This window comes from Lepus europaeus, chromosome 10 (genome assembly GCF_033115175.1).
Source record: "Lepus europaeus isolate LE1 chromosome 10, mLepTim1.pri, whole genome shotgun sequence".
Classification (NCBI taxonomy): Eukaryota; Metazoa; Chordata; class Mammalia; order Lagomorpha; family Leporidae; genus Lepus; species Lepus europaeus.
In genome coordinates this window covers 10,172,632-10,305,914 of record NC_084836.1, presented here as the reverse complement: position 1 = coordinate 10,305,914, position 133,283 = coordinate 10,172,632, and the positions used below count along the sequence as shown (strand labels likewise).

Sequence of the window (133,283 nt, the reverse complement as noted above, 5' to 3'; positions counted from 1 at the left end):
GTCACTCATCATTATTTACGGAACCTTTCTTCTCTCAGAGATGTGAAGTCCTGGGTCATCGTAGAAGCTTTGGAAAATGACACAAAGGCCTGATGAAAAGCAAGAACTCATCCATGATGGGATGAGTGTTGGGTGCAGCTGTTGAAGCTGCCCCTCGGGACGCCAGCATCCCATACAGGAGCGCTGGTTCGAGTCCTGGCTGCTCTGCTTCTGATCCAGCTCCCTGCTAAGGCACCTGGGAAGCAGCAAATGATGGTCCAAACGCTTGGGTTCCCGCCACCCATGTGGGAGACCCCAGTGGACTTTCTGGCTCCTGACTTCAATTGGCCCAGACCTGGCTTTTGCAGACCCAGATGGAAGATCTCTCTCTCTCTCTACTTTTCCCTCTCTCTGTAACTCTGCCTTTCAAATAAATAAATAAATCTTAAAAAAAAAGATTAAAAAAATAAAAGGTAGGCCTGGGTGTGTCCCCCTGGTGTCTTCATCAGTGTCGCCACAAGGTGGCAGCTGTGGTCAGACTGGGTGTAGCTTCCTTGGCACAGAGAAGGACTTGCGAACAGTATTGGCCAGGGTTCCTCGGGTGATGGCATAGAGACACAGAAAGAAGCCACAAGCACTATCCTAGGATTAAGCTACTGCTTCCCTCTCTGCTCTCTGAGCCTGGGTTCCATGTCTCTGCTGTCTCCCAGCAGCTAGAGGAGGACACCTGCTTCCCTAGCCCTCCTGGCCTCACTGGCTCCTGCCAGCCCCTCGGGTCTCAACTCTCGCACCTGCACCCCACCTTCCCTGCAGCTCAGGGAGCTCGCTCTGCCCCCTCGCTCCCAGGCCACACCCTCAGCAGTTCCTTCCGGTCCAGTGGGGTCTGGCCTCACCTCCTCTTGCTGACAGCCCCACCCAGGCCCTAGGTGGCCAGGGGTGTGTCATCCATGCTCCCGCCCATCACAGCCTCTGTGGACTCTGACCTCCTGTGGGCAGAGGGCGTGGCGTTGCTACTCACAGAGCAAATGTTTATCAGGCCTGTCTGCGTGCCAGGCAGTAGGTGAGAGGGCCTCGCTGGTGCTCCGGCTTTGAACAACGAACCAGAACCTGGGGGAAAGAGAGCGTCCGCGGAAGGGCTCATTGGGGAGATTTGAGCTCCTGTCAGCTCTGGGTAGGGTTGCCAGCTAAAATACAGGAGGCCCAGCTAAGTCTGGATGCCTGGTGACATCGGCAACCTTCGGTGTTGACATCCAAGATGTCATAGCTAAGGTCCTACCCGTTGCTTGTCGTCTGGCCGGCCTGGGGCCCCTGCCTCAGTGTCTGGACTCTCAGGGCGGGCAGTGGGTGTGATTTGTCACCGCAGCGGCAAGGGAGAGGGGTCTTCCCTCTGCTGCCCTCAGCCGGTGCTGCAGTTCGGATGGGGCTGGAGCACGGCCCCAAAGGCTTGTGTGCTGCTTGCCTGGCGCCGGCGTGGCGGTGCTGAGGTGCTGGGCCCTGGAAGAGGCAGGTGCAGGGGCACAGGAACCAGGACACGATGTCACGGGAGCCGGGGTCGTTCCGAGAGCGCGTTGTTGTGAGACGAGGCAGCCCGGGCCCTGGTGTCTCCGCCTCCTGTCTCGCCACATGGCCTCCTCCTTCTGCTCTATTTCTCCATCCCATCAGACCCCAGCCGAGGGGCTCCTTGCCAGGGCTGCACAGATGGGACCCCCAGGTCTTGGCCCAGCCTACTCGAGCTCTTCTTCCTAATAAAGTGTCAGGCCTTGGGTGTTTCTGCTATAGCAACACAAAAGCTACGGCTACAGACAGGTGTGTGCTCCCGTGCCGGTGGGTAGGGCAGAACGCCCATCTCTGGCCTCGCCAGCTGTGGCCTGCAGGGGCCTCCCTCTGCCAGGGTTCACGGGCAGACTGAGCCGAAAGCGGCTCCTCAGAGGACACACACAGACCACCCTAGCTGGGCAGACCCCTGGATAATGCTGGATCCTGGGGCATTGGGTCGGGAGTGCAAGACACAAGTCTGGGTTCTGGCTCTGCCACCTGCCGGCTGGGTGACACTCCTTCTAAAGTCACCCTGACCCACCAAGTGTCCCTGGGGCCCAGGCCAGGTATTCCGGATGCGTAAGCCCATGAACACTCCTGGCTGGAAGTCCCAGAGCCCAGCCACCTTGAGGAACTCACTGCACTCATGGGCCCTTCATAATCCATAAAACAAGAACAACAACATGGGCCTAAACCTTCTCATTCCCAAACCCTTGGGGCCAAACGCATGTCCTAGTCCAGAATCTTCCAGTGTTTACAAAGGTATTATATCGGATGTACCAGTGAGTAGGTAAGAAATAATTATAAAATAGGAGTAAAAACACCAGATGACTGTTCGCTGTAGGAGGACTCAGTCCTCGCTTCCCGAATGAGTTTGCTGCTTCTCCCATTCAGAAGGGGGGTCCTAGCGCTCCGCCCCTTCGGGACCTGTGTCGTGCCGCAGAGGGTTAAGCCATCAGGGCGCTGGTTGGAGTCCCGGCTGCTCTACTTCCTGGCCAGCTCCCTGCTGATGTGCCTGGAGAAGCAGCCGAAGATGACCCAAGTGCTTGGGCCCCAGGCCCATGTGGGAGTCCCAGATGGAGCTCCTCCATTGGCTCTGGCATTGCAGGCATTTGGGAAAGAAAGCAGGGATGGAAGATCTCTCTCTCTCTCTCTCTCTCTCTCTCTCTCTCTCCTCTCTCCTCTCTCCTCTCTCCTCTCTCCGCCTTTCAAACAAAAATGAAAGGTAAGCCACTGTCTTGCTAAGAGCAAACAAAACGTATATACATGCTTTATACAGATTGCGTGTTGAAACAACAGAATTTTGGGACCAGCCTTGTGGCACCATTGACTGTGACAGCATAAGAGTACTGGTTCGAGGCCCCTCCTCTCAGATGTCCTATGGGGTGAGAGCGATGGGTCACTCCACTTTTCAGAAGGGAACACCAAGGTGCAGAGGGGAAGTAACTCACTCCCCGGCCTCCTGGCTGAGGTCAAGTGCACTGTGTGGTCTTGTCGGTTTAACATCGGGTACGTCCTCCATCAACGAGAAGGCCCGGCAGTGGGAGGTGGAGCTGGCCTGGAGCTGGCCTCTAACCCCGGCCTGTCTGCGCTTGTTTGTAACTGACCCAGCCTTTCTCAGGCAGACTGCTCACCCCGGTCCCACAGTGCAGCCCAGACACCAGTCAGTGGGACAGAGCAGGACCAGCCGCTTGGAGTTGGAGCTCCCAGGGGACATGGGTATTGTCCTGGAGGGTGAGGTGCAAAACATGCAGCATACATGGGGGGCCGTCGGAAAATTGCAGAAAACAGAATTTAAAGGTAAGCCTGTTTTTAGTGCAAACAAGTTTTGAAACCCATGCCTACTTCTCTCATAATTCACATTTCCCACAAAGTTTTTGAAGATGCTTTTTTTTTTTTTAAGATTTATTTATTTATTTGAAAGTGAGAGTTACAGAAAGAGAGAGGGAGAGGCACAGAGAGAGGTCTTCCATCCACTAGTTCATTCCCCAGATGGCCACAACAGCCAGAGCTGGGCTGATCCAAGACCAGGAGCCAGGAGCTTCCTCTGCGTCCCCCACCTGCGTGTAGGGGACCAAGCACTTGGGCCGTCTTCCACTGCTTTCCCAGGTGCATTAGCAAGGAGCTGGACTGGAAGTGGAGCAGCCGGGACTCAAGCCGGCGCTCACATGGGGTGCCAGTGCCACAAGCAGCAGCTTTGCCCGCCGCACCACAGTGCTGGCCCTTGAAGCGCCACTTACATTGTGGGGTTTTATCCGGCATATCTCGTGCGCGCTCATCTGACATCTCACTGTGGTCCTGAGAGCAGTACTTTGAGAGAGAACTGAATGGAAGTGTCCCCAGCTTTACAGAGAGGTTGACCGATTTCCTCAAGGTCACACAGCCAAGAAACTGCAGAGCAGGCACTGGGACACTGGCAATTCTGACGCCAGGCGCAGGCATTGGGTGCTGAGTAGGGTGCAGTGTCAGCCAGTGTTTGTCAACTGAATGTCTGCGGTGACAAAATACGCAGTTTCCATTAATACTCCGATTGTCTGCTGGAAAGAGGCCAGTTGTATTTCCGCCCCCACTCTTCCAAGTCCAATCACAGCTGCCCGTGGCCTTGTCTGCCCCCTGAACACCACCACATCCAGGACAGAGACCCAGCAGGAGCAGGGAGCGGATAGGAGCCTGGAGGTCTCCGTCTTCCGCGCTGCAGGACTGACCGCCACCCTGCTGCATCCCAGCTCGGGAGGTGCTTTGTACATTTTTTCCAAGTACCTGGCGGGGAGGGGGACGGGAGCAGGGCGCGTGTGGGAGTCCAGGCCCACACTCTGATCTCAAGTGTTGCTGGGAAAGCCTCCAGCCCGCAGGCGCCAGGAAGCAAGCCTCTCTGCGGTGCACCCTGGCCTCTCTTGGGTTCAGAACAAGAACCCTGTGGGGGATGGGCACAGGGAGGGCCCGGCCCCCTGGGGGCCCCAGCTGCCCTGCCCCCGCCCCTTGTGCAGGCTCCCTTGTCAGTACATTCTGTGTGTCCAGTGGCCCCAGGGGAGGCGGGGAAGCCTGCGGTGTGCCTCCTGGTGCTGGCTGCGGGGGGGCCTCAGGCGCCTCTCACGGTCCCTCCTGGGCGACGGGAGAGGAAACAGGGGCGCCCAGGGCGGGGCAGGACAGGGGCGGGGCTGACAGCTTTCCCAGCTGGGTGGCGCGGGGCGAATGATTTCACTTTTTTGGGTCTTGTTCGCCCTGTTGTGAAGTGGGGGCATCTGGCAGCCTCGCTGGGCAGCGTTGGCACCGTGGCTTCTCTACCCAGTGGTGGCCACCACTCAGGGCAAAAGCACACAGCTTGGAGGGGCAGAGGACTGTGGGCAGGGAACCCGGAGGAGGAGGGCTGGACTCCGGCAGGTGGCAGGTGCAGACTGCTGGCCGGAGAGGTTAGGTGACCCTAAAGCTCCTTCTTCTGGGGCGCTAGGGAGCAGATCTGCAAGGCTGGGGAGGTGGGGCAAGCCCAGAGGGAGGCTGGGGTTGGAGCCCATGGGTGCTCGGCAGCCCGACCTCCGTCCTGCCAGGTAGGAAATTGCTGTGTTTTTGTTGCTGTTGTTTTTAAAGATTTATTCATTTATTTGAAAGGCAGAGTTACAGAGAGGCAGAGAGAGGTCTTCCATCCACTGGTTCACTCCCCAAATGGCTGCAATGGCTGGAGCTGGGCCTGTCCGAAGCCAGGAGCTTCTTCCAGGTCTCCCATGTGGATGCAGAGGCCCAAGCACTTGGGACATCTTCTGCTACTTTCCCAGGCCATAGCAGAGAGCTGGATCGGAAGTGGAGCAGCCAGGACTAGAACCAGTGCCCGTATGGGATGCTGGCAGTGCAGGCCGGGGCTTTACCCGCTAGCGCCAGCCCCAAATTGCTGTGTTACAGAAAGCTGGATTAGAGAAATTCGCTTGATTCAAACAGGCCCCAAGGCTGAGTGGAGGATCTGGAGTTTATTAACGTCAAGGGGCCTCGTGGAATGGCTTCCCAAGACTGAGCATCCAATCCGGGTTCCTCACAGCGTTTCTAGGTCCATCAGCATCAAGCCTTCCCCAGCTCAGCATGGGTGGGTTCCACTGGAGCCTGCCTGCCTTAGGACCACCTGTGAGGGACCTGAGACCGCACTTACCAGGACCCTGAGCAGGGGTGTACAAACCTGCCCTCCTCAGGGGTCTTATTTTACTCCTTTGTCTCTGGTCTCAACCAAATTTCCTCTTCAGCTGTGGTCTGGAATTTTCCTGCTTGGGGCTGTTTTTGTATCCAGTTCACTGTTAAGGATCTCCGGTTACCAACATTCCTGAACCAGACTCAAAGGAGGCCGACCCTACTGCAGACGGCAGGGGGAGGAGGAGGGGCCGGAGGTGGCTGTGCCAGACGCCAAAGCCTGGCCCCCCGCGGCGGCGGCAAGGGGGTGGGGGCTGCCCCTGGACCCTCCACCAGAGTCACTGAGTTCTCACTAGGGCCCACGCGACAACCTGCCAGGCCCCCACGGAGACAGCCTCGCCCTTGTGTTCTGCCCCCACAAGCCAGCCGGAGGTCCCCAGGCCTTCCCAGGAGCTGCCTCTGACAAGGCCAGCCTGCAGGATAGGGAATGTCATGTTCCTCTTTTTCCGGAAGAAGGGATGGAGGGTCAGAGAGGCCGAGCGACCTCGCTGTGGTCACAGCTGTGGTTGGCAGGGACCTAGATCCTTGGGCCTCGGGGCCTGTGCCGCTCCCACTGGCTCAGCGACCCTCAGGGTGTCCTACAAGGCTCCGACCTTATAGATTTTGCTGCCTTTCGAAAAAACAGCTCAAATCCCAGCGGGCTCCTGAGTGTGGCTTCCATGCTGCAGGCGCAGAGGCCTCCAGCTGCCTCCTTTATGTCCAGGGCACTGAGCAGGGCTGAACCATGGCCGGGCAGTCACCTCGGGTGACAGGTGGTTCTGGGGCTGAGTCACGACTTCGCCTCTTGGCACCTCGGGACCGCGGTTAGGCCAACTGAAAAATTCACATTTTTGACCAAGTTATAAAAGTGCATGTTAGGCTAATCCTCCGCCTTGCGGCGCCGGCACACCGGGTTCTAGTCCCGGTCGGGGCACCGGATTCTGTCCCGGTTGCCCCTCTTCCAGGCCAGCTCTCTGCTATGACCTGGGAGTGCAGTGGAGGATGGCCCAAGTGCTTGGGCCCTGCACCCGCATGGGAGACCAGGAGAAGCACCTGGCTCCTGGCTTCGGATCAGCGCGATGCGCCGGCTGCAGCGGCCATTGGAGGGTGAACCAACGGCAAAAAGGAAGACCTTTTCTCTGTCTCTCTCACTATCCACTCTGCCTGTCAAAAAAAATAAAAATAAAAAATAAAAATAAAAGTGCATGTTATAAAATTCAAAAGCATATACAAGGAAAAACACATGGCTCTCCCAGCCTTGCCCTCTCCCACCCCACCCGCCGTGCCCTCTCCCTTCTCGGAAGCAGCGACTCATCAGGGTCTAGTGGCTTCCACAGATACGGAACGAGCCGGTATTTGGGGCTCATTTGTGGAATGCAGGCCCCAGGTTTCTCATGGAGTGGGCAGAAAGAAACGCTGCAGGGTGGGCATGGGGCTCGGTGGCTAAGACGCCACTTGGGACACCTGATCCCGGGTTGGAGGGCCTGGTTTCGAGTCCTAGCCCCGTTTCCAGCTGCCTGCTGAAGCAACCCGGGGAGGCAGCAGGTGATGGCTCAAGTACTTGGGTCCCTGCCACCGCCGTGGGTGATCTGGATTGAGTTGCTGACTCTGGGCTGTGGCCTGGATTAGCCCTGATCGGTGTGTGCACTCAGGGAAGAACCAGCAGATGCAAGCTCTCTGTCTTCACCACCCCCAACCCAGCATCTGTGTTCCCTGTGCCTCCTCCCCTCTCCTTCCCGAGATCCTGGGAGGGGAGGGTGGAGAGGAGGGGCAGGCAGCACCAGCAGCCTCTCCCCTCCCAGTGTGGAAAGAGGGTGTCTCAAGGTGGTGGTGCTGGGAAGTGATGAAACCTTTGAAGGGCGGGGCCTGGTGGGATGTGTTGAGGTCACCGCCCACACAGTCAGCAAGTCTGACCCCCAAGCCGCTGTCTGCAACCTCTTCCCTTAGCCATGCCCTTGAACCTCCAGGACTGGGAGCTTCCTTTAAACATCACCCAGCCTCAGGCATTTCGAGACCACAACGGAATCCCACCTATAACCCCGCCAGTTGCACCTGCCATCAACATGCAGCCCCCATGGCACCTCCCTCTGAACCAGGGCTGCTCACGTGACTTGAATTGACCAATCGGGTGCAGCAGAAGCATCCCTGTGCCAATTCTTAGCCTAGACCTTAAGAATCTGTTCGTTTCCCCTCCTGCCCTCTGAACCCGGCTGCCTTGTACTAAGGAGGGGCATGGAGGATGGAGAGAGAGCCCCAGAGGGTGGGAGGGCGGCCCCGTGGAGAGAGCTGGCAGCCAGCACCGATGGTTTCTTCAACCGCTAGCTGAAGCCAGCAGCGTGAGTGAGCGGAGCCGAGCTCTGCTCCAGTGCCTCCTTCTAAGTCATGAGGAAGTCTGGATTGTGGCAAAGCCACCGCACTGGGGGTTGTTACACCGCAATGGGTAATGGAGCCATTGTTCTCTGCGGGAGACGCAGGGTATGTGAGCGTTTGCATCTGCTCTGCCGCAGGTTTAGGCTGAGCCATCTTAGAGAAAACAAAATGCATGGGGGGTGGGGGTGGCGTTGTGGCTCGGCGGGTTAAGCCACAACCTGCAATACCCCCGTACTGGAGTGCCTGTTTGAGTCCCAGCTGCTCCACTTCCGGTCCATCTCCTGCTAATGCACCTGGGAAAGCAGCAGGAGATGGCCCAAGTGCTTGGGCCCCTGACACCTATGTGGGAGACCTGGGTGGAGTCCCAGGCTCCTGGCTTTGGACTGGGCCAGCTCTGGCTGTTGTGGTCATTTGAGGAGTGAACCAGGGGATGGAAGATCTCTCTGTCTCTCTCTGTCTCTCTCTGCTCTTCAAATAAAATTTCCAAAAAGAAGAAAACAAAACATCAGAGCTTCATTTTGTTTGCTTGTTTGTTTTAAGATTTATTTACTTGAGAGTCAGAGTTACACAGAGAGAGAAGGGGCGGCAGAGAGAGAGAGAGAGAGAGAGAGAGAGAGAGAGGTCTTCCAGCCACTGATTCACTCCCCAGATGGCCGCAACAGCTGGCGCTGGGTCAACCCGAAGCCAGGTGCCAGGAGCTTCTTCCAGGTCTCCCACGTGGGTGCAGGGGCCAAAGGACTTGGGCCATCTTCCACTGCTTTCCCAGGCCACAGCAGAGAGCTGGACAGGAAGTGGAGCAGCTGGTCACCCATATGGGATGCCGGCACTGCAGGCGGCGGCTTTAACAGCTAGGCCACAGCAACGGCCCCCAGAGCTTCATTCTGAATGAAGAGCTGCTCCCGTTGCCATCTCTCCCCCCCCCCCAGCGGGAGTCTCATTCAGAATCCAGGCTCTCTAGGGGCTGCAGGATTCGAAGGAGCTGGATCCCCATCCCAGCCCCAGGGTGACAGGGGGTGAATCCCACTGAATCCTGGGAAGACGCTGCAGGGGCCAAATGGCCCACACCAGACGTGAGTCTGCTCTGGGGTGCGTCTGGGAGTGGCTTCTGAGTTCTAGAAGGCAGGCGCCAAGAACAGCGGCCTCTCCTCTGCCCCGGACGCTGCCCTGGGAAGCTGAGCGCTGGTGGGCGTGTCTGCGGCCACCCTGTGACCCTGACAAGGGACGCTGACGAGGAGGATGGGCGGCGAGGGGCACCTGCCTCTCTGAGCTGCTGGACCAACCAGCGTGGCCCTGCCCCGCCTCACAGCTGATTCTGTGATGTGCGAAATCCCACTGTGGGTACACAGCACCCTGAGGCTTGATGTTTGTTATGTGGCGCTGGGGAACACACACACACACACACATGACACACACAGGTACCCACACACATATACACACACAGACATACATCCCCACATACAGACATAAATACCCAGCACATATACCCACTCACACACTCGCAGACACACCCTCCCACACACATACACACATGTACACACCCCTCCATACACCCACACACATCACACACACACTCACATAATATATACACACATGTGCTCACACACACATGCACACATACATACATACACCCTCCCACACACATCTGTTTTTTTCAGCCCAGTGTCCATTTCTTCTGCTGCTAAGTTAATTCTTATTTTCTTTCTTTTTTAAAAAAAATACTTATTTTTTTAGTCAAGAGCCAGAGAAACAGAAACAGAGAAATCTCACATCTGCTGCCTCACTCCCGATACCTGCCACAGCCGGGGCTGGTTCAGGCTGAAGCCAGGAGCCAGGCCTGGCAGGGCCCCGGCCGCCTGAGCCAACACCTGCTGCCTGGCAGGGTGTGCACCAGCGGGACGCTGGCACAGGGGCTGCGCGACTCCAGCCCAGGCACTCTGACACGGGGTGTGGCTGACAGCACCCCTTCTTTTCAGGGAGGAACCGCCCTACCTGTCTTCAAAGGCTTGCTGGGGCCATCACACGATCCCCGAGCTGGGGACATGATAAAGACAAGGCGTTCACTCAGCTCACGGTCCTGGGGGTGCAGGGCCTGGTGCCCGACTCTGGCCCCACACACACCCCTCTGCTCGGTTTCCCTCTGTCCCCGATTCCCGGCCCCCGAATGGGAATCTGTCCAGCCGGAGCCTCTCACCTTGTGGCCACCATGCATGGCTTGTGACGGACACAGACCCAGGCCTGGTGAATCTGTGTGTGTTCTCCCCTCTCACTCTCAGCTCCCCGCAGGAGCCCCTGGGCCCGTGGCCAGCAAGTGGCCCTCCCTCTGCCTTCCCAGCCTGCTAGAGGGGGCTGCGGACTTGACGGGTTCCCTGCAGGATCTGAGAGGCAGGAGGGGGGCAGGGGCCGTCCCAGGGAGCCCCCTGGGAACGTGGGGCAGCTCCCTCCCTCCTGTGGGGGTGGGGCACTCACTCGAGCTCCCTTTCCTTTTTGAAGAAGCATAGCCTGAACATAATATACAAAAATAGTTTGAGTAACACACGCCCTCCCGTAGGCACGCTGCAGCTTTAAGGATAAAGCCATCTCCGTAGCCTACACCCCCGCCGGCTCCCAGGAGCAACAGCTCCCCTGCATCTCGACCTCCTTGTTTCTTTCTTGCTTCTGCTTCCACCTGGCTTGCCTCTCCCTAAATAATACCTGTTCGCTTTTACCCGGAGGATACCTCATCCGGTTCATGGAAAAGTGGAATTAAAAAAAAGTTTATTTATTTATTTGCAAGTGTTAGAAAAACACAGAGAGAGAATCTTCTATCTTCACTCCCTAGATGGCCACAACAACAAGGGCTCTGTCAGGCCGAGGCCAGGAGCCAGGAGCTTCTCCCAGGTCTCCCACGTGGGTGGCAGGGGCCCAAGCACTTGGGCCATCCTCCGTCACTTTCCCAGGCCATTAGCAGGGAGCTGGGTTGGAAGTGGAGCAGCCGGGACTTGAACCAGCACTCATATGAGATGCCGGCACTGCGGGCAGCAGCTTTACTTGCTATGCCACAGCACCGGCCCCTGACTTTTCACTTTCTTATGCACTTTGTTAACACAGCAACAGCAAGTGCTCAGTGAGTCCTGGTTTGCAGTTCTTCAACACTCTGCCCACAGGCTGATGGGAGACACAGGTGAGGCACAGGTGGTCTGGAGAGCCGGGAGACCCCCACTCTCATCCCAACTCTGCACAAAGGCAGCACGACCTTGACCAGGTCCCCCACCCCCACCCCGGGCCTCCGCCTCCACGGGGCTGGGACGACGCCAGAGCCCGTGACCTGGACGAGCCTCCTGCACAGGGCTCCTCTGGCTCGCTCCGGTCTATTTTTGCCTTACACCTCTCCCAGGGGCCTGTGGGCCTGAGCTAATTTCCCCAGCTGGCCCCAATCCAGGCAGCTCAGGTGGAGAGCGCCAAGCTAATGAGGCCAAGGTCATGGGCCAGTTAGTGTCTCTCGGAGGAGAGTGTGGCTCTGCAGCCGGACTGTGCCTGCCCCCACCAGGCAGCAGGCTCCGGCCCCGGGGGGATGGGGAGAGCAAGGCTGGTTCCCATGAGCCATCACTGGCAGGAGGAGCCGCTGGCAGCCCGGGGCCCACGTACCCCTGGAGACCACAGGGCAGCGTGTCCTGGAGTCATGTCGGCACACTAGGGGCAGGGCCAGGGAGAGGCCCAGACAGTTCCCCAGGCGCACCCCACTGTCCGCAAGGAGGCCTGCACTGGCCAAGATGAGAACCAACTTCACCGCCTTGGAGCCAGGCGCGTGGCCACGGTCTCCCAGAGCAGCGCACTGCGGGGTCACCTGGGCCTGACATCAGTCCCCTGCCCTCTGTGCCACCTCTGCCTGGAGCCGCGGTGGAGTCGGGCAAGCGGCGTCCCTTCTCTTTGCTGCACCCCTGACGCCGAGGCTGGTGCCGGGCACGCGTGGCGGATGGAGCTCAGGAAACCCCGCCCGTTGTCTGGGGAAACCGACCGCCACTGACCCGGAGTGAGGTGCAGATGCTCTGCCCACATGCACACAGCCTCCACGGGCCCTGCTGCCCTGATCTCAAGGCGCTCTGTCTCAGGGCAGTGGTTAAGTCACCACAGGGGAGCGACGCCCACATCCTGCACCCGAGGGCCTGGGTTCAAGTCCTGGCTTCCCTTCTGACGCAGCTTCCTGCTGATACACACCCTGGGAGGCAGCAGGTGATGGCTAAGGACTTGGGTCCCTGCCACTCACGTGGGAGGCCTGGCTGAGGTTCTGGGCTCCTGGCTTCGGCCTGGATCATCCCTGGCTGTGGTGGGCATTTAGGGAGTGAACCAGCAGAGGGAAGATCTTGCTCTGTGTCTCTCCCTCTCTCTGTAACTTTTCATTTCAAATAAATAAATACATAAATCTTTTTTTTTTTTTTAAAGAGTGAAGTCACGGAAGAATAGATCAGCAGTCACCAGGGGTTGACAAGCAGGGTGGGGTGGGGGGAGCAGGAGGAAGCAGGTGCAGCTATAAGAAGGCAACACCAGGGCTTCTGGTGGAGAGGGAGAGTTTGCATCTTAACTACGTCGACGGCCCGGTTGTGAGGCCGAAGGGGAGGCAGACGAAGCCGGCTTTGGCATGCTAACCGGGCCGGCTGCGTGGGTGCACATCTATCATCTCAGTGCTTCGTATTTGCCAACAGTTACCGCTTTTACGAGCTGTTACCATGGAGGGAAACCGGGTCAGGGTGCATGGGGTCCCTCTGAGCCGCTTTGTACAGCCACAGAATTCAAAGTTGAAAGAAAACAAAAAGGAGAGGTCCCTGCCCCTAAGAGCTCGTGTCTGGGACTGAGACGGCCCCGGGGGTGGGACACGGAGGCTTCTGGGGCGGAGCTGAGACCTCGAGGTGAGCGGGCAGGTCACAGGGACAGAGAGAAGGACATCTGAGGCAGGCAGGACCGCATGGGCAAGCGGCCACCAGGTCACTTCCCCAGAGTCTCCCTACAGCCGAAGAACTCCGGCCGTTGGGTCTGTTGCACACTCGCCGACGGCGGGCCCGGTGTGTTTGCAGGAACTGTGAAGTGGCAGCCAAAACGACCTCTCAGCGGTTCTTAAACCCCAGCCCCGCTGCTGTTGATCTGGCAAACGGCCCGGTCAGAGGAGAAAATGAGTGAAGATTCTGTGGCCAAGCCCCACACGAGAGAGCAAGCATCTGGGTTCAGGCCGCCAGTGAGCTTTCAATTTAGCTGAAAGTCTCTGTCTCTGTCTCTCTGAAAGGCAGAGTTACAGAGAGAGACAGAGACAGAGACAGACAGAGAGAGGTCTTCCATCCGCTGGTTCACTCCCCAAACGGCTGCAGCGGCCAGAGCTGAGCCAATCCGAAGCCAGGAGCCAGAAGCTTTTTCCGGGTCTCCCACGTCGGTGCAGGGGCCCAAGCTCTTGGGCCATCTTCCACTGCTTTCCCAGGCCATAGCAGAGAGCTGGATCGGAAGTGGAACAGCTGGGACTAGAACCAGCGGCCCTCTGGGATGCCGGCGCTGCAGGTAGCAGCTTAACCCTGCTATGCCACAGCACGGGCCCTGTAAATAAATCTTTTTTAGGAAATGTTCAGTTTGTTGTTTTCTTGGTCTGTCCTGCCTGCACTTAACGGCTCAGCCACACAAAGCGTGTGGGTGTTGGAGTCAGGGGCCCGTACTTTTGAACGTGAGCCCCACCACGCACGGGCGATGGCCATGACCTTGAGTCTCCCTGACCCTCCGTCCCTTGATCTTCACAAGAGCTTAGTAGCACTGGCAGGACAATGACACCAAACCCAGCACTGTGTGGGGATTAACGAGAAAACATCTGTCCAAGAGCCTAGTACAGCACCTGGCATACAGCAGGCACTCCGTAAGCGACGCTCGTTACTATCTGGGTGGGTGCAGGGCCTCCAGGCCTGACCCGGCTCCTGAGCCCGGCCTCCCGCTGATACCCACCCTGGGTGGCAGCCGATGACGGCATAAGCAGCTGGGCCCCTGCTGCCCACGTGGGAGACCCAGGTTGAATTCCTGGCTCCTGGCTTTTTGGTCTGGCCCAGCTCCAGCCGTCGCAGGCTTTGGGGGAATGAACCAGCAAAATAGAGATCTCTCTCTTTCTCCACCTTGCAAATAAAAAACAATTTGTTGATAAAAGAAATGACAGGGCATTCTGCAAATGGCCCCCTGGTTTCCAGGCACCCTGCTCGTGTCAGCCGGGATGGCCCAGGCCGGGGTGCAGGGAGCAGCAGCACCGCTCAGCAGGCCCCCACGCAGCTCACTGCCCGCCCCGGGCCCCCACACAGCTCACTGCTCCCTCCCGGCCCCCACACAGCTCACTGCCCGCTCCGGGCCCCCACGCAGCTCACTGCTCCCTCCGGGCCCCCACATAGCTCACTGCCCACTCCGGGCCCCCACACAGCTCACTGCTCGCCCCAGGCCCCCACACAGCTCACTGCTCGCTCTGGGCCCCCATGTAGCTCATGGCTCTGGTCCTGTTGTCTCCCCACTGCTGGTCGCCCTGGTAGAGGACAAGGTCATAGGTCAGCGTTGAAGGCTGGGGCTCAGCATTGACCCAAGCAGGGGCCAGCCCCCACCCTCCACAAGTGGACAGGAGGAATCACGCCCCTATGTACCTGGAACGTGGAAGCGTCCCTCTTTCCCGTGGGGCTCCTGCCGTCCTCTCTGCCTCACTGAGCGAGCCTCCAGCCCTCTGATCTGTGGGGCGGTGGGTTCCACACGCAGGAGATAGGACCGGGGGCCATGGTGGAGCGCGACCCCAAGCCAGCCACAGGGCCAGGGCCAGAAGCACCCGGAGCGCCCTTCTCCTCCGGCCCAGGCCCCACACAGCCCCCAGGCCACCGTGCTCCGAGGGAAAAGAGCCAGGGCGGCTGGCAGGCGGCCCCTGCGTTTGTCCAGTTTGGGGGCGGCGCAGTCCAGGGCCGTGTCTCTGGCTCTGTGGCACTCCGGGGCCCACTCAGGTCCTTGGCTCGCTCTGCGGGCTCCCAGGTGGCGGTTCTGGCATGTTCTCAGCCTGGCCCCCTTGCCTCCGCCCTGGTGCCAGCCTCCCCCCCCGCCCCCCGCTCTAGCTGTCTGTGTCTTCTACCCCCGCTCCCGTCAAAAGCACAGCTCTGCCAGCGCTGTCCTCTGAGGTCCCCCAGGCCCAGAGCTGCAGCTCCAGCCTGGTGGATGCCTGCGCCAACAGTGCCACCTCCTGTGCCTGCAGCGGCTGCTGTACCCAGCTCTCCTCCGCCTGCCCTGGCCAGAGGACTGGCAGGAGCCCAGGCACAGAGGCTGGTGTGCCCGGGGCTGCCGTCTGGTCACTCTCCATGCTGACCTGTGCTGGTGGCCGCTTTTTGCTCCAGAATCCCCACGCAGCCACAGGCCCCGCACGTGTGGCCTGCTACCTGGAACAACCTCGTCATCACCCCCACCCCCCAGGCTTCTTCATCAACCTTCAAGACTGCTTAAAGCCACTTCCTCAGGGAAGCCTTCCTTGATTTCTCTCTCTCTCTCTCCTCTCTCTCTCTCTCTGTTAAGAGATTTATTTATTTATTTGAAAGGCAGAGTTAGAGAGAGAAGGCTGGGAGACACACACAGAGAGAAATCTTCTATCCACTGGTCCACTTCCCAGATGGCCACAATGGCCAGGCCAAAGCCAGGAACCTGGAACTCCACCTGGCTCTCCCACGTGGGTGCAGGGGTCCAAGCACTTGGGCCGTCTTCCGCTGCTTTCCCAGGCGCATTAGCAGGAGCCGGCTCAGAAGAGGAGCAGCTGGGGCTCGATCTTTACTCATATGGGATGCCAGCATCACAGGTGGGGGCTTACCCCGTGGCGACGCAACACACAACGTCGGCCCCCTTCTGTGACTTCTCAAACACAACCAAGGCCCCCATATGAGACAAAGCCCCGGTACGAGACGTCTCTCCTGCGTGTTGGACTGGCTGGGGAGGGTGCAGGATGTGGAAGAAGGCACAGCCCCCAGGTAGGGGCATTTCCAAACACAGGCAGTCTTCAGTGTCCCCTGGAATCGCCACGTCGCCCGGACAAGCCGCTCACAGGTGCTTTGTGAGCTCCAGGGTCAGACGCAGGCCCGGGCGACACACTGGGCTCGGGAGAACGTCCCAGGGTTCTGTGCGCCCCGGTAAGCTGCTGCAGGCGCGGGAAGGGAATCCTCTCCTTTGACCTCTGACTGCCTTGGGGGTCTCACACCTTCCTGGTGCCCGGCAAAGCAGACCCAGAGACCACTGGAGGCGGGGAGACCCCCCCCATGAATGTTCCAGGCATGGCAGCCGCCCAAGAGGCCCCTTGTTCCCCAAGAGCTGGTTGGCAGCCCGGCGTTATTCCTAATAGTTGGGGGGAAAGGTTGTCGTGCAAAGTCAGCCCAAGTGCGCCCTGCAGGCCCGGTGCAGGTGAGCTGAGGGGTCACTCTTGTTAGGGGACACTCGGCAGGTGTCGAAGGGAGGCGGAGTGACAGCGGCTCTGCTTGCTACAGTGCAACACAGTTAGCGGCCGTGAGGCCCCGAGGAGAAACCTGGTTGACTGGTTATGCTTACATCATTGTGTGTAGAGCATGTTCATGTGTGTAGAGCATGTTCATGTGTGTAGAGCATGTACATGTGTGTAGAACATATACATGTGTGTAGAGCATGTTCATGTGTGTAGAGCATGTTCATGCATGTAGAGCATGTTCATGTGTGTAGAGCATGTACATGTGTGTAGAGCATGTTCATGTGTGTAGAGCATGTTCACGTGTGTAGAACACATACATGTGTGTAGAGCATGTACATGCATGTGCACATATATGCATGCACGCATGTATTTGCATGCACATCATTTCGATATTTAGATTATTTGCCAACACTTAACTTCCACACTACTTCCCATCAATAATCTGTAATTCTGGGATCCCCTTGTACACGAGGCCCTCACTCCTACCCACTGGCCATCTCGGCTGGGTTGGAGCGGGCAGCTGGAGTTCCCAGGTCTCCCCAGCTCCTCTCTGGCCTCTGAGGGCAGGGCTTTGGGGTCCCTGTTCACCCCTATGGGTCCTGCTCCCTACCCTCGACCCTGCAGTCTCCTGAGGGGCTCCTTCCCCCCCCATCAGGACCCTGGGGAGGCAGCAGAGCCGAACACCTTAACCCCATCTATTAGGGGACAAAATAGGCCCCAAGAGCGGAAGTGACCCATGGCAAAACGAAGGCCAATTCCAACTCGGCTCACCCTCTGCCCCCACGCTCAGGAGCTCGGCGGCTGCTCCGACAGTGCCCAGAGCTTGCAGTGTCAGAACCCTGGAGAGAGGGGGCACAGGAGCCTGCCGGGTGTCCGGGCAGGAGACCAGAGCCCAGCTGGGCAGAATGGGGACCGAAGGTCTGCCGGCAGAGAGCCTGGGGCGGGGACACCAGTGCAGGGACACCCGGCCGGGTCCAAGCCCCACGGTGTGACCCCAGGGGAGACAACCTTGGGGAACTTGCCACGGATGCAACCAGAACACTGCAATGGGGACAGCTAAGATTTGAGGGATCGCAATTCCGAGCCAGCTCTAAGGGTGCTCCAAGGGGCAGCTCTTGCTAGAGGAAGCTGTGCCGCTCTGGGTGTCACTCTCCCTCTTGCTGCAACAACTTAGAGTCGCTGGGTCCCCCAGAGAGGTGCCGACTGGAACGGGGTTAGGCACCAAAGCAGCAGAATGGAGTCACTGTTAGAGACACTGCCCAGGCGGCTGGCGCTGCGGCCTAGCGGGTAAAGCCACCACCTGCAGTGCCGGCATCCCATATGGGTGTCTGTTCCCAGTCCCAGCTGCTCCACTTCCAATCCAGCTCTCTGCTGTGGCCTGGAAAAGCAGTGGGAAATGGCCCAAGGCCTTGGGCCCCTGCATCCACTGGGAGACCCGGAAGAAGCTCCTGCCCTCAGATTGGCTCAGCTCTGGTCGTTGCCACCGTCTGGAGAGTGGGCCAGCAGATGGAAGACCCTCCCCCCTCTGCCTCTGCTTCTCTGTAACTCTGCCTTTCAAATAAATAAATAAATAAATCTTAAAAAAAAAAAGACTGTCCAGAATGGCGGTGCTGTGGTGCGGCAGGTGCAATGCCTGCATCTCCCATGAATGCCAGTTCGAGTCCTGGCTACGCTGCTTGCAGGCCAGCTCCCTGTCAAGGCACCTGAGAAGGCAGCAGAGGATGGCCAAGGGCGTGGACCCCTGCCACCCATGGGGGAGACCAGGATCGAGTTCCAGGCTTCTGAATTTTTTTTTTTTTTGACAGGCAGAGGGGATAGTGAGAGAGAGAGACAGAGAGAAAGGTCTTCCCTTTTGCCGTTGGTTCACCCTCCAATGGCTGCTGCAGCCAGCGCACCGCGCTGATCTGAAGCCAGGAGCCAGGTGCTTCTCCTGGTCTCCTATGCGGGTGCAGGGCCCAAGCACTTGGGCCATCCTCCACTGCCTTCCCGGGCCATAGCAGAGAGCTGGCCTGGAAGAGGGGCAACTGGGATAGAATCCGGTGCCCCAACCGGGACTAGAACCCGATGTGCTGGCGCTGCTAGGCGGAGGATTAGCCTGTTAAACCACGGCGCCGGCGGGGCTTCTGAATTTGACCTGGCCTAGCCCCAGCCATTGTAGCCATTGGGAGAAACCAGCGGCTGGACGATAACCTCTCTCTCCCTCTCGCTGTAACTCTGCTTTTCAAATAAATGAAATAAATCTTTAAAAACAGACTGCCCAGAGACACCTGGGGGCGTGGCTTTTGAGTGGGAGGAGCAAGGAGAAGGGAAGACTCGGTGCTCACTGTTGTGATTGTCCTCAGTGGTCGCTGATGGCCGGAGCAGCGGCTGGGCCTCCAGCTGTGCCCACAGTGGCCTGGTAACACTTGACCAAAGGCTCGCCACCTCCCTGTGACCCCAAAGAGCCCCAAACTACGTGGTATGAAGTGGGGTGGGGAGAGGAAGACGCGCAATCAGCGTGCGCAGGACTGTGGAAGGCGAGATTTGCTCTCCCGGAGCTCCTGCCCAGACCAGTGCCTGGGGGGAGGGGCTGGGGCCCTGATCTCGTTAAGGGTGGGGGAAATCCCACCTGGCCATGAGCTCCTGGGCAGAGGCAAAGAGGGTGCGGGCACGGTGTGCGAGAGGCAGAGCGCATGACCAGGGCTTGGGGAGATGCCAGCCACAGGACAGGGCGCGCGCAGCGGCTGGGCAGTCCACATCCTTTGTAAACCCCCCAGCCTGGCACGCAAAGACCAGACACAGACTTCCTGCTGGACGGCCCCTGCTGTCACCAGTTCTCAGATCTGAGTCCCGGGACAGACCCAGAGCGCTTGACGTAAGAGGAGGCGGGATCCGTCAGGCTTGGGAGCAGCCTCCTGCCCGCCCGCCCGCCCACCCTGGCCTGGAGCTCGCCGTGACCAGGTGACAGGAGCCACGACATGCCAAGGGCCGCAGGGCACCGTCACACTTACCCTAACTCCGAGGGCCGGTCAGAGGAGGACGCGCAATACCGAACGCCTGACCTTGGGTTTGCCTCACCATAGGCCCAGCGGGACCTTCTCCACACCTGCTCAGCATTTTCTTACTTGGGAGGAGGGGGAGCGGGAGAACTCCCGTCTGCTGGTTTACTCTCCCAACCCTGAGCGGCCTGCAGCTGGGGCTTGCCGGGGCCGCAGGAGCCCAGGGAGGCCATGGATACCTTGCCTGCTGAGCCCCTGGAAGGAGGTTCCTGAGGAAGGGAAACTGGGCGCTCAGAGCCTCGACGAGAGAAATCCATGAGCACAAAAATTCTCTGCAACTCAGCCAACTTTTATTAAACCAAAGCCAATGCATTGCTTGGATGCAAGGGGAGCAGAGGCCGCGGGATCTGAGCTATGGTCGTGTCCAGCACCTGTCCCCAAGCTGATGAAGGAACAGGCTCGGGGGGGGCGGCGTCTCTGCACCCCAAGCTGCTTGGGCTCCCCAGCACGGCCTGTTTCTGCACCTGGCTTCGCACTTTTTCCCCTGGAAAGCAACCGCTATTACGTCACAGCGTTAGGAGCTTTACTGGCACTGTGAAGAGTCCATAGTGCACTCTGCTCCCAGAGAGGGCTGCTCACGTGCCCCATGCCTCACCCCTGCTGCCACCATGCCCACCGTCCCACTCCCGAGACAAGCCCACTGGTGGATGAGGCCGCCCTGGACAGCACCCCCGGGGAGAGGCTTCCCCCTGGCGGAGACATCGACCAGGGACAGCACCAGCAGGGCGGCCACCATTGCTTCTTCCACCTCCCAACCAGTCCAGGCCTCTGGTTTTCTCCCATTTTTGACTCTTGGGGCTTGCAGGTCTCGCGGCTCATTCCCGTGTGCCTCCCCGTCTCCACGGCCCCACTGTGTTCTTTAGTCCTCAATGAATGGTGCCCCCTGCCCCTCCACAGTCCTGGCTCCCGGCTTCCGCTTTCTCTTTGACCCCGTTTGCCATCTGCCTTCTCCCTGCCCTGTGTTCAAGTTCCACAGATGTTATCTCGCTCCCCTTGTCCCTCTAAGATGTTTCTGTTTGCCCAGGCTGCGGTCAGCACGCCCCACCCCACCCCCATCCCCACCCCCGGCGCCGCCCGGGAGTCACGGAATCGGGCCCGGCTGCAGGCTCCTGTGGATCTCCATGAGCTCCTGCAGCTTCTCGGCCAGCTCCTGGGCCCGCTGCCTCAGCTCCTCAGCCGACTTGGACTTGGCCCCCTCGTGCAGGTGCTGCGACTCTTTCACAAGGATGACCACGTCCACCAGAAGGCCGATGCCTGCAGTGGCGAAACCCATCACGCGGGCTCCCCTGCTCATTGCCAGTGCGGTGCCGCCAAAGGCTCTCTGGACCTGCCTGCTGCTCCGCGCTGAGATTTTCCCAGTGGTCATGAGGCTCTTGGCGCTGGTCACTAAGCGGGAGTTGGTCTGGGCTATCTTGATGGCATGGACATTCTTCCCGATGTCTTGCAGGACTTGGACGCAAGACTTGGTTAAGGCAATGACTTTGGGCACGTTCTGACCCACGGCCTCGGCCACCTTCTCCATATTCTTGATGTTGGTTGACGTCAGGCAGCCGGCTTCGGCTTCGGCTGAGACGGTGGTAGCGTGCTCCACAATGCTGGTGGAAACACCGGTCACCGCAGCTGCTGTCCCCAGCCCCAAGCCCGTTGCTGTGAGCGCCAGACTGGCCCCTACTGTCACAGGGGCCAGAGCCAGGCCAACGATGGTCAGGATGCCAGAGACAGCGCCGGCACTGGTGGCCACCACGTTGGAGATGGTGCAGTCCCGGTGCACCTGGTCAACCTTATCCGCAAGAGCGTGCAGCTTTGCTATGCACTCCTCCAGCTCGGCTTTCGCCTGAGGAAACTCCTTCAGAAACCTCTCCCGATCCCGCAGGTGCTTCTGGAGCGCAGCTTTGTCCTCCTCGTCCATGTCCACGTCCTCCTCGTCCATGTCCACGTCCATCATAAACTCCGTCAGAGCATCACGTAGCGACTGTGCCTCATCCCTGCAACAGTAAGCGTCAGTGAGCTTATCCGCGACACGGGCTTGGGCGGCTCAGCCTGCACACACCAGGGCTTTCGCTACAAACCAAGAGGGAAAGGATTTTACAAATGCCAAACATTTCTATTTCAACGCTGGGCAGGTTTTGCACATCACAGGCTCTCTAGTACTTATTCAATAAGGAAGGGGGGGCGGCACTGTGGTGTAGCGGGTAAAGTCGCTGCCTGCAGCGCTGGCATCCCATATCAGCGGTTCGAGTCCTGGCTGCTCCACTTCTGATCCAGCTCTGTCCTACGGCCTGGGAAAGCAGTAAGAGGATGGCCCAAGACCTTGGGCCCCTGCCCCTGCGTGGGAGACCCGGAAGAAGCTCCTGGCCCCCAGCTTCGGATCAGCACAGCTCCGGCCGTTGCGGCCATCTGGGGAGTGAACCAGTGGGTGGAAAACCATTCTCTGCCTCTGGCTTTAGAATTCTTTTCTGAATTCATGGCAAGAACCCACAAGGCTTATTAATTTCGGGAAATATTAACAAGCAAATCGGTAGCCATTGTGACCTGTGGCAGTCAAAACACAGGTGCACTAAAAACGCATGAAATGACCTTCAAGCTCGCTAAGGTGTGTACCATTTGTGTACAAACAGGTTTCATGTTGAGGCCTGGGTCCCAGCCTCAGTGTTCTGGGGGCTCATTAGGAATAAGCAGATATTCCCAAATCTGAAATTCTTCAGGTTGGGCCTCACGCATTTTTAGTAAGGGACATTTGACTGATACAAAATGTGACGTGTGATGGGGGCTTTGGGCCCATGGGGTCCTGTCGGACTGCACTGGAGACGGCAGGGCACCTGCGAGGCCGCGTGTGGTCAAGGCCCGACCAGAGCTCTGCACACTGGGGCTTGATGCTGGTTAGCAATCACCCTGACTTTGCTCCTCTTTCTGCACTACCTGGCTGGGACTCGGGGCGCCCACTCTTACAGCCTAGCAGCCCAGCCTCGCCCACCCTGGAGTGCCCTTAGGACGAACGTCCACCCACTCGCTCTGTTTGCCGGCCTAGATGTGTCCGCCCGTTCCGTAGCCATGACCTCTCTCCCAAGACCCAAGAGACTTGAACGTGACCTCTCTCCCTGCCGGAACTCACGAACACACCCGTGCTGACTGCCTCAGCCTGTCTCACGGCGGCGGCTGAGTGCCCGGCTGGTTCTGGCACGCGTACCCCCAAGGACAATGGCAGCCTGCAGCGGGAGGCCCTTCCAGGCGCCCCAGCGCCTCTGCCTGTGGCTGACAGCAGCCTGTGTCCTGTCCCAGGGCTTCGTGGGTACTGCGAGTGCTGGTGAGTGGTCAAACCCCACCCTGCTCACTCCAGGCACCCTCAGAGTCGGCCGTTCGACTAACTCTGGGTCCTTAGAATTCAGAAACCGGGCCGGCGCCGCGGCTCGCTAGGCTAATCCTCCGCCTTGCGGCGCCGGCACACGGGGTTCTAGTCCCGGTCGGGGCACCAATCCTGTCCCGGGTGCCCCTCTTCCAGGCCAGCTCTCTGCTGTGGCCAGGGAGTGCAGTGGAGGATGGCCCAAGTCCTTGGGCCCTGCACCCCATGGGAGACCAGGAGAAGCACCTGGCTCCTGGCTTCGGATCAGCGCGGTGCGCCGGCCACAGCGCGCCTACCGTGGCGGCCATTGGAGGGTGAACCAACGGCAAAAGGAAGACCTTTCTCTCTGTCTCTCTCTCACTGTCCACTCTGCCTGTCAAAAATAAAATAAATAAATAAAAAAAAAAAAGAATTCAGAAACCAAACCACACCACATCAGAGCTAGGAGCCACCTTAAGGACCGCTCTCCCTAGCGTCTGCTCTCTCAGTGCCCAGCTGGAGACACGGACTCAGCCACAGGCTGGGAGGTGGGAGGCACAGCTGGTAGCCCTGGTGCCGCACTGACCCTCGACCCCACTGTACTGACCCCTGACCCCTATGGGGCACCCCGGCCCCCCTGGCCAGCCACGGCTTCCCATGTGTGCTCCCCAAGGCCGTGTGCAATCTCACGGAACCTCTGCAAGATCCGAGAGACTTGGAGAGAACCATCTCTGTGAGCAGCCAAAGTGGACGTGACACCGGACGAGCACCTCCCACCGCCGTGGGGACTTGTGCGTCGTCGCACTCAATGGGGAGCGCCCCCTTCCGGCCTTGGGAGTCATCACTAAGCAGCACGGCCTTCCACCTGCAGAGAGCGCAGGAGGGTCCCACACAGGGCTCCCAGGCAGGATGTGGAGGACACCCCCCTGCCCCCGAGGCTCATCAGGGAAGGGACCCCTCGCCCCTTCGGGCTCCCTCGCCTCACCTCGGTGCAGACCCTGCAGCCCCACCCTCGGCCCCCTGGGCCCCATCCTGGTCCAGAATGCAGGTCCTTGGTTCCCAGGACCCCTTCACCAGCTCGTGCAAATTGACCTGCTCTTCCCACTGAACAGAGACGAGCCCGGAGTGGGGGTGGGAGCGGATGGAACTCAGTGCAACCCCACGCCCTGCCTCCCAGCAGCACGGGCACGCAGCAGTTCCTGCAGAGGGGGAGGGGGGCCCTGCCAGAGCCCCCCCGGAACACTCACCCCACGGCAAGTGCCCCTGGGCTCCCACCTCCAAGAAGGAGACCCTGGATCCTGGTCTCTTCCCACCAAGCTGTTGACGTGTGTCAGCATGTCGCAGACATTAACTCCCGGTCACAGCCCACGGGTGGAGAGACCAAGGTCAAAGAAGGGGAAACTTGCAAAGGTCACGCAGCTGGCAGAGGTCAGACCCCTGTCCACGCACTGTGGGCGCCACGTCCCGGTGACCAGCAAATGACGTGCAGGAAGTGCAGAAATGGGCTGCACAGCCACGCCTCAGTGCAACAGGGGCGCCCTGAGATGCTCATGGGGCTGAAATCACCTGTCGCCCCGGGACTCCCGGCCACCATAACGTCACGGCGGAGCGTGTTCTGCCCGGGGAACGCTGGTGCACACACGTCTGCTGCACCTGCGTGCAGCAGCCCACGCACCTGTGCACAGTACATGGTGCTTGATAATGAGAAAAAACACTGATCTCACCTGGTCATAGACTTCCTACACTATACTTTTATCATTGCTCTTTATTTTTTATAATGCTGTCTGTTTATTTGTGAGGCAGAGAGACAGACTGAGAAAGAGAGCCCCCATGCACTGGTTCACTCCCTAAATGCCAGGAGCCAGGAGCACAATCCAGGTCTCCCATGTAGGGAGCAGGAGCCGTTACTTGAGCCATCATCACTGCTTCCCAGGGTCTGCATTGGCAGCAAGCTGGAGCCTGGAGTGGGATCCAGCAATCAAACCTAGAAATTCCCATGTGGGACACAGAGGCCAGAAGCCAGTGTTGTGGCACAGCAGGTTAAGCTGCTGGCATCCCATGTGAGCACTGGATCGAGTCCTGGCTGCCCCACTTCTGACCCAGCTCCCTGCTAATGCATCCAAGAAAGCGGGAGATGATGGCCCAGGTGCTTGGGCCCCTGCAACCACGTGGGAGACCTGGATGGAGTTCCAGGTTCCTGGCCAACTGGGGAGTGAACCAGTGGATAGAAGATTCTCTCTCTCTCTCTCCCTCAACTCTGCCTTTCGAATAAATAAATATATCTTTGGACATAAATCATGAGGTTCGATGCCTGCGCCCTCCCTCTGTGAGAGTGCCCTCCTTCCGCTTATGGAACAAACCTCCCCTGCAGCGGGTTAACCCGCAGGCGCCCCCGCACCTCTGCAGGCTGCATGGAGGCCCAGCCGAGCGAGGAGCCCGTACCTCCCGCGTTGCGTGAGGACACGCCGCGGGTTTGCCCAGTGACAAAACTGCCTACCGATGCATCCTCAGAAGGGCCCCAGCCGGGAAGCAAAGCGTGACCCCCTGGTGGGCTGTGGCGAAGCCATAGGAAACCACAGGAGGCGGGGTGCCCGCCGTGGGAACGCCAGGCGTGCCGAGAGACGCGAGTGGCACGGCTGGGGCAGCCAGCAGGTTACCCGGACAACTCAGCCGCCTTCATGAATATCTGCCAGGCTTTGTCTTCGGTCAGCAGGAGCTGCAGGTCCTCTCTGCTCACGCCGTCCTGGAAATACCTGACGATGTCGGTGATGGAGATTTTGTCCTCTGTTGGCAAAGAACACAGAGCAGGGTAGGGCAGAGCTGGGGGCACGCGTGCCTCTGAGCATCAGATGGATGGTGCCGCGCGCCCGAATCCTCTGGGAGCAGGCGTCCGCGGGGTATCCTGATGGAGTCCCCGGGGTTGGGGACCCGACCCAAGCCCTAACGCCCCGTGGCTGTATTCCGAGACAGGGTTTCAAAAAGGTGAAGTCGCACAGACGAAACGAGGGGCGGAAGGTGCACCTGCCGCCAGGGACGGCCTCCTCCCCTGCCTCTCTCTCCCTCCCTCCACACACACAGGGGAGAAAGGACCTCTGCTGGCCCCAGGCCCCAGCCCTGCCCTCACCTTGAACCTGGACTTCCGGCCTGCAGGACCGAGGGGCCATGGGCACTGCCTGCTGGGCGCCCCCAGCCCAGCCTGGGTAGCAGAGCAGTTCTTGGGGGGAGGCGTCTGGGTTTTGCGAGGAGCCAGCGTTCTCAGCCCAGAGCAACCGGAAGGCAGTGCTTTGGCCCCAGGAAGGGGAAAATTCCCACGATGTCCAGCCCCTGCCTGGGGCCTTCTGGGCCTCACACCCTTCATTCTGGGGTCTTCAAGCCTGCGGTTCGGCCACGAGCGGGCTTTGGAACAACTTTCAAAACATTCTATTTGTCTCTGCTTCTCAAATAAATACATTCTTAAAAATTCCAACAATTTCAAAAACGCCTGTGATTTCTGCGCTCTGTGCTGTCATAGCTCTGTGGGTTTTTTTTTTTTTTTTTTTAATAAAAAAAATTTCAAGGGGCTGGTGCTGCGGCACAGTAGGGTTGATCCTCCACCTGCAGCACCAGCATCCCATATGGGCGCCGGTTCTAGTCCTGGTTGCCCCTCTTCCAGGCCAGCTCTCTGCTGTGGCCCGGGAAGGCAGTGGAGGATGGCCCAGGTCCTTGGGCCCTGCACCTGCATGGGAGACCAGGAGGAAGCACCTGGCTCCTGGTTTTGGATCGGTGTAGCTCCGGCCATAGTGGCCATTTTTGGGGGTGAACCAATGGAAGGAAGACCTTTCTCTCTGTCTCTCACTGTCTAACTCTGTCAAATAAAAAATAAATAAAATAAATCTTTTTTTAAAAAGTTTCAAATGGTAGCGTGTTGAGTAAATCACTCCATAAAGATTTCCTGGGAATCACGAGGGTGGGTGGGTGGGCTGTGGCGGGGTCCCTGCATGGGGGGAGGGGTGCCGGGGGCTCAGCTCTGACCCTGTGACCTCGGCACTTTAACCCTCTCCCCTCCAGGCTGGTCGCAGGGGCCCTGGCTTCCCATTGCCACCTCATTACTAAGCCCGAGATCATCCTGTTACCCTCAGGAATCCACCAGCCCCCCGCCCAGGGCCCAGGGCTGCTGGGGCGCTCCTGGCTTCCTCCCTCCCCATTCTGGTGCCTCTGGGGCTGCTCTGGGAGCCTGGGGCCCGGGTGCTCCTGCATTTCACGGAGGGAGAAGAAGACAGGGGAAGGTGGTTTCGTTCGCGTCTTCATTCGTCTTGCACAAGGGGTATTTGAGATCCACTGACCCAGCCCCGACCCGAGGCAGACACACCTGAGCAGGTGCTTCTCCCTGGCCGGGCAGGTGCCCTCGTGGGTGGGGGAGAGTGGGGGCCACCTGCAAGTCACAGCTTCTGGACAGAGGGCATGAGAAGCAGCACTCAGGGAGGACCTGGGATAGGGGGGGTGCCTGGCCGGGGCCGCGTGCACCTGTTACGCGGGATCCTCACAACCTCACGGGGAAAGCCCGTTCTCAAGTTCCAGGGGTGGGGAGGGAGGGAGCTCCCAGCCACACAAGTGGGAGCAGACAAAAGTCAGAGTAGGGTCCCCAATTCAGGGGGCCTCTGAGTCACTCTGTCTGCTGAGCCGCCATGAGCAGAGAGGCTGGTGCCAGGGCCCCAGCTGCCCGGAGTGGCCTGAGGAAGTGAGGGGCAGGAGGGGCTCCCAGCTTGCTGGTCTGCCTCCTCTCCTCCCTGGCTCCCCTCACCTGCTGTCCTGCACTTCCCTGAGCCCCACTGAGCCATCCACTGGGTAGCAGGGGGAGGGAGGAGGACGAGGGGCCCCGGAAAACCCCGGGAGGCTCCTCTTGGTCTCTCTGGAGGCTGGAGGTGCCCTCACCAGGCCAGTTCTCTCCCCGATTGCTGCTCAGGTCCACCCAGCCCTGGGGGAGCCACCCTGGGCCCCAGGCACGAGCAGGGAGGAGGAAGAGATGTTACCTGGGCCCATGGCGCCTCTGCCTCTCTGTGGGTCTTCCTCGCAGCTCCACAGTCTGCACCTTCAGGATTGGGCGAGAAGGTTCGGCTTCACCTCTGGTGGGGAGAACACAGTGGTGGGCAGCAGGGGCCAGGGCTCTGGCGGGGCCTCCCCGGATGGCCAGGAGGGCCAAGGCTGCAGGGCACTTGGTCCAAAGCACTTCCCCATTCCCCTGGGCTCTGCCAGCTGCTATTTAAAGAAACATGCTCACCTGGCTCCCAGGCCAAGACAGAGTCCTCCTGCCCAGTGAGGGTACGGGACGAGACAGGAACGGGAGGGAGTCACCTGGTAATTGTGACAACGAGAAAATGCTACATGGAGGCAAAGATGGGAAGGAAAGTCCGGAAGTTGTGTGGGGCTGGGTGCATCTGTGTGTCCTCACGACAGCTAACGTCAGGTGTGCGACGGGCAGGGCCTCTTCTGTGTTGAAGCATGCCTGGTCCTCTGAGTAGCCTTTGATGAGCCCTCAAGGTCAAGTTCATGCAGCCCACGGTGCTCCGGCTTCCCCGCTCCCCGCCCCGTGGTCACCTTGGTCTGCGGCTCCGTGTCTCTCGGGAGAAGTCCTGTGTTGTCCCTGCCAGGCCCTCCAGGGCAGGCAGTCTATGGATCACCTGCCATCCCCCCCTCATGGCTGCCTCAAACTTCCCAACAGGACAGGCACCCGCCAATGTCCACCTTCCTCTGGGGTCACCCGGCCATGTCTCAAGCGGTCTGGAGCCCGAGTTCAGCCAGGGGAGTCCTGGAACTTTCCCCTCCGCCCCCAGCAGTTTCTCTCCTTTCTCCCTCTCTCTACACCGTTTAGGGGCTCGGGGGAAGCGGGGAGCAGTCCGACAGGAACCTGGGTGCGAATCCAGACGGTGCCGCAGCTGAGCTGTGTGACCTGGGGCCTGTCACCTAACCTCTCTGAGCTCACCCATCACTCCACGGCAAGAATCCGCTTTCAGAGCCGTGTGGGGATGGAGAGGAGGGGGAGCCGCAGTGTCCCCGGCTTACCAGGCTGTCGGCCCTGGTCCACTTGTCCCCGCAGTGTGGTTCTGGGACCAGCCGCGTCTGTGTAACGACAGATATGCCTGCTGGCCCGGTGTACCTGTTTCCCGGAAAGGGAAACCGAAAGGGAAACCGAAGCTTCCAAGCAGCTCATGTTCCACCCAACACAGCAAACACACAGTGTGCCAAGCCCGCTCAGCCCAGCCCCGCCGCTCCCTGAGAGACGCCACCCTGGCCTGCCCACCTAGGCCTTGCCTCCTGGGGCTGGGGACCACTGGGAGCCAACAGGGCTACCCAGGGCAAACTGGTGCTGTCACCGGCGCCACCTAGTGGAAGCTGGGAGGGCCAGCAGCCGGGGCCGCCGGGCTCAGACAGGCTGGGGACCAGGAATGCGCCCAGTGCTCACAGCCCCTAGTGGCCTTGGAGTTGAAGGGGCAGCCGCCGGCCGCCAGCTGCAGCCCGCGCACAATCTGTCTGTCTGTCCTGAGCTGGGAAAGCAGGCTCTGAGCAGCCAGTGCCGACTTGGGGCGGCCGAGAGCCCAGTCCGAAGATGCCAGCGTCAGTCCCACAACCTTCATCTTCGTGTTGGAGATAAGACCGACATGTGCGCATCTGTTTTGAGTGTTATTTTGGTTATTTGAAAAGCACAATGACAGAGAGAGAGAGAGAGAGAGAGAGGATGCGAGCACGGCTTACGTGACATGTGGTTGCCCACCCTGGACACGGCACCCCACACCAGTGGTACTCCGACACTCCGTCATTCTGGGATCTGGGCAGGGGGGGCCCACCCTGTCCCCCAGGGCACCCCGTGGATCTGAGAGGCCAGGGCGCCGCCAGCTTCGCTCCACCCCTCTTTCCCACGGGCCCCGCGGGCACCGTGGTTCTAACAGCTGTATCCCCCTCGCTCCCGCTGCCTGGGCCACCACCGGCGAGAGGCCAAGACTCAGAGAGGCCAGGTGCGCGCCTAGGACCGCCCCACGCGTGGCAGGCAGAGGGGGGCTCAGCCCTGGCCTCTAACTCTGCCTGGTGCTTGAGAGCGCGGCTTTTATCAGCTCCACCTTCTGGGTTGTCTCTGCTCCTGCACACCCAGAGGGCCATGCGCAGGCCCCCGGGGGCATCATGGCCGCGGGGTGGCCTCTGCGCTTCCCATGACAAAGCCGTGACCACGTGACGGACACCAGGCCGCATCCCGCCCCCTCGCTGCCCACCCCCCCGGCGTCTCCTCCTCTGGGGACACACAGGACACCCCGGTTTTCCTCCACCAGCCCGCAGGCCTGCAGGGAACCCCAGCCGAGCGCCAGGAAACACAGTCCCGCTATGCACCTGCTCAGCCTCCCGTCGCGGGACCCCGGGCCAGTCACGCCCCTCCCAGGGCCTCGGCTTCCCTGCGGGACCTGGCCCAGTGTGGGTGCTCAGAGCCAAAGTGGATAAAACAACTCCAGGCTCCGTGTCTCTCGGGAGAAGTCCTGTGTTGTCCCTGCCAGGCCCTCCAGGGCAGGCAGTCTATGGATCACCTGCCGTCCCCCCCTCATGGCTGCCTCAAACTTCCCAACAGGACAGGCACCCGCCAATGTCCACCTTCCTCTGGGGTCACCTGGCCATGTCTCAAGCGGTCTGGAGCCCGAGTTCAGCCAGGGGAGTCCTGGAACTTTCCCCTCCGCCCCCAGCAGTTTCTCTCCTTTCTCCCTCTCTCTACACCGTTTAGGGGCTCGGGGGAAGCGGGGAGCAGTCCGACAGGAACCTGGGTGCGAATCCAGACGGTGCCGCAGCTGAGCTGTGTGACCTGGGGCCTGTCACCTAACCTCTCTGAGCTCACCCATCACTCCACGGCAAGAATCCGCTTTCAGAGCCGTGTGGGGATGGAGAGGAGGGGGAGCCGCAGTGTCCCCGGCTTACCAGGCTGTCGGCCCTGGTCCACTTGTCCCCGCAGTGTGGTTCTGGGACCAGCCGCGTCTGTGTAACGACAGATATGCCTGCTGGCCCGGTGTACCTGTTTCCCGGAAAGGGAAACCGAAAGGGAAACCGAAGCTTCCAAGCAGCTCATGTTCCACCCAACACAGCAAACACACAGTGTGCCAAGCCCGCTCAGCCCAGCCCCGCCGCTCCCTGAGAGACGCCACCCTGGCCTGCCCACCTAGGCCTTGCCTCCTGGGGCTGGGGACCACTGGGAGCCAACAGGGCTACCCAGGGCAAACTGGTGCTGTCACCGGCGCCACCTAGTGGAAGCTGGGAGGGCCAGCAGCCGGGGCCGCCGGGCTCAGACAGGCGGGGGACCAGGAATGCGCCCAGTGCTCACAGCCCCTAGTGGCCTTGGAGTTGAAGGGGCAGCCGCCGGCCGCCAGCTGCAGCCCGCGCACAATCTGTCTGTCTGTCCTGAGCTGGGAAAGCAGGCTCTGAGCAGCCAGTGCCGACTTGGGGCGGCCGAGAGCCCAGTCCGAAGATGCCAGCGTCAGTCCCACAACCTTCATCTTCGTGTTGGAGATAAGACCGACATGTGCGCATCTGTTTTGAGTGTTATTTTGGTTATTTGAAAAGCACAATGACAGAGAGAGAGAGAGAGAGAGAGAGAGAATCTCTATCCGCTGGTTCATTCCCCCAAATGGCAGCTACAGCCAAGGCTGGGCCTGTCCAAAGCCAGGAGCCAGGAGCTTCCTCCAGGTCTCCCACATGGGTGCAGGGGCCCAAGCACTTGGGCCATCTTCTGCTGCTTTCCCAGGTGCATTAGCAGGGAGTTGGATTGGAAGTGGAGCAGCTGGGACTCGAACTGGTGGTCTGATAGTGGATGCTGGTGTTACAGTGTTGTCTTAACCGCTTTGTCACAGCACCAGCCCCGTGTGCGTTCTGTGCTATTGCAATGTCCAAGAGAGTTTGCCACGTCTGCAGAGCTCACGGCAGCCTCTGGATTTAAATTTCGATTTATAGTAGGTAATCGAGGGGCCGGTGCTGCGGTGTAGCCGGTTAAGCTGCTACCTGCGCTGCGGGTATCCCATGTGGGGCCTATTCAAGTCCCAGCTGCTCCTCTTCCAATCCGGCTCCCTGCTAATGGCCTGGGAAAGCAGTGGAAGATGTCGCAAGTCCTTGGGCCCATGCACCCATGTGGGAGACCTGGGAGAGAGAGGATCCTGGCTCCTGGCTTCAGCCTGGCCCAGCCTCACAATAAATAAAGTATCTTTAAAGAAAAACGTAGGCAATCAGGTCTCCGACGGCGGTACCTGTGTTCCGGTGGAGAGGCTGTGAGACTCTGAGCATGTTGCAAAGAAGACTTAGCCCGGAATCCGGACGCGGCCTCACGTGGAGCAGAAGGAACGCGGAGAGGCAGCAGGGTGACAGCGACACCAGCAGGCAGCCCAGGACCCCATGCCAAGAGGCACCACCAAGCTGCAACCCCCACCGGGCATCCCCAGGAGCTGAAGACAGAGCAGGTGTTTGTATACCACGTCCACAGCGGTGAGTGACAGCCTAAGCACAGCACCACCCTGATGCCCGCCCACTCATGGCGGAAATGAAACCTGTGCGACCCTCGCGATGGGAACGTCTCAGCCTTGTAGAGGAAGGGGCGCTGCACCTGCTACACGTGGAAGACCCCGGCAGGCATCCTGCCACGGGAAACATTGCACTTCCACGAGGTGCCAGGGAGCGGGTGGGTGCTGGGGCTGCGGGGAGTGGGGGAGGGGGAGCACTGGATGGGTGGAGTGCAAGATGAAGGCGTTCTGTGATGAACTTTTATCCGAAATGAAAATAATTTTTAAAGATTTTATTTATTTACTTGAAAGTCAGAATTAGACACAGAGAGAGGAGAGGCGGAGAGAGAGAGGTCTTCCCTTTGCTGGTTCACTCCCCATTGGCCGCAACGGCCAGAGCTGCGCTGATCCGAAGCCAGGAGCCAGGATCATCTTCCAGGTCTCCCACGCAGGTGCAGGGGCCCAAGCTCTTGGGCCATCTCCGGCTGCCTTCCCAGTCCCATTAGCAGAGAGCTGGATTGGAAGTGGAGCAGCCGGGACTTGAACCAGTGCCCACATGGGACGCCAGTGCTGCAAGTGGCGGCTCTACCGCTATGCCACAGCACCGGCCCCTACCTTGCATAACCACAGGAGGTGGGCGCGGTGTGATGCAGGGGCCTCCGCGGTGGGCACTGCTGGGGTTTGGCCAGTTCTTGCCCACGCTCATTTTGCTGTTCTGGTCGGGTCTCGGGCCCCTGGTCCCACACGCAGACCCCCAGAGCCACCTCCACAGGAGCCAGACTCTCCCATCACCACAAGGCAACCCCCTGCCACCCTGTACAGCTGCTCCGTCCGGGCCCCAGCGCCCGCCAATGTCCGTGCCGTCCCTACAGTTGGGTTGCTCGAGAACATTTGCTCAGCGGAATCACGTGGTGCGAAGCTCTCCAAGCTTCCTTAATTCCAGAACATTCCTAGCAGGCAACACCATGGCCACCAGCAGTTAGAGCGTTGGTCCCAGTTCCTCCCACCTACTCACCTGGGATGTGTGGGCGTGAGGACAGGTGGTCCCTGAGGGCGTCTGATGGAGGGGCTTGACTGGGCTGCCCTGGGATACCAAAGTGGTCACTCACTCACAGGCCACGGTGCCTGGACAGGAGGGGCCCGGGAGAGTCGACACCAAGGCCACAGGCCACCCAGGGGTGGAATTCTGCAGAGTGGCCAGGACTCAAGGGCCAGGGTTGCCGCCAGGGGGCAGACCTCCCACCAGACAGGACGCTGCTGCTGAGCTGGGGGACCACGGAGCTCCCTGAGGAGCCATGAGCAGATTCAACAGCGCGGGAGGCTTGTGGGTGTTAGCCCACGCAGCCAGGCCGCCTGGGAGGTGGGTGGCTTTGCTCCCACGGGTTGACCAGGAGTCCGGTCTGCAGTGCGGCTGCCACCCCAGGGCATTGGTTTCTGCTGTGCTCTTTCTTGCACTGGACTTCCGCCACCGGGGTGCTGAGCCTGAGTCCAGGGTGCTGTGTGCACAGTCAGCCATCCCTGAGTTCCTCCCACTCGCTGCTCTGCCCTGCCCTCGTTGCCCCCGCCCCGTCACCTCCTTCCTCCCTGGAAGGAGACCTCTGAATGAACCAGGCAGCTGGACAGCCCCCAGCCCCTGCCAGCCCCTGCATGGGGAGGTCCGGGGTGCCGGAAGCGCCCACAGCTCGGCTGGCCGAGAGGAGTCGGGCTGACACTGGGGTCTAAGGCCGCCTCGGCTGTGCAGGCTCCGCCCTGCAGTCAGCTGCAGCGGGCTGGGGGCAGGGCTGCCGTTTGGGTGGGGGAGAGAACACTCCTCCACCTAGGGCTGCAGGACACCCCCACGCGTCTCCCCACATCCTGCGGGAGCCTGCTGTGCACAGAATTGGCCTTGCAGGACTCAGATCTGGAGGTGGACTTTGAACGCTGTGCCATCGACACAGAGTGGGGCCGCACACAGGGAGGGGCGTGGCGGTGTTTGGGAGGGGCCATCACAAGCTTGTCCCCCCCCCCCCGAGGCCTCTCTGTGTCCCCACCCTGACCCCCCGCATCTCAGGTCTGAGAGTCCCTCACAGCTACAACCACAACCCGCAGGGGCCACCAAGGGCAGTGCCCGGAAGACAGGGTAGCTGGCGGCCGCTGACGGCTCTGGGGGCCGACAGAGTCCAAGGGTCCACGTGCTCCGGCAGGTCCCTGGAGTGCAGGAACAGCCAAGACTGACAAAGACCGTCCAGGGACCTTGTTCCTATGGGGTCTGATTTCCAGGGCGTGGAGTGGGGTCTGGGACGGTTTCTCCCCAGAGCCCGCGGGGAGCAGACCATGCTGGTGCCAGGCCAACAGCTTGGCTCTCGTGTCCTCCACCTGAGGCCGGCCCGGTCCAGGTGACAGCACGTAGTACACACTGAGCTCACAGCACACAAGCCACTGCTTCCCCAACAACGCGGCACCCGCTTGGGCTGAGCCCAGACGGGGCGCAACCCACCTGCTGGGACCTCTGTGGGACAATGGAGTATGTCACTCTGGTGGACACCAAGCAGACAGCACCGCGAGGCTGCAGACCCACCGTCTGACAAGTGAGGGGCCGACAGACATTGCAGAGGGTCCTCACAGGCGGGGCGCTTCCTCCTCCACCTCTGCCTTCATCGCCCCTGCTCCTGACCTCTGGGAGAGGTGGGACAGGGACGCCCTCACAGGCACCAGGGCACTGCGCCCTGCAATGCCCACGTACATCGAGTGCTCCCCACAAGCCCCGGGGTCAGCGACAGCGACAGGCTCTCCCCTTTCCCATGGTTTCTGCTGGAATCTGAAACATCACATGGAAAATTCTAGACAGAAGCCAACGGGCAGGGTTTTCCTTGCACACGGTCCTGAGTGGCACGCTGAAGTCTCGCTCCTCTCCCGGTAGTCACTCAGGGGCTGGGAGCCAGGCACCGCTGCTAAGTTAGCGGTTGGCTAACGACGGCTGGGCACCGCGGTGTTGTTACCGTAACCTACGTAGAGGCCAAGCCCACGTCCCCGGCCCGTGGCATCACCAGAAGGGTGGGCGTGGAGCCTGCGCAGAGACCACAGCCTCCGGCTTCCACTACAGCGTTGCTGAAGGGTCGCTGACTGCACCACTCCCGGGACCGAGCTCTGCCACAGGGAGTCTGGGCACTCACACGACCTGGTTTTGGGCATGCGCTGGTCCTCCCAGTGTACACGGAGGCTTTTATGGGATGGGGGGGGGGGGGCAACAACCCAGGCAGAGGCATGGGGGAGCCTGAGCGTGAGCCACAGGGAGAACAAGCCCACAGAGGCAAAGCCCCTCGCCCAGTGGCACCTGCCCGAGGGGTGTTGGATGTGACCATGCACTTGGACTGATTTTGTAGCCTGCAACCCTCAGTGCTGCCCAAGGGGAAGCCCACAAAGCCCTCCAGCGCCCGGCCCCACCTGCCCCGTGTCAGCCGAGAAGGCCGGGGGGCCGTGCTCAGGCCTCTGCCGGTCCCACTCCCGCCTCCCCACGGGGGCTGTGGCCTCTCTCTAAGCAAGGCCTTCTCTCCCTGTCCTGCCCCAGGGACACCTATTCCCACTGTGTTTGCCCCCAGCACCCAGCAAAGGGCTGCTCGCTCCTCGCACCCTGTCCCCACCCCCCCCACCCCTGGCCCCCACAGGGCAGGTGTTGTCAGGTGACTGCAAAAGCCTGGGGGGGGTGGGTTCAGGCCTGGGCCCCTCGTCTCTATCCCTGGGCCCTCCCGGTGTCGTGTGTCCAGCAGGTGCTCACCAACAGAAACGAGCCAAGTGCCGCCGCTGGTGTGGCCAGCACCTTCAGTCTGCTCCAGCCTGCTCACCAGTCTCTACAGCGGCCCACCGCCCCCGCCCCCACGCCCAGCCTTGCTGGGTACCGGAAGCCCCCCGAGATGCACGGCCCAGGTGCCCCCCCCCCCCCACGACGACACAGACACGCTCACAGCACATGGCACTGTTTATTGTGGTGCTCAGTGGAGTCTCCGTAACCGGCTGACTGTAGTGGTGACGCCGCACACATGCTAAGGCACTTCCATTGTATAAAAAAGGGGAGGGGCGGAGCTCTGGTCACTGCCTGTGCCGGCGCTGGGACCTGAATTCAGAGCTTTGCAGGCTATGTGGCTTGGATACAGGCTTCATGATTGGTTGTGTCCTTTTCAAAAAAAAAAAAAATGCCTTCTTGCCCTAAGTAAGTCTTAACGCAGCATATACAAAACAGTTAGGAATACAAGTAGATTCAGCAACCAGTGTAGACCAGTGTAGGACGAGCTACTCTCCTCTAAACACGGTTCCGAAGGCAAGGCAGTGATAGACTCGGAATTTGATCATTTATTACAAGAAGGGGCAGAAAAAAAGAAAACTTTTTCTTTCAGAAAAAATCCGTGCAGGTGGCAGAGTTGACTGGACTGAGTGAGCGGTGCCCGAGCGGGGCGAGGTCGTGGGCGGGGCCGCGGGCCCACGCTGACGCTCTGGCTGCCAGCCTCGGGACGAGTCCCTTAACCATTAAATACATTTGGTCCCCAAGAGTGCCGGCCTTTCCCATCGGGCCCGCAGCCTCGCTGCCCTTGGCGGAGGAGGGGAGGGGCATTGCACTTGAGACATCTTCGAAAGGGCGAGGGGACGGCGGGACAGTGGCGCTGCCTGCCCCTAGCACTCCGTGCCCTGCACAGAGGTGGGGCCGCTGGGCCTGCTCCTCCGGACCACCCCGGCTCACGGGAGTGGGGAGCCGCCGGGGCAGGGCTGAGGTCACCACGTGTGATTGCCAACAGCGGAGAAGGGAGGAGGGGGAGAGCTGGCAGAGGTGGGGAAGGCGACCACGCGTCTCGGGGGCTGGGCTATCAAAACTCCTTTAGTCTGAGAAAAATAGATTCATAGAAAACTCACTTGCCCGCCCCCGCGGCCTGCCCCCCCCACCTCACCACCTTGTGCTTCTGGGTGAGGGTGCCGGAGACCCCGTGGGTCACTCTGGCCCAGGCCGGGCCCAGGCCCCTGACTCTTTGGTATCAGATTTGGGAGCTGGAGGAGGGGGGAGCTGGAGGGCTGCAGCAGAAGAAGCCAATGCCCTGGACAAGGCCTGGGGGAGTCGGGGTCGCGGCCACAGCAGGCCCCGGGGGGTGCTGCGGGAGGCTGGGGAGGGGTGCCTATTCAGCAGGCTTGGCCTCAGCGCCATCGGCTTTGCCGTCCAACTCCTCGTCCGAGCAGTCGCCAGCGCCTTTCCGGGCGATTCGGCGGGGCACGACGAACGGGAGGTCTCCACGCCTGGGGGGTCAAGGGCAGAGGGTCAAGGTCAGTGGGGGACGCGGCCACGCACTGGACACGATGCCGAGTGGGGAAGGGAGCAGCTGATGGCTCCCAGCAGGGAGAAGCCTCAGGAGCAGCCGTCCAGGCGGACAGAAGTCTCTCAAGCAAGCAGGAAGTGCACACTTGTCGCAAAATACGTGGTGCCGGTGCCGCAGCCGTCTGGCCTTGAGACGCCGGCATCAACACCGCTGGCAAAGCAGGTCTGCCGGTGCAGCACGGCGCGAGGCACGCAGGCTGAGCTCTGCCCCCGAGCTAAAGTCCCCGCGGCAGCCTCCCGGTTCCACCACGCACCTGGTGCTCCGCCCGCAGCCGCACTCACCGGAGCTTGTTCTTGAGGGAGCTGACCTCGCGGTTCATGGCGTCGGCTGTCTCGGTGGCATCCTCCAGCTCACGCTGCAGCTTCCGGCGCGAGGCGTTGGCTCTCTGGGCCTCCTCCTCGGCCTCCTCCAGCTGGCGCTTGAGTTGCTTCAGGCGGGTGGACGCCTTGTCGGCCTGCGGAGGGGCGGCCAGGGGCCCGGTGAGGGCTCTGGGCGGGCGGCCCCGGCCCCCGCGGCAGCGCCCGTGCCCGCGCCCGCAGCCCCGCGCGCACCTGGTCCTTGTACTGCTCGGCGTTGCGCCGCTCGTCCTCCACCTGCAGCAGCACGTCCTTCAGCTTCTTCTCGGCGCGGCGCACCTGCTTGGAGGCGGCTTGGCGCTCCCTGCGCGGCAGACACGGCTCAGGGGACTCCGGCCCGCCAGCCCCTCCGGCCCGCTGGCGCCCACCCCCGGGGGGCCGGATGCTGAGGGCTCGCCGTCACCGCACACCCACTACGCGCTTTGTCTTGTAGCAGGGGTGGGCGACGATGTCCCTTTGACAGATGAACGACCTTGGGGACGGGAAGGGACACACCACGCAAAGCACGGACCACGTCAGGAATGGGAACACTGGGGTCTGAGGCCGCCTGACTCCCACTCATTCCAAAGACGCCTTGGCCTTGCTAAGCCCACAGATGGATGTCCAGGGGGCCAGACACGGACAGCCACCAAAGGCCCCCATCGCAGAGGTGCAGCCCGAGCCCCCATTCGCCAGCGTGGAGGAGACAGCTGGCCCGTGGTCGGCGTGGGGAGGACCCGCGCGGGGACACACTGGCCGGGCTGGGCAGAGGCAGCACGTACTTGGTCTCGTTGTCCAGCTGCTCCTCCAGCTGCGCGATCTTGGCCTCCAGGGCGGTGATGGAGGCCTTGTACTTGGACTTGACCGTGCCCTCCATCTCCTGCAGCTTCACCTTCAGCTCCTTGTTCTGGCGCTCCAGCTGCTGCCGCGCGTTCTCGTTCTTCTGGGCGTGGCTGCGTTCCAGGTTCAGGTCGGTGTTGATCTGGTCGATCTGCGGGCAGGAGGGGCCGTGACCTCGAGGAACGCCGGGGCGCGAAGCGGGCAGGAGGACCCTGCTGGGCCCCGCGAGGCCGGGAGCTCAGGCTTCCGAGGCCAGGAAGCGACGCACCAGGAAGGGTCCAGTTGCTCCCTAACCCCCAGGGAACCCACGGGGAGACCTGTACGGGTGCCGGGCGCCCGTCCTGAAGCGTCCGCCCACCGCTGTGCAGGAGGCCCCGCCGCCCACCTGCAGGTTGGCCTTCTTCAGCCGGTCGTTGACCAGCTCGGTGTTGCCCTGTTCTTCCTCCAGCTCCTCCTCCAGCTGGGCGATGCGGGCCTCCAGCCGCCGCTTCTCCTCCAGCGCCAGGGCTCTGGGGAGGGCGGGAGAGCTGAGAGGGCCCGCTGGGGCTGGGGGACACGTCCCGGCCCCCTGCTGCCTCCTCATCGGGCTTACCCTTTGCCGCTGCTGTTGGCGATCTCGTCAGCCAGCTCGTCACGCTCCTGCTGGGCCTGGCGCTTGGCGCGCTCGGCGGCAGCCAGCTCCTGCAATGAGGACCCGGATGTGCCCGGCTGGGACGGCGCTGCCCGCCACGCCACGCCCCCTCTTCTCCGCAGGGCAGTGCCCCTGAGCCCGGCTTCTCCCACGGAGTCCTTTCTCATGAACTCCCCTCGCCGCGGGCTGATTCCTCCCTCTCGGGGCACAGCTGAGCACCACGTGTTTACAAAAGCCCTAGCCCAGGAGCTCGGAACCCCTCCAGGCCCCGCAGGGAGCCCACACAGCCAGAGGTGCTCAGTGCTGGTGCCTCTGCAGCACTTGGGAGCCATGAACCGCACACTGTGGAAGAGCTCAGGCCCCCCTGCACAGTGCCTCCATGATGGCTAGGCATCTCCCCCCTGGTCAGGCAGGGCCGGCTCTTTCCACAACGCCTCGATTCATGGGGAACAAGTTCACTCCCACCCACGTTTTCATCACCCCAGGGAGCCCTGCTCTGAAGCGAAACCCTGGAGGGAACTCTGGAGGCGTGGAATCGCCCCCGTGCACCCATGGACCAGGGCCCGCGTTGCCGGCACTGCCCTGGAGGCTCCGGCTGCCACCTGCTGGCCACACTGAGCACTGCGGGCCGGCCCACCTCCTGCAGCTGGATCATCTCGGCCTCCATGCTCTTGAGCTTCTTCTCGTTCTCCTTGGCCTGCGCCAGGGTCTCCTCGCGGGAGGCTCGCGTGTCCTCCAGTTCGCGCATGTAGTCCTTCATCTGGGCCTGCGTGGGGAGCACAGGGTCGCACGGCCGCCCACATCCCACCGGCCCCGTGCCCGCCACCCTCCCTCCCCGAGTGGGACACCTCGCCAGCAGGGAGGTGCTGGCTGTCAGCCTGGCGGCGTATTTAGGCAACGTAACGGTCAAAGGGCAAAGCTGTGCGTGAAGACAACGTCTCAGCCTACACTGCCTGCACTTCTCCGACCGAGGGTTTGGAAAGCGCACGGTTGCCGGTGTGGAGCACCGTGTCCGCGCCAGCCCAGGCTTTCAGACTTTCTGGAACTTCCTGGAACGCAGGGCTCAGGGCAGCTCTCCTAACGCACACGCCCTACGGGGGCCCGGCCTGCAGGTGACCAACAGAGGGCGGGAAATGGGTTTGCTTTTGTTGTTCCCTGTTATGTGCCTTCGCTACCAACATCCCTGGTAGCTTTTTTTCTCTATTGCAGACGACTGCGCAGCTGGGACTTCCCGAGACGAAGGGCACGACCCTGGCTGTGCCTGGCCGGACGCCGGCAGCTGCAAAAACCACCAGGAATCAGAGCGCCCGTGCCCGAGAGCCTTGCCGATACCACGCGTGGCTCACGTGGCACAATGGGCCATCTCGGAGCTGGTTTTCATGCGTCTTTTCCGTCCGTCACTGGGAGAGAATTCCCCACGAACATGCACGGCGCCGGGGCCGCCTCTCGGAGCCTCCGCCTGCTGTCCGTCAGGGCCAGCCCGTGTCAGGGGCTGCTGCTCCCTGGAATCCTCCCGCACCGGCACGGCAGGGCCAGGTCTGTCCTGTCTGCTTCGTCCTGCACGCAAGGTCGCCACGCCCACGGCAGATCTACTTCCAGCCTAGCACCCTGGCCTCCACGTGCCCACTGTGAGACGGGGCTAGGAGCACCCCCGACCTGGACCCAGCAGGGCAATGGATTCGCAGCTCCCCTGGCCTGGCCCCTGCGCACAGCCGAGCCCCGGCCCCAGCACCACCAGCCCCGCTGGCCCCGCCACCTCACCTGCAGCTTCCGCAGCTGTTTGATGGCCTCGTCGCGGTTCTTGTTGGCCGAGTCGATGTGCGCCTCCAGGTCCTTCAAGTCCATCTCCAGCTTCTTCCGGGCGGCCACCGCCATGGAGCGCTGCTTCTTCTCGTCTTCCAGCTCGGCCTCCATCTCCCGCACCTGCGGAAGCGCCCACGTGTGCTCGGTCCTGCCCCGTGGATGCCAGAACCAGCGAGCCCGTCACTGACCCCTGAGCAGCGCCCGAGAGCGCCAGCACGGGCCAGGCGGAGGAAGGAGAGGCCTGCCGGGAGCCGGGGCGGCCCCGCACACCCACCTGCCTGACCAGCTGCTTCTTCTTCTCCTCACTCTGCTCGTCGCGGCCCTGCAGGTCCCGCTCGAACTGGGCCTTCATGGCCTGCAGGTTGACCTCCAGGCGCAGCTTGGCGTCCTCGGTGGCCTGCAGCTCGTCCTCCAGCTCCTCCAGCTGCGTCTTCATCTCCTCCACCTGCTGCTCCAGGGCCCGCTTGGACTTCTCCAGCTCGTGGACCTGAGGCGGCGGGCACGGGTCAGGGCGGAGGCCGCCGCTCCCCAGACCCGGAGCCTGCCCGCGCCAGCCCGCGGGACCCCGCACTCACGCTCTTGCCCACGTCGTCCTTGGAGCTCATGAGGTCCTCCATCTCGGCGCGGAACTGCTTGTTGAGCCGCTCCAGCTCCGCCTTCTGCTCCATGGCCTCCTCCAGGGCCCGGGCCAGCGACAGCGCCTTGGTCTCCTTCTCGCGGGCCTCGGCCTCGGCCCGGTCACGCTCCTCTGCGTACTTGGCCGAGATGGTCTTCTCCTCCGCCAGGAGCTGGGAAGCAGGTGGGCACCGTGAGGCCCAGAGCTGTGGACCACCGTGGGCATCCCAGCCCGGCCCCAGCTCCTAACTCGGGCACACAGGCGCAGGGCTGCTGCCTCAGAACCCGGCTGGTTCCAAGGATGACGCGACGCCGTCCAGTGTGGACAAGGGCAGGGCTCGCCTCGACCACCACCTCGTAGCATCGACTGAACTTTTCAGTGCTAATGGCCTTCACGCCTCATGGGGCTGCTTCCATCAGAGCCCTCAGGGGAGAGTGGGCCCCGAGGACTTGGCAGCTGGCTCTTCTTGACATCCGGTTGGCGCTCGTCTTAAGACCAGGCAGACATGTGGCCCCCTCTTCCGGCGCCTCCAGCCCCGGCCCTGTGGCATCTTCCCCCGCCTTCCCGTCGCCTCGCCCTACTCCTCACTGCCTCCGTGGGCTGCGCTGCCTCGTCAGGACCAGAGGGTGCAGCCTGCGCAGAGGCCACCTGCACACACTAACGTCCCGTGTGCAGAGCCGCAGGCGCCGGCCGCGGCTTCCTGAGCTCTGTCTACTCTATCGTCTATCGTTCCGTCCGGCCCCACTGTCCTCACCTCCCTGAGCTGACTCGGGTCTTGTGGGAAGAAGAAGACAAGCACACGTCAAGAAAGATGTTAGAGAACAGTCGAATTGGCTCAGTACAGAAAACACACAGAACCCAACAGCAGGCAGACGCGTCCCGAGCCTTCCCATCACTCTCTTCCCAGCTCGCCAGCCAGCTGGGATCCGGGGGCTCCGGGCACCCGCCCTGACGTCGCAGGGGCCCAAGGCCAGGCCGTCGGAAGGAGGGAGGGGACGAGGGAGGCCCACGCGGCCGCCACGCACCTGGTCGAACTTCTTCTGCTTCTTCTCCAGGTTGGAGACGCTCTGGCGCTGGTGGTCCAGGTCCACGAGCAGGTCGTCCAGCTCCTGCTGCAGCCGCGTCTTGGTCTTCTCCAGCTTGTCGTAGGCGGCCACCTTCTCCTCGTGCCGCTGGCTCAGCCCCTCCAGGTCCTTCAGGACCTTCCGCCTCGCCTCCTCTGCCGTCTCCAGGCACCCAGCGCCCTCCTCCATCTTCTTCCTCATGTCGGTCACCTGGGCAGGGGCGCAGAGTGAGGAGGCACCCAAGAGGGCCCCTGGGCAGGTAACTCCTGAAGGCTCGCCTCACCACCAAGGGGACCCAGGGGCCCACGCCATTAAGTCGAGTGGGTCCCCTCATCACCCGCATCTGCCGCAGGCTCAGGACGAGCAGGGCTTCTGCCGAAGGCCTCTGTTCGTGCAAGGAGCAGGGGAGGACTCTGGGTCCCCATCGGCACCCAGCTCTCGCTCTGCGAAGGCTGAGCCCACAGGAAGGCGCCCCCGATTCCCGTCTGCCAGGGTCAGGCCCCGCGCCCTTCAGGGCGCTGCCTGCCGGAAGCAGGAGACGTATGCACCTGGAGACGTAACCACGACCACACACGCACACCGGCCACCCCCACCCAGACTTTGGAATGGACTCAGCCCATCCTGACTGCGACAAGGCGGTCCAAGACAGACCCTGGGACAGCAGCCCCATCTGTAACTGTATCCGTATCATCACAGCTCAGAGGACCCCGTGCCTCTGTCTCCCAAGGCTTTAATGCAGCTAAAACACACAGCATGACCACGTCAGCCAGCTGCAGAGAAACACGGCTGTCACCTAGCACCGGGCACTAGCAGGGACGGCACCGCGATGTTAACCCAACTGCTACGGGACACGGCTACCACCGTGGCCGCGGGTCTCCATTCTCATGGGCGCAACGCTAACTGGTAGCCAGGGACCGGCAAACATGAGCACGCTACAGCCCCCAGCGAGGTCCTCAGACTCCTCGTTCTCCCCAGGGACTCCGGGCGGAGCGTGGAGGGCGGGCCGTGCCCCGAGCCCGGCCGGCACCCAGATGGCCCGCAGAGCCTCCGCACCTGGGCCTGCAGGGTGGCGATCTGCTTCTCCAGGTTGTGCTTGGCCTCCTCCTCCTCCTCCAGCTGCTCCCTGAAGGAGTTCTTCTCGTCCTCCATCTGCTTCAGCTTGGTGCTCAGGCTCAGCTTCTGCCGGTTCTCCTCCTGCAGCAGCTCCTGCTCGTGGGGACAGAGGCCCGGCGTCAGGACACGCACCACACCATGACCGACACGGGGGGACCACGGCCCTCGGCCTGATGGGCCAGTCACGGAGAGGCCTGCTGGGAGGCGGGACACCAGAGAGGACGGGCGAGCAGACGTGCTCTGCCGAGGCCCAAAGCTCTGGCAGCTGCCGCCGCCACGCGGGCACAGGGTCCTCCCAGGGGGACTGCAGCCTCACCTGGGTGTCCTGCAGCTGGGACTCCAGCGCAGAGAAGTCCTTGGTGAGCTTGCTGGACTTGCTGTCAGACTGGTTGAGCAGACCCGTCACGTTGTCCAGCTCCACCTGCATGGGGCAGGGGGAGAGGCGACTGAGCCCGGCCACGAGCACTCTGGCAAAGTTGGGCCTGGGTCACGTGCCGGGCCACGGAGGTCTTGCTGGGCGGGCAGTGTGAGAAGGGAGAGGGGACGAGGCAGAGGGAGCGTGGGGGCGGCGGCAAAGCCTCACCTGCAGCTTGGTGACCCTGTCCGCCAGCTCCGTGCGCACGCGCTCGCCCTCGCTGAACTTGACCTGCAGCTCCTGCAGCTGGGCCTCCACCTTCTTGCGCTTGTGCTCGGAGTCTCCCTTGCCCTGCTGCAGGGCCTTGACCTCGTTGGCCAGCTCCCCTCGCTCGTGCTCCAGGGTCTGCTTGGCCTTCTCCAGGTTGGCTTTCACCTGGGCGAGAAGGGGCGGGGAGCAAGGATGTTAACGGGGATGCTCCGTGGCTGGTTTGTCTGACGCCACTGGAAGAGCCACCCACCTGGGTCCAGCCCTGGACTCCGTGGGCTCTAGCCGGCCTCACCTGTCCTCTGCTCTCCGCTGGCAGTGACAAGGGCCATATATCCTCACTCTGCTCAGCATCCCTACCTTCACAATACCCCCCCCCCCCCAAGCCCCGCTGGCTGGGGAGAGGGAAGGTGCTAGACTGGGTGTTACTGTATCTGTCACAACCCCAGCAGTATTTGCAACACAGCGAGGGCACCTGACTTCCAACAGAGCCCCTCAGAGACCTGGTGTTCAAACAGTAACATGGCATTCTCTAAGTCACAGAAGTGGGGCAGACATTTGGCCTACAGGGTAAGGCACCCACATCCTACCCAGCAGTCCCTGGGTTCAGCTCCCAGCTCTGGCTTCCTGCAAGCCCTGAACGGCAGCAGTGACGGCTCCAGGGTTGGTCCCTGCCACCCACGCGGGGACCTGGATGGTGCTCCCGCTACCCAGCTGCATCCCCAGCCGGGGGCCAGTGTACATGTTTGGGGACTGAACCAACAGCTGGAGCGCTCTCCCTCCCAAGTGAAGAAATAAAAATGTCAATATCTAGAAACAAAGGAGAGCTCACAAAGCAAATACAATAATCGCACTCTACTCTGCACCAAGTAGACCACGGGGCTGTGGGCAAGATCAGCCAAGGTCAAGGGTAAACTGGGCCCTGGGCAGGAGTTGAAGGGAGACAGAATATATTTAGGCCCCCACGTGGAAGAGCTTTGAACTTCCCCGGCCGCCACCAACAGACATGGAGCTCTGCAAGGCACAGGAGGCAGAACTTGGAAACCAGCTGGGTACACAGCCCTGGGGTTTTTCCAGGGAGACCCCAGCTGACCGCTTGCTGGGGGTGTTCTAGAGGGGACTCTGCAGGCGGGAGCTGGACCACCAAGGCCCTCTGACACCCACCGGTTCCTCCACACTACCTGCTCTGGTGGGTTGTTAATGACAACCCCAACATATGGACACCTTATGCCCTCCCTGCCTAAGAGCTTCACACAGGTTAACGACTCTAAGTCCTGTAATCATGAGACAAACCCATCGTCCCCTGCACAGATAGGGAAATTGAGGCACGGGGTACTTTCAGCCCAAGGAACACAGCCGCTGAGTTGGGGCTGAGCAGTCTGAGGCCAGCACAGCTCTGCAGGACTGGCTGAGGCACAGCAGAGCCCAGAGTGGCAGGGGGCACCAGGAGGCCCCTCCCCTGACAGCAGCCCGGCTGCGCCCATCGTGCTGGGGAGGCCCCGTACCCGCTTGGTCTGCTCCAGCTGCTCCGCCAGCTCCTCCACGGCCTGCGAGTGCTTCTGCCGCATCTCCTGGATCTGGGCCTCGTGGGTCCGAGCCTCGTCCTCAAGGGTCTTCTTCAGAATGTTCACTTCCTGCTCACGTTTGGACCTGGACGGAGAAACCCCTCAGAGCGGAGGCCGAGACCCGGCAACCCTCCCTGGCACAGCCCCCGTCTGCAGCTTCTCTCCCCACGGGCCCCCTGCTCAGCTACCCAGCTGACGCCCAGGCTCGCTGACCCTTGTACAGGCTGAGCCCACCCTCGCCGCACCCTCCAAAGCCACGCTCCCCTGCAGATCCGCTACGCAGAGGGCAGTGCCGAGGAAGCCCCGGCTCCGTGCTCTCTGGACGAGGTAAGCCGCATGTGCAGCCCTGCTCCGGGCCCCCGCCCTCGGCGGCCAGGCAGCCCCAGGCCGCACCTGAGCTCCTGCTGCGCGGCAGTGGAGTCCAGGGTGTCCTCCAACTCTGTCTTCAGCGCCTCTAGCTCCTCCCCCAGGTCCCGTTTCTGCTTCTCGGCTTTATTCCTGGAAGCGCGCTCGGACTCCAGGTCCTCCTGGAGTTCGGAGATCTGAGATTCCAGTTCCCGGATCTTCTTGAGGGCCATGTTCTTCTGGGCAGCCTCTTCTTCCACTCTGCCAGAGAGACCCTGTCAGCCTGAGGCCGTGGCCCCTTCAGGGCTCCGCCTGCAGGAGAGGCCTCAGAGGGGCAGAGGGGCAGCCAACGCTGTCCGTGCAGTCACAGTGATGGCAGAAACATGGGGTATCCCAGACCCGGAAAACCTCAGAGACCCCTTCATCTTCCGAAGGAAGACGCATTGCTTTATATATATATATCATATATAAATGATATGTATGATAAATATAAATATAAAATATATATAAAATCTATTATATATAAATACATAAATATAAATACATACATACATATATATATATATATGTATGTATGTATATAAATGGGGCCAGTGCTGTCCTGTAGCGCAGCAGGCTAAAGCCATGGCCTGCAGCACCAGTATCCCACATGGGTGCTGGTCAGAGTCCTGGCGGCTCCAATTCTGATCCATTAGCTCCCTGCTAATGTTCCTGAGGAAGCAGAGGAAGATGGCCCAGGTGCCTGGGCCTGTGTACCCATGTGGGAGACCAGGAAGCAGCTCCTGGTGCTTGGCTCTGGCCTGGCCCACCTCGGCCATGGTGGCCATGTGGGGCGTGAACCAGCAGATGGAAGCTCTTTCTCTCTGCCTCTCCTTCTATGTCTCTCTCTGTCTCTTTCTCTGTTTAACTCTGGCTTTCAAGTAAATACATTTTCAAAAACATTAACTTTAAAAATGTCACACGAAAAAGGAAATACTCCTAAAAAGCTACAGTCCATCAGACTGCAATAAAGTGGCAGGCAACGAGCTGCAGGCTTCCCTTGGTTTTGTCTCACTGAAGGTTCCCCGAGTGTTGACAATGGCAGAGGCTGTGCGTGGGGGAGGCGGGCAGGGCTTAGATGGGAAATCTGTATCTTCTGCTCAATCTTGCAATGAATCTAAAACTAGAAAAATAAAGTCTGCTTTTTTAAACAAATGTGTGCCTATAGCCAAGAATTTTTTAAAAAGAAAGTGTGTGGGCGGGTGACAGAGCTGTGGATGACTCTGGATTACCAAGGAGAAAGCCACCCAGCACCCCAGCACCCCAGCCTGTGCTGTTGGTGCCTGGGAACTTCCGAAGCCGCAGCGGAGGGAACGCTCGCTCTCGCTGGTGCGGTGAGCCTGGGCAGGCGCGTGCTCTGGCCGGCGGCCACGCGGGCGGCCTGGGCCTCACCTGGCCAGCGCGGCCTGGAGCTCCTCCTCCTTCTTGGCCAGCTGCATCTTGAGCTCAGCGATCTGTGCCTGCAGCTCGGCGATCTGGTCGCTGAGGTCGGTGGAGTCTCCCTCCAGCTTCCGGCGCGTCTTCTCCAGCTCCTGCCGCTGCTTCTCCTCCCTGCGGAGGCGCTCTGGGGGCGGGGGGGTGGGGACCTCAGCGGCCACAGCTCTTCTGTGTTCAACGACTTACACAACCAGGGCCAGAGGCCTGCACGACACACAGCCAGTCACACCTGACCCCTGGATGTGGGACAAGAGCGCCGCCATGTGCGGTCCAGTGCCCTGCCGGGTCTCTGTCTGCTCTGTCCTGCAGGCACACCATAGCTTCCTTCTCCAGCCCACAGGGACAGGTGTGACTCTCAGCGCACAAGGCTGAGCGCCGGATGGCACTGCTGGGTCAGGGGCACGCAGCAGGGGGTGTGTGTTTCTGACTCATCTACGGCTTCCTTAACACTTGCTGGTGTGAAATGTCTCTCAACCTGGTGGTCCTGCCCTCCGGAACGCCTTGGACGGCCAAGTCCTGCAGGCTCCTCCCGGTCACACACACACGAGGGGTCGGCAGGGCTGGGACACTAGGCTGGGGAGGACGCTGCTGGCCGGCAGCCCATACCCACCCCGCGTTCACCAGCCGGGCGTGGAGCTCCTCCAGCTGTTTCAGGCTCTCTCCCTCCCTGAGCTGTCCACACCTCTCAAGGGGCTGGGGGTCTCAGCCAGCCATAGGCCTTCTACCGAGGCCTCCTCACCGCCACAGTCCCCAGAACACGGGAAACGAGGCAGGACCGGTGAGCCTGGCCCACATCCAACCACGATCTCCTGCGGTCTTCCCAGCAGCTCGAGTGTGGCACGACGGGTGACACAAGGGTCTGGTCTGAACCACAATTCATGGGAACCAGCCAGAGCAACCAGGTGCTGCCGCGGTGCCCTGGCCATGTTGGGCCTCATGGGCAGCAGCCGAGCGCTGGGTCACTGGAGCCAGGGCCCCCGGCAGGCGGCCCAGGCCATGCCCTCACCTTCCAGGTCCGTGATCATGGCCTCGTGCTTGTTCTTGAGCTTGGCCAGGCTCTTGGACTTCTCCTCCTCCTCCATGAGGTTGGTGGTGAACTCGGCTATCCTGTCTTCCAGCAGCTTCTTCTCCTGCAGGGTGGGGGTGGGCCAGGCTGAGCGGGAGCGCACAGGACGCCACAGCTCTCCTCAGAGCACAGCCGGCCCAGGAATGGAGGAGCGGACACAGGCAGAGCCTGGCTGAAGGAGCACGGGATGTCCCGCACGAAGCCACCAAGGCGCCCCAGCTCCGCAGGGGACAGATGTGCACAGTGCCACAGGGAGGGCCTGACTCGTCTCAAAAGCCAGCGAAGAGCTCAACTGCGGGGCAAAGGCAAAGCTTCCTGGGGCCGTTCATTCGGGGGGAAATCCCCGCGTGGCTCCGGGAGGAGGGGCCGCCCCGGGCAGCCATGCGGCCTGGCCCACCTTGGCCAGCTTGCAGTTCTGGTCCTCCATGATGATCTGCTCCTCCTCCAGCTTCTTCAGCTTGGCCTCCGTGGTCACCTTCTCCAGCTGCAGCTTCTGCCGGGCGCTCTCCTCCTCCTCCAGCTGCTCCTCCAGTTCCTGCCGGGAGCCGGAGAGAGGGTGGGAACGGTGGCTCTGCGAGCCCGGCAGCTCGGCCAGGATGCTGCCCAGCCCCGCAGGGAGGGGTCACGCATCGGACACTGGGGTGCCAGGCAAGATGCCCGCAGTACTGTTCTGGGGGCACCCTTCAGCCAGCTTCCCGCTGGGCAGGGTGTGGAGGGCAGAGCTGCCGGCCCTCCACTCCCAGGTCCCAGAGCAAGAACAGCTGGGAGAGCTGAGAGGCCCGGATAGAATAGCCAGCCCGTGGGGGAAGCCCGGCAGCTGTGCCCATGGGCAGCGCGGGCACGCGGACCCCGATTCCTGTCCTGAGTCAGTGGGGCCTGGTGGGGAGCCCGACTCCCATCCCGAGTTGTGCCCAAGTCAGCGGGACCGGCGGGGAGCCCAACTCCAGCCCCGAATCAGGGCCCGGCAGGGACTCCAGTCCCGAGTCGGCAGGGCCTGGTGGGGACTCCCGCCCTGAGTCAGGGCCCGGCAGGGACTCCCGTCCTGAGTCAGTGGGGCCTGGTGGGGAGCCCGACTCCCGTCCCTGTCCCCTCCCCGAGTCGGCGGGCCCGGCTACCTGGATGTTCTGCTGCATCTTCTTCTTCTCGGCCTGCAGGTGCTGGCAGCGCTCCTCCTCCTCCTCCACGCGGGCCTCCAGGTCGTGGCAGATCTCCTCCAGCTCCTGCTTCTTGGCAGTCAGGCGGGCTCGGAGCTCCTCGGCCTCGGCGCACAGCTCCGTTTCCGCCTGGAGCTGCTCCTGCAGCTGCAGCTTCTCTGCCATGAGCTGCAGAGGGCACACAGAGAGCACGCACTTGCAAGCTGCTCCCATGGCTCCAGGGCTCGAGCTCCCAGGGCTCGAGCTCCCAGGCCCCTTCCAGACACCATGTTCTCAAGACCTCTGAGAAACAGCCGGCCTCCAACTCAAACCCCCAGAGAGACTAACCACCCTGTTCCTCCAGCACCTGGGGCAGCAAACATGCCTCCCCCCTGGTGGCCAGCAGGGGGCAGCACCCACCTGAGACTGCAGCGTCTCCATCTCCGTGAGCCTGTTCTCAGCAGCCAGCTGCTTCTCTCGCACCTTCACCAGCTCCTCCTCCTTGGCCATCATCTCCTCCTCCTGCCGGCTCACCTGCAGCAGCGGCTTGACCTAGGGGAGGAGAGACACGAGCTTGCCGGAGTCCGAGGCCACGCGACACACCGGGGAGGAGACGCAGGGGGTGGACATCAGGGTGGCCTGCGGGCCACAGGCCGCTGACCTGCCCGCTGCAGCTCGGGGCAGCCATCCCCAGGCACGAGGATGTTCACAACAGCGTTGTTTGCAACAGCAAAAGGTCAGGAGTGGCATAGAGGCTCGCGTTGGAAAAGCAGCCAGGGCTACGGCACGTCCCCCGAGGACGAGAGCGGACATCGCAAAGGCCATGCTTGGGAAGGAATTGTAAACGGAAAGTGCAGAACACAAGACTGTTTACACAGGGGAGGCCCAGCTATGCGGGAATGTGTGTGGTTTATACAGCTGAGATGTATGGGGGGAAGAGTGAGAACAAATACAGAACTCACTGCTGCTGGCTCAGGTGAGGCAATCATGGGTGAACTTCCATTTTCTGCTTTATACTTTTTTTTAAAAAGTTCTTACATATTATATACGAGAAACAAAAAGCAAGCTGGACAACCTTAGAAATAAAGGGAATTTTTAAAAGGCTAGGGAGGGCCAGCCTGGTTGTGTACGAAGCCTCGGGGTGGCTTCGCGGGAAGGCAGGGCCCCCGGCAGGGCGTGGGGCTGCAGAGTCCTGAGCCTTCACTGGTGGGAGCTGCTTGCTGAGCCGAGCCAGCCCAGCCCAGCCCAGCCCAGCCCAGCGCCAGAGCAGGCCACGGCCACGGCCATGCCCAGCAGACCAACGACCACAGGGCACGACTGCTGTGGGGGCAGTGGGCCCTCGCAGAGGCCGGCGTGAGCCTGTGTGTCCCCGGCGTGCCGGCGCGCACCCACCTTGGTGAAGAGCCGCCACCACTGCCAGTTCCGCAGCTTGAGGTAGGCGGCGCAGTTCCTCTGCAGGACCTTCATGGCCGTCAGCTGCTGCTGCCGCTTGGCAAACGCCCTGTGGGGTGGGGCACACGGTCAGCGCGCAGGAGACACGCCCCGCACAGCTCTGGTCTGCCCGCTGACGCTTCTCCGGGTTCCCGCCCCTGCTGGCAGAGGCTGGCCTCAGGGGCGAGCCCCAGCTCTCCCACGTATGAGCTGTGTGACACGCGTCGTGGATCTTGCAGTGGGTCTGGGTCACCACACCGCCCCCTCCACTCAGCCCAGTCTGAACCACAGAGACCCTGCTCCGAGTGAGGCTGTGACTTCGGCTGCCCCTTCACACAGCCTTTGGCTGGCGCTCTGCAAAGGGGGTCGCAGGGTGGCGACTGGAGGCGTTCGGACCCACGCAGCGAAAGGCCCGTTCGTTTTCCCAGGGCCCGGAGCTCACACTGGGAACGTGTGACCGGAGAAAAGACACAGGGGCCCAGAGGCCGTGCGGAGCTGCTCTGGACTCAAGGACGCCTCCGCGCCTGGGTGCACCAGGCCCCTCGGGGGCAGGCAGGCCTGGGGTTGTCCCCCAGGAGTGACACATGAGGATCCAGCGAGCAGGGCTGTCAGCATGGTGAACCCACGCAGACCCCACCCCTGCAGGTCACGCTAAGCCTCTGTGGAAGTGCTCACGTCTGCTTCTTGGACGTGGAAACCCCAGCAGTAGGGACCAGGACAGCCCGGCGGCACCCGAGTGCCCCAGCGCATGGCTGGCTGGTGGGGCACCGCGGGCCTCGTGTGTGGGGGTGCCCTGGGACTCACTTCCTGGCCAGGTAGCCCCGACAGCAGGCCTGGAATCCTATGATGACGTCGGTGATCTTCAGGTCCCGCTCCTCCTCCAGGTGGGCCAACACGCCCGCCCGGAAGAAGACTTTGCTCTGGCCGATGCGGTACAGGTTGCTGTCGAGCTCCAAGGCTTTGATCTAGACGGGAAGGGAGCAGGCGATGAGGGAAGGGCGGAAGGGCTGCAAGAGGCAGTGGTCAGTCCCAGGAGCCCCCCACGCCGGAAGAGACAGAGCAGGGCTGCGGGACGAGAGCCAAGGGACGGTGGGCTCCCGACGAGCACGGCTGCAGAGACAGAAGCTCGAGGTAAGGGGGATCTGAAGCCGTCCTCCCACCTCTGCACACTGGAGCCGCGCTCCACACACACCCGGCGCAGGTCCCTCCAGCCGGAGGCGGCCAAGAGCCACGGACGCTAGGACGCAGTTCCGCATCGAATGCTAGTCAGAGGGCCCTGGCCTTAGCCCCTGCAAGGCCACACTCCCCCAGCCGCAAAACAGGAATAACGCGGCAACTTAAGAAACAGTTAAAGCAAATGACAGCGCCTCCTGCTGGCTGTGGGAATTACGAGAACGCAGGGAGCGCGCTTAGTCCTGGCTCAAGCATCCAGCGAAGGGCAGGAATGAGCAGACGCTGTCGCTCCTGCCACAGGGCAGCCCCAGGCCAGAGCCGGCTCTCAGTCATGCCCACAGGCAAGGCCTGTCTGCTGTCTGTCTCAGGAGAAGGGACTAGGGACAGCCCCAGGCAGTCCCACTGCCAGTGGGGCTTGAGGGACCGTTGGTGACCACAACTGGCCTGGGTGGTGTGAGATGGGAGGGAGTCTCAGGGGAAGGACAGCATGCAGGCACCTCCCCTCCCCACCCTGGCTTCTCCTGCAGTGCGGGCGGAGGGAGGGACGGCAGGTACCTGCAGGTGAACACGGCTCAGCTGGCCGGCAGCTGACCAGGGCACCACGGCGGCAGGGTGCCCACAGGGAGCAGGCCCGCCTGCCCTGCCCTCCCACTGAGAAGTGTCTGGAGAGCAGGACACCATCCCTTCCCCTCCTGAACCTCGGCCTCCCTGTCACTTTGCACACCGTAGGTATTTGGATGTTTTTCTTTTCTCTTTTTCTCCCTGCTAGCCCATCCTCTCTGATACTTGGGAAGATTCTAAAGTAAAAAGAGACAACAGGCAGTGGCTGCTAGCCCCGGACATGCCAGAAACAGCAGGAGGCCAGGAGTAGGAAGACCTGGGCGGGCTCCAGCCCCAGCCTGGCCTGAGTCACTGTGGGGCCGTCACACTCGCACGGGGAATCCGGCTTCGGAGAGTGCGCTACGCCATGCACGAGAGGAGTGCGAGTGCTAGCCGCACAGATTCCGGTAGCGTCAGGCGAGGCCCGCCGCCCCGTCCACCACACTGGGCGTGAGGATCAGAGGCCGCAAGAAGCAAGAGATGGTTCCCCAGCTGGGAGAGACCAACTCTATCCAGGCGCCCTGGTCCCGACCGTCACCCTGCACCCGCGGAGGGCAGACAGGGCACTGGAACACTGGAAGGCGTGACACAGCATGGGCACCGCCCAACCAGAAGAGGCGCTCCAGCAGAACCCGCACCAGCCAGGAGGGCGCCCCCGTCCAACCCCAGAACCCCGGCAGGAGGAGGTAGCTCGACTCACCATGAGCACACAGGCCTGCTTCCCGTCCATGAAGCCCTTAGGGATGGAGTTAGGCGTCAGGATCTCATACCTGAAGGAGGACAGAGAAGCCCGGTCATCCGGGTTCCATCCTGCACACCCGGCGCACACCTGGGATCAGGGCCAGCCCCAGGCTCGGCAGGCGTGGGATTCTGCTCACAAATTCTAAGGAAAGAGGGCTCGGACAGTCCCGTCTGGTCTTTTCCCAGCTGGAGGACCTGAGGCTTGGCGTTTTCTGGAAAGGGGGTGGGAACTCCCATGGTGCTGCTTTCTTCTCTCCAAGACAAGCCTTAGGTTGGGCTTCCTGGCGCTGACTGCCTAGAATCTTCATCTGTAGCCCCCGCCCCGTTATGCTCACCTTCCCGGGGGTGCAGCAGAGAGCCGCTAATAAACAGATGGCTCCCGCTAGCAGCCGGTGCCACACACGGGCTCGGGGACATGGCACGGTGCCGGTGCCAACATCCGGGCACACACGGCACAAGCTGCAGGGCTTTCCTCCACTTCCAGAAAGTTCCTGACCCCACATTTCTAGCTGATCCTTAAACATTTCTTTCCACAGCTCCTCTAAATGTAGACGCCCAGGTGATGACTTCGGTCCCAGTAATACAACAGGGAGATCTCTCCTCGCACAAGGGGTGCGGCACAGGAGGGCAGTGTGAGGGCTGGGCAGACCTCAGCTGTGTGCACAGGGGACACGGGGACACGGCTCCCATGAAGGTCCCTGCTGCGGAGCAGCCCCTGAAGACTCGGTCCACGTGCAGCCGGACCCAGGAGGGGCCCAGGCGCTGGCTCACCTCTGCCGGAACTCCTGGAAGACGACCCTGTTGGGGAAGCCCTGGCGGCAGATCCGGATGCCCTCCAGAACACCGTTGCAGCGCAGCTGGTCCAGCACCAGATGGGGGTCCAGCTTGCCGGCCTGGAGGAGAAAACAGGCTCGTGGACTCGCTTTTGGAGCTGGGCGCTGGGAAAGAGGGGACCGGCCCGGCCTCTGAAAGTCCCAGCGAGCTGCTGCAGGCCCCTGGTCCTGCCAGCCGAGTGCCATCACCAGCTTGGGGAGAGGCTACAGGGAGCCCCCAAAGCAACAGAAACACGGGCTACAGATGCCGTGCCTCTCGTAGGCCAGCCAGGAGCCAACCCATAGGGGGACTCCACGGAGGGCTCTCCCCCTGCTGGGGGACACAGCCACGGGCGGAAGGCCCTGCGTGGCCGTGCCCTGCCCTCACCCTGCACCACGCCACCGAGCAGCCGCACCTTCTTCTCGTGGTTGGGGATGATGCAGCGGACGAAGTTGGGGTTGGTGTTGCGCAGCGTGGCCATCAGCTTGGCCAGCTGCTCCTTGTAGAGCTGCCCCACGGTGCGGAACATGCCCTTCCGCGTCTTGAAGGCCCCGGGCAGCGCCGTCTCCGACATGCCGGCCACCTGGTCCAGGCCAATGATGCGGTCCACTGCAGAGATCACACAGAACACGTGAGTGGCCAGCAGTCCCGCTGCGGAGCGGAGGGGCAGGAGACAGGAAGACCGACAGCAGGACAGTAGGGAGAGACAGTGGACAGCACCACCTTACTGCTGGAGACGGCAAGGAGTGCGGAGAGCATTTCCAAGAGCTGAGCGGACCTGACCGCAGACCAGGAAGCAAAAGGAAAGCCCCAGGGTCACCAGGCCTGTGCTTGTCGGGGAGGGGCGCATCTGCCCAAGGCTAAGCTCAGGTTCCATCTCCTGTCACGCTGGCCTAGTGGTCAAATGCCTGGCTCCAGCTCCCGATCCCAGTGTGTTGCTAATGCAGACTCCGGGAGGCAGCAGGTGATGGGCAGCTGGGTTCCTATCATTCAGGGGGGAGACCCAGACTGAGTTTTCACCAGTGGCTCCCACCCTGGCCCAGCCTCGGCTGCTGTGGGCATCGGGGAGCAAACCAGAAGATGGGAGCTCTTTCTGCCTCTCAAATAAATGTTAACAATCATCTATCTTGCCTACTCTGGAAGGTCCTACCCCCAAAGAAATACGATACAGCAGGTCACATGTTTTGCAGTAGAGAATCCTGCGGTCTTATGGCCCCTTTGTGGGGAAAAAAAAAAAGCAGTCCCTTGATTTCCCTGTGATCTGCACCTGACGGCCCTGGGCTAGGGGTGAGCAGGTGCACGCCCGAAGGCTGCCCTGCCACTGTCCGCAGGACTCTGGACGCCCTCCCTCTCTGGAATCAGCCTGCAGAGACCCCTCAACCCGGGGCAGAGCGTGGCGCTGGCTGGGGTTGACAGCACCGAAGAGCCGCTGCTGCCCACGAGGGTTCCCGAGGGTGAGGTTCGCTTCTCTACCCCACTGCATCTCCTGGCTCACACGTCTGGACCCATCTCAGGGGAAGAAGCCCTTGTCCCTTAAGCTCAGGATCAGCAGCAGTGAGCGGATCCCTTCCTCTAAAGCAGAAAACATGCAGCCCAACGTGGCCAGTTACTGGAAACAGTTTTAACCACGAGCTAATGTCCCATTTGAAGTCTCCCGCTGTGAATGCAGACATTAAGAGTCCCGAGGGAGGGGCCGGTGCTGTGGCACAGCAGGTTAAAGCTGCAGCCTGCAATGCTGGCATCCCACAGGGGCACAGGTTCAAGTCCCGGCTGCTCCACTTCCGATCCTGCTAACGCATCTGGGAAAGCAGCAGCAGATGGCCAAGTGCTTGGGCCCCTGCACCCACGTTGGGGGCCGGAAGAAGCTCCTGGCATTGGACTGGCTCAGCTCCAGCTGTTGTGGGCATTTGAGAAGTGAATCAACGATGGAAGACCTCTCTCTCGTTTTCGATTAAATAAAATAAATCTTAAAAAAAAAAAAAGGACTCCTGTGGGAAAGCCCATTTCCTACTCCTCTGTGGCAGTTCCCTATGACTTACTAGAAGACAGCAAAAGGAACGTTTGCTGAAGCAAACCAGGAGCGCAGACAACACCCACGCACCAGCCTGTTCAAATGGAAGCATCTTGGACCTTACACAGCCACCACAGCGCCTCCTTCACTGGCTACCAAAGGCGTCCTGGGAGCGGGAGGCTTGCGCAGAGGCAGGTTAAGGGTGGCCCCACTAGAACGGGTACTTGGACGTGTGTGGCCTGCCCCCAGGAGGGCTGGGCCCAGGTGGAGCAGACATTTGTTTGCTAAGTGACTGTCACAAAAGCCCTCGCGGCTTTCCGGTGCACAGACGCCTGGCGGCACGCAGCACCCTGGTTCTCACGGTTTCTGGTGCACAGACCCCTGGCGGCACGCAGTGCCCTGGTTCTCACGGTTTCTGGTGCACAGACCCCTGGCGGCACGCAGCGCCCTGGTTCTCACGGTTTCTGGTGCACAGACCCCTGGCAGCACGCAGCGCCCTGGTTCTCACGGTTTCTGGTGCACAGACCCCTGGCGGCATGCAGCGCCCCTGGTTCCCATGCCGAGACATGCGCAGCCGTTCAAGCAGGAAGGCAGCCCCCTCTAAAGGCGGAGCTCAAGGGGACCTGGACACTAAGGCAATGATTTTCCACGTAAGATACATAACGTGCCGTGCCGGCAGCACCTCACTGCCACACCCTGCCAGGTTTTCTACAGGAGGCCTGCGAGGGGCACAGTGGGGGGAGACTGCCCAGGAGCCGCTCAGGGGGCAGGGGCCTGGCCAGGCAGGAAGGGCCGCAGGCTGGGGGAGACTCGGCAGAAGCAGGTCTTGCACAGTCCTGGGCCACACCACACACAAGCAACACCACTGAGAGCAGCCGGTCACCTGGTTCTAGGTGGAGAATGGGAAAGCGTTGATAGAAATAGGCTCTCTGAGCGCTCTGCATCTCTGCAACAGAGAGGTTAAAGCAAAACCCAGGCAGAGGAGAGGGGAACCCACAGGAATGATGAAGAACCCCAAAGGAGAAGGCAAGGAGAAGGCAGAAACAGTGCGGCACGGGGCAGGACACCTGCGCGAGGCTGGGGTGTCCCGGCGTGGGCTCACAGCCACGGCCGTCTGCGGCTGGCAGAGCCCGACAGGCGCCCTGCCCCAGGGGGGCACAGCTACGGGGCACGCTCAAGGGCGGAGAGGGCAGAAACCACTGGCCTGCGCCCAGCGACAAGGCAGGGAGCTGTCCCAGGAGGCAGAGGGCAAAGGGCGTACCATCCTTCCACAGCTCCGACACGAACTTGTCCGAGGACTGGTGCAGGAGGGTGGCGATGTTGTCATTCAGGGGGTCCATGTTCTTCATCAGCCACTCGTCGGCTTTGTAGTCCACCTGCAAGAGCCCCAGAGCCCAAGTCACAAGCTGCTCTGTGGCCACGAGTGCCTGTCTCCCACGAGGCCCAGCCGGCAGGAACGGAGCACCCCCTGCCCTCATAGCTCCAGCCCCAGGGGGCAGCGACACAGGACACGGACAATGAGCTATCAGGAAGTCGTCCGCTGTGGCACATGCGCCCTGAAACAAGGCAAATCCCACACAGCGGGCTAAGACCACGTTGTGGCCGCTCCGTGGACACTGGTTCTGCTTTTTTCTTTTTTTAAAGGCAATATGAACATAAAGAAAAAAATCCTGGGAGGACACGCATCAACACGCTGACGTTGCAGTCAGTCTTTGCTTTCTGTCTTTTTGGCACGTATGTTTCTCTAATGAACATGCATGCTAGCCTTCCTGTCTTTGAATACAGTCGTAATAACACAAGCAAAACAAGATGGTGCTTCCATCAGAAAAGGTCCCTGAACATGACAAACACAACAGCAGGCATGCCAGCCCCTCTCCTCTAAACCCAGGGTCCACGCCTGGCTGCCCAAAGCGAGGTGTCTGAGGTTGGTTTCTTTGTCCTGGGGGCCCACGCATGCCTGCGGTGAGACACCCAGAGCCCGGGCCTGAGGGATTCTGCCTTGGCTCGGCTGGTGCAGCATAGCCAATCTCCTCATGCAGGGGCCCCTGGGAAGGCTTTCTGGTGGTCCCAACTTGGCGGCAGTGTGTGTAATTGCATAAAAGCCCTCCCACAGCCTCCACGTGGATCAGCCCGTGTCCTTCTCCAAGGCGAGGGTGCAGATGAGGCTCAGGAAGCGCTCCTCCGCCGGCTGGGAGACAGCGCTTGAGCCGCCTTGTTCTGGGGAGTTCTCAAGGGGGCAGCTGCACAGCCCAGGCCGGGCGGCGCGGGGCACGCGTGGAGCCCAAGGACTGCACAAGGACCGTGCGTGGCACGGGATGGCCGCTAACCAGGACACGGCCAGCCCGTGGGACCGCAGGTTCGGGCTGCGGCTAACTGCTAGGGACCTGGTGTGAGGAGCAGAGATCTCGCTGAGAAAAGCCCGAGTCTAGTCTGAGCACGGACCTCGCAGGCGAGTTAGGAAAATGACAGCAGCCGAGCGTGGAGAGCAGGTCTGCCACGTCCAGTCTGCGCAGCCGCCCACGGTGGGGGCTGCTCCCCAGCCCCGCCCAACAGGACAAGTTCGGCCATGGCGAGAGATGATTCCACTGACTCCGGTGGCCAGAGGCCATGGGTACTGTCCCCAGCCCCCCCCTGGCACGGGACACACACAGGACAGTCCCCGGGGGGACAGAGAATCAGGGGTGCTGAGACCAAGCGGCTCTGCTCCAGAGCACGGACTTGTGCCACACCCTGGGCCTCGCAAGCTCCTTGAATCCGTGCTGGAAACCACGGCTCAGAGACGAAGTGACCGGCCCAAAGTGACACAGCCTGTGAGTGGCAGAGCCCTAGCTCCGCCCCCAAGCTCCACATGCTGACAGGTCTACATACTGCACCACGCTGCAACCGGCCTGACACCGCCCGTGTGAAAGCAGACGACTGTCACCGGTCCACACTGCCCCCAAGTCCCCCGCCTCTGCCTGGCCCCCGGTCCCGGGGACTCCCCCGCCTCTGCCTGGCTCCCAGTCCCGGGCACTCCCCGTCTCTGCCTGGACCCCGGTCCCGGGCACTCCCGTCCACTGCCTGGCTCCCAGTCCCGGGCACTCCCGTCCACTGCCTGGACCCCAGTCCCGGGGCCCCCCCGCCTCTCCCTCCCCCATCTCTTCCCCCCACCTCTCCTCACCTTGCCAGCGTAGTGGATGATACAGAAATCTGCTTTGTCCTTCAGCTGCCTGGGCTTCTGGAACTTGGGGTGGGCGCCCTGCTCCTGCATCACCTTCTCCACAAAGCTCTTGTCCGTGGCTTTGGGGAACCAGCACTCCTCATCCAGCAGGGCCAGGATGCCGGGGGGGCCTGCCTGCAGGAAGCACGGTGCCAGCACAAGTGAGCAGGATGTGGGGGCTCGGCCCTGCCAGCCGCCCCAGAGGAAAAGCAGCAGCACCGCAGATGGCACTCTGTGCCCGCGTTCTAGAACCTTCTAGAACCCTCTAGAGCCTCAACTGGAGCTGAGACTGGCCCAGCGTCTCACTGCTCTGCAGCGCCATTGAACGGGGAGGTTTGATGAGAAGTGCAGCTCCACCAGCCCACGCACCAGGGAACCTGGGTGCAGGGTGTGCTGGGGCCTGCCCCTCACACGATCCTGACGCTGAGGAGCCAGCAGCTGCCCAGAGACACCGCCTCCCACCTCTGGGTCTGCACCACCGTGTGAGGCAAGAGCCCCTGGGAGCCCACTGCCTACTGCACAGTGAACCCAAGGACGAGCCAACAGACATTGCTGTGAGACAGCGGGCAAAACTTGGGGCCAGCTGGCTTCTTGTTAATCGGAAAATCCAACTGATTGAGAACAAAACAAAAACCATCGTCACCGAAGTAACTGGTTTCACGTGGGGACCGTGGCTGTCTTCAGTTCCCCTCCCCATCGGCAGTGCTTTCAAAGGGACTTTGTCCTCGACTTCTCTTAGTGAATGACTCCAGGTAACTCTGCTATAACCACACTCCAGCAACTCACGATTCCAGAAGAGTATACTCAACTGTCATCAAGAGGGAGCCCAGAGACGGATCTGCTTCACCCTCAGACCTACAAAACCAACAGGTGACCCCAACTCCCCCTGGCAGGTGCTTTACCTCGGAACTGGCTGGAAAAGGCACAGCTGATGCTGTGGGCTAAGAACTCCAGGGCCACGTTAGTGCCAGGGTAGGGGGGGTGGGTGCAAGCTTCTGCAGGTGCACCTGGAGACAACACCCAGCACCCAGGGGCTGCACAACCTTTCCACACAAAAGCACGGCTGTTCCTTTAAGGCAAAGCACCCGTCAGGTGGATGCTGCTGGGTGGCCAGGCCCAGCCACACCTGCTCTGGCCAGCAGCTGGGTGAGGCCTGTCCACAGCTGCTGCCCGGGCCTCTCCGGCACCAGATCTAAGCCCCTGGGCTTAGTCTTCCAGGAGGGGAGCTGGACACTTCCACGAGCAACGAGAGCTGGAGGCGCGGAGCGAGAAGCCAGGGCGGCGGCCAAGGCAAGCTGGGCTCTTACCGGCTTCTCAATGAGGTCGATGCAGGGCTGCAGGTCGAGCCCGAAGTCGATGAAGTTCCACTCGATGCCCTCGCGCTGGTACTCCTCCTGCTCCAGGATGAACATGGTGTGGTTGAAGAGCTGCTGCAGCTTCTCGTTGGTGTAGTTGATGCACAGTTGCTCGAAGGAGTTCAGCTGCGGGAGGGAAACAGCATCAGCCAGATGCGCCCAGGGACCCCTCGGGGCCACCTCCCACTGCCGCCATCCGTGGCCAACTGCTTGGAGGCCTTCCCTCTCTCCGCCCTCTCTCGGGAGGGCCCATGGGCCTCTCAGCAATCTGGGAAAGCCCTTCTCAGAATGATGTTTTAAAATGCAAAAGAGGGCAGTCACCCACATCCTGCCACACGGTGCCGAGCACCAGCCAGCCATGGGCTTAAGAACTTCAAGCTTCGAAGAACGGCTGCGTGCAGACGACACAGCCAGATCTCTGCAACAGCTGGGCAGTGGCACGGTCACAAGCACCAACCAGCGCCACACAGCCGTGCTCTGGACGTTCTGTCCCACTCATGGGGGCGGGGGGCATGACTTCACTAAGAGATTAAAAAATGTTCCCCCTTCCAAATTCACAGTTGCCTGAACCCCACTGTGGACCTGGTAAACAACTCTGGTCTACTGTAGTTCCCCGCTTCCTCCTAGTAGACCTCAAAGTCTTCATGACAGCGACACTATCTTGTTCCAATGCTCAGTGAACATCTGCAGGAGGAAGCACTCGCCCAGGGAGCCTCCAAGGCCATGACCACAGAGGTGCAGCCTTTCTGGCTGGCAAAGGGCGCTCCGGTTTGAGTGCGCCCAACTGACATCTCAAGGCACAGCACACGGCAGCCCGGACTGCGGGGACCAGGGACAGAGGACTCGCAACCCAAGGAGGCGGTGCCGGTGGGCAGGACGGGCGAGGCTCACATCAAAGATCTCGAAGCCGGCGATGTCCAGGATGCCGATGAAGGAGGCGCCCTGCCGCTTGGTCTTGTCCAGAGCCTTGTTGATGCGCAGCACCAGCCAGCGGAACATGCGCTCATAGGTGGCCTTGGCCAGGGCCTCGATGGCAAAGTCAGCCTGGGAAGGGGAGAGACAGTGAGGGAAGCAAGGGGTCACACACGAGGACTCTTAGAAGCCCCTCGGCTCCACCCCAGCCACTTCACTTCTGGGCCCCCTCCAGAGACACAGCCCTAGAGGGGGGAGAAACAAGAACTAAAAGGCTCGCGTACAACCACGGTCACTGTCGCGTGACTTAAAATGACGAAAAGCTGAACACCCTAACTATCCACCAACGTGGGCGCGGTAAGCGCGCAGCTTTGCAAAGACCCTCTGAAGAGAGCGTGAGCGCACACCAGCATTTACAGAAAAAGGGTCACTCCAAAAGGACGCGGCTGGGCTGAGGTTGCTAAGATTAAGGAAGACTCCAGATCAGAAGTGAAAACGTGAGGGGCGGGCGCAGGGGCCGGTGTTTGAACAGTTCCGTAATGAAGCCAGAGCCCCACCGAATTAGAAAAACAAGTAGAGAAGCGCGCCGGAAGCCAGCTGCCCACAGTCCTCCTCCCTGCCTGGAGCACGGGTGATCTTTCTCCTCCGCTCAGCTTTTCTGTACTCCCTTAAGCGTGCGCAGTACTTTTGTGATGGAAAAAACAAAGGCTCTGCCTCGACTGGGAGGGAGATGAGCAGTGGGCAGCGACCACGCTCGCTGCCTTTGGCCGACTGTCCTCGGGGGTAACGGCCCCACAGAAGCACAGCAGCTGTCAGCACCCAGGGTGACGGAGGCAGCAGGGACCGATCGCTAGGCTCCTCAAAGTACTCGAGAGATGGCACTGGAACCTTAAAAACCCCGCGGGCAGCACCACGACAGAAACCAGAAGCCCCGCACAGGAAAGGGGAAGTGGCCAGGCCTGGGAGGACCCCGGCTCCACTGGTCTGGCACAAGTGAGGAAACCCTTGCTCATCTCTCACACACGCAGCCAGGCAGCAGGTGGTGGGCACACAGCCGCCTGGCACGGGCCTGGAGGATGACAGATGCCACCGCCACCCTGGCACCAGCAGGCGTCGTGCTATGGAAACATCAAGTTCTCGCTGATACCAGAGGATGTGCCGACGTCCTCTGCAACCCCTCAGTCTAAAGGCACGCTGGCGGGACGGGCAGAGGCACAGGGCCCGAACGGATGGCAGCCCCGAGGCCTGAGGCCTGGAGCACATCACTCGGCTTCTCTGGGGCCCGCTTCCTCCAGCCGGAAAGGGACTAGTGCCACCTGGCTCTCTGGGGCGCGACAAGGACTGAGTAAGGAACACACGTGGAAGTGCCTGCCAGGAGAGGCCTTGGCGCGATAAGAAAGCCAGAAACGAAGGAACAGCAGGACGGGAGGAACGGAGCAGAGCGGGTCTCCCACTGCTGACGGTCCAGGGCGGACCTCAAGCCGCGGCCCTGCAGCCCAGCCGCCCCGGCCGCAGGGCACTCACCTGCTCTTTCGTCTGCGCCTTCTGGACGTAATCCCGGCCCACCTTGATGCGCGGCGTGAGGATTCCTCTGGTGAAGTCGGTCACGTTGATCCCCAAGAGGTGGGACACCTTTTGGGCGGCTAATTTTTCAGAGTAAGAAGGGGAGGGGTACAGAGTTTTAATTAGACCCGAGGGACAATCCGCTCCCTCCTGGGAGCCGGGACAGAAGGGTGCGGTGGTAACTGAGCAATCATTACCCGGACGACTGAACCCGGAGCAGGCCACGGAGCCCTAGGGGGCAGGGAGGAAGGCGCTCTCCTGCCCCTCAGCCACAGCTTGGGTGTTACAGGGGTCTCCACCCCCAACAGGGCTGACGGGAGACAGGCCCACCCCAGGGCCAGAGAGCTATCTTTTACCACCCTTACACCCACGTGTTTAATTTTTTAGACTCTGGGAGGCCACATCTGGGCTGAGGAATTGACATGTATCTGCAGGGGACCCAGGAATGGCAGTGGCTGAGTCGGGTGCCGTCACAACACGCGGTGCTCACAGGCAAGGCCCGTGTTGCGGGGGCGCCCCAGCAGAAATCGCTGTTTGAGCAACCCAGACGAGTCTCGGGAACGGCTGGGGGCCGTCTTGGCCCACGCGATCCTAGGTTTTTCTAACTCAGTCTGATGCTGATTCTGAGACAAAAGCAGGGTCGTGTTTGTGTGCACTGTACACTGCACAGAAGCTAGAGTGACAGACGGAGACCCAGGTCTGGAACTTCCTCCCGGCAAACCCCCGCCCCGGAGCTGGGGTGCGGGGCCCACGGTGCGACCTGTGTTGTCCGGCATGGACGCCTGGTCAGTGTTCCGCTCCTTCTTGAAGACAATGTTGCCGAGCTGAAGGACCCCGGAGATGACCCGCAGCAAGCCTTGGGGTGCGAGCAGAGGCGGCTCAGAGGCAGGCAAGGGGGTAAGCCCTCCCCACCCAGAGTGGGTCACTCACCAGGGACCCTGAACAAGACCCTGGAGCCACGGGGCACCAGCTCTGACCCAATGACAAGAGGTGGACCCAGCTGCCTCAGAGGGCTCACCCCTCCCTGCCATCACCCCCACAGCCCTGTACCCAGACACGTGCTCTGGTGACCCTCCCAACACTTCTGAATCTGGACCAAGGGGCCTGCTGTCTGCTTGTACAAATAAAGTTTTATTGGAACACGGCCATGCCCATTCATTTACATCTTGTCTGTGGCTCCGCTCTTCTGTGACAAGCACTGTGCCCCAGAGTAGACACGGTATACTCCCTCACCGCCCCATCCTTCTATGACTAACGCTCCCAGGCCAGGGATACAGGGCCCTCTTCCCTTCTTCCTCCAAGGAGCCGAGACCCCAGGGGCCCGCCCCTGCTGCTCTTCATTCTGGGTTTCACCAGCACACAGAGCCTATCCCAAGCCTCCCCCACACTCTGGTGAGACTCAGCACGAATGGATAGGCCAGGGTCAGCAAACGCCAGGGCTGCAGCAGCACACCAGGCCTGGGCCGTCCAGCACTCATCCTGTGTTCCCCTCTGGGACTCCGGCGACTTACAAGTAAGCCGGGCACTCGCATCTGAGGCACCAGGTTCCCACGCACTCCAGGGCTTGCTCAGAACCCACAGGCACTCTGCCCCACTGCCTGAGGGTGCGGGGACCTGCCTTCCCTCCCACCCTCACCCGGGCCGGCCCGTACCCATCTGCTCCTCCTCCGGGATGCCCATAATCCTCATGGCCTCCATGGTCTCCTGGAACATGTCTTTGTCCTGCTGCCCGGGGATGGTGACATGCCCGTTGGACAGGAAGCGGTATTTGTTGTATGGCTCCAGCAGGAGGTCAGCTGTGAGATGGGGAGGACAAGGGCGGCTCAGCGAGGCCCCGGCTGATCTCAGAGGTTTGGAAGTCTGGGCGACAGCCCCTGAGCCCACTGAAGCCCTGGGAACCGCAGAGCAGCTGCCATGCCAACCGGCCTCGGCGGTGAGGCCGACACCCGAGGGGCACAGGAGGGCATCCGGGCCCCGTGGGGCGCATCTGCATGTGCAACAAGCCCTTGCACTTCCCGACATGGTCAGAAACAGAAGACCCAGCCGTTAGGATGGTGTGCAAAACACAAGTCACTCATTTCCCAGCCCCAACTCCAATGCCAAAGTTTTCCTGGCTTAATGGCGTGTGCGTCCCAACCCCGGCAGGAGCCCAGTGCCGTGGGCGGCCCACTCACTCTTCAGGTGCTCTCCGGCCCCAGACAGGAGGTAGTAGAAGATGTGGAAGGTCCGTTCTTCCTTGGCTTGACGGATAGCGCGGGACTTTTCCAAGAGATCTTGGCCGACGTTAAGGAACCTCCCTGGTTTCCTCTCAGTGCCCTCAAGAGGAAGGCCAAGCACGGCATGCTACCTCGGCTCCACCCTGGGGTGGGGGCGTCTGGGAGCCTTGTGTCCTTCAAGGGCCCCTGAGCAGTGCATGGTGACAGTGCTCTCACGAGCCAAGGTGGCAACGCTCCTGCAGGCAGGGACGAGCCAGGGCAGACCCAAGGCCACCGTGTGCAAGCCACAGGTCTGGCCCGTCCTAGGTCCGACTTTGTCCTGCAGGTAACGAACGTCCTGAGGCCACGCCGAGTTCTCAGGGAGTTCATCCGGGAGTCTTCCTGACCCCACAGGGCAGGTGTCACAAGAGGCCCATGAAGGGGCGAGGGCTGGCACCAGGGCGCAGCTGCTGCTCTCTGAGGTCACCTCCTCCTATCCAGACCCAGGACCCTCACACCAGCGAGCCACAAGGATACAAGTCTCAATGTTGGCACCCACGATGTAGCCATTGACATCAAAGTTGATGCGAATGAACTTGCCCTGAGGAAAGAGGGATGGAGAGGTCAGAGGCCCCCTGCCTTACCCAGTGAGGGAACAAGGAGACAGCCGGAGCCTCCTGCCCCTGTCTGGACCTCCAGCTGGTACAGCTGGGGGACAAAGCCCAGAGTCTGTGTGTGCCCGTGAGCCAGGCCAGGGCTCCCATGTGCCCCCGCTGTGTGGTGTTCAGGGCTCCAGGCCACCATGGGCCTGAACACAGGAGCCCGGCCTAGCCCAATCTACGCCCAAACTCCTTCAGGGAGGAGCTGGGAAGGCCAGCTATCTGGAGTGCTCCCCACCGCTCAGTGTAACCTCAGGTTCTAACTGGTCACGGCGGCACGCCATGATCTTTCACGGTGGCTCTCTTCTACCTTCTATGAAGGAGACTGAAGAAGCCATTCACCCTCCTGGAGGGAGCAAGACAAGGCCACACTGACCGGAGCCCAATCCAGACTACTCCATGCAACAGGCCCAGGCACCACCAGGCTGGAACCGGCCTCGGGTTGAAGGTGAGACACCTGGAGTGGAGGCCACGTGTGCCAAAGCTCTGGATGAGGCCCTGTCTGTCCCTGGAGCCAGGACACTGCCGCCCGCTACTCACAAATCGCGAGGAGTTGTCGTTCTTCACGGTCTTGGCGTTCCCGAAGGCCTCCAGGATGGGGTTGGCCTGCAGCAGCTGCCGCTCCAGCTCACCCTGCAAAGGAACCCAGAGACTCAGTGAGGGCCAGCGAGGGGCCTGGGCTGCCATGCCCACTGTGGGCACGGTGGCAGAGCCATGTCTGTGCATCCGACATGCCAGCAATGGAGGCTTCCGGGCAGGCTGCAGCCTGGGCCAGGCCCCGGCATCACTCAAGCAGGCCTCTTCTGCCAGGCCTCAGGAAACCTTGACTGCTGTGAACTGACTTCCAGGACTGACCAACCAGAGGCCCTAAAAGGGAAAACAGGAGAAGGAAGCCCCCCGGCTGCAGGAACCCCGTGCCAGAGGCCCAGGGCTGGCTCTGGAGGAGTGTGTTTGAAAGCAGCACATGGACTAAGACAAGGCTCACGGCAGGCCCTCCCCTGGGACCGGGGCTGCAGCCTGTGCACACCACCTCCCTGCCTCTGAGCCCCACATTTTCTCCTTTCTATGGGACAGGGACATGGGGACTCAGAGCCACAAAGACGCACGATCTAGCACTTCATCTTCCTAGAGGTCCTCCATGCTGCCTCCACCAAGGCAGGCACTGAGCAGGGGGTCAGCAAGGCCCACGCGGGGCTCTAAGCCATCAATAAATCCTACACGCGAACCACGGCTTCTCCAGCTGACAGGACACACCCCATGCCTGCTTCCCTGGATCCTTAAAACACACAGGTGGGTGTCACCGAGTAGCCCATTTCACAGAGCAAGCCGAGGCTGAAGCGGGGGGTGGCTAGCCCAGGGTTATCCAGTACGAGCCAGCAAAGCAGGAGTGAAATCCGGGTCTTCTACCCACCGCCCCAGCCCCACAAGCAGCCCTCCAGGTCAGGTGAAAGCAGGGCTGCGAGCGGCGGCATCCTCGGTAAGGCAGGCACTGACCACGCCCGCCCGGCTGAGGCGGACAGGAGCACATCACCTCGACTCCTCGGGAGTGCCTAGGGGACAGACGCCCACATGTGGCCAGTCGGGGTTTGCACTTGGCATGCTTGGAGTCAAGCCAGGATTTTCTGGGCACAGCAACAGCCCAGGACTGAGGGAAAGGAGAAATCCCAGGAGTGGGAACTCCCAGGAGGAGTCCCAGCGCCAGCCTCCCAGCACGGCCACCACCGCCGGGACCTGTCTGCCAGCTCGGAGGATGCTCTGAGCCTGGCCAGGCAGCCTGGAGGCCACCAGAGACCAGAGAGAGGCCGGCCAGAGCCTCCCCTCCAGGATCTCTTGGCCAGGCCTCCTCCCAGGCGGAGGACCACACAGATAAGTGAGGGGGGCGCTCTGGTACCCTGCCCGAGGGTCAGCAGGGCCATGGCAAGCGGCAGGGGTGAAAACCGTGGAGCAGACTCGCGTGTGCCTTTGGTGGTAACTGGATGCCGGGCTCTAACCCACAGGTCGTGGGCAGGCCTGGGAAGCCAGGCGAGGCAGCCCATGGCGCCAGATTTGGATGGGAGCAGCTCCCCCACCCACTGAAGCGCGCCTCTCAAAGCACAGGCCAGGCTGCCAGGCTGGGCGGCCACTCCCGTTCCCGCAGACAGAGGGGAGCAGCCCGCCCCGGTTCGGGACAAAGCCAAGGCCTCTGTGTTTGGAGCTACAGTTGTTGCTGTGGAAAGAGGGGCCTCAAGCCAACTCAGGAGCAACTGCCGCGGACTCCAGAGCCGAGCTCCGTGCTGACGGAGGCAAGGGCTGACCCGTGGGCTGCTCTTCGTTGACCTCTGAGGAGGGATGCAAGGGATGCATGTTTTCCAGTGAAACGTGCACAGTAAGAAATGATGGGCACTGTGAGCTGTGCCTGCTCCTGGGGTCTAGAGTTACCCATCGGTGTCGAGGCCTTCCCCAGGTGCCACTCCTACCAGTGGGCTCCACCTGCTGCACGAGACACAGAGCAACATCCTAAGTCACATTCAGACCACGCAAATCCACCTGGACGGTCCTACACTCAGAACACGCAAGTCCGCCTGGACGGTCCCACACTCAGACCACGCAAGTCCACCTGGACGGTCCTACACTCAGACCACGCAAGTCCGCCTGGACGGTCCCACACTCAGACCACGCAAATCCACCTGGACGGGCCTACACTCAGAACACGCAAGTCCACCTGGACGGTCCTACACTCAGACCACGCAAATCCGCCTGGACGGTCCTACACTCAGACCACGCCAAGTCCGCCTGGACGGTCCCACACTCAGACCACGCAAGTCCGCCTGGACGGTCCCACACTCAGACCACGCAAGTCCACCTGGACGGTCCCACACTCAGACCACGCAAATCCACCTGGACGGGCCTACACTCAGACCACGCAAGTCCGCCTGGACGGTCCCACACTCAGACCACGCAAGTCCGCCTGGACGGTCCCACACTCAGACCACGCAAGTCCACCTGGACGGTCCCACACTCAGACCACGCAAATCCACCTGGACGGGCCTACACTCAGACCACGCAAGTCCGCCTGGACGGTCCCACACTCAGACCACGCAAGTCCGCCTGGACGGTCCCACACTCAGACCACGCAAATCCACCTGGACGGGCCTACACTCAGACCACGCAAGTCCGCCTGGACGGTCCTACACTCAGACCACGCAAGTCCGCCTGGACGGTCCTACACTCAGACCACACAAGTCCACCTGGACGGTCCTACACTCAGACCACGCAAGTCCGCCTGGACGGTCCTACACTCAGACCACACAAGTCCGCCTGGACGATCCCACACTCAGACCACACAAGTCCGCCTGGACGATCCCACACTCAGACCACACAAGTCCGCCTGGACGATCCCACACTCAGACCACGCAAGTCCGCCTGGACGGTCCTACACTCAGACCATGCAAGTCCACTTGGACGGTCCTACACTCAGACCACGCAAGTCCGCCTGGACGGTCCTACACTCAGACCATGCAAGTCCACTTGGACGGTCCTACACTCAGACCACGCAAGTCCGCCTGGACGATCCCACACTCAGACCACGCAAGTCCGCCTGGACGGTCTACACTCAGACCACACAAGTCCGCCTGGACGGTCCCACACTCAGACCACGCAAGTTCGCCTGGACAGTCCTACAGACTACGCAAGGCCACCTGGACGGTCCTACACTCAGACCACACAAGTCCGCCTGGACGGTCCCACACTCAGACCACGCAAGTCCGCCTGGACGGTCCTACAATCAGACCACACAAGTCCACCTGGACGGTCCTACACTCAGACCACGCAAGTCCACCTGGACGGTCCTACAGACCACGCAAGTCCGCCTGGACGGTCCTACACTCAGACCACACAAGTCCACCTGGACGGTCCTACAGACCACGCAAGTCCGCCTGGACGGTCCCCTCACCACGGGCTGCTTTGCAAGCTGCAGCCCTGACAGAAGTGCGGCCTCTGCACAGCACGTGAGGCTCAGGGTATCCTGGCTGGTGGTCTTGGGGTGGACACACAACCACCGGAAGTGAGAGAGCGGGCTCCCTCCCGGGGTGTGTACACCAGGGTTCGGAAGACAAGACCGGCCAACCAAGCTCAGGAAGCCTTTCCTGTGCCAGCTGCATGTGGAAAATCACAGCACCGCCTCAGGCAAGGACGCCAACCAAACTGGTCCACGGCCTCTCACGCCGAGGCCTAGCACCGATCGAAAGCCAGAGGCAGAGTCCATCCCTCAAGCTGGATGCAGGGCCAGGGACTCGGAGCCCAACACGCCATGCCGCGCGCTGGGAACAGTGCTGCTCCCGCTCACCTCCTCCACACTCCGCCAACACGCCTGCCTTCCTCCCTGTGGCTACAGCCCCAGACGCGAGGCACCGGGTCTGTCTCGCTTCCCTCTCTCCTGTCCTCCGGGGCAGGGATTCCAATGTCACCCTCCCGGGAACCAGTCACATACGAGGCATGCAATAAACAGTTGGATTTTCCTGAGATTTCAGAAATAGAAAACCACAGCCAGAGGAACTCCTACCCTCACGGCTCTGTTTTTAAAACAGGCCTCCTGGAAGAATGGAAAATGGGGAGTGGGGAGAGAGAGAGATGGAGAAAGAAACGTTATTAGTTTCTAAATATAACTCCGACGCCCGTGGAAAGTCTGGAGGAGCCTGGTGCAGGAAGTCGCTGCTGGATCGGTTCCAGGAGCCTGTATCAGGAGGACACTGTGCAGGACGCACCCCAGGTCTGCATGCAGAGACACACGGCCAGACTTACTTACGGACACCAGTAAGGCCGGGCTCCCCGGGGCCTCAGGGGACGCCACAGGGGAGTTTCAAAGTGTGTGCTTAAGGGAGAGGGAGAGAGACAGAGAGAGACAGAGAGAGAGAGAGGGAAAGCAAACTCCACAGTCATGCTTGGGGCTGACTGCCCCCAACCTCTGGGAAACTCCAACGTGACACCTCCCCAGCACTGCCTCCTACTGGCACGGTAGCTGCAGGTGACAGGGCTGGCCATCTCCATCTGCAGCTCTGGGAAACAGGGTGCCGAGGACAGGGTTCTGCCCGGGGTAAGAGCGCTCCGGTGTGCCGGGTGTGACTGCAGTTCTGAGAGCAGCCAGTGCACGGGGCCGTACTCATTCTGCAGGAGCCGTCTTTCAGAGTGCACGAGAGGTCACAGTGCGTCACCCCCAGCCCCTCTGCCCCACACAGTCAGTGAGCTGAGCCTACGAGAAGAGTTCTAGCTGCGGAAAGTGACAACGGTGTAGAGTGAGAAGCCGCTTAGGGAGAAACACAGAGTTCCAGGGCACACGATGGCAGAACATACATTCCCGGTGCAGACGTGCAGCGAACGTGCAGCTCACCTAGCCAGGACGCTGCTGAGTTCCACCATAATCCACCAAGAGGGAGAGGGAGAAAAACGCACATGAGATGTCTTTCCAATCGCCCCTTCTCTCTGCTGGGGGCTAGCCACCGGAGGTGCTTCAACCGCAGGGGTTCAAACACAGGCCTGCCCGACACCCCTCGAGTCTTTGTCCATCTGAGAACCACGTCATGGAATCTCTCTCCCAGCCTCACAGGTGCAGGACACGCAGCGGTTAGCTGCAAATGCCCGGAGTGCTGCTCTGCAAACCCTGGGGTGGCTCCAGTTTCCATAGCAGCTTGGAGAGTTAGGAGGCCAAGGGCGGGAGGGGCTTGCTACCGAGGGACCACTCCCAAGGCGGCGAGGCTGCCGCCTCAATGCAAGCACTCACACTCTGCTTCGTTCCCCAAAGCTTCCTTTTTTAAACCCAAAACCATGATCACTAAGCGCTCTTCCGCAAGCATCCCGCTGAAGTCCCAGCAAGCAGCGGGCGGGAGGGGGGGCCGGCGCTCACCTGGTCCTTCTTGCTCTTGTGTGAGGAGGCCACGTGAGCCAGATACTGGATGACTTTCTTGGTGTTTTCTGTCTTGCCAGCTCCAGACTCACCCCTGCCAAGAGCCAAGGAAATCCCCGGTGAGCTGCAGCCAAGTCCTTGGACCCTGTCCCCGCTCTCCGCGTGCTCCTCTGTCTACCGTTTCTGCCGTTCTGCTGGGTGCCCGGCAGGGACCCCAGGCCTACTGGCAGAAAAGTCGGGAAGGCCAGGTAAATGCTGAGTTCTGGACTCCTCACTGTCCACTCCCCTGGCCCTGCAGAGGCTGGACAGAAATAAACTTGTATCCCCTGCCTGCCCTGCTCGCTCGGCAGCCTGCACACCCCAGTGTTTCAGGGATCAGTCCCGGGCCGCTGTTGACTTAGAGGTCAGAAGCAGCTCCGCACGGCCCTGGGAAGCTTCACTTCCGGACAGGTTCTGTCCTGCTCACCGCTCCAGCAATGGCATCCTCTGCCTCCCAGCGCTTAGACCTGAGGCGAGAGGCCCCAGCGTCAGCCCCAGCCCAGGCAGTGCAGGCACCTTCAGAGCCCCGAGGGATGCACTCTGCTGGCAGCTGCCCGGAGGCCGACCATGCCCGCTGTCCCTGCGGGAGAGGGCGCGTGGCTTCCTCTCTGCTATAAACCCCGCCCCCGCCCCCTCTTTGGACGAAGGCTGGCTGCATCTTTGGCCGTGACATCAAGCTCATCTGTGCTGTGGGGCCAGAGTAGGAACACCTAGCACTGCGTCCAATCCCCGGGGAATCGGAGGAGGAGGGCCTTGAACGGGGACTGGAACTCATGGGCCTAGGAGTCCACGGGATAAGAACATTCTCTCCTCAGGAACAGGTACACAGCAGCCCCCCAGCACCCAAACACTTACGTGCACAGGATGGACTGGTCTTCTCGGTCTGAAACACAGGAGACGCCGTGTTAACATCAGCCAGACACAGAGCCACCCACTCCCAGACACAGAGCACAACCCTTTGTGGCTGGCCCTGCGGGGCCTCTGCAACCCAGAACCCCACCTGCCTGTGCCTCGTGCAGAGGGGCAGCCAGCGCCCCCAGACAGCTGCTCCTGCCTCCCTACGCCACCCACCCCCACCCCTAAAACCAGGAAGAATGCTGTCTCCCCCGCCTTAGACGAAGCCAAGCTCCAGAAAGCTCCCCGGGAGCTACTGTACTACAAAGCACAGTGGGGCCGGGGTGCCCTGGTGAGTCTCTACCTGGGGGGTCATGGTATGTGAAGTAAAGCCTGGGGCAGGTGCTCTAAATACGGCCTCCAGTAGGTAAGGAGCACAGTCAAGGAGCAGCTGACAGGCCTGCGTCGCAGTGGGACAGCCTGAGGCAAGAGCATGAACTCTGGGTTGCAGCCCAGCCTTCTCTGAGCCCCAGCCCCCGCCCTCACGTGAACACACCAGCGTGGCCACCCGCACGTGGAAGGTGCCCAGGGATGTCAGTCTAGCGGGAGCTTCCACAGGACAGCTCCTGGAGTTCCCATGGCAACCTGTTCTCTGGGCCCACGCGTCGGGAGCATCGGGAGCTCCCAGCACTGCTCAGCAGGGAAGGACAGAAATCCTCATGGCCCTTGGGGCACAGGGGAGCCATGACGCCCCCGCTGAGGAAGCTAAGGTGGACAGCAACACAGCAAGACTATCTGGGGGACCCTGGCTAGCGCCGGGGTCTTAACCAAGAGCTGCAAACACAACTCATTTGCCCTGTTCCTCCCACCCCCATGAACTCCTATGCAACCTGAAGCCAGGGTAGCCTGGACCTAACGTGGCGTTTGGGCTGAGGAATGGACTGTGGAAGTCTCGGCTTCAGTATGCAGCACTGAGTGACACAAGGCGGGCCTGGCGTGGGACCCTGGGAACAGAGGGGGCTCTTCTAGTTGCTGCTGTCTCCACTTGACCATCGGGGCAGTGGTGGTGGCGCTGTCAGTGGCATTGGTACTGCACACAGATGTGGCTGGTGGCCATCTGTAGAAGACATTCCCCTGCCCGCACGGCGAGGCACCGGCATGACTCACAGCTTTCTGTATAGCCCCAGGACATGGATTTAGCATTCAGTCTGGCAGGTGCTGCCCCAGGGAGGTCGCCTGCCTCTCCCCAGGGTGAGCTCTCTAGCATGTGGGACTGGACACTGGCCCCCATCTCCCCGATCATTTGGGAGGGAAAGAGGGAGACCGGGCAGAAAGAAAAAGAACAACCCTCACAGCCCACACAAGCAGCTGCTGCCCGCGCCCTCAGCTGCAGCCTTCCTCCCAGCCCCCCAGGAAATAGCAGTGGGGTGGGGGCGCAGGCAGAGCTTGGGTGCGCGCGCGCACACACACACACACACGCCCCACACCCCTCAGGCGACAGCCCTAAGGAAGCAGCTCTGCTCCCCACCCCGCCTTGTCTCACTGCCCAACAAGGAGGAGGTGAGAGCTGGGCAGAGCCTCAATCAGACAGACAGGAGGAGCGATGGGAAAAGAGCCCGCAGGGGCCAAAGCCTGGGGATGACCACACAGCTTTCATCCCTGGCTCCCGTACAGCACAGCAGTGCAGTAACTGATAAGGGCTGGAAGGAACACTTGGCCCTCCCCCGGTGCGCGGTCTGCAGGGCTGCGGGCAAGTTTAGTCACTGCTCCACAAGCAGGCAGGAATGTACCTGTGCTTGCTGGCAAGGCGTGAGCGGCGACAGCCCGGCACTACCATAAAAGGCAACATTCCCCATCCCTTCCAGAAGGAACCGTTTTCCCAGGGCTGCCCAAGCCCGGGCCTGGGATGGCTGGAATTCCTCTAATGCATGAGGAGGAGTCGCAGGCTCTGCCGCTCCGCAACAGGAAGCAGAGCCCCCACACATGTGCCTGGGCACAGCTGCACACGGACACATACATGTGCAGAGAAACACGCAGACCCACGCAGGCACAGACAGATACAGGTGTGTGTACACAGAAATGCAAACACAGGGAGCTGTGCACTGTGCACCAAGGCATGTACACGCAGACATGCACAGATGCACAAGCCACACCGCTGCACACACATGCACAGGTGTAGACACGTGTGCAACAAGACGGCGCGCGCATGTGTGCACACACACACGGGCACACACACATCCAGAGCCAGACTCGTGACCTAACCCCTGGCTAGCCCACCAGCCCCAACTCTTCCACCTCTCTGGCCTCTCACTCCAAATGCCAGAGTGGAGGGGGTCCCCCCTCAGCACGCACGCTTCAGTCTGCTGGGCCACAGACAGTCCTTTGGACAAGGGCTTTTAGAAAGGAGACTGATGGGGGCCATCCTCATTTCTTCACCTCTGGCCCCCACCACTTAACCCCCTAATCCACCTGCCCAGAGCGATTCACACCCGGCCCTCTTTGTGTGGCTGCCCAGTAACCTTACGAGGCAGGCGTCACCATCCCGCTGTGCCTGTCTTCTCACGACAGTCCTTCTGTCTGCTGAGAACTCTCTCGGCCAGCGTGCCCTTGGCCTTGACCCTGTGCATTCTGTGGGGACCTTCCTTGGCACCCAGCATCAGCCCTGCCTCGGGATCCGTCCGATCCGTTTGTTTCGGGCCTGGGAGTGCGCCGGAACGCTCTGGTCCTGCTGCCTCATTAGTGGGGCAGGGGTGGACACAGGCTATGGGCGCTCTGCAACAGATTTCAGGTTTTCAAAAAGGAGAAGTAAGCCAATCAGCCTTCCCTCAGATAAAATCTTCCCAGATCCCCGAGCAGGGACAGTGTGTGGCCCCTCGGAGCACAGTTTGACAACCAGTGGACGTCAGTAGGAGAGGAAGCCACCGGCTGGCTCCCGAGCTCCGAGACCCGCCCTGCACTTCCCCAAACGGTGCCCACACCCCCCCACCCCGCCCTCCAGGGATCTGAGGGGTGCTCTGAGGACAGAAGGCAATGGCCCGCCTGAGGCCCGCAGTGTGGGGCGGCTGCCCCGCACCCGCTGCATCTCTAAGCTGTCCTGGGAGCGCGCCCAGAACCACAAGAATGACTTTGGTTACGCATTCAGTGACCGGGCCATTCCCTCCGGATTTTATTTTAAACTCGCTATGCCCCGAGGCTGAGCCCACGTGATGAGGTCACTCCCCCCACCCCCACCCCCGCCCAGGTGTTTCCAGCCCACTCGGGAGGAGAAGCCGAGCCCGGGGATTTCACCCCAGGTATCTCATCCCAAGTTCAAACTTGGGTGGGGGCCTGCTGCTCACTTCCTCTGTGAGAGGCGCCGCAGCCGATTGTCCATAAAAGGCCTCGAGGCCCACACAGTGGTGACATCAGCCCGACAGGAAGCACTGAGGGAAGGCAGCGGGGCCCCGCTCACCAGCAGCCGCTGCTGGGCCTGACTCATCGCCAGGATCCCCGCCACGAGGCCTTCCTGAAGTTCCCTTGAGGAGCGGCCCTCCTGGGGCTACGCCGGGGGAGTGCCCTGCCCATGGGACCCCGTAGTCAGAGAATGGATGTGGGACAAGGAAGCAAGAAAGGAAAGGGCAGCTTGGAGGTGGGCCACAAGCCTGCATGAGGTGGGTCTGTCGGGATGAGCCACGTGAACGTTCCACAGCAGACCCTGGGTGGCTCACTGCACAGGCTATAACGGCCTGGCGACCCCAGCCCTGGGTCACCTGGGACAGGGAGGTGTCAGGCGGCTCTGCCCGGGCATTGAGCCCCCAGAGCCACTTCCCCCGAGACCCCCTTGATGGGAGGTCTAGAGACCAAGGTGCACAGCACTTCACAAGGTATACAACCTGAGGGCTTTGGAGTGGGAAGTCTCTGGCTCATCATCTGGGCTTGGAGATCAGGGTACAGAGCCAGACCAAAGTCACACGAGCTGGGCTGAGGACCCAGGCCCCTGGGTACCCTGTCCTTCCCAGACTGCCATCCACTGGGAGTACCTACAGGCTGGGCACTCGATAGCACATGGCCCTACTCCATTGCTGTGAAGAAAGGGCCAGTGAGTCTCAGGATAGGAGGTGGGCCCTCCCAGCTGCCTGCTCCCCGCCCCACTGCCAGCCCAATTCACAGCTTGGGTAACAGCTGTGGGGAAGAAAGAAGAGGTGAGAAAAGGCAGGTGCAAAATAATATTTCTCAGTGGGAGAGGCTGCAGCCGAGGCTGTCCTGGTGCCTCCCAGCAGCCTGCCCATCCAGCTGTCAGCCAGTGAAGAAGGAAGCCCCTGTGTGCTCCTAAGTGCACAGGGTGGTCATCCCGGTTGCACAGGTGGGTAGGTATCCAGGCCGAGGGAGCCACTCGCTCAACAGCATTCCGAACCAGAGACCTGGCCTCCAGCTGCACCCCCCACCCCCACCCCCGTGCTCCTCAGGGAGGAACTTGGCTCGAACCTGCCAGCAGGGCCCAAGTCCCTGGCTGCAGGAGGCAGAGCACAAGCAGCTCTCCCCAGCAGGCACCCTCAGTAGAACCAAGCTCAGGAGACTGCTCCTAGCACAATGCCAGAGAGCAAGTGAGGCCCCAGACAAGCCTGCTCTTGGCCAAAATGCACCCACGGAACCCAGGCAAGTTCCCAGGGCACAGGTAAAGCTGGCAGAGTGGCCACCACTGGCTGCTTAGCCACCTCTCCCACCAGCAAGCCTGGGGGCTGCTGCAAAGGTGGCGCCAACGGGTTTGTCAGACTGGAGGGAAATTCCAAAGGTAGCCACAGTGCCAACCACGCACAGCAAGTTCCACAGGCACCATCCCGAGGTCAGCCCCACCCTGCTGCTTTCCAACACAGGGAGAGACGGTCCTGGAGGAGAGGTACCAGCCACTGTTCCCAGATCTGCAGGAGGCTGGATTCTCAGGGAGGGGGTGAGGCAAGGATATGGGATACACACAGGGAACAAGACGGCCACAGCCAAGCAGTTCCCAGGACACAACAGGCCGCCCCCGGAGCACGACCAGTCACAGCTGCCCCAGTGAGCCGGCCGGGCCTGATGGAGGCCCCGGAGTACCAATGCAGAGAGCAGCAGCAGTGCACACAGCACAGCCTGAAGAACCTGCGGCTCCAGGGGCCTCGGAGCCGGCGACTTTCCGGCCGGAACCTGCCGCTGGAGCACAGCTCACACTTCCCTTCGGCTCAGACCTGCGCCCCGTGCCTCTGCAGAGCAACACAGGCTGGACACGGTGTCGGTGGAGAGTCCCAGAGCCCGGGCAGCAGGACGTAACTCCAGCAAAGAGGCAGGGAGAGGAAACCGATTCTTTTCTCCCAACACATCCCTGTGCCACCCTGCTGCAGTCTCAGAGCCAGAACCTGGGAGAACAGGAAAAACAGGCTGGGACACAGCAAAATGGGCAGGAAACCGCTGAACCTGTTGCAGGGGGTGGGGGAGGCACAGCAGCACAAAAACCCAGCGCCAAGCTTTCAAGAACCTGTGAGTAATCGCTCAGGAAATGCGAAGCTGCTGACCAAAAGTCCTCCCCATTCCTGATTACGGTATCAGCTCTTTTAATCAATAAACTTCTCAAATGCACCAGCCTTCTGGCATCCTTACCACCTAAACCAGTGGTAAGCAATTCTCTCACGGCCCCAAACCCTTCTTTTCCCAGTAGCTGAGCAGTGTCCTTACCAAGAACACTTATGTTGATTCCCCAATCTGCTTATAAAAGTTATAAGCTGGGGCCGGCGCTGTGGCGCAGCCAGTTAACGCCCTGGCCTGAAGCACCGGCACCCCATATGGGCGTCAGTTCGAGACATGGCTGTTCCATCTCCTATCCAGCTCTCTGCTATGGCCTGGGAAAGAAGCAGAAGATGGCCCAAGTCCTTGGGTTCCCCACGTGGGAGACTTGGAAGAAGGTCCTGGCTCTTGCCTTCAGATCGGCACAGCTCCAGCCGTTGCGGCCCAATTGGGGAGTGAACCATCGAGTGGAAGACCTCTCTCTGCCTCTCCTCTCTCTGTGTAACTCTTTCAAATAAATAAATAAATCTTTAAAATAAAATAAAACAAAAGTTATAAGCTGGGCTGGCACTGTGGCATAGGGGTAAAGCCGCTGCCTGCAGTGTCGGCATCCCATATGGGCACTTGTTTAAGTCCTGCTCCACTTTTGATCCACATCTCTGCTATGGCCTGGGAAAGCAGTGGAGGATGGCCCAAGTGCTTGGGCTCCTGCGCCCACTTGGGAGACCCGGAAGAAGGTCCTGGCTCCTGGCTTTGGATCAGCGCAGCTCCGGCCTTTGCAGCCATCTGGAGAGTGAACCAGCGGATGGAAGACCTCGCTCTCTCTTTCTGCCTTTCAAATAAAATACATAAATCTTAAAAAAAAAAAAAAAAAAAAAAAAAAAACCCTGCAAGGTTGCAGGTTCCCAGCGGGCACTTCTCTCTCTTCTCCCTCTCAGCCTGCCCAGAGCAAGGCACAGAGTGCTTGCTGCGTCGGATTAAAACATAAATAAAAAAACCAACCTGAAGTTGAATTCTGGCAAAGGATACATTAACCACAGAAACTTTTCTTCCAGAAAGAACGTCTCAAAATAAGACTGAGAAGCATGGCACATTCCAAGTGAGCAGCCTCGCTCTGGGGCCAGACTTCCTTTCTGGGGGGCAGTGGGCCATGCCCCCCCCCCCACTGTTCACCAGCAGCAAGGAGGACAGGTGGGCGCCTCAGGGCTGCAGAATGGCCCCCATCAGGGCGGAGCCCAAGGCCTCAGTGCTGCAGGACTAGACGGGACATGTTCCCACAAGCTGCGCCGCGCCTGTGTGTCCCGCGCACTGCCGGGAAGACGGCTTTGACAGGTTACTTCCTGGCCCTCCACTAGAGGAGGGAGTGTCTTTGAGCAGGTTTTTTAGAAAGCCCGCCTGGAGGACGCCTTTGGTTATCATCTTTGTTAAGCAAGCAGGAGTGCGGATGTGAGTAGTGACGGATGTGAGTAGTGACGGACTGAGGGTGCCGTGGACGGCCGAGCAGCTCAGTCCACAATGTTTGCCGAGCTGTGGCACACTGCTTCAGTATCAGAGGGCTGGTTCAAGTCCCGGCTACTCCAGTTCTAATCTAACTTCCTGCTCATGTGCCTGGGAAGGAAGCAAATGATGGCCCAAGTGCTTGAGCCCCTGCCATCCACATGGGAGACCAGGATTGAATGCCTAGTTCCTGGCTTTAGCCTGACTCAGGTCTGGCTGTTGCGGGCATTCGGGGAACGAAACAGTGGATGGAAGATCTCTCTCTCTCTCTCTCTCTCTCCCTCTCCCTCTCCCTCTCCCTCTCTCTCCCTTTCTGTGACTCTGCCTTTCAAACAAATAAATCAGTCTTTTTAAAAAATAACTTAAAAAAAATTGGTTTTCAGGGTGGGCATTTGGCACAAGATTCCGTACCACAGTACCTGAGTTCAAATCCTGCCTTCACCTCAGTTCCCAACTCCGTGCCAGTGTGCACCCGGGGCAGCAGCAGGTGATGGCTCAAGTACTTGGGTCCCTGCTACGAACATGGGAAACCCAGACTAAGTTCTGAGCTCCTAGCTTCAGCCTGGCCCAGTTAAGTGGAATGCGGGAATTTGGGGAGTGAACCAGCAGATGAAAGATATCTCTTGGGGCCGGTGCTGTGGCACAGCGGGTTAAAGCCCCGGCATCCCACATGGGCCCGGTTCTGGTCCCGGCTGCTCCACTTCTGATCCAGCTCTCTGCTACGGCCTGGGAAAGCAGTGGAAGATGGCCCAAGTCCTTGGGCCTCTGCACCCATGTGGGAGACCTGGAAGAAGTACTTGGCTCCTGACTTCGGATCGGCTCAGCTCCAGCCATTGCGGCCATCTGGGGAGTGAACCAGCGGATGGAAGACCTCTCTGTCTCTACCTCTCTCTGTAACTCTGTCTTTCAAATAAATAAAATAAATCTTTAAAAAAAAAAAATATCTCTTTCTCTCTCTCTAAAGATTTAAAATCTGCTTTCTGATTCTCAGAGCCAGCCTTTAACAGGTACTTACTTAAGCACTGGCCTGGCCTCACACACCTGACCCCAAGTTTAACTCTTACCACAACCCTGCCATGTAAATTTTAGTAGCCCCCAAGAAAGGTGGCAGAGGCGGCTCTGTCAGAGAAAAGTTACTGGCCGTGCCGGCCCAGAGTCACTGCTCCCCTCGGCCCAAGCCCAGGCCTCTCCTGCACACCACACGTCGTCCTGCTCACGAGGCCACAGTCCCTGGCGGCCTGCAGAAGCGCTCCTCAGTGCCGTGTCAGAGCCATTCCCTCCCCAGCTTGCCCTCCAGGCTCAGCGTTGTGCTCAGATCCGCATCTGAACCTGGCTCAGCTGCCTCTGGGGTCTAGATGTTGGCCTCTTCCAGGAAGGGCCTCTGGCCTGCTGCTCAGTGCCTGCACCCAGTAGGTGCTCGGCTGGCACAGGGACCCCACTGTGGGCAGGCACAGGACGGGCCCTCCTCGGTGAGCCTATGCTGCCTCCCCAGGCACATGCGACACACGGGGCAGCCCCAGTCCTCCCGGCAGACAGCGGGGCCTTTATGTGCCGAGGGCCGGCAGGCTCCCGGCCGGCACACTCCTACCTAAGCGCGGTCATCGCATCAGAGGCCCCCCTCCTATTCCGCAGCGGTCTGTCCTGCTCTGTGTTCAGAATCAGGCTGTACCCTCGAACCAGTTCCCCAGCCTCTGACACACCCGGTGCTTTCCCTTAGACCCGGTTCTACGGGAGCAGCAACCAGCAGGGCAGGGAGAACGTGAAGAGGGGCGCAGGGAAGGCTTCGCCCCCAGTCTCCACCAAGCCTCCGGCCAGGGTGAAGGAGCGACAGCAGTGCCCACAGTCCTGCGGCCAGGGTGGGGGTGGGGGTCCTCAGATGCGTGATGAGAAGACCCTGGTCTCTGGGCTGCCTCTGCACAGGCCATTCACATACAAGGCCGGCCCCCTACCTGCGGATTCAAAGACCACACCCATAGCGTGGTCCCCCCACAGCTGTAGCCACCGAGGGGACACAGCCTGTCTCCAACACTGAGCAAACACTCCTGGCACAGCCCCCCGCTGGGAAGCAGAGGCGGGGCAGGGAGGGGCCGGCACAGAAGAAAGGGTTAAATAGCTTTCAGATCTATTTAGGGCTGGAATGAAAGCGGACCCTGCTGCCGCTCCCCAGAAACGCTAGCAGCTCATTAAAATACCATAAAGTCACTGAAAGTGAACCAAACCTGGCACCAGAGCTAATTAACGGAGAAGCAGCGTTTTTTCTACTCTTGCTGGCGAGATGACCGGGCTCAAGCTGAATTCTTCAACTGGCCAGCTCTGCAAGAACACGCCTGTCTCACCCACAGGGGCGACCCCGGAGGGCCTGGCCCCAGCGCAAGCCCAGTTCCTAGCAGTCGGGCCTCTGAGGCTGCATGCCTTGGACCTGCCCGAGGTCACTCTCTACGCCCCTTTTAAATCCCGTTCCTCCTGGCGGGGTCAGCAGCAAAACCTCATGCTCTCACGCCCTCCTGGCCCTGAGGAACTGTGCGGTCCTCAAGCGGGAAGACCCGTTAATGGCCACGACAACAAATTAACCAAGTGGGAAAGCCAAGGTGGGGAGGGTGAGCCGACCAAATCACCACAACTTTAATTAAACCCAAGGCTGGGATTAAAACAACAAACTGAAGTATGCCGGGCACGCCTGGGCTGTGCTGTAACCACTTACTGACAGATACCTGCAGCTTTGCACCGGCTGGCAGCCCCCAAGAGCCCTCCCCGACCACCCCTGGCCTCAATGGCCACACCTCCTCCAGCTCCAAGACACGGGACACCTGTTGGTGTTGCTGCTGTGCCAGCACCGGGTGTAGGCAGTAACTTGCCTTGTTACATAGCTGTGGCCACAGACCTCTGTCTATAAACACAGCTGCCTCTCTACCTGGACCGCAGGGCCTCTGCTGACAGGATGAGGTCCTAAACTCCTGCTGTTCTGGCACTTTCTATCTCTGCTCTCCTGGCCTCATCCAAGGTACCACATGTAGTCATGCCCTATCCTGGGCCCACAGCAGACAGCATTAATCTATCCTGCATTCCTTGCCACCACTACTGATCAATCAGAATTAACACTCAGGGCCAGCACTGTGGCACAGCCAGTTAAAGCACCGGCCTACAGAGCTGGCATCCCATATGGGTGCCAGTTCAAGTCCTGGCTGCTCCACTTCCGATCCAGCTCTCTGCTATGGCCTGGGAAAGCAGCAGAAGACGGCCCAAGTGCTTGGGCCCCTGCATCCACGTGGGAGACCGGAAAGAAGCTCCGGCCATTGCAGCCATTTAGGGAGTGAACCAGAGGATAGAAGACCTCTCTCTCTCTTTCAAATTTAAACAAACAAACAAAAGAATTAACACTTAGAGTAAGACCAATGGGCAATGTTTAGTCCAGTGGTTCTACCCCCGGGAAGCAGTGTCTGGGGACACTTTTGGTGTCACAACTGGAAAGGGAAGGTGCTGCTGGCATCTAAGGAGGAGAGGCCAGGACGCTGCGTGCAGTGCTCGGAACAACCCTCAACTATTCCAGCCCCAAGTGTCACTAAGAAACCCCGGCCTGGCCTGACAAATAGGCAGAGTGACACATAATTGATCATCCGAACCGGGTGCATTTGAAAATAACAGAGAGCGCTACCTAGGCCTAGGCCAGGGTGTGCAGACAAAGCGGAGCCCTGCAGAGATGAAAGACCGAGGGAGGGCACGAGGAAGGGGCCGAAGAGCTCACCTCATAAAAATCCCCAGACAAAGCCACCAACCACCCTAATTTGGCAGAATGAATGCTAGTGCGTCACAAGCCACAGCCGGCTCAGGAAGGAACTCTGTCTAGTTCTTGTTTAAAGAAAAAGCAGAAAAGGAACCATCTGGCCGTGCTTTTGATAAGACGTGAGCGACAAAGAAATGCAGTTCCCCTCCAAGCCAGGTAGGCAGCACGTGCCAAGACTTCACTCCGAAGAGAAGCGAGTGCGACAGCCCGCACAGCCCGGGCGGGCGGGGGCCCCACACACAGGCCAAGAGCCGAGGACTCTCCTCTCGGGAACCTCCTTTCCGAGTGAACCACCCTGTCACGGCCAAGAGCAGCTTCTGTTGCACGCTCCCTGCCCATTCCAAGAACGAGACGCCTGATGCTAATGGCTTTGCAGGTCAATCATGAACGAGAAGGTGCAACTTTGCAACGGCTCAGGAATGTCCTCAGTGGTCCTCAACGTGGGAGCTGCAGCCCAGGGCTAAGCGGAAGGCAGAGAGGGATCTGCTCGGGCTGTGGGTCAGAAAACACGTGGAACCCGGCACTTGTACAGATATTAAAAAGCAAGCCCCGAGACTTACATGTCTCGTGCCTGCGAATGTATTCCCTATCCTGGTTCCAAAAGGGGAAAACACCTCCCTACTTGCCCTCGCTGTTCGGGGCAGCTCTGCAATTCCGCCAAGGCTGTCTGTCACAGCCATGATGACCAAGGAAACCTCCTTGGGCCCCTGCAGCCACATGAGAGACCTGGATGAAGCTCCAGACTTTGGCCTGGCCCAGCCCAAGCTGTTGCAGTCACTTGGGGAGTGAACAAGCAGATGGAAGATCTAACTCTGCCTTTCAAATAAATAAAATAAATCTTAAAAACAAAAAAAAGGGGGGGGCCGGCACTGTGGTGCAGCGGGTAAAGCCGCCACCTGCAGTGCTGGCATCCCATATAGGGCCTGTTTGAGTCCTGGCTGCTCCTCTTCCGATCCAGCTCTCTGCTATGGCCTGGGAAAGCAGTAGAGGATGGCCCAATTCTTTGGGCCGTGCACCTGCATGGGAGACCCGGAAGAAGCTCCTGGCTCCAGGCTTTGGATCGACACAGCTCCAGCCATTGCGGCTATCTGGGGAGTGAACCAGTGAATGGAAGACCTCTCTCTCTCTCTCTCTCTTTCTCTCTCAATCTCTGCCTCTGCCTCTCTGTAATTCTGACTTTCAAATAAATAAAATAAATCTTAAAAAAAAAAAAAAGGATGCATATGCAATAGGACAAAAAAGCTCACTGTCAATACAAGACAGGAGACCATAGCCGTGCCTGGAAGTGGGGTTTGATCAGCACAACCTACGCCAATACCTGGCTAAGCTCCAAGACCACAAAGCCAGCGTGAACTCTGTCCACACCTGCGAGAAGAAAGCAAACGTGTGAACCTCTAAGTCGAATACAGCACACCCAGGCTGAGGCATAAACCTAGCCCAGATCGTCTCCCTGCAGGGCTTCTGATCTGTTTCTGAAAACGGAGTGGGGACTTGCCAGGCACTGCGGGCAGGCAGAGCAGGTGTGGTGGTTTGGGGCAGAGAGACCTGTTAGAGAAAGGTAAGGAGTTCCAGGTAGCCGGGAAGCTGGGTGTTACCTCTGGGGCAGTGAGCAGCCTGTCAAGACTCACCAGTCTCCAGTATGTGTGGTGTGTGTGTGTGTGTGTGATCAGACTTACATTCTAGACATTCTAGAAAGATGATTGCCTGGTAGAAGCCCAGAGGAAGGGCTCTATCACATGAACTATATGGGAATCCTATCTTAATAGAGTTGTTTTTAAAATATATAGAGAAAGAAGGTTAAGGGGCTATACTAAAGGTTCAGGAAAACCCACATGGAAGACTGGACTAAGGCCAGAGGGAAGATTGGACAGAGGCCAGAGCCACAGGGGTGGGAAGGCGGAGAAAGGGGATCTGAAATAGAAAAGCAACTACACAGTGCTGACTGACCTGGGGGTAGGGAGAGAAAAGAGTGGACAATGAGCCCAGGGCCCAGAACTTCTGTGTCTGGGTGGGAGGAGACTGGCTCAGCGGGAGGCAGCTGGGAGTGCGTGGCTGGTGGCATTCAGGTGGCAGTGCTGGCCCTCAGCAAAAGCACAGTGGTCCCTGGAATACAGGGACCGTGGGCTGACCAGAGCTCAAGGGGCACACACACGCAAGGGCAGAGGAGGAAACGGGGAGCAGAGCAGGCGGGGAGAGCAGGTATCAGGGCAAACCGAGAGGGGGCTGCAGGAAGGCGAGATTTTCCAAAGGAGTGGTCAAGACTGCCAAGAGCCAGGAGGAGGGGCAGGTAAGACAAGAACTCACACGCACGTGGATTTAGTAACACGCACACACCCCTTTGCCGGACAGTCTGGACCGGTAGTGGGCCAGGCCTCGGGTGAAGGGGTGGCTGGCAGGGGAGAAGAGAGGCAGTGTGCATGGACACTTCCTCCCAGAAGCCTCCCTGGGACAGGAGAGTCCAGGGGCAAGCCAGAGTGGGTGCAGAAGCCAGAACGGACTTCCTGGCCGGTTTTTGAAGACGGGAAAACTGGAGCGTGTTCCCAGACCACAGGAAAGGAGTAAAGAGGAACAGCGGAAAACAGAGGCAGGAGAAGGGACTTGGAAGACTGCAGAGGGAACTGGAGCAAGGCCTCTTTCTAGAACATTCTACCAACGTACAAACACGTCCTCTGAACAGTCACTGGCAATCATATAAAGACTCACAGGTCTCCATGGTGCACTGCCCCATCGCCAGCCACTAGATCAACCTCATGCAACTGTGCAACTTAGTACCTGAGACGGTGTTGGCGAGCCTACAGGTGGAGACGCGCCGGGCAGGCCGTCAGAGCCTTCCTGCCCCAGCGGCACTCACCTTGCATCATGCTCCTGTAGGCAGTGTCTGTGATGGCGTAGATGTGGGGGGGCATCTCGTGCCTCTTCTTGCCCTTGTACATCTCCACGATCTCTTCGGAGTAGATGGGCAGGTTCTTGTAAGGATTGATGACCACACAGAACAGGCCTGAATAGGTCTAAAGAGAAGAGCCACAGAGGGACCGGTTAGGAGGGCTCACTCTCTCCAGCGTGACGACGGCTTTGGTGCCAACTCCCTGCTGCCTCACAGGCCCCTGGGCGGGCCTGTAGGAAAGCCCTCTCTGGACGCCCCTTCCTCGTCGCGCCTGCTGCAGCTGTGGGGTGCACAGCACTCTCTGCTATCAGCTAAGCTCCTCCCCCTCAACTGCCTGACCGCAGCCAGCTGAGTGTGTGGACGAGCGTGTGCCTCAGGGAGAGCCACGGGGAACGGGACAGAGTCCACTCACAAGCCTCGGGGCCCGGGACCGCAGATGTGTTTGTCAGGATGAGAGATGTACAGAGAGGAGTCGGCCGCGGCACAGCACACTGAACCCTTCCACACGGTGGGACGCGTGGGCGCATCCAAGTTTCGGCCCTTCTAGCTGGGCAAACCTCACCACGCTCCTGAACCAATGAAATCTTCAGTGGGCTGGCGGATCACAGACCGCTACCCTCCCTGGAATCTTCTAGACATTCACATGAAGATCTGTCAGTGACCTAAAGACCACTTTCATGCCCCTGTGAGCCTTCTCCAAGACTCAGGTCTTCTCTTGGGAGAAACCTAATTCGTCAACACCCTGAAGGAGAGGCAACTAAAACACATCCCGTACTCCAAAGTGTGACTTGACCAGATTAAAATCAGACCCCTGGGCAGGCATTCAGCCCAGCAGCTAAGACACCCCGTCTCCCATCCGAGTACTGGGGTCTTACATCCAGCACCGGCTCCTGACGCCAGCTTTGTGCTAATGCAACTCTGGGTAGCAACAGTAGTGGCTCAATTTGCTGGGCTCCTGCCTCCCACGTGGGAGACCTGGACCAAGTTCTCAGCTCTCACTCTAGCCCCGGCCATCGCAAGCCCCTGAGGAATGCGCCAGAGGATGGGAGCTCGCTCTGTCTCTTGAAAATTTTTTTTTTTAAATCAGACCCCCATGGGGCCAGCGCTGTGAAGCAAGTGAAGCCTCCACCTGGGGCACCTGCATCCCACATGGGCACTGGTTCAAATCCTGGCGGCTCCACTTCCAATCCAGATCCTTGCTAATGTGCCTGGGGAAACAGTAAAGATGGCCCAAGTGCTTGGGCCCCTGCACCAACATGGGAGACCTGGAAGAAGCTACAGGCTCCTGACTTCAACCTGGCCCAGCCCTGGCCACTGCAGCCATTTGGGGAGTGAACCAGCGGATGGAAGATTTCTCTCTCTCTCTCTCTCTCTCTCTCTCTCTCTCTCCTCTAACTCTGCTTTTCAAATAAATACAAAATAAACCTTTAAAAAATATATCAGACCCTTAAGAGTCAGACGTCCCAAGTTCAAATGCCAGCAAAGGCACTTTCTTTTTTTTTTTTTTTTTTTTTAAGATTTATTTATTTTACTTGAAAGTCAGAGTTACACATAGAGAGGAGAGGCAGAGGGAGAGAGGTCTTCCGTCCGATGGTTCACTCCACAATTGGCTGCAATGGCTGAAGCTGCACCGATCTGAAGCCAGGAGCCAGGAGCCTCCTCCAGGTCTCCCACACGGGTACAGGGGCTCAAAGACTTGGGCCATCTTCTACTGCTTTCCCAGGCCACAGCAGAGAGCTGGACAGGAAGTAGAGCAGCTGGGTCTCAAACCGGTGCCCATATGGGATGCCGGCGCTTCAGGCCAGGGTGTTAACCTACTGCACCACAGCACCAGCACCAAAGGCAACTTTCTTATCCTCGCTCCCATCCATTTCTCAATCTGTGAAATAGGGACAGACAGAAGTCTACACCTCAGCGCGTGGTTACGAGAATGAAGTAAGGTACAGTCCTCGGCGCAGCCCCAGCACTGCCTCGGACTGAGGTCCTGGGTGGGGGAGGAGGGCATGTCCAGTGGCCATGGCATATACACGTCCATCTTCCCTTAGCGTCTCAGGGCGAATCTGTATAACCTGTGACTTCAGGTTCTTTTTCTAATAAATGTCCTGCTATTTCTTTCTCCCAAGACTCCTCATGGCTGCACAAGACCCCTGAAACCACCCAGTAGCAGGTGCTCCGATGAGGGACACGGCTCTTTTTTAAGCATCTGGAGCAAGCCACGTATCCTGACACTGAGCCGGAGCCAGAAGGCGGCTAGTGAAGGGGGCTCCAGGCAGGCTCAGGTCTCCCCTGCTCCCTGGATCTTTCTGTTACCCCCGTGACAAGTGGCCTCTACTTCTACTGCTCCAAAGAGCAGCCAGTCCCTTCTACCTGTGCCTTCTCGGGTCTGTGGACCCCCCATGGGGCCACACAGGAACCGGTCGTGAGGACAAACACTCAGCCCAAGGCTTCGGCACTTGGATTTTCTAAGCAGGAGTTAGACTGAAGGCAGGACTGGGATGCAGCCACCAACCACACACTGCTCTGCATTCAAAAGAGCAGCTGAGCTTGGAGACCAGCAAGTGTGTTTGGCTGACTCTTCTGTGTGGAGGGGAGAGCGCAGGGCCCTCGACTTCCTTTTCTTCCTGGGATAATCAGGCATTTGTTTTCCCTTCAACCACTCTTGTCACAGGGACCAGCAAAGCTCTGAAGCAGGGAAGACCAAAGGCAGTAATTGGCCACCTGCAGGCTTTGGGATTACGGGAAGCAGGGGGCGAGAGAAGCCTCCTCTGTCTCCCCCTGCGTGGGGACAAGACAGAAAAGCCAGGGAGCAGCGAGGTCATCCCAGGAGCTCAGAAACAATCAAGCTTTGTTCCCAGGCTTTGAGAAACCCACACTCTAGGAAATCCAGTCCTAGGAATAAAAGCCGAGGACACGTGGTCACATGTAGGGAGTGCCACAGAGCCAGATGTTGGAGAACAGCTGGGAGCCAGGGCAGTGGGGGACGGGGGGCATCAGACAAGCCATTCGGACAGCTGGCTGGGCAGATGGTCCCGTGAAGGGGTCTACAGGGGCTCCAGGTTCCCCGGGCTAATCCCGTAAAGTCGGTGGAGATGATCAGACTGAGCCCGCGGAATGAGCGCTGCAGCTCAGGTGGGAGGGACGCGAGGCGCTGTGAGCTGACGGGGGCGCAGACACTGAGCAAGCGGCTTCGCTCCCACTCGGCCACGCCAGGGAGCCGCTCCATTCACAGGCCACAGAGGCTCTTTGTGCCCAACCACTCCCCCACCCAGGGGACCTCACCCCCTGAAGAAAAAGACAGAGCAGCTGTGGCGCGGAATTAGCCACGCCGCCCACGAGGCTGGCAAACACGCGGCACAAAGGCTCCCGCGGTCGTGCCTTGCAGGCTTGCAGTAGAGAGCTGGCCCGGGAAGGAGGCGGCATCCCCTGCCCAGGCGGCCCCGTCAAGTGGCTTTGATCCCCACCCCCAGCTCTACACCTGCCGGGGTCTCCACGCAACAGTGGCAGAGACCATCAACTCCTCCCCTAGCACTGACGCTTAGGGAAGACCAGCGTGAGACCGGAGGAACTGCACCCAGGAGGTGACGGCAAAACCGACTTCTCACCTCCAGCCTAAGAGCCCCGGGGAAAAGCTCTGCTCCTGTCCACGGAAAACCCACGCGTGTTGCTCACAGAGCGAAGCAGCAACAGCGAACACTGACTGCTGCACGTTGGTAACTAGGATTGCTCAGCGGGCCGGGGAAAGGCGGAGTGCGATCAGCTGCTGTAGGCCCCAGGCTCCCAGCTTGTGTCATCCCCCAGGGAATCCCAAATGGGATCCTAGCTAAACAGGAGGCGTCACCTTCACTTAGAACGCACGGTGGTAGCCCCGACGGCGCAGGCCCTGCACTGGGCCAGCTGCTGTGGAATTCTTTGTGGAGTTCTCGTAGACAAGGAAGCGAGGGCCCACGCAGCCGTGTCACATGGGCAGTATGGGACAGGGCCGGGTCCTGATCCAGGTCCCAGAGGCTCTAGCTGCCCTGGCCTGGGCACTCTGTTACCGAGCAGGTGAGAGATCAGCGGGCTGAGAGTCTGCAAGCTCCAGTTCCGGTCTCTGCCCTGCCAACCCCCGGCTGTGACCCCACGTGAGTCTCCTGCTGTCTCTGGGCCTCAATGCTTCCCACCTGGCACAGCAGCTTCTCACCGGGCTCAGCTGGGCCATTAAGCAGGGTTTTTCCAAGGAGACTAATCCGTGCATCCACTTCACGTGCGTCCTCAGAGGGTGGTCGCCGCCCCCACCCCCAGTATTTCTGGATTGCCTTAGCGGTCAGCAAGGGAATGCAGTCCTTGCGGACGGTCTGGCCAGGGCTCCGGGCAGTCAAGATGGCCATGGCTCGGCCAGGGGTTCCGCACACCAAAGGGCACTGAGAAAGACCAGACGTGTGGGCAGGGACAGCACCTTGTACAAACGTGCTCAAGGCTCTGAAATCATACGGGAGACGACACGGCTGACCCTCTGGGAGCTGCTCGCTGCCCCGGCAGCAGGCTGAGGGGTGGCTCCTTCAGTCACGCATGTGGTCACGGGCAAAGCCCCTGGCTGGCACCTGGTCTCCCCATCCATAAGATGAGAGGGCTGTGACCATCACATGTGCCTTCCCTTCCGGTTGAAAAGCACTCTGATAACTGCTCTGTTCAGCCCAGACAAGACCAGGACAGCTCCGGGCACAGGTAAGAAAGAGCAGACGTCTGCTCCCCACTGGGACAAAGCCAGGAGGAAACACCTTTGTACTGAAGAGAGGAACTCAGGATTGGTGTTAGAAAGGACTGGGTGGTGCCAGGGCCAGAGAGCTGGGAGCCTGTCCCCAGGGGGTGGGCAGATGGTCATCTCCATTTTCTACCTTGGTGAGGCGCTGTCTCCCTGCAAAAGCAGCCCTGCGGGAGGACGCAGCAAAGACCACTCCTGATCCGTGGCGCGTCTGGGCCTTTGCACGTGCCGACCCTGGGCCTTCACCAAACACACATCACCTGTGCCCAGCCCAGTGGGTGCCAGGCTACGTGTCAGATGGGCTCCCTATCCAACCTTCTTCTTGAGCACCAGGGACCCAACCAGACAAACGTTCTTTATGCTTCTAGAAAGAACGAGGAGGCAGAGACACCAAGGAGACCGGGCTGAACGGTGAGTAGGCAGGGAACCAGATGGTGCAGCAGGAATGCGGGGGAAACCAGGAGACGGCGCCCCCAGATCTGGAAGGAATTTACTGCACAGGCCTGAACCTCGTTATCTTATCTCCACCAAGACTTGGGGACCAAGGCCAGGGCACCCCTAAACACAGAGTGTTCTCCTCCCTCCATCTGGTCTACCACAGGCTGCCTCCCTGTGCCCTAGACTGCACAGGATAAAGTAACGCTATGAGAACACTGCCGTAGGCCGCTCACATGCCAAAGCTAGGCGTCTCGAGCCCACCATTCCTCAGGGCCCCTTCTTGGCCACAGCCCAGGACACAGGTATCTCAGTGGCGGGAGGCCGGCCCCCCAGGCCCCCAGGCCCCCCAGGCCCCCGGGCCACTTACGTAGATGAGCCCTGAGTAGTAGCGCTCCTTGAGGTTGTGCAGCACCGACGCTTCGTTGAGGCACGTGAGCTCGGCCATGTCCTCCACCTTGGAGAACTTGGGCGGGTTCATCTTCTGGATGTCGTCCTTATTCACCTTCACCTTCTTCCCGTTCTCCACCAGCTCTACGATGGCCTCCTCGCCCACCTCTTCCTTCAGGCTGGCCGGCTCGAAGCCGCTCTTGTCGGAAGGCACCCATACCAACTTCTTGGCAGCCCAGTCGGCCTGGGCCAGTGGGTTATTGATGAAGTTTTTGTCCACGTAGAGATACTTATCAGCAGCTTGCTGTGCCATGGTGACTTACAGCCAGGACCTAAAAGGGAGGAAAAAGAACAGAACGTTAGCCACAGCTACAGCCATATGCCACAGAACAAGGCTGCAGCCAATCAGGGACGTAGGACGGAGCTCCGGTACCTTGAGGCCACCTAGTGAGGCCCTGGCTCCCCTGGGTCCGTGGACGCACACACTACGATGCTCACTCAGTGGCGACATTGCCTAATGATGCATTTCTCAGAATGTAACTCGTCACCAAGCGACACACAGGCGTGGATCAGCCACACTGGACGGCGCACCCCCACTCTTCTCTTTGTGAACTGTACAGAATCACAATGCCAGCAAGCCCCACATAACCAGGTGCCATTTGCCAAAATTTCCTGCTCCACATCTTTGTGAGAAAGATGTAGATCACTAAGAGAACAAATTAATAGCAGGGATTTTTTTTTTTTTTTTTTGACAGGCAGAGTGGACAGTGAGAGAGAGAGACAGAGAGAAATGTCTTCCTATTTGCCGTTGGTTCACCCTCCAATGGCCGCCGCGGCTGGCACGCTGCGGCCGGTGCACTGCGCCGATCCGACGGCAGGAGCCAGGTGCTATCCTGGTCTCCCATGGGGTGCAGGACCCAAGCACTTGGGCCATCCTCCACTGCACTCCCTGGCCACAGCAGAGAGCTGGCCTGGAAGAGGGGCAACCGGGACAGAATCCGGTGCCCCGACCGGGACTAGAACCCGGTGTGCCGGCGCCGCTAGGCGGAGGATTAGCCTATTGAGCCACAGCACCAGCAATAGCAGGGATTTTGTGAGAAATGAACACTGAGCGCTGTCATCCTAGGGTCAACAGGCAACCAAACGAATCCACAGACAAGACTATCGTGCCTGATGATGCGCCCAGTCAGTCTCAAAGACAGACAGCCATGCTCCGGAGAAGGCAGACCACACAAGCTAGGAGGGCTTCCAACAGAATGGATTTCTAATTAGCCACCAAAGTACTACTTACCACACACGGCGCAAGTTTCCAGTTTAAAAACCTTTTTCTTTCTTTAGAGTCAACAAAGGCAAGAACTGAAAACACCACCACTCTCTGTTGCTCCTGATTTTAGTTCCATCTCAAGAACGCAGCCCAAAGAAATAAGGCGAGAGGAAAAGAAGCCAGGCTCCAGGAAGCGTCACGGAGAACAACCGCGCCTCCTCAGGAGCACTCAGGTAGAAGGGCCACCCTCACAACCCATGGGCCTGTTTGTTTGTTTTCAAATTTCATCTGTAAGATGATGACATAACAGTCCCTTACATCCGTGTGGTTTTATAGCTCACGACACAGTCACACGCATCTCACCATCTCAAAAGATCTCCGTCATATAACTGAGCTCGGGAGGCCTTATCATCATCCCCGTTTCACAGACAGAAGCTTCCAGGATCTCCCAGAAGACTCGAGTCCTCCTAGTCCTGTGGCCCTCCCACAACTAACTGGGGAGTTAGCCCTGCTTAAAGGCGTAGGCCGGGTCAGCAGGGAGGACTGTTCCTTGGGTGAACCCAAAGCAGGAAACACTGGTCAAAGACACACAGCCCGCGGCCACCAGAAGTCCCCAGTGCCCAGCTCCAGGCACAGAAGGCTTTTCCCTCTGGGAGACCAAGTTCACCACCCCCTCCCAAAAATCCAAGAGGGCCAAGATCTAAACCCAGAGGCACTTGGATCTTATGCTTCCAGATTCCAAGAGGGACCAGGACCGACTGCTCGGAGCTGGGGGCCTGGGAGGGGAGGAACAAAGGAAAACCTGGGCCGTCCAGGCCTTCTTATCTGGGCTCCTTAAATGGTTTCCAGATCAAGACTGGGGGCTGCCCTGGACCCACTCCAGGAGGGGCTGTTTTCCAGGAAACCTGCGGCTCAAGGCAAGTCCAAGGGCAGGCTCAGCAGCTCCCCCAGCTGGTGGCTTTGTTTACAGTCCCGGCACAAGCAAACCCTGCTGCCTCCCGCAGGGGACCAGAGGCCACCGCGTCCCTCCAAGGCCGCTCCTGGTTCGTCCTCATCTTTCCTGTGGTTCTAGGGTCTAAACAAGAGCAGGGCTGCGGCACAGCCAGCTTCTTCAGCTGCCACTACACCCACACCAGCCAGCCCAGCCAGGCAAACCCAACCAGGCCTTCTCTGTGCCAGAGTAAATGCCAGCCATCTCTGCCTCCCTGCTGCGCATCTGACTAGTCGGTCTCCCCAGCGTCCCCCTTCATCACGTCCCTGCCCTGCCCTGCCCGTGAACTTGAAATGATCGCAGAGCACAGGGTCTCACATGCTGCTTGGTTCTCAAACCCACAAAGGGAAGACCACTCCCCATCAACACAGAGGGAGCTTCACTTGAACCCCACCCTGCAAAATCCAGAGTCTGCCGCTGGGGCAGTCCCTGACCCTGCCAGCGAAGACACCCGAGCACACGCTGCCCTTCGCAAGACCCCGGCCAGGAGAAGGTGGAGAGAGACGGCTACTCAGCCCCTACAGGCCAACGGCGAGCTCAGTTCATTCCCCACCTCACCTAGCCACTCACCTGCGAAAGGGCTCTTCCATCCCCAACTGGAAGGGAAGAGACAGGCTCAGAGAAGGTGAGTTGCTTGCCCAGAGTGGCCCAGCCCCATGATGGAGGGAGATTCTAACCCAGAGCTGCCTGGCCACTTGTGCCCATGCTCCTGCAGAAGTCTGGCTGGGCTGAACTGCTGGTCAGCTAAGTGTGACACAGAGGGTGGACAAGGCAGCATTCCACAGCGTTTGACAAATATTTACTGATGTGATCAGACAGGCAGGGGGGCCGACGGCGAGCCTCCCCCGTGTGGACCATGCGGCTTGTCAAGAAACAGAGTGCATTATGACTTGGGTGTTCTCACTCCCCTGGCCGGCCACCGTCAGCAGCCGGTGAGCAGCCCAGCAGCCGTGGCCCCCGTCAAGCTCCACTTCATCCCAGCAACACCAAAGCAAAGAACCCGTGTGGAAGCCTGGCTTCTCACAGCCCACAGGCTCCCGCACACGGCAGGTGCTGGGCCCCAGGCCTATCCTGGGATCTGGGTAAACTGCTCATATTTGGTCACAAATATTACAGCAGTCGGCAGGGGGAGAATCAACAAAGCCCATGGCCCTCGGCTCCTTGCCATGCCTTCCAGCCTTGGTGACAGAGCAGAGGACAGCCACAGGCCAGCACTGTCCACTCCTGAAGGCTAACAGAAGCCCAGAGACTGAGCCACACCTCCTGTAGGAGCATGGGCTACAATGCATTCCCTCGGGCTGACCCAACACAGAAGGCTGCTCCCTCCCAGCAGAATTTTTCATTAAACAAAGCCAGGCCTTGCTTGGCAGGCCCAAGGACAGAGCTTTGGTTTCTGCTGCAATGACGTGGGTGAGTAACAGTGCCAAGATCAATACATGGGTTAGACCGGTTGGGAGGGTTGCAGAGGTCGTGATAAACAATAGAGCGCCTATGAAAGGTCCCCTTCATCGCCTGCCTGGAAGGAACACCCACATTCACGAAGTCGGGGGCCACGCGGCTTTCTGTTCCCACAGGTGTCAGGGAAAGAGGCGACTGACCTGTGTGTGCCCAGGCAGGTTCGTGCTACCTCTCCGGGATGCAGGCAGATGAAAAGCCTTCTCCATAATCCGTACCCTACATACGCCATTTATGCACTGGGGATGGTCGAGAGCTGCTACCAGCCAAGTGAGGGGAACTGGAGATGGGGCCAGGGAGACATCGGCCAGCGTCTGGCCACTCCCCCCACCCTGACCTGCGACTGTGCTCAACAGCCTCCCCGAAGCTTTTCTCGAGTGCACCCCATCAAAAGCTTTTCAGAACTGAAAGAATAGCATCCCCCAAATTCCTGAACCGACCCCTGCCACCACCCTACCCCTAATCAGTTTTCTTTGTAGTGGTCCCTTCTTAGCATCCTGGTTCATGCAAACACTTGAATTTATTATCACAGGCACAGGACAAGGTTTCCCATCTTGCATGTTCCCTACCAACTCTGACCGTTCCCCCAGGGGCTGGAACCTGCTCATGGACCACTTCCACCCAAACGCTTCACTGGCAGGTGGAGTTGCAGCGGCCCTGGGTCACACAACCAGAGGAGGGAGGCCTCAACGTTGACCACTTCAATGGCTGCATAATATTCCAAAGTGGGATTTTTTTTTTTTTTTTGATTACCACTTTTAAGGCCCCCCTCCTATATCTAGCATACTACCTTAAGATAAATTTGCAGACATGGGGTTACTGGAGCAAAGAAACATTTTTTGAAAATTTACTTACTCAAGAGGCAAAGCAAACTCCTATGGGCTGTTCACTCCCCAGATTGCTGCAATGGCCAAGACAGAAGCTGGGAGCCAGAAACTCAATCCAGGTCTCCCACGTAGGTGGCAGGAGTCCAGTTACTCGAGCCCGCCTCCCAGGGTCTGCATTAGCAGGAGGCTGGAGTCGGCAGCCAAAGCCGGGTATCAACCCAGCACCCCGTGTGGAACACTGGCAACTTAGCTGCGAGGCGAACTGCCGTCCCATCTGAGCATTTTCATGTCCCCAACATGCATTGTTAAGTTCTTTTCCAAAAGGGCTGATTCAGCGTGCCATGGGTAGCAGAGTGTTTATGTGAGAACAACCCCGCCAGCATCGTCCGTGGCCAGCAGAACTGCTCGCGGGAGCAAATCTCTGCGGCTACGACTGGGAGTGTCGGCAGGAACCAGCAGGCACACAAGGAGTTAAGGAGGCGGCGAGAGGCCACTGGAGACCAGATGAGGCTGAGGCGTCCCCAGCGCCTTCCACGTGCTTCCTGCGGGTGCCGGTCCAACTCCAGAAACCCCAGCAGTTGCCTTTTTAGGCCATATTCGAGCAGGACACAACCAGAAGCTAAATTAGGACTCTCAGGAAATGATGAAACTGAAAATAAATAGGTTGACCAAAAACCTCTCCTTTCAACCCAAAATGAAATTCCTTGAGTATTTGCCTTCTCCCCTTCCCCCCAAACATCCATTTGGACCTTTTATTCCACCTCATTTTCCTAAAGAACCCTCTCCATCCCTTCCCCTGTGTCTTTTCACTTGTGTTTATTCGGAAGCCAAGCTGCGAGCACCTTGCTCTACCAAGCCAAGCCGCGGCCACGATGTCAGGAGCAGCTCTTCCTGGACAGCAGCGCTGACCTGTGCCTTCCCGGGGCCCAGATCTAGGCTGGGAGCTCTCAAGTCATCACACGACTGCTGCACACCGAGGGCCAGCGAATTAGGGCTACGCTTTGCCCCCGCAGTGCTCCCAGTAATTTCCTAAGGAGTGGGTCATCACATCCACTTACACGTGAGGGACAGGGAGCTCGGACAGGCCACAAAACCCAGGTTCAGACTCGGACCAGGAACCCTGAACACCCTGCTCAGTTCCTACTTCCATGCCTCCCTGGCGAGGTCCCCAGGGCTCTGGGAAGGAAACAAACCAATACCCCCTGGTTAAACAGACATTAACCAATGTCTGAAAGCAAATGCCACCTCCTCAGGCTGGCCACACAAGGGACTCCAACTTTCAACTTCTATCACTGGAGCCCAGAGGAAGAAGGGGGTGGGTAACCTTGGGCCAGCCATTTGAGTCCTCTACCTGGTCTACCAGGAGTCAGACAAACCAATACCCCATGGCCTGGGCACACCGAGGATCCAGCTCAGAAACTCTTCAGGAAACTGGAAACCTACTTCCAGCAGAATCACGGAGCAGCCCCTCTGCCTTTGGTTCTGCGTCCCCAACCCTAGCCCAGGGAACACAGATGAACTCTTTCTCCCTGTGGCTGCTGGTTTCGAGTTTAACAAAATTACCAACGTGCCTGAAGCCCATGGCTACAAAGGCTCCTGGAAAGCAGCTGATCACCATTTAGAAACTTTCAAACCCATTACATTCACTTTTTCACTCAACTAACACACTGAGGGCTGTGAGTGCACGCACACACACCCAGTTACGTGTCAATCTGGACAGCATAGTAAAGAGAAGGCAGGCAGGCAAAAAACAAGTTTTGGTTTTCTTTTCTTCTTCTTTAAGATTTATTTATTTATTTGAAAGTCAGAGTTACAGAGAAAGAAAGAGAGGGAGAGACACAGAGAGGTCTTCCATCTGTTGGTTCATTCCCCAAATGACCACAATGGCCAGAGCTGGGCAGATCTGAAGCCAGGAGCTTCTTCCAGGTCTCCCACGTGAGTGCAGAGGCCCAAGCACTTGGTCCATCTTTTGTTGCTTTCCCAGGTGCATCAGCAGAGAGCAGGAAGTGGAGCGGCCAGCACTCGAACCCGTGCTCATACAGGACCTGGTGCTGCAGGCAGTGGCTTTACCCACTACGCCACAGCGCCGGCCCCTCTGGTTTTCTTCTGACAGTCAACACCCGGCAGACACCCATCAGACAGATCTGCCCCATGACGACTGACCGTAATCACATGCTGTGTGACCTTGGGCCCCTGCAGCTCTCTGGCTTCAACTGTAAATGCAGATACTTCCTGCTGCCTACCTATCCCCCAGGGCTATCTACCTGTAACATCTGTATACCCTTACACCCACCCCTAAGACAGGACACCTGTCACTATGGAGCACCAGCCCTGATGGAAGCCTCAGGGAGGAGTGAGAGGGGAGGAAGAGCAACCTGCTGTAGGAACAAAGAGGAAGGGCAGGAAGCTCAAGGGAGCGTCAAGGCAGGGCCCTGGAGGATGGGCCCCGCCTCCCCATGGCCTCCCTGCCTCCTCTACAGAAGACTGATGGGTGAGGGGAAGACATGACAGGAAAGTATTCCAGGCTAGGGGAGAAGAGCCAGCGCCAACCAACAGAAAGGGGGTGCAGTGGCTCACTGACGACGGAGTGATGTGATCCGTGCAGGCAGTTTCCCCACTCAGCACCCGCCGCACAACTCTGTGTCGCAGGCTGTCCCGTGCACGACAGGATGCAGCATCCGGGCCTCCCCACCAGACGCCAGGGTCCCCGTCTCCAGCTGTGACCAGCAACTGCGCAGGCTGAGACCCCTGGTTTAAGGGGCCCAGATGACCAAGTCCTTCCAGGTGAAGCCCAATCTCTTCTCAGTCAAGCTTCCCCCAGCTGTGAAGGGCACGGAGTCCCCAGCGCGCCGACAGTGACCGCTACGGAAGGCACTGCCACCAAGGAGGACTGTCCCTTCTAACATACTGTCTTTTAAGGGGTCCAACCTGTATGGACTTTAAGCTACACAATTTAAAAACCGATCAGACAAGAGAGACGGCTGTGACTGCACAGGTATGATGCCCACCAGAACCTCCAACACAGCCCCTGACTCACAAGCAAAACTCACCCGTGTCAAATGGTCCAGGTGATTATCGGGAGACAGGTGGCAGCCACCTTTTGGGGCAAGGCTTGCTCCTATGGCTATGCCAGCTCACCCCATCCTGGAGACGCCATCCAAAGCTATTACTGAACAGTTTAGGGCAGACCCAGGAGTCGAAGGCTCCTACCACTGAGCCATCCCGGGGAATACTTCTGCCCACAGCCCCCTCCCATGCCATCACCAATACGCCTAAGCACCCTCTCTGGGTCTCCATGCCAGGGGAAACAGTCCCTCTGGCCACCCCGACAGCGGCTGTCAACGCCTGCCTGGTGCATCAGCACTGCTACCTCCAGACCCCTGCCCAGTCCAGGCTGTGCCTCCCCACCCCCAGCTTCCCGGACTGGGACAACCACCTCCCCACGGCCTCCCTGCCTCTTCTACAGAACTCCTTTAGATCTGCCCTCCTGCAGCCTTTAGGGTGACTCACCGGCCCTATCATGCCTTATCTGCCTTTTTTTGGGTATTTCTGGGCCAATCCCATAGGCCCGGCGGCTCCACGCCATCAGGATAAAATCTAATCTCCTCTGTGCGGCAGCAAGTCTGTGACCCAGTCACTCATCTCCCCCTCCCTCACCAACCCCTCCTCACAGGGGTCTCCTCTCACTTCCCACTCTGCTCGCACCTGCAGGTCTGTGAAGACACGGCGCCCTCACACCAGGAACCCGCTCAGAGGTCCGCTCCAATGCTCCACTCGGTGAGGCCTCCCCAGTGCGCCCCCGCCCCCTTGCTTTGGAATCCCTCTCTGCGATGGGCAAGGAGCCGGATCCCACCAGCCACCTCAGCTGAGGACGGGGACAGTGACTTCCATCTCCACGTCAAATGTCTGACCCAGAGCAGGTGCTCCGGTTTCCTGGATGCATGAAGTTAGGGCAACGAGGAAGACAGCGAGGATGATCTCTCAGAGGCTGGAAACCCGCTCGGGCCGTGCCAAGAGGGCCGGGGTCAGAGCCGAAGGAAAAGGGGGCTCAGACTGAAAGCACGCACGAGGGTCCCCAAAGCCAAGCCACCGATGCACTAACTTTTGTGTCCTCAAAACAGAAAGGGAAAGAAAACATGATTGGGGCTTTCGATCTAGTATGGAGATGATTTATTGGCCCCCAAGATTTGCACAAGGTTGGGCCATCTTAGTTTTCTGGAACCTTCTAGCATTTCCTGATTAAGCAAGGTGGAGACACATCTGCTATCAGGTCAGCATTCCTGACAGGGCTCTGAGGGTGTGACCTCTGCTCGCCTTGGGGACAAGGATAAAGACGAGCAAGTGTGGGTTCACCTGGAGCATCTGCCACTGTCCACCCACCAAGTACAGGAGCCCCCAACCTTTGGCACCAACGCAAAACCCAGACAGAAGCCTTCCATGTGGGGCACCGGTGCTGCAGTCCCAAGACAAGAACTTGTAACACACCATGACTGGATGGAATGGCACACGGTTGGGGCCTGACAGACCCAGGCTTGAATCCCAAGTGCCCGGCTCCTGACTGCGGTTCGTCAGCACCTCAATTTCCCAGCCTTAGAATGAGACAAAAACACCTACCATGAGGAGAGTTCGAATTCAAGTTCCTAGCAAGGAATCCGCCACTTCCGGGGAATTCCCTCCCAACTCCCCTCTGGTCCCCATCCTTTGTAGCAGTGACACTGGGGTCTCTGGAAGTTCCCAGAAGTTGGGTGACTCCTTGTCCAGGTTCCACCTGGCCACAGACAACATGGGACAGTCCAATGACTCCTGGGGACTTTGCAAGAGCTTCCCACGACCACGGGAGGCTGCGAGGCTCTCCCGTAGTCAGGACGCACACAAAAGATTCTGGGAAGCCTGCAGGAAGAGCAACGCACTCACTGCACCTGATGGCTTCTCAGTGCTGGCGTGGGCAATGCCGGTCTGGTGGGATGTGGAAGAGGCCTGCAGCAGGGGAGCTTGGTTCGAGTCTGGTGTGGCGCTGAGCAGCCGGGCACCTCTGCCTGTTTCCACCTGCAAGGGGCCCCTGCACCCTGTGGCTGCCATGTGGCCTCACACACCACAGCATCGTATCTGTATCAACATGAGGGCCATGAGAACAGCTCATGGCAGGGTCAGCAAAGTGGCCCCTCTGCCTCCCAGGACCAAGCCTACAGCAGCGCCTCCCACGTGCCACTCTCCCCGGGTTAGGAAAAGATGGCTGGGGGCAGCTCCTTCCGGCTGCCCAGGACCCAGAGCACAGAAGTTGTAGGAACTGGAGGGCTGTGGAAGAGCCCCTCCCCCCCTCAGGAATGTTGTTTGCTTACAGAAGAAGCTGGGGCTTGTTTCCATTAGCAGGATTCCAACCCAGGCCTGTGCGATGCTGAGCAGATAAGAGAGCCAGAGCAGAGACGAACCAGAGAGGAATTTAGCCCCAGAGTCCCACAGCTGCCCCCGGCCCTGCCCTTCTCCAAGGCTGCACCCAGAGGGGCTTGGGGAGAGAGCCCGGAGAATGCCGCGGTGTTGGCACCTGGCTGACTACACAGGCCTGTGGCCACTTGCACTTTGCCAACGCAGCCCAGGCCGTCAAAAATCACACCAGCACTTACTTCAAAACAGCATTCTGGACCCAACTAACACATACAAGTTTTATTTGTCAATCAAAGAAATCTTTTCAGGTTGGCGCCAAGGCTCACTAAGCTAATCCTCCACCTGTGGCGCCGGCACCCCAGGTTCTAGTCCCAGTCGGGGCGCCGGATTCTGTCCTGGTTGCTCCTCTTCCAGGCCAGCTCTCTGCTATGGCCCAGGAAGGCAGTGGAGGATGGCCCAAGTGCTTGGGCCCTGCACCCACATAGGAGACCAGGAGGAAGCACCTGGCTCCTGGCTTCGGATCGGCGCAGCGCCAGCCGTAGCGGCCATTTGGGTGAACCAACGGAGGGAGGACCTTTCTCTCTGTCTCTCCCTCTCGCTGTCTAACTCTGCCTGTCAAAAAAAATAAAATAAATCTTTTCAAAGACACTGGAGGTTTTGCATACATTCCCTACTGTTAAATGGGGGGAGGGAGGAGCTTTGAGATGAGGCTGGGGGCTTCACAGGGGCAGTTTACCCAGGATCTTATCAGCAATTAGGAATGTGGACTTTATTCTGGAGACAGGAGCAGGCAAGGGTGACATCACCAGATTTGTATTTTAAAGAGATCACTGTCCTTGACCTCCACTGGGGAGCTTGGGGGCAGGGAAGCGGGGCACGCTGTAGAACTAAGCAGCTGGAAAGTACCAGGGACCAGCAGCAGGGAGCCAGCAAATTCCCAGGAGAGGGAAACGCTGCAGCCACAGATGTCACCTCTGATCTACCCCAGAGAGCCGGCTTGGGACGGTACTGGAAGTCCACGTCCTGCTGCGGCCTTCTCCTCCCAAGGGAGCGCGACACATCCCTGGAGCTCCAGGGCCACTGTGCGGAGCATCCTGGGCACAGATCTCACATGGCGTGTGCCACACAGGCTGGGCCTCCTTCACAAACATCCCAACCTCAGGGCCACGGATCCACGGCTTTGGGTCCTCAGCACGGAAACTGCTTCTCAATGAAAACCGTGAGCAATCGGGGAGGGCAGAAGGCAATCAGAGCTCCCACTCGGCCGTGGCAATCACACCAGGATGGCGGCCCACTGGGCCTGGAGAGAAGCTGCTGTCATGGCCTTCACCACTGCCTTCTCAACCTGCTCCACTGTCCTCTGCCTCCAGGGTCGACCCGCCCCCACACACACAGGGTCTGTTCCCACTGGCTCCCCGATTCTCCAGGGAGAGCCTGCAAACACAGATGTACCCCAGCTCATGGGCAGCCTGTCCTACCACCCTACGGTGGATGACCCATCCTCCTCCCTCCGCCAAGACCCTGCACACTCTGCCTTCCTCCAAACCACTCTGGGTGCCCTTAGGAGCACCCTCACCAAGCCCCCTCATTCAAGTGCTGCCTGGGCCCAGGGTGCCGTGTGGGCAGGGTCCTTGGTCAGCGCTATCTGAAAAGAACAGAAGTGCTCAAAACTCAGAGGAGAGGCGGAAGCGGGAAGGACCCACAGGCAACAGGTCAGGCCACTTTTGGACAACGTTGGAGGCTGAGCTGGCAGGCAGGCCTGGGACTGGATCTGCAGATAAGCCTCCACACTGGACCCTGGCTCTGCTTTTAATTGGTTCAATATTTGCGTAGTGAGATCACACATATGCCTGTGCCTCACCTACTGGGTAATAAGCTTTCACTCACTGCAAGAGGAAGCCAGCCATTCAGGTGTGGGGGAGGCGGCCCCTCCTACACTGCAGGGGAGGGAGGGGGGCAGAGAGGATCCCTCCACTTGCTTCCCCACCCTGCTTTGGAAAAGACTGACAGGAGAGCTGCTTGGCAGGTTTCAGGCCACCCCACACCAAGCGTGCCCTGCGGACAGCACCTCCCTCCCAGCTGAGCAGGGGCTTCCCAGGCCCACAGGGGCAGCTTCAGATGGATGCAGCCGCTTTCTGCTGATGGGACGGTTCTTCCTCCCTGGAGCCTGTGATGCAGCCTGCTGAAACCCCCGTGCAGAAAAATAACCATATTCACGCAACTTAATTACACAGCCGCCTCCTGAGCGGAAGAGCAGTGCTGGTCCTGAGACGCGCAACCAGAGAGCAGGGAGACAGCTTTTGAGGACCTCTCAGCCCAGAATCCACCAGCCCTTCACGGCTCGTTATTCTCCGGGTGATACTTAAATAACCCCCCCCAAACACCTGAACCATACAACCACTCCCACCCACAGCCTTCCTGCCTCCATTGTCTAGGGCGGGGCTAGAAGCAGGTCCCTACTGGGTCCTCAATACCTGATCTACAGCAGGTGCTGAACAACACCTGGTGGATTAAAGTAATGGGAGAGGCCCCAGTCTTCCCAAGGATCAAGGCTAATAGAATCTCTGCCACCCACCCTGAAGCGCCCGACGTTAAGGCCAGCAGTCCTGTATCTCGCTGTCCAGACACCAGTATGGCTGCCGTGTGGCTCCACTCTCCCTTGTGAGGCCAGGCAGCAAAGGCCCAGAGTGGCTGCCCAGGGTCACTGTCACTGCCCTGCCCCCACCTGATCGACACTGATCTTTATTTCTGAAAGACACGTACGGGCCAGGGGCCAGCAACAATCTTCCGGAAATGGTCGCAAGGTCACTCAAGTGGACTCTGAGAACGGCTTCATCCGTGAATGCATTCCCTCTTCCCGGATATCGCAGAAAGAACCAGACCCAGGAGGCAGGCCTGCAGGCTGGACGTCGGCTGCCAGACCCACAGGGAGACACTGCCTGCCAGGCTGACCCACGGCCTTGGTTTTCCCGACTTGTAAAGTGGAGACGACCCCAGGTACCGTGTGACAGCTGCAGGCAGCAGGCCGGGTGTGCCGGGCGTGTGGGTGCGGTGCAGCCCCCTGCAGCTCTGGCGGCCGGCCCCCTCTCTATAACTCACAGGGCCATTGTAAGGATGAGGCGAGCTGCCGCAGCAGTGCTTGGTGGCGCCCCGGGCACGCGGCCCCTCCCCCCGCCCCACGACTCTGGCCTCCTCTCTCAAGACCGTCTGTGTCGCCGCTGAGCTCACAATGAGTCAGTCACGGCTGCCGCCCCACACAGCCCACTTCGGGGGTTTGAAGTCACATCCTGCCTAGCCCTGCGCGCCATGATTTATTCCACCCCAGGAATGCAGCTCATTTCCCAGAATTTTGTGAAGAACTTTAGTTACAGAGTCTCAGCTTGCAAGAGCTCCACTCCCAGGCCGGGCTGCGGGAGCCTGGGCTCCAGCTCGGATCTGCAGATGGGAGCCATGCCAAGTCAGGGCTGTGGGAGCAGCCCAGACCACCGCCCTGCGGGCTCTAACATTTTCTCTCTCAATTTAAAACCATTTTATTACAAATACAGACAAATTAGTCTGAGAAAAGCATCATGAAATAATATATACTATTTTCCATTCCAGTCTATTTTGTCTCATTTCTAAAAAAAAAAAAAGGAAAAACTGGTTGCCACCCACTAAGAAGCTGTGTTTGACAGTCTGAAAAACACCCACCGGACTCAGTCTTCACCAGACAGCTCAGACTAGCCTCGTGACTGCCCAAGGTCGCAGTTAGGCCAAGTCCAAACCCAAAGGGAAACTCTGGAGACCCAACCTCAGGCAGGAAACAGCAGGTGCAGCAAACCCAACACCAGGTGTTCGTCAGACACACTCCCTTCCCTGTGCTCCCAGCATCTGAGCCTGCCCAGCGGACAAAGCCAAGGCCAGTTTTATGCTGTCCCCACCCCCTCTTACAAAAAAGTGGGAGGCTTAGTGACTTGCCCAACATGGGGCAGGGGCGGGGCTTAATACACCACATGGAACAGAAGCCCACTGGCCGGCAGTGATGAGACAGAGAAGGTGCTCTCCACATATTCACACCCTGGGGGCCCTAATCCTGTAGGGAATCTACTCTCATGCCTGGTAGTAATGGCCCATGGACTCCACCCCTCTCTCAGACTCAGAGACCTGGGCGCACACAGAGGTGCACCTGCAAGGCCTGAGGATGCTGGGAGGAGGGCAGGCTGGGATCTGCCGAGCTGAGAGTGAGCACTGGCAGAGGACATCTAGGTAAGTTATTTCAGCATTCAGAACCTCCCCATTCCTCACCTGCAAAATGAGAATTTTGAAGCCCACCTCCCAGGATTCGGTTAACAAGTAATGAACTAACTGCTGCCAACACTGACTGCTTCTCACAGGTGATCTCGCTTGAACACAGACACCCACCCACCCCTGCCAGCCCTGGGAAGGTTCTGCGTGTGTCCCATTTCTGCAAATGAGAAAACGGAGGCCCACAATGTCTGTGTGACTCACTTGAGGGCTTGCAGGCAGTAGTGGCCAGTGTCTGTATCCTGCACATCTTATGCAGGGCCCCAGGAGGCTGGGGGCTTTGTGTCTAACCACACTGCTTCACTGCCTTGAAGGATGCAATGGAGCAGCAGATGCCCACAGCGTGCAACAGGGCTCCCAGTGGGACTGGGAGACAGCAGCAGCGGCCTGATCAGAGGGGTAAGAGCACAGGTGACCCAGAGCTGCTGTGGCCTGGCAGGGCTCAGCCCAGGGCAGGAGGCTGTGGCCAGCAATCGGCTGCAGTCCAGGCCAGGAGCATCTGTGCAGTGACAGCCCCTGACCCCCGGGAGCCAGGCCAGGACCAAGCTGTAGAATACTCCTACCCCACCCCCACCCGTCGTGGATCCAACCCCTCCTGCACCCTCAGACTTCCCTCCTAAACTTCCAACCTGATTCTCTAAGACAGGAGTGAGGGGAGGGGAGCTGCCCCTCCCAGCTGTCTGGGGTTCACACTCAACAGCCAGGAACTTAATGGGCCTGGAGTCCTCCGTCCATCCTGATCCCTGACCACAACCAATTTGGAATGTCCCAGGTCCCCAGCACAACAAAGGCCTCCTGGTGAAGCCGGCCCCAGCCTCTGGTCTCTGCTCAGGTCCAAGAGAGGATCACATTCTTCAGATTCTTGTCCCGGAGCCAAAAGTAAGGAGGTGGGAGGGACCCTAAGGATAATTGAAGCCTGCGGCTTGTTTTAAAGGAGAATAGACAGGCACCCCCCCTCACCTCCCAACATTGCCCATCAAGACACTGCAAGGTCTGCACACCCAAGGCCCCACCTCCTGGAGCACTTCAGCCCAGTGTCCTGCTTTGGACACCAAGGCCCCAGGCCACTATCTATTTCTCCCTCTGATGGACAGTCCAGACAGAGCTGGGCAAGGAGCAGAGGGCCGGAGGGAGGTCGTGCCTGTGCTCGTGGGCCCTGTGAATTCCATGCCACTCGGTGGCAAGAAATTAATCGTGTAATGAGGCATTTTTCATGAGCACTTGGCGCGTACACCCACCTCCTCCTCACCCTGGCAAAGGCAGGAAACAGGTGGTGGGCGGCAGGCCTGGCTCTGGGCAGAAAGCAAGCTGAGAACAGCGTGCTGGTGGGCGAGGCGGGGTGGCATGGGAAGGCTGAGGGAGAAAAATAGAAGCCCAGGCTGCCCCCCAGCCACCAGGCTGACCAGACCCCACACCTGCTGGCAACTCGGTGGCACAAGGAGGGCTGGATTTTACACCGGGCACAGTTAAGACAGGTGGGCACTGGGGTTCCACAGCACTGCTGGAAGGCTACAAAAGTCTACAAAAGCCACTTTCACAATTAGCACCCATCAAATAAGTGGGTGACGTGGAATGAGAGACAGGAGAGGCAAGGAAGGAGATATGGAAAATAACTGCCCTGAAAACTCGGAGCTGGGATAGGCTCTTCAGTGGCACTTGCTACCTGGAGCCGGCCATTTAGGTGCCTGCTGGAGTCAACATTCCCAGCTACAGCACAGGAACACGCATACAGCTACCCTCGTGGAATTGTGAGACCTTCACTGCGTGACTTCAAAATTCATAAAGTGATAGGGAAAACAGGTCTGAACAGATTTTTTATAGCAGATAAAAACCGATGACCTGATCCGCGGACAAGTTGAGTCTAAGGAAAACCTAGGAACTAAAGCTGAACAACAGTGCCCCACGCCCGGGTCCTCGGTGGTTCCCCTTCTCCTCCTTCCACAGATAAGGGAGACTGAGGCACAGCCAGTTGCATAACTTGTCCAAGGTCAAAGAGCCAGCAAGGGGGGGAATCTGGATTAGGGCAGATGGGCTGACTCCAGAGCCCCTGCCTATTTACATAAGGACTAGACATACACATCATGGTGGTTAAGCCTCGAAAGCCAAAGAAATAAAGCCGTGCACCCCGGGGCACACAGAGCAAGTGCGGGCGCTACATGCTGAGCCAGGCAGGGTCACTCCACCCACACTCGGGTCTGAATGTGTTCACGTCTTCTCAAGCAGGCACGAAGGGCTCAGCAGCTGCAAGGTACCGTGCAGGATCCTGGGGGCCTCGTGTCAGAAAGGGAAAGTGAGGCCAGCAGGCAGGTAGCATAGAGAAGCACAGAACTACCCAGGGCACCGGGAGTGCCGGCAGAAGTGAGGCGTTCAGCAAGGCAAGCTCGCTGGAACGCAGCCGGGCCCCCAGCCACTGGGCAGGAGGCACAAGAGCCTGGGGGCTGGGATCAGCCGGGGCAGCCCCCTGTCCAGCTCAAGTGCTCTGATCGGAAGTGGGACCCGGGAGCCGAGGCGGTGAAAGTGGGGCAGGAGGAAAAGGCACTGGTGAGCCAGAGGCAGGGCGTGGACGTTAACTGGGTCCATCAGGAACTAGACACTGTGTCTTCACCATGGCTTGTAGATGAGAACGCTGGGGCTCAATGCAGTTTAAACAACTGAAACTTGCAGGAATCAACAGTGACCCTAGTTTAGGAAGGCCTACACACACACACACACACACACACTAGCTCCCTTCTCCCCTCTTAAGGGCTGCTGCATTGTCTCCCCTCCCCCCCAAACTCCTGTGTTGAAGCCCTAACCCTCCCACCAGTATAATTAAGAATATGACCATATTTGGAGACAGAGCCTTGGAAAGAGTAATTAAGTTGAAGTGAGGTCCTTAGGGTGAGCCCTAACCCAATATGGCCGGTGTCCTGGTAACAGGAGGAGGCGACCCGACCACAGACACACACCAGGTTGACCAGGAGGTCAGGCAAGAAGACGGCCGTCTGCAAGCCGCAGGAGAGGCCTCAAAGGAGACCGAGCCGCCTGCACCTTGATCTCGGACTTCAAGCCTCCAGAACTGAGATGGGAAGCCTCTGTTGCCCAACCAGGCAGTCTGAGCCCTTTGTAATGGGAGCCCTGGTGGAGGAAGCCATCACCACCACTCAGCCCACTACAGGGAGCCCCCCACAACAAGGAACACTGCAGGGGCCTGTGTCATACTGTTCAATGACATCCGGGTCCAGAGTCCTGAACAACCTCTAGCACACTGATGCATATTTAATGAGCAAATAAACCGGGTGAAAACGGATTTAAACCCAGCTGCTGCTCCTGCAGTCACTCAAAAGGGTGTACGATCGAAGATAACCTCTAGTCTACAGCCACCACCAGACAGCACCGGAAACGAGGTGACAGGAGATAAATTAAAAAGATACCAAGGGTCTCACCTTCGCCACCAGGGAACAGCACAGTAAACCAAGAGCCAGGATCCTCAAGCCACAGTTTATTCCTAGTATTCATTTCAATATGTGACAAATAAGGTTGAAGTTCAGTACGTATGTCACTGGGGCCGGCACTGAGGACCACATGAGAGCTCTGCCAGTCAAATCTCAACCCCACCAGGACAGAGAGGGGTGTGACCAGCTCTGGGCCCCGCCCCAACCCCCATGTTCCGAGGTGGGCGGGCCGGAGGCAGCAAGTCTGGCTCCTTTCTGAACAACAAAGAATTTCTCTCCTGCTCTCTAGGAAGACAACAGAATTCAGGTCACACTGCCCCGTGCCCCGTGTAGTGTGGTGGGGAGTGGGAAACAGGTAAACCAGGTGCTGTTGTTCCCTCCCTCCCCTCTCCCCCTTCCTCCCTGCTCAGTGCTGTGGCTCAGGTTGAGCTGCTCCAGCATCCCATATGGGTTCCAGTTTGAGTCCCAGTTGCTCCACTTAAGACCCAGCTCCCCACTAATGCGCCTGGGAAAGCAGGGGAAGAAGGCCCAAGTGCTTGAGCCCCTGCCACCCACGTGGGAGACCCGGATAAAGTTCCAGGCTTCAGCCTGGAACAGCCCCAGCAGTTACAGCCAATTCGAGGACTGAACCAGCAGATGGAAGATCTCTCTTGTCTCTCTCACTCTCTAATTCTGCTTTTCAAATAAATAAATAAATCTTAAAAAGAAAAAAGAAAGAAAAGAGCTCCCAGTTTCTAGCCTTCCAGCAGCCTCTCCTCCTGAGACGCCCTCCCACCCCATCCCAAATGCCCCCTGACTACAAACCCCTCCTCCAAAGCAGCCACTAAGGTTCTGAAACTTCCACTTTACAACAAAACTAAACTGTTTCAACTCGTTGCTACAAAGTATGGGGGGGGTGGGGGGTGGCAGAAGCTACAGCAGAATCCAAGTACCCCGCCCCGGCATCAACCTTGTCAGAGATACCCCCCAGAGAGGGTATCTCTCAGGAAAGCTGGGGGGCTCTTTGCCAAGCCACCAGTGCACAAGGCTCCTCAAAGACCGGTTCCCTCACCTCCTCCCAGCAGGTTCAGGCATCCAGGTCCTAAGCTTCCTCACCACTAATGACAAAGTGGTTTTACCTGTTTTCCAGGCACAGCACCAGAGTGAAGCAACTTTGCTCCTAGGGCCTGGTGTCTCATTCACCCTCATCCTGACCACTGGCCGTCTCTGGCCTGGACCTACAACAGATGTTTGCTGAATGAATGGAATAAACCTGTGGAACTTTGACGTTAACTAATGGCTCGTCCCAGGAGAGGGCCGTCAGCACGGCCATTAAGATATTACCTATGGAGACCACCGCACCGCACTTCACATCGCAGTCCTGAGTGAGAACACACCATCTGTTCTGCTTCTGTTTCTTTACGACACAGGTGGATCAGGACAGGGAACCCGGAAGCATGCACACCGTCAATGGGGTGTGGGGCAAATTTGCTTCCTGCCAGCTTTGTTGCTGTAATGCTGTGTTATAAACACCTCCCCCTTTGTTTGTGTGGGGTTTTTTTTAACATGTAACTTTAAAACCATTACTGGAGCCGGTGCTGTGCCACCGCCTGCGGTGCTGGCATCCCCATATAGGTGTCGGTTCGAGTCCCGGCTGCTCCATTTCTGATCCAGCTCTCTGCTGTGGCCTGGGAGAGCAGTGGAAAATGGCCCAAGTCCTTGGGCCCCTGTACCCACATGGGAGACTGAGGGAAATCTCCTGGCTCCTGGCTTCAGATTGGCTCAGCTCCAACCATTGTAGCCATTTGGGGAGTGAACAAGCAGATGGAAGACCTCTCTCTCTCTCTCCACCTCTCTGTAATTCTACCTTTCAAAATAATGGATACATCTTGGAAAAAAAAAAAAAAAGGCTAAGACATCATAAAAAAAATTGCTGATTCCAACAAGAGTGATGTCTCTGAATGCTCCGTGAAAGAGCCCATCCTCAAGCCTCCGGCTGGGAATAATGTGCTGGCCACACCACCAGAAGGCACAGGCAGCACTCCCAGCATCCATCCAGAGGTTAATGACCTGGGAGTGGAATCCTGCACTCCCACATTTCCCAGAAAATGGCGCAAGGAAGCAGGCCTTAATGGGCTACCTTGAGCTATCAAGAGGCTGGAGCAGCGAGCTCCTAAGGAGGAGAAGAAACCTCTTACCAACCCTGAGTGACTCACAGGGCCTTGGCCAGCCTGAGTCAGCCCTGAACAAAGCTCCAACCGGAGTCTGAGCCACTGAACAAGGTCCCAGCCCCGCTCCCTGGACGTGCTGCACCTCATCCCCACCTGTGAGCAGCTCAGGAAGCATTCGCACTCCCCCAGGCCTTCCCTCCAGGGCCCCCAGCACCTGGATCTGAGGGAGCCCATGCTTTCTCCACCTGGAAGTTCCCAGCACCCAGTCCAGTGCCCTGCACACAGAGGGAGGGGCAGTCACGGCACGGCTAAAGATCTGATTGGCGAGGAAGGAAGAGAGGCCAGTCTGCCAACGGGCGGGTGTTGAGGAGCTCCCTAGGCTGGGCACTGTGGTGCAGCAGCTGAAGCTGTTGCTAGGGATGCCAGCATCCCACACTGCAGTGCCTTGCGTGAGTCCACGACCTAGCTTCCTGCTGGTGCATCTGGGAAGGCGGCAGATCATGGCCCGAGTGCTCGGTTCTTGTCACCACGTGGGAGATCCAGAGATGAAGTGCCTAGCTCCTGACTCTGCCCTGGCCCAGCCCTGGCTGTTGCAAAGGGATTGAACCAGTGATGGAAGATCTCTCTCTCTCTCTGCCTTTCAAGGAAATAAATCTTAAAAAAAAAATAAAAAATAAAAAAATAAAAAGGCAGCAGTGGCCAAGGCAGGAAGCAGCGGGCCCTCAGCCCACCGCCCACCGCCAGCAGGCAGCCACAGCAGACGAGCCATCCCAGGGCCTGGGGTGGCCACAGTCTTCTCACCTGCCTCTCTTAGAACCAAGCACACTCATCTGAAAACCCACCCAGGGGCTAAAGGTGAAGTCAGTAGCCACAGCAACAGGATATGGAATGTAAGGTCCCATTCTGCCGTGCCCAAAGCTCTGCTCCGCGTTGGCCGAGGGAGGCGGCCTCCGGGACCAGGCCAACCCTCCACGTCCAGGAGTAAAGGGCGCCTGCAAGGTCACGTGTGGCCGGGAGTCAGAGCACCTGAGTCTGAATTCCAGCACTGCATCCTGGGAATGAGGAGGAACTAAAGGAGGTGACCCAAGTCAAACAAACTCACATACAGCGCCTGATCCATTCAAGTGCTCGATAACATGTAACTATGGTGATTACTACTATTATTATAGGAGAGAGGGAATGTGATCCAGGCACCCCAATTCCCAGGCCCAAGCTCTTTGCCCAGGCCTTCTTCCTTCCTTCCTCCCTCTCTCCCTGCCTCTCCCATCTTCCCTACTCCTCCTGGGCAATCTCTAGTCTCACCAGGAACCAGGATCGAGATGCTTAGAAGTCATGGGCCTGCCTCCGCACAAGTCTCTCACTGTCCCTATGCCCTATCAGAGGGTAAAGCCCTGTGGTGACAGGACAGGCCATTCCCACTGAAGCCCCACCAAGCCCAGCACAGTTAGGCTACTGCTGGAGGTCAAGGAGTCTCTGTTGGTTGACTTCACAGAGGTATGTGGGGGCAGCTCCCTTGTACCCAACAGTTGCTCTTAAATATGAAAAAGTTGTTTAAAACGCCTCCCTCCCACCACTTTTCACAACCCAGAGGTTCCCAGACAAGTACCCACCGGCAGTTTTGCAAAATGGGGAGATCACGCCAGGGCATTCAAAAGCTCTGGGTGGCCTGGGCCTTCTCTTCTGTGGCTTAGGAGCAAAAGCAGCAGGGAGACCTAAACCCCATTCACGCAGCAAGAACTAGGGGTGGAGGCTGTGCCAGGCACCAGGCTGCAGCCTGGGGATGGAGGTGAAACAAGACCTCCAGGTCTTCCCAGCCCACTGAGCTGTGCAATCCGCTGCTCCCCCATCCCGCCCAGTTACAGCAAGTCACCCAAACTGTTTCAAATGCCTCCTTTCTTGTGTTTATGAGACAGGAAGCTGCCTTCTCAGCCCAGTGACTTCATGTGTAACACAGGAAACACAGAGGCTTTTGAACACAGACAACTCCAAATAAAGGTGCCTCCACGGCTTTGTTATCCTGCCCCCACCACTCCCCGGCCTTTAATGCTTAAACCAGTGCAGCTGGCGTAGCAAGTCCAGTTGTGCCGTGTGGCAGGCAGGACACAGGAGCCGCCAGCCCAGAAGCCCTGGTGTCAATGCCCAGGGAATTCCTGCCTCCCAGAGGCAGCTTCCTTGGTCATCTCAGGCACCACATCTTGCTATCAATGGACAGCCTTGTTGGACAAGTTTAAAGTCCTGACGGTTTGAACACATACTTCCTGCCACCCAAGGGGAGACGGTATTGATGACAACACGAAGGACAGGAGGAGGAGGAAGGGGAGGAGGAGGAGGACAGGGCCATTCCACAAACACACTTATAACCTTGGGAACACAGGCATCTCTGTGCTGCAGATGGGGACTGGGGTGGCCAGCAGAAGAGGCCAGGGGTTACGATCCCAGCTCCGCCTGATCCTACAGCCCTTGTTGCGTGCCTTCTACCACAGGTTTTCTATTTTAGATACAATCAATGAAGCCCCTGAGACATGACATGACCGGGGGACTAGAAACCGGGAGTGGCTGGAGGACAGGGCAGGGGCGGGGGTGCTGCCCACGGGCCTGATTCTTCGAGCTGTGGGAACTTTCAGCCCAAATGGCCCTGTCCAACTGGAAGACGTTCAGAGGAACTCAAAATATCTCCCACCCGGTTCCTTAACCCCAGCACACGCCCAGAAGAGAGAGATGGAGGGAGTTAAGAGCAGGCAGGCGAGGAGAGGAGCAGAGTATGTGCTGCTTGGCTGGACGGTGGACACGGGTCTGAGAGAGCCCTCCTGACTGGGCAGAAGGGCACTGCGTTGTATAAAACCCGGGACAAGGGTTTCCCACCAACAGGATGCGCCCGGGCAAAACACATCTGCTCCAACTAATTATCCCCACGGTCCCTTCCAGCTCAGACCTTCTAGAATTCTAAGGACATTCAGTAGGGAGGGTTTTTATCATTGTGGATGATTTTTTCTTTTAAACAGGGCATGATTTAGTATTAAAAGCTGAAAGTAAAATGAAAGCTTGAGGCTCAAGGCCCCACAATGAAAATGTCCTTTTGGTCAGTGACAACCTTTAAAGAAAGAGGTGAGGGGCCAGCGTTGTAGCACAGCTGGTCAAGCCGCAGCCTGGGATGCTGGCATCCCTTAGGAGCAGCAGTTAGAGTCCAGACTGCTCCTTTTCTGATCCAGCTCCCTGCAGATGCACCTGGGAAAGCAGCGGAAGATGGCCCAAGTGCTTGGGCTTCTGCACCCATGTGGGAGACCTGGATGGACCTCCAGGCTTTTAGCTCCGGCCTGGCCAAGCCCTGTCCATTGCAGCTATTTGGGGAGTGAACCAGTGGATGGAAGCTCGCTCTGCTCTCTCTCCCCCTTCCTCTCTCCCTCTCTATGTAACTCCCCTTCAAATGAAACATCTTTAAAAAAAAAAAAAAGAGAGAGATGAGCTGACAGCTCCTGCAACACATTATAAACTGTAGGGAGACACCATGCTGGCAGGCAGGGGCCACAGAGGGGTCCCTGAGAAGCTCCCTCTTTGCTCTGGGAAGCACCACGGAGCTCAGGCCCTCTCAGAGGTGCCAAGGCAGGGCCCTGAGGGCGGGGAAGGCCAGCTACTCTCAGACCCCTGCAGGTCCATGCTCAACCCGCCTGCCCGGAAGCCACAGCCTTCAGTGCCAGCGGCAACTTCCTTCCAGAAGGCCCCGAACAGCTCCCTCTAGCAAGAGGGTTCCTGGACAGTGGAGTAGCCCACTGGCCTTGGGACAGAGACAGCAGCTGAGGCTACTCCCAACTGGCTTTGACCGAGGCCAGAAGCCAGCCAAGAGCCTTCTGTGGGCCCACCTGAAAGGCTGCTGAGTCACCTCCCACTTGAGCAGGGGCACCTGACTCCCTGCATAAGGAGACACACATCAGACCTAAGAGAACAGCTCCCCATGCACCTCCCAAATATCTGGTGCCAAGCAAGCGGTGGGTGGGGCCGACGTGCCATGCGGCAGCCAGCCTTCAAACATGCGCCCCACGGCCCGTGGTGGCAGCCCCACCTGAGAGCCAGGCTCATGACTCCCACCACTCCTGCAGGAGGCTCAAGGCTGTGCTGCAGGGCCCCCGGACCCTGTGGGTTTTCAGCAAGCTTCCACAGGCAAAGAACCCAGTAGTGAGCAGAGCCAGCAGCTTCTCCAGCCACAGCCCTGGACAGCCTGCCTTGAGAGGGTCAGGGCCCTCCAATTCAAAAGGCCCTGTGATGCTGTTGCCACAGGAATGTGGGCTTTTCCACTGTTGTTCATGGAGACAGACCACAGGCCAGATGTGAGAGACAACAGGGACAGAGCGAGACGGGCTGGGACAGTGGATGCCATGATGCTGAGTTAAAGAAGAGGACCCAAGAGACTGGGGGTCGGGCCGAGCCTTTCAGAGGGGGTAGGATCCCCAGGACAGGTCAGCGAGGGATCTGGGGCCGGGGGAATTGTGGGAGGTCTGGCAAAAGAGCATCTCAAAATACTTTCCATATACACACGCGGGCAAAGAAAAAGCAACCATCCACCATTTCTCAAAACACGAGGCAGCGGATCAGGGTAGAAGTGTGATGGAGGGGTTCCTCTAGCAACACCATGACCCCATAGAGAAGCAAACAGGACCAGGACCCCCGAAGCCCAAGCACAAAGAGCAAGTCTGTCCTCTTAAGATCCTCCCTCCTCCCTTGAACACAGTAGGCACTCAATATAAAAACAGCAAATCCACAGCACCCATCTGAAAGTTGAAACCTACAAGTCTGTGCAGCCAGCCCCCTCATTTTTAAGAGTGAGAAAAATAAGTATCTAGGATTTTTACTATTTCAGGACAATACATATAGAAAGTAGCACAAGGGGGCCTCAGAAAGTTCATGGGAAAATGGCATTAAATATTCTGACAATTCTTGAAAGTCATGCCTCGTTTCTTCATAATATGCATTTCCCATGAACTTCCAAAGACCTCTTGTATGTAGTGAAAAGCAACATTCACCCCCATCCCTGCCGCGTGGGCCCTCTGAGAGACAGCCACAGGACCTCGGGATCTTTCTGGAAAGACTCCACGTTCAGAAGCAGAAGCTGCACGCAACAGAGCACCCTAGATACCACTGTACGCCTCGTTTTCTCATCGACAGCTTATCTTGGGGGTCACGTCCCATCAGTGCCTATGGAGCAGCCTCAGTCTGTGAAGAGCCGAGTGGCTTCCACTGCACGGCTGTACCGTGGCTAATCTGACCCTTCCAACGGACACAGCCCGCTTCCGGTCCCTGTGATGATGCTGCGGGAGAGTCTCAGACAGCTCCCTCTGCACACTCGAGTTTATCTGGGGGGCAAATTCCTAGAATGCAGGCAGGACGGCGCTTTGACAGGTGTTGCCAAACTAGCCTCTCAGACCTGAACAATACACACTCCCATCGGTAAGGTCCAGGAGCGCCTAAGGGGCGATGTTCAACAAATTAAAACTGCTGAATTTTCCGGTTTCCCACACACTTCTGTGTACAACCAGAACACACATAAGCTGGCACCATGTCCCGGTAGGGTGAGACGGCACTTCCTACCAACATCAGACAGTCCCCTCGACAGAGCCAGAGCTAGAAGCCAGGTCTGCACGCAGTGAGCCCAGTGCTCGTTCCCCACCTCCCTTGGCTGTCTCCTAGGCAATCAGTTTCTAAAAACCAAACTTCAGAAATAAAACCAGTGAGTCCGCCCATCTTCTCACCCACCCAGGGCTTGTGGAGGAAGCCAGCATGAGCTCACCACCAAGGACCATCAAGACTTCAGGAGCTGGACCTCACAGCCACCTGTGTCCTTGCTACCTGGACTCCCAAGTCCCCAGTCACCTGCCCACCTCTGAGAGAAAGCCAGATGCTGGGCTAGGAGCCAGGAAAACGATCTACCCCATCACCCCGCTGGCTTCCTCACCTGACAACCCAGGGAGTTGAGCTGACTACAGATTCGCACGTCTTAATTTACACACACACATATCTACACGTTTAATTGACACAGCCATTAGCTATCACACCCTCCTTGTACCTCATTCCCTTTAGCTCTCACTGCTAACCCTGTCCAATGGGTGTCACGATGCTCCTGTTACAGGGGGGGAAACTGAGACTCCGTGACTTGCCTAAGGTCCCAAGGCTACTGAACAGGCAGGGTCGGGCTCCCACCCCTCTCAGTTCTGGGAAGAACATTCTGGAAGCCACAGGAGCAGGGTTGCGCCAGGCCTCCAGTCCACTGCCACAGCAGACATGAGCCCAGGGTCAGCACACCAAGGGTTAAAGCAGAGAGGCAGTGGCTCTCTGGGCTGCACAAAGGGAAAATGCACTTCCTGCCCCAGCGGGCAGAGATGCTGTTTTATGCTCCGTAAATTAGGACGTTTGTTTAATTAAGAGGATACACAGATTTTGTTATTCTAAATATTTTTGGAACATGATGCTTGGGAGGAAACTGTCAAGGCACGGATTTTTTTGCCCCCCCCCTCCCCAGCTTTGGGGCTGCTCTTTCTCCCCCCTCCAAGAGAGGGGTAGGGCTGGGCTCAAAGGGAAACAACAGCCAACCCCTCCTCCCTTTTGAAATACAGATGTCAAGCTCGGTAAGGGCTGTCTAAGTACTTTATTGAAGGATTAGTAGAGAGGAAGTGGAGGAGGCTCAGCCGGCCCGTCGCTGGCAGTGCCCCACCAGGCTGCACTAGGGCTGCGTGTTCCCAGCGCGCTTGCTTCTTGTGAAGAGCGAACAGACCCTTGTTTTGTTTTTCCTGGAGCAAGATCCGGCAAATGGCAGGCTGCGGCTAACAGGCGCCCTTCACCCTACATGAGAGAACCTGTCCCATCTCCAGCCCCTTAGGTTAAAAAAAAAATACACACACACACACACAGGAAAGCCACTGCTCCAGCCCTCTCTCCCCTCTCCCCTCCTCTGCCTTTTGGAGAGCAGCTTCCGGGCTGCCCGGCTCCCACGGGCGGGGCTCCCACGGACGGGGTGCCTCCTGGAGGAAGGGAGCCTGCCAATCCCGGCTCTGCTCTCCGGGCACCTGGATCTGCCCACCTGCACTGCTGGGTCTTGCTGATGTGAAGAGCAAAGCCCTTTGGTGTCACCCCGCAGCCAGCCGCGCGCGGACCGGCTCTCAAATTACACTCAGCAATCTCTCGGGTTTTTAATTACCCCCCATTATCCGTTCAGTGACTCCTCACTTTCCAATGCCGCATGCTTGCCTCAGTTGGACAAACCTGCACCGTGCTCAGACCTCGTGGCCGCCCCAGACACTGGGGCGCTCGCAGCTTTGGAATCCCTTTGTCTGTGGCACGCTCGGGACACCCGTCCTGGGCTGCCTTCCTACATACTCCAGTAGTTCTGCCTTGATGTCTCCTTGAAGACTGCAACCCCCCGGAGGGCAGACACCTCCGGGATCCCGCGGGCTCCTGCTCCCAATCCCCATGACTCACACAACCTTCCTGGGGTCCCTGTCATCTCCACCTCACCCCAGAGAGTCATCTACAGATTTGGCGCAGCCATGGGCAGGGGCCAGGTCTTACCCAACTTCACACCCCCCTCTCCACCACCTGGCAGAGTCCCTGGCACACAAATCAGTTAAATATTTGCTCCATTACACATCTGTGCGCCCTCCCCCCACCTACAGCAGCCTGGTATATAAATGGACTAATACTAACGGAGTGATTGTCCAAACAGGCCTGCGAGCAGCCTCTGTCCTTCCCAAAAAGGGAATGAACCATCAAGGTGAGGTTGCAGAGCCAGCCTCCCGCGGCGGCGCCAGACACCGCCACCGGGAAGCAGCTCGGGCGCTCTTCCCCTCCAACAGTTACTCAACAGTTACTTTGAAATCCTCTTAGACCTAGAGGAGGGTGCAGTGAACCGAGAAGCGGCCGAGACCTGGGACTTCCCAGGAACCTCCCCCCACACCGCGGGCTGGGCACCCTCCCCAGCGGGTGCTCCGCCGGAAGAAGCGGGGGGAGCGGGCGTGGCCCCAGGACAGGGTGGGGTGAGGACCCCTGCACGGAAAAACGACCGGGGAGAGGGCAGAGGACACCCCGGGTCTGGCCCTACCAGGAAAGATGCAACAGCCCGGGCAGGCCGGGTCCTAGAGGCAGGGCCGGCGCCCTCCGCCCTCCGCCCTCCGCCCGGGCGGGGCGGCGCCATCAGGTGCACGCCGGACGCCTGGACGGCTGCCGGCCTCCCCGGGCCTTCCTCCTCCCGGCAGCACAAGTCAAGGGCCAGGGAGCCGGAGGCTGGAGGGCTGCCCGGCTCCCTGCCCGCCCGGTCCCCGCACCCCTCCCCGCCGGCTGCGGCCGCCGCGCGGATGAGGAAGTCGGCGGCACAGGGCGGAAACTGTGTCCGCGGCGGGACCGTCCGGGCCTGACTCAGAGGCCGCCCTGACAGCGGCCCAGCGGTGCCCGCCTGCCCGTTACCTCGTGTCCCGGGGGGCCGCTGCCCGGAAGGGGCTCAAAAGTTTGCCCAAGTCGGGGCCTGGCGGGGCGAGGGGCAGAGCCGCGTGCCGGAGCCGCCCGGCGGGGCGGGGTGCCCGGGGGCGCCGGCGCCGAGGCCGTCCTCTGCTCCCCGGGGCCTCGCGGTCCCAGAGCCCTGCCGGGAGGATGCGGGGCCCCGGCGCCGCCATGCGCGCCCGCGCCGAGGCCGAGCCCGGGAGCCACACGGTGGCCGGCTCGCCCCGGACGCCGCCCAGCTGCCCGGGGCGGGAGCCGCCAGCGGCGCTCGCTCACCTGAACCTGGACGGGCCCCGGGGAACAGGCGCTGCTTCTCCTGAGAGGGCTTTCTGGAGCGCTCGGGCGGCGGCGGGGTGGGGCGAGCGCGCGAGGCGGGAGCTGCAGCAGGTCAGCCTCGCTCAGCCTTCCGTGCCCTGCCCAGGAACCGCGGTGATCTGCGCGCCTCACCGCGCCCAGCTCGCTGCCCGCCGCCTTCCCGCCCCGCCCTCGCAGCGCCGGCCCATGGCGAGCGGGCCCCGGCTGCGGGGCGGGGCCCGGGCGGGAGGCCACGCCTCCTCCGCCGCTCCGCCGCCGCTCCGGTCCTTGATAGACAGGCATCTTGGCCTGTGGGAAGAGGGTGGGCGGAACCCCTAGGCCCGGAGGGGAGGGGTTCATCCGCCGCATCCGCCCCCACCTCCACCCTCTCCACCTTCCCCGGAGCTTCCTAGGCGGGAGCCCCGCCTCCTTGGGTGGGATCAAAGGACAGCCAGGTTCCAGGACGAGGATTGACACCAAGACAGTCCAATCAGGAGGGGCAGCTCGGGGAGCGGAGGGCTCGGGCCCGGGCTTCGGGACACGCCTGGGCGGGAGCAGACGGGGAGGGTCCCGGGCTCCGACGCCCCGCCCGGAGAGCTGTGTTTTCCATGTCTCCGGTCCTACCAGAAGAACAGCCATTAAGTACCATATATGGGAAAAGTGCTATTTTACATAATTATGAGGGCCTGTGGGGGCGGGCAGGGCTCAGCCCTGAATTCCACCGTGGGCGTCCAGGGTTCGATCCCGGCGGCTGCTGCCCTGAGCCCCTCGACGCCACGTGATGGAGTCGCACCCAGCCTTTCGGGCGCTCGGCGCAGTGTGTTCCCGGTTTGGGGGGGATTTTTTTTTTTTTGGTAGGTAAATTGCATGTATTTATTATTTATTTATTTCTGGTTACTGTCCACTAAAGAGAGGATAAAATTTCTCTCGTTTCAAAAAAAAAAAATGCTTTACGTTTATCTTTTTCATCCACCTGGAATTTCAGTTTCGAGGTGAAGAAGAAATCGAAACAATTTGGGGGACCCACGTGGCGGCGCACGGGCTCCCCACCTTTTCTCCAAGTGCCCGGGGCCCTGTCACCCGCTCTAGCTGCCCTGGCCATCCGGGAAGTGACCCAGGGGATGGAAGACCTCCCCCAACCCCCAGCCCCCGCTCTCCTGCGGACAGATTGATTTGTTAACTAGGAAGCTGGCGATGTGTGTGCCAGTCGCCCCCACGGCAGCGGGCCGAGTTGAGTCCCTTGACCTCTCTGTGTTCCTGGGCCAGTTCCTCCAGGCTGTCGTGGGCTCTGCACCTGCCACAGCCAGTCCCTTGTCGCGCAGTTCCCGGGGAAATGCTCTCGCTCTCGGGTCTCCGCTCCCCTTCCAGACGGGCTTCGGAGACGCTGAGCTTCCTGAAGGCCAGAGAAGGCCGGAGGGCGACTTCGCAGCTCAGTCACCGGTGTGCAGAGACCCCCTGCCAGCCGCTGAGAAAAACTCCCAAATACTCCCACAGGCGATTCAAAGATAAAACATAAATGGCCCGTAATTATGGAAAAAGCAAAACTAGCCATCAGAAAATCAAGCAGGGCCCAGCACTGTGGCACAGCCACCACCTGTGATGCCCGCATCCCATACTGGCGCCGGTTCAATTCCGGGCTGCTCCACAGCTGATCCAGCTCCCGGCTAATGCACCTGGGAAAGCAGTGGAAGATGGCCCAAGTGCTTGGTGCCCTGCACCCACGTGGGAGACTCCAATCAAGCTCCTGGCTCCGGCTTTGTCCTGGCCCAGCCCTGGCCATTGTGGCCATTTGGGGAGTGAACCAGCAGAAGGAAGATATCTCTCTCTCTCTCTCTCTCTCTCTGTCTCTGAGTCTGCCTTTCCATTCAAATAAATAAATAAACGTTTAAAACAAACAAAAGGAAATACAAGCAAAATGACAGCAAATGCCATGTTTCACCTATTATAAATTATTATATTATATATTACATATTATAAATAGAATATAATAGTAAATAATATATCTGTATGATATTTAATATATTAATATAATATAGATAAAATAATATAATAAGTATATTATATTATTATATGCCATGCTATACCAATTATTATTAAAAAATAAATGTCCAGCCTCGTCCAGGTTTAGAGATATTGGTGGGAAAGTAAATCAATGAATTGACACTAAACCTAATCAGTAGTTCAAAAAGTGCACAGACACAAGTTAGAAAGTTATCCTTTGCAACATTGTTTCTAGTCACTAAAAATTAGAATTAAATGTGCAATATAATTGAATAAATGTATTTAAAATGTACATACAATAAAATTGAATAATTCTGATAAATCTCTATGTTGAAAAATACCCCTTCACTAAAATTTTTATGTAGATTTGTATTTACTGGTTTAAAATACACAAAATGAGCAGGGTTTCATCTGTTTTTGTGCAATGTTTATGTGTGTCTCAGCACACCATGATTGATTTTTCTTGTTTGTATTTCTTTTTTTTTTTTTTTTTGAGATTTTATTTTGCATTTGCTTGAAAGGAAGAGTTAGAGAGAGAGATCTTCCATTGCTGTTCCACTCCCCAAGTGGCTGCAATGGCCAGGCCTGGATCAGGCCACAGCCAGGAGCCTGGAACTCCACTGGGTCTCCCACACGGGTGGCAGGGGCCCAAGGACTTGGGCCATCTTCTGCTGCTTTCCCAGGCGTATCAGCAGGCAGCTGGATGGAAGTGGAGTAGCAGGGATTTGAACACCCTCATATGGGATGCTGGCATCGTAGGGGTGGGGGCTGGGGGTGGGGGAGGCTTAACCCACTGAACGGCAATTCTGGCTTCTGTTTATCTAGATGCTAACATGTGTATCACTTGCATGATTTTTTCCAAAATGAAAGAAAAAGACTCATCTCTGTGTTGTCCCTTCCAATATGTCTTCCTGGACCCTCGGGGCTGTTAAGGGGCCCCTGTATGCTCGCACGTCATCCTGAATTTATTTCTCTCGTCAGACTTACACACTAGATTTTTATTGTCCATTTCCCTGGGTTTTCCCTCCTGTGCTGGAAGCTGCGCAAGAGCAGACAGGAGCTGCTCCTGTTTTGTTTCTGTGGACCTTAAACTGACATAAAATGGTCCACAGGGGCTGGTGCTGTGGCATAGTGGGTAAAACCACCGCCTGTAGTGCCAATGTCCCATGTGGGCGCTGGTTCAAGTCCCGGCTGCTCCACTTCGGATCCAGCTCCCTGCTGATGCATCTGGGAAAGCAGCAGCAGATGACCCAAGTCCCTGGGCCCCTGCACCCACGTGGGAGACCCCGAAGAAACCCCAGGCTTCTGGCTGCAGATCGGCTCAGCTCTGGCTGTTGCAGCCATTTGGGGAGTGAACCACCAGACAGAAGATCTCTCTCTCTCTCTCTCTCTCTCTCTCTCTCTGCCTCTGCCTCTCTGTAACTCTGACTTTCAAATAAATAAATAAGTCTCTCAAAGAAAATGGTCCACAGTATATGCCTGAGCAGGATTCAGAGAGCCTCTGTTTCCTTATCTATAAAATGGGTATAATCACTGGGCTGGGCCCTGGCATAATGAGTTAAACCACTACCTGCAACACCAGCATCCCATAGGAGTGCCAATTCGAGTCCCAGCTGCTGCACTTCTGATCCAGGTCCCTGCTATTGTGCCTGAGAAAGCAGCGGAGGTGCCTGGGCCCCTGCCAGCCTCGTGGGAGACCTGGATGAAGCTCCAGGCTCCTGGCTTTGATCTAGCCCAGCCCTGGTTGTTATGTTATTTGGAGAGTGAACCATCAGATGGAAGATCTCCCTTTTTCTCTGTAACTGTGACTTTCAAATAAATTTTTTTTTTTTTTTAAATCGCTGGGCTTCGTCAGGAAGCTATAGACCTGAAATTTTTTCATGCTGCTAAGCAGGTGCACTTTCAATAGAGCCTTATTGTTAATGATCATTTCCATTTTCCTCAGAGCCCAGACTCAGCACCACTCCCTCCAGGGAACTAGGACTGTGAATTCTCTCCTTTCCATCCACTGGCCTATGTTGTTCCTTTTCCAAGGAGGCCCTCTCATTTACTATGCACCCCAACCCTTCCTCCACCCCACATGAATCTGTACCATTAAGAGTTTCTTGGCTGGCGCTGCGGCTCACTAGGCTAATCCTCTGCCTGCGACACTGGCACACCGGGTTCTAGTCCTGGTCAGGATGCCGGATTCTGTCCCGGTTGCTCCTCTTCCAGTCCAGCTCTCTTCTGTGGCCCGGGAAGTCAGTGGAGGATGGCCCAAGTACTTGGGCCCTGCACCTGCATGGGAGACCAGGAGGAAGCACCTGGCTTCGGATTGGTGCAGCGCCAGCGGTAGCGGCCATTTGGGGAGTGAACCAACAGAAAAGGAAGACCTTTCTCTCTGTCTCTCTCTTTCTCACTGTCTAACTCAGATCAGCACTGTGGCGCAATGGATTAAGCCATTGTCTGCAGCGCTGGCTTCCCAGACGGGCTGCTCCACTTCCAATCTAGCTCCCTGCTAATGGGTGTGGGAAAGCAGCAAAAGATGGCTCAGGTACATGGACCCCTGCCACCCACATGGGAAACCCACATGGAGTCCCTGGCTCCTGACTTCAGCCTGGCCCAGCCCTGTCTCTTTGTAACCATTTGGGGAGAGAACCAACAGATGGATGGTGTGTGTGTGTGTCTGTGTGTGCGCATGCGTGCACGCATGACTCTGCCTTTCATTTAAATAAATAAATCTTTTTTGAAAGTCAAAGTCACAGAGAGAGAGGGAGAGACACACAGAGAGATCTTCCATCTGCTGGTTCACTCCCCAAATGGCCACAACAGCCAGTGCGGGGCCAGGCTGAAGCCAGGAGCTTCATCTGAGTCTCCCACATGGGTGGCAAGGGCCCAAACACTTGGGCCATCTTCCACTGCTTTTCCCTGTCCATTATCAGGGAGCTGGATGGGAAGTGGAGCAGCCAGGAGAGACTGGCGCTAGCATTGTAGGCGGCAGCCGGTATGCCACAACACTGGCCCCCGTAAGTAACTATTTGTATAAAGCAGATACTGTATGATCCCAGTTATGTGAGGTTCTATAACAGGCAAACTCAATCCCTAGTGACAGAAGGCAGAACGGAGCTTCCCTTTGGGAGGGAATTAGGGGCAGGGAGGGCTCCAGGAAGCCCTCTGAGGTGCTGGGATGCTCCAGGCCTGATCAAGTTGGTGGTTGCACTGGGAGTTTCCATTTGTAAAAGGAATTGACTTGCACACATGAGGTCTGGGTGCGCTGCCGACTGTAACTTATGAGCATAGTTCCATAAAATAGGTAAAAGAGAAAGCGGGGGCAGAACATTTGCGGCTGCTGAAGATGGTTAAGGGACATGGGCGGTCGTTTGTGGTCCTCTTGCAACTTCCTGTGTGTTCAGTTATATAAAACCAAAAGTGAGAAGTGACAAAGAGAAACACGGTTTGGGTCGTAGTGTATATATGGTTTTGTCATCCTGCGAATTATGTGTCTCTTTAGCACACAGACAAGCTTTGGATTTCCCTGGCCTAAGAACGAACCAACACTTTCCAACTTTCTTTTTAGCTGTGTATGTACGTATTTGAAATTAGTGAGTAGCAGGAATGCTGGATCGGAAGCAGAGCAGCCAGGGCTGGACCCGGCACTCTAGTGTGGGCTGGCACGCCATGGTGGGAGCCTTAGCCTAATGTGTCCCCACCCCTGAGCCGGTGCTTTCCGACCCCACTGCAGCCCAGCTCAGCCTGCTCGCCCCTTCCTCAAGCATGGTCTGCTCTTGGCTCTCAGACACTCCCTGCCCCTGCCCGTCCAGAGGCCAGCCAGCTGCACTCCTCAGTTAGGCTCCCCTTCCCTAGAGGGCAGCCCCCAGACTTTCTAGAAACTTCCCGAGGGGCCTGTCACCCTCTGTCCTCTTCCCTTGCTGACTGCTCCCTAACCCCTGACCTCGGTGGACATTCAGCTGCAATGCGCCCTTTCCATGGCTTTAGTTCCTTTTGACTGGTTGGTACCTGGGCTAAATACTTCTTTAAAAATATTTATTTTATTTATTTGAAAGAATAACAGAGACAGAGAGAGGTCTTCCATCTGCGGGTTCACTCCCCCAAATGGCCACAATGGCCAGAGCTGAGCCAATCTAGAGCCAAGAGCTTCTTCTGGGTCTCCCATGTGGGTGCAGGGGCCCAAGCACTTGGGCCATCTTCCACTGCTTTCCCAGGCACATCCAGGGAGCTGGATTGGAAGTGGAGCAGCTGGGACTCGAACCGGCGCCCATATGGGATGCCGGCACTGCAGAAGGGGGCTTTAACCCACTGCACCATAGGGCTGACCGCTGGTTAAATACTTTTAATACCATCTCTCCTAGAGGCTCCTGTTTACTGAGTGCTGGACTCTGCACTTTAGGCGCATTACCTAAGTGTAACGTCACTCGGTTCTCACAGCGACCCAGTGAGGTCACACACGCACAGAGTCCCCAACGGACAGAAGAGGAGATGGAGCCTCAGAGAGTGGGGAGGCGTGGCAGGCTGGTGGAGCCTAAGTTCAAGCCAGCTCTGTGCGACTCCTCCACGCGGTGCTCCCAGCTCCCAGCTCTTGGCTCATGGCGCTTCCCTGTGCCCTCTCTTCTAACCGCGCCCCATCCCACCCACCACAGTGACAGCCACATGGGAAACTGCCATGTCTCCAGCCCCTCTCTCATCTTATTTTGCAGTCTTTTTTTTTTTAACTTGTTGAAACAGAGTTAAAAATAGATGTGACATAAATGCATCACCTTAACCATCTTCAGGTGCACAGGTATCAAGTGCAACATGGTGCAACCACCCACAGCCATCTCCAAAACCGAAACCCTGTACCGCTTCACAATACCTCCCCTCCCCTCCCCCAGCCCCTAGCAAGCACCACTCTATTTCCTGTCTGAGTCTCGCCCTCTAAGGGGACCGCATGTGAGTGGAATCCTACAGTGCTTGAATCGGCCCTTGCGTGCCTGGCTCAGTGCATCCCCCAGGTCCCTGTGCTGGCGGACGCACAGCTGACTGCTCTCCGGCTGGATGCCTTGGCCACGTCTCACTGCTGCACTCACGCATCAGAGGACACTTGGGTTGCTAATGGGCTTTCGCTACAGTGGATGACGCCTCTGCAAACCTGAGGATGGAGACAGCTCTGCGATACCCTGCTTCTAGTTTTCTGGGTAAGATGCCCCAAGTGGACCTGCTGCATCACCTGGGAGCCTCAGCTTGGATTTTTTTGAGGACTGGTCCTACTGTTTTTCCAAAGTTCTTGCACGATTCCAGTTTCTCCACGTGCTCACCAACACCTGGTGTGTTCTGGCTTTTGTCGGCAGGAGCCATCGCGACGCGTGCAGGGTGGTACCTCGCGGTTTGGATTTCACTTCCCTCATGATGAGCGGGTGACGTCAATCGTCTCTCCTTGTGCTATGGGCCGCTGGGATATCTTCTTGAAGAAACGTCTGCTCAAGCCCTTTGCCCCTTTCTGAACCAGGCTGTCTGGGGTGATTTGGGCTGAGATATAAACCTCTATGTAGCCTAGAGAGTAAACCCTTTAGCAGACATTTGGTTTGCAAACATTTTCTCCCACACGGTGGGTTGCCTTTTAATTCTATTGATAGTATCTTTTGGTGCACAAAGCTTTTAATTTTTTTTTTTTTTTTTTGACAGGCAGAGTGGACTGTGAGAGAGAGAGAGACAGAGAGAAAGGTCTTCCTTTTTGCCATTGGTTCACCCTCCAGTGGCCGTTGCGGCCGGCGCACTGCGCTAATCCGATGGCAGGTGCTTCTCCTGGTCTCCCATGGGGTGCAGGGCCCAAGGACTTGGGCCATCCTCCACTGCACTCCCTGGCCACGCAGAGAGCTGGCCTGGAAGAGGGGCAACCGGGACAGAATCCGGAGCCCCGACCGGGACTAGAACCCGGTGTGCCAGCGCCGCAAGGCGGAGGATTAGCCTGTTGAGCCACGGCACCGGCAAAGCTTTTAATTTTCATGAAGTTGTCTATTTTTTTCTTTAGTGACCTGCATCCTTTAGTCTTTTTATAAGGCCACCTGATTTTTAAACTACAACAATACATCCGAGGGCAGATACAGAGTAGCTTGGGAAGGAGATACAAGAATTGAGTAGCTTCCATTTTTCCCAAGAGAATGAGATAACTGAGAAACAGATGCGGGTACAATTTTGACTTAAAAAAATACCTTTTCTAATTCTTAATTTTAGACTCATTTAAATCTATTCTCTGCTTAAATATGGAAACATATGCTGCAAACTAAAACATAGATATAAAATAGTACATTGAAAAGCATATGACTTACCCAGGGTTCATCACCCCGAACCCTGGATTCTTGATGTGTTTCCGTATTGTCCAGCTGCTGTCTCACAGGCAGCACAGGTGTCTGCCGCCAAGCCCCCACGGTCCTGGTTCTCGCCGAACCTGTCCACGTGCGCCCAGCTTCCTGCTCTGCCCACCTTGCCAGCCTCTCTGGGTCAACAGAGGCCAACCCAGAGGCCTCCCTGCCCCCCTCCCTCCCCTGGTTCCAGGAGCCATCACCGTCTCGCCCCACCACACCCTGCCCGTCTCCCTCTCCCCAGCATGTCGCCCACGGTGGTACTTACCCTCCCCTCCAGACCACGACCCAGTGGTCCCCTCCCACTGTCGCTTCTCATTCTCACCCACCTTCATCAGTGCCCCAAACACTCGGCCCACACGTGCCAGGCGTGGTGCTGAGCTCCCGGCACATACGTGTGTGAGCTCATCGAGCCCTCCATCCGCCCTCGGACACCGTCCTGTATTCTCTCCCATTCCACAGATGACGAAACTGAGGCTCAGAGGAGCCAAGCGACTTGCCCAAGACCATATTGGATGTGATTCTAATGACGGCCCTGCGATGCCTCTCAGTGACCCGGCGGTCAATACCAATGCTCTTCTCATCTTTCAGAGCAGAACACGGAAGCACAGGCCGTGTGACTCATTGAAGGCCATTGCGCTGACCGTGGCTGAGACTAACAGCTGTGTGGGTCCAGACAGTCTGACTCCACCAAGTCCAGAACCTCTCTCTTGGCTGCACTGCCTTGGCAGGTCGCCCGGGGCCTCCAAGAGCCTAGAGTGCATCCTGCCTCCCTCCTTCCAGTGCCTTCTGTGTGAAGCCCGAACTCCGAGCGTGTGGCCCACGGCCTGGTGCAGGGGCCTCCCACCTCACGGATAGCCCTGCTCTCTCAGGTCTCCTGCGGGAACTTAGGCCCCACACCTTGGCGGCTCACCTCGCCGGGAGCTTGCTCATTGTACAAAGTGGCTGCTGTCACACCGCTGCTTTCATCCACTCACTGACAAATCTGCTCTCAGGACTCCTACCCATCCTTCAAAACCCCCAGCCCCCAGTAGAAAATGACTTCTCCTTCCACTTGACTTTTGGCCTCTACTTGCTCATTTGCAAACTGGGGGTGGTGACAGTTCCCCCAACATTGCATTGCTGTGAGGATTCAAAAACTTAGGGTCCATCCAGTCCCAACAGAGGGCCCACCCAGAATGAGTGGCCAACTGTTTGCTATTATGGTGCAGCCTACGGTCCCACCTCCTCTGCTGTTCATGTCCATTCCGCAGTGTCTCCGCAGGGCTGTGATCTGCCAGGCCTGGGGCCTGCCGGGTGCTGGGATTTGGTAGCAGGTGAGGTGTGGTCTCTGCCCTGAGGGACTAACAGGGCAGCCAGGTGAGGCCTGTAAAGGCACAAGCGTGAGGTGCTGTGGAGAACAGGGGCCACGTAGATGAAGGGGAGCACAAGCCAGGCCAGGCAGGAACACCTGGGTGCCAGGACCCAGTCGGGAGATGGCACAGCCTGGGGGGACTGTGGGTGGGCTCAGCCTCAGGGAGGCAGCAGGGGTCGGAAGGAGTGAGGGTGTGTGGTCCTGGGGCTGCACCGGAGAGCTCGCTGGAAATGCAGCCTCTCGGGAGGCAGCCCAGACGTCCTGACTCTGAGGGTCTCTGCACATGGACGAGCGCCCCAGGGGCCGGCGCCCTGCTGAAGGGTGAGAAGCACTGGCATGGATGGGGGCCCCATGGCCGAGCTGGCTGTTTCTACCCCTGGTGCAGCAGACTCCCTGCAGGGGGCCCAGTGATCGGAGCAGAGACACCAGCTGGGATGCTTGCATCCCATATCGGAGTACCTGGGTTCGAGTCCCGGTTCTGCTTCCTATTCCAGCTACTGAGGTGCACTCTGGGTGGCAGCAGGCGATGGCTCAGGCAGTCGGGTCTCTGCCACCCACACAGGAGACCTCCAAAGAGCAACCCAATCCCAGGCATTTGAGGAGTGAACCAGTGACTGGGAGCTCAGTCTGTAGGCTGTCTCTCAAATAAACACAAAGTTTGCAATTGAATCAGCACCTTGGGCAGCAGGCAGTGGGACGTATTCAATCGGCAACTGATCACTGAACCCCAGCTGTGCAGCCTGCACAGCCCCCCAGCCCCCCCCCCCCCCCCCCCCCGTCTGCAATGGCGGTCAGGGCTTGCGTCTCGGGCACGCACTCTGCACACTTCCATCCACGCATGCAGTGCTGTGGCTCCCGCAGCTGAGTTCCAGTGTTTGGGTGGGGCCCGGCTCGGCCTCCCCGCCCTCCACAAATCTGCCCTCCTCTTGAGTCTGAACATGGCATCTGCTGCCCGACGTCTCTTGGGATTTCTCCTCCCCTGAATGACGCATTCTTTGATGCGCCAGGGCACAGGGAGCCACACCCTTCCGAGGGACACCGATTCCTGGTGCAGAACCTCGCACTCTGCACTTGATAATGCAGTGAATGGGCAAGCCCAGAAGCCAATCCAAATTACAGTGAGGCTGTATGTGAAAGTACCACACCGACGCTAGATGATACAATTATGTATCTGTGTATGGCCCACGGATTCTTACCACACACCGGTGTTGGGACATAAACTCGTAACCACGCTTCTGTGTCTTTGGAACAGCTTTATTGGGACATAATTCACGTACCGTATGTGTCAGCCATGTAAAGTGTTCAGCTCAGGGGTTTTCAGTATGTTACAGGGTTGTGCAAACCATTGCCATCACCTATGTCCAGAGGATCACGGCCACTCCTCGTCTTCCCCAGCCTGCTCCCCCGGCCCGTGCAGCCACTAATCCACCTTCTGTCTCCATAGATGTGCCGCTTCTGGGATTCTCTATCAATGGAATCATGAGCTATGTGTTCCGTTGCACCCAGCTTCTAACACTTAGTCCGTTTTCTGGGTTCATTTGCCTTGTAGCATCTTTCAGGACTTTGTCCCTTTCTGTCGCCAAATGATACCGCATTGTAGGGAGATGCAGACCCCGGGCGTTGATCCATTCCCCGGACCATAACCAACCTCAGGCAGGTGGACAGCATTGGCTTTTGCAATGGCATTTGCACGCCCCTCCCCTCTTCCTGACGGTTACTCCGTGAGGAGGGCTGTACTTATCCCCACTTTACAGATGGGTAAACCGAGAGCAGAGTGAGCAGTTGTGACTTGCCAGAGATCACAGGCTATTAAATGGTGGAGTCATAACGAGAAGCCTTTTTCTCTGCGCCCTCCTGCCTCCCTCCAGATCCCATTCATGTCACCAGTCTCCCTTGTCCCTGTCCACCCAACTCCTCCTGGTGTCTCCAGCATCCTGTGGCCACCCCGCCTTGAACGCACAGAGGTTCGGGTGTGTGCGCCTGTAGGAAGGCTGTGGAGGCTTTATCGGATCAGCAGGGATAAGGCAGAAGCCTGCCCTCCTCCCAGAGGTTTCTGGAACCTGCGTGCATGTGAGTTAGGTGTAGCCAGGAGGAGACCCTCCTCAACTCCAGGATT

The 133,283-nt window shown here is 59.0% G+C and overlaps 2 protein-coding genes across 6 annotated transcripts; both read right to left on the bottom strand.

Moving 5' to 3' along the window:
- Window positions 1–20,593: 20,593 nt before the first annotated feature.
- Window positions 20,594–31,042, bottom strand: APOL3 (apolipoprotein L3). Of its 5 annotated transcripts, XM_062202907.1 has the most exons (7): window positions 31,002–31,042; window positions 30,764–30,820; window positions 28,874–28,967; window positions 28,092–28,165; window positions 27,844–27,902; window positions 25,492–25,618; window positions 20,594–21,500 (listed from the first exon to the last, which is right to left on the bottom strand). In XM_062202907.1, the coding sequence occupies exons 5-7, from the start codon at window positions 27,851–27,853 to the stop codon at window positions 20,597–20,599; spliced, it is 1,041 nt and encodes a 346-aa protein (XP_062058891.1). In that variant the 5' UTR covers window positions 27,854–27,902; window positions 28,092–28,165; window positions 28,874–28,967; window positions 30,764–30,820; window positions 31,002–31,042; the 3' UTR covers window positions 20,594–20,596. The 5 variants fall into 5 exon arrangements, with proteins under 5 accessions (XP_062058891.1, XP_062058888.1, XP_062058892.1 ...); XM_062202904.1 differs by lacking the exon at window positions 31,002–31,042 and having other exon boundaries at window positions 27,844–27,936; window positions 28,874–28,930; window positions 30,764–30,843; XM_062202908.1 differs by lacking the exon at window positions 31,002–31,042 and having other exon boundaries at window positions 28,874–28,930; window positions 30,764–30,837.
- A 5,228-nt stretch (window positions 31,043–36,270) lies between these two features.
- On the bottom strand, window positions 36,271–121,618 carry MYH9 (myosin heavy chain 9). Its single transcript, XM_062202903.1, has 41 exons — window positions 121,460–121,618; window positions 92,899–93,250; window positions 87,320–87,476; window positions 73,698–73,725; window positions 72,804–72,897; window positions 67,466–67,558; window positions 66,804–66,867; window positions 66,246–66,344; window positions 65,724–65,867; window positions 64,832–64,927; window positions 64,033–64,151; window positions 62,488–62,640; window positions 61,549–61,722; window positions 60,203–60,376; window positions 58,304–58,418; window positions 55,447–55,640; window positions 54,990–55,111; window positions 54,178–54,247; window positions 52,509–52,669; window positions 51,666–51,774; window positions 50,694–50,825; window positions 50,256–50,462; window positions 49,538–49,675; window positions 49,081–49,204; window positions 48,030–48,201; window positions 46,647–46,859; window positions 46,194–46,338; window positions 44,650–44,856; window positions 44,383–44,487; window positions 44,007–44,159; window positions 42,915–43,163; window positions 41,849–42,061; window positions 41,548–41,760; window positions 41,232–41,393; window positions 40,108–40,236; window positions 39,432–39,520; window positions 39,225–39,348; window positions 38,782–38,990; window positions 38,216–38,324; window positions 37,946–38,118; window positions 36,271–37,584 (listed from the first exon to the last, which is right to left on the bottom strand). The coding sequence occupies exons 2-41, from the start codon at window positions 93,229–93,231 to the stop codon at window positions 37,467–37,469; spliced, it is 5,883 nt and encodes a 1,960-aa protein (XP_062058887.1). The 5' UTR covers window positions 93,232–93,250; window positions 121,460–121,618; the 3' UTR covers window positions 36,271–37,466.
- Window positions 121,619–133,283: the final 11,665 nt, after the last annotated feature.

Bases quoted from the DNA above. Each gene is read 5' to 3' on its own strand.
- APOL3 (XM_062202907.1), bottom strand. The intron at 21,501-25,491 runs GTAACCTGCTGG...TTACTGTTGCAG, and splicing joins AAGGCGGCTGAGTTGTCCGG to GGATGAGGCACAGTCGCTAC.
- MYH9 (XM_062202903.1), bottom strand. From the start codon at position 93,231: ATGGCACAGCAAGCTGCTGATAAGTATCTCTACGTGGACAAAAACTTC. The intron at 64,928-65,723 runs GTACGGGCCGGC...TCGCACCCCAAG, and splicing joins CCCGGAGGAGGAGCAGATGG to GCTTGCTGCGGGTCATCTCC. The intron at 54,248-54,989 runs GTGAGCCAGCGC...GTCCTCCTTCAG, and splicing joins TTCCAGGAGTTCCGGCAGAG to GTATGAGATCCTGACGCCTA.